The sequence below is a fragment of the Ascaphus truei genome, chromosome 5 (genome assembly GCF_040206685.1).
Source record: "Ascaphus truei isolate aAscTru1 chromosome 5, aAscTru1.hap1, whole genome shotgun sequence".
Lineage (NCBI taxonomy): Eukaryota > Metazoa > Chordata > Amphibia > Anura > Ascaphidae > Ascaphus > Ascaphus truei.
The window spans coordinates 18,879,211-19,023,389 of NC_134487.1; the positions used below are offsets into that span (position 1 = coordinate 18,879,211).

The following is a 144,179-nucleotide window of genomic DNA, read 5'->3' on the forward strand; positions in this document are numbered from 1 at the left end:
CGTGATGTCACATTGACGGCACGTTTCCATGACAATGTGACGTTACGTGATGACGCTGCATTGCCATGGTGACGCGTCATCGAAAACAATGTAGGACACATTGCAGAGGCCTCACGCGATCCCCGGCATTTAATTTAAATGCCGTGGGGAAGAGCGCGGGGCTTCTTCAACCGCTGCGCCCCCCCTGAAAATTCTTGTGCACCCCTGACAGAGCACAAGACAGAATATTTCCTTATTTGTGCAGAGAGGCTGTTAAGCAGAATAATGTATTACAGTCACTGCTTATTGGCCTCTGTGTCACTGCAGTGTTTTTAAGCTTTTTTTTTTTAGTTAAGGAACCCTATAATTATATTGTGAAATTAGGTGGAACCCCAACCCTCTAATAGAGTGCCTGAGATCAGATGCATTGTAAGGAACCCCAACCCTCTCTAATAGCGCATCTGAGATCAGATGCATTGTAAGGAACCCCAACCCTCTCTAATAGCGCGTCTGAGATCAGATGCATTGTAAGGAACCCCAACCCTCTCTAAAATAGCACGTCTGGGATCAGATGCATTGTAAGGAACCTCAACCCTCTCTAATAGCGCGTCTGAGATCAGATGCATTGTAAGTACTTCTATATTTTCTACAATTTTCAAATGTATCTTGCCTACGCCTCTCTTCCTAACCTTTGCTCTACCCTTGTAATACCTATAACTGGGTTCTATGCTCATGATGGCTGCTTCACTATGTGCTCACAATCATTAGTTTCACTGCGTAATGTTTTATGCCTCCTTAGGGTTTTGTTTAAACTTTTACCTTCTTTATCAAATATCAGTGGCTGATCGCCTTCCAGAGGGAAGTTAGAACCTACCAAAACCTCAATCTTGTTATAAAAGATGCAGTCTCTCCAATAGGGATCACAGTCATATCTAATATAAATGATAGGCTTTAAAGCACCGTACCTTTCAGTATATGGCTCAACACCATATTACTTAACACATTCCCATTTGCTGGTCTGTTGGAGAATTTAATAAAGGAAAGGGAAAGATCTAAAGACAGATCGGTCTGCATCATTAAACTTGAGTTAGTTGGCAGGTATGAGAGGCTGAAACTTGGTTGTATTTAACTTTTTTTTTTAGCTTCTTCACTTTTTGTGACCTTACTCTACTGAGCTGAACTATTCAGCCTCTCACCCTCCATACCCCTTCTGCTGTTATGTCCCCTGACAGTGAGCAGATACTGTATGTAGTTGTACACAAACAGGGTTATTTCATCCAGGACAAGGACACGAAAGTGATAGGCTCTTGGTGAAGAGAAAACATGACTCAATTTTTCAGCACACCATGAAAGTGATTTTCTTTTACACGGCTAAGGATAATTCTGTTTGTTTGAGGAAGCCAGTAACACAATTAGTTTTTTTTACAGCTGGTATTACTGTATAAAATAGCACATATTAGTAGATTCAATACTTGCAATGCATGGTCTTTAAATCCAAAAACGAATTTGTCTTGTGTTGGAAGCATTCATTCTGCAAACTAGTTTCTCTTCTGTTTAAGCTTAATTCCTGGATATTTTAACCATATGTCAGCGCGGACGTTTCATTACCTTGAGCTAGTTTTCTGACTGTAATCTAACTCCTGCAGTGCCGTACTTAATACGGTTCCAGCTACTTGAAACAATGGGTAAATTCATACAGGCGAAAGGCTGTAATCACAAACACAATGTTACATTTACGTACTGATCTTGCCTAAAGAGTACGATGCTCTAAATTAGGTTATGTAAGAAATACTAGAAAGGTAACCAAACCCATCTCCACATTTAGGAGCAGAAGACACAATTGTAGTCTTGGTGTCCCAGGTGAATGAATGCCATCTTCCATTGTATGAGGTTTAAAGTTCAGTCTCGGAATCAGGTGACCATCTTCAGAATCCCGGACGTTTGTAACATTCCATTTGAGAACATTGAATAAACCTCTTTAATTGGATCCCTTTAGTCACAGGGTAACCTCCTCGCCAAACATGGTCTTTCTTCTGTGAAATACAACGATTAACGATTTAACTCCTCTGCTGCTGGAGGTGGCAAATCAATGTGTTGCTAGCCCTTCTGGCAGCAAACCGAGCCATCTGTCTACATTTTAATTTTGTTTGTTTGAACTGCTACTGCAGGGGTGGCCAATGCCAGTCCTCGCGGGCCACAAACAGGTCAGTTGTTAAGGATATCCCTGCTTCAGCACAGGTGGCTCAGTTATTGACTGAGCCACTTGTGCTAAAGCAGGGATATCCTGAAAACCTGACCCGTCTGTGGCCCGTGAGGACTGGAGTTGGCCACACCTGTGCTATTGTGTTGTATTTATTGGACCTTTTGCCCCTACTCATTATGCCGTGGGTCAGCTTCCCAGTGCTGGAGAGGACTTCAGTTTGTTCAAATAAGAGAGTAAAATATTATCCAGTATAGTAAAAATATCTAATGTGTTCACACAGACTAATAAATCAAATGGTTCCCAACCTTATTTTCTTCTGCACACACATATTGTAAGTGGCTATCAGGGCAGTGTCATGTAGTGGACCAAACGATTAAAATACTTAACTGTAGTTGACTTCCTTTAAACATTTTAATCACTCTTATAGTAACAATTGGACTTCTTTGTATCCTGTAAAAAAAAATGAATGTTTCATTGTGTTCAGGTCTATGGAACTTAATTTTCATCAGATGCTTATGAGTGTAAGTTTGACTAATGATGACACCCTAATTAAAGACAAAAAAAATCCACATTACCCTCTAGACTTCAGTATTGACAAACACTCAACATGGGAGATTACATATAAATGGTAAAATTCCCCCAAAGAATTTATTTACCAGAGAATTGTAAAAACTTTAAAATGCAATCTAAAAAGATTGATTTATTTTATATAGTGCCCGCTGTAGGCACAGTGAGATAAATCGACTTACCCAAGGTCACAAGGAGCCGACACCGGGGTTTGAACCAGGCTCCCCTGATTCACACTCGGTGTCATTGCTCACAATGTCAGTGACTTTATATATACGTATATGATTTCTTTAAAAAGACTCCATGACCTAAAATTAGCCTATTGAACATGTCACTGCGTTTAGTCCACTTTGGCCCTAGGAGAAGGTGTCCCTTTACTACAATTTAAGGGATCATTCTATGCTCTCTGGAGCAGGAGATCAAGCCTTTTACAGACGGAAATATCCATTCAGACTATATAGAATGACCTCCTAGGAAAACAAACAAAAATGTTGATACTTTGCAATAAGGAAGTAAATCTAATGGAAGCTACTATAGTTAACGGCTGGGCTGGTGCAACCGGGGGTGTAGCACGTGCATTTGCACACAGTGGCAATTTCAGGGGGGGGGAAATGAGGTGTGCATGCGGGAGAGCCATTCATGAGTCGGGGGGGAGTGAGGGGGAGTGGTTCAGGCGGGAATGAGGGAGAGTGTCATTCAGGAGGGCGCGTGAGTTGTTCCGGCTGGGGGAGGGAGTCGGCGTCATTAAGCGTTTGCACAGGCCAACAAAACACAGGCCCTAGATAACGGCTTCTGTCTGTTAATGAACATTAGAGGACTGTGCGGTTTGAACATGTTCGTAACGGTAACTTTTAATGTTTTCAATGTATTATGTTGTACCCAGGACAGGCTCTTGCAACGGATTGCTCTGTAAAGTATTGAAGGTCTCACTGAGGCAGCGATGTGGTTAGTTAATATTGAAAGCTGAGATAATGCCCTTATTTTCAAGTTGCAGACCTGTCCTGTACTTATCTTCTTACCATCACAGTAACCAACGGTCCATCTTTTTACATTTGGGATCCATGTAATATCCATCTTGGTGTCCACTGTAAAAGTTAACAGGAGCAACCCAAATAGTACTTTACCTCCTTTTGTGATGGAGGAACATTCAATACATTACTTAATACAAGCTCCTCACCCCTACCACATGCAGCACCTATCACCTGAGATCTGACTCCAAAAGACTGTTCATGGTCCCAAGGCTCAACAAAGTATCCGGCCGTTCCTCCTTCTCTTACCGTGCACCCCAAAACTGGAACAACCTACCAGAGACTCTCACATCCACCACCAGTTTAAGTTCTTTCAAATCTAAGGCTGTCTCACATTTTAATCTGGTCTGTAACGGTTACATACGCCCATAACATATATTTTCTTTAACTGTGCATGCAATGTCTTGTATATAATGTATACCCTGTTCATTTATGTAACTGTATTTGTAACCATGTATTATTTGTCTTAACTCTGTTCCCAGGACATACTTGAAAACGAGAGGTAACTCTCAATGTATTACTTCCTGGTAAAATATTTTATAAATAAATAAATAAATAATACAGCATTTAATGTCCCTCTATTACAGCGGTTGGTGAAGGTTGCGTGCTGTTCATGCATTTCTGATTGGATACACCATTGTCCATTACCACCTCTGGACCAGGTGATGTTTTCATGATGGGCTATAGGTAGACCCACACTCAAGTAAAGAAAGTGCACTGAAAGTCTATGGAGATAACACAGATCCGAATAGTACCAACACATCCATCAATCTGATACCCAGCAATGCTATCCATTATTACATCACAATATTTGCTGGACGATCTGATAAACGTTCGTCTATCCTTCAATGCGTGTGATAACTTCAGCCTAAGGAACTCCACAGTGGATAATCCGCCCATCCTGTGTGCTACCTCCTATGATTAATAACACTGGGGTTGGAATGATGATGTGATTGCAGAGTTATTACAGCAGTAGATCACCATTTTGGTATAATGTGGTTCCACCCTGAGCGTATTTACTTTAGTTGCTTAGTTTGTACATAATCCAGTTAACTACATCTGGCTAAAAACAAAAGCATATGCATTCCTTTTGTATGAGAAGTTGCAATGGTTTCAAGATCGCTCCGTTACCAGCAAGATATTGCTTACTTACAGTTATCAGTCCAGGTTTTCTCCAATGTAAGATTGTTTTGTGTTACCATGAATATTACAGATGAAATCAAACCCCTTTGCAGCTCGGGAGGATAGCAGTTAATTAATTCCTCAAGATTTTCTGGCTCTAGCAGCAAGAGGTTTTCGATGAATATATATTTATTTTATATATAACGCTGACATCATATGCAGTACTGTATATATAAATACACGTGCAGAACATACAGGAACAGTGACTACCTGCCCAGAACAGTTTACAATCTCATTTTAACACCTAAACATACATGAAAATAAAATGAACTGTCAAAGGTTACATCGAGCTGACACTTGGTCCCAAATTGAGTTTTCCTACTTTGAATACATTTGAACTAATACTTATTGGAGGCCTCTCAGAAGCTTTACTATCTCTCCAAACATCTACAGTACAGAGAGCTTATTGGACAGCAGAGGTTAGTCAATGACTTTGGACATACTCTTTTGGGTTTTTTTGTCCAATTTGCAAACGTGGAGTTACCCCATATATGAATGGAGATTTCCTCGCCTACTACAAATATATTCTGCTGGGACCATCTAACTCTGCAGATAGAAAACTCAAACGGTGCCTGTTAATGGCAACTGGAATGGAAAGTAAAGGATTGTGTGGTGGTACTTTTCACATAAGGGAGGTGTTCACAAATACAGTCCTCAAGACCACCCAACAGGTTAGGTTTTCAGGATATCCCGGGTTTAGCACAGCTGGCTCAATCAGTCCCTGTGTCAGCACAGGTGACTCAATCAGTGGCTCAGTCGAAGACTGTAGGGAAGTAGGGAAATCCTGAAAACCTGACCTGTTGACCCTTGTGGCTGAGCCACCTGTGCGGAGGCAGAGATATCATGAAATCCTGACCTGGTTGAGAACCCTTGACGTACGGGAAAGGTTTAGAGCAGTGATTCCCAAAGCACTTGTGAGGGACCTGAGCCAGACAAGGCTTCTCACATACAGTATGCACAACCAACATTTTGAATATTGACCTGATTGCAAAGCATGGCTTGTATTGACCTGTTTGCAAAGGCACTGGTAATTCGCAACACCTGGTCCCTGAAGAAAGGTTTGAGAACCCCCGGCAACGGACAGGTGATCAGGGCAGGAATCCGCATGGCTCATTGTGATTCCTGTTTACAACAGCACCAATGGAAGGGATAGGAACCATTCAATCATTTGAAATGTTGTAACAGCAAAACAGCTTCACATTGTTGCAATATTCCTATCCTGTTTTCTTTTGTTCATTCAGTTACCCCATGTATTAAACTGCACACGTATATGTTGCCAAAATTAAGTGTAAGGCCACGCTTATAGCGACGTCGCCCGAAAACAAATACATTGCTGCCGCCGCCGTGTACGCTTATAGTGCACGCGATGGCGACAAGCGCAGGAGCGCCGTCGCGAAAACCTGAAGCCGGCAAAATTAGATTTTTCACGTCGCGTCACGTGACGGCCCTTGAACAAATCAAATTGCCAGAATCCCGCGACGCCGCCACTCGGCGAAACATAACTTTCGCTGGTGGCGACGGGTGACGTCACCCGTCGTGTCACCGTCGCCATCGACGGCACTATAGGCACAGCCTAATGCTGATACTAAGCCTAAGAAGATAGCGCAGCGTTATAAATGAGGCTGAGATTTCAGTGAGGGACTTTATATTTTAAGTGGGGTACACTTCGTAATATGACAAAATATAAGACATCAATTCTCTCAAGCATGGCACATCCAAGTCGCATACAATGTCCACATGGGAACCATTGTTCTACTGCTCTGAAGGACTGCACATACTGTATATCAGGGGCGCTAAACTCCAGTCCTCAAGACCCCCCAACAGGTCAGGTTTTAAGATTATCTCCGCTTTAGCACAGGTGGCTCAGTCTCGACTATGCCACTGATTGAGCCACCTGTGCTGAAGCAGGGACTGATTAAGCCACCTGACCTGTTGGGGGGGGGGGGTGGGGCTTGAGGACTGGCGTTGGCTACCCCTGCCCTAGAAGCATATATGAGCGTAACTCATATAGTGTTAGTATATTGCCCTCTCATGAATTTATGTTAACAATCATGATGTTGTTAATCTGTACTTCCAAGGTCACCGTGGTGACCTTCACCCTGCACTGCGCTCTGGGGAGAGCTGCATTTTAACATACTTATGGTAACATTTGAAATGCTTACTCCTGCACAGAGCATCAGATTAAAAAAAAAAAAAAAAAAAGAATCAGACTTTGGAAGGGCAACAAGATATCTATTAAAGTAAGTAAAAAGGAAGTAGAAAGGGGTTTTTAAAATGGCGATCAGCATGGCCGTCTGCGTTACGATATTGCCGTCAATGGTTTATATGTCTCTTTCTATGCAGATAAGAGTATTCAGTGTTTAAACAAGAGGTGCATGTTTTATTACAGAACTAAACCATGCTACACGCAAAAGGAACCCGCACAGCTAGTGTTAGACCACAGTGAGGTGCTGACTGGATGGAGACATGATAATATCATACAGAAGAAAAAGGACCCAGTCTTGCAGCACTCAATCACTCGGAATGTAATGTTGTAAATTTAAAATGTACTTTATTGATAACCTTGAATAAAAAATAGGGGGTTAAAACGTAATTAAATGATGATAAACAGCTCGTGACTGTATTAGAACTAAACCATTACAGGCTCTATGGAGGTTATTAAAGCTGCAGTTCAGTCAATATCCTGCATGTGTGTTTTTTTTTAATAAATCAGTTCTGTAGTAAGAAAAAATACTTTTAGCATTTTCTGTTTTTAAAAAAACAACTTTGAAAGACCAATTTTCTTGTATTGTATTTTAACAGCCATTTGCTAAGGCACTGCCCCTTCATGTCCTGTCACAAGCCCTGGCAGACCCCTTTGTCAGCCCTGCCCTCCCTCTAGCACTTGTCAGTGCAGGAGTGCTCATGAATATTCATGAGCTTCCACTGAGTGACAGAAGCAGAAGAAAAACAGATCCCTTCTCTAATGATGTCACCAAATTTCGCCTATTAATACATGGAGAACGAATTGACTGGCAGCTATACAGTTCTTTAGGTAATTAGAGATTGCCCACATGAAACTATTGAAGTAAAAAAAATAAAAAAAGACTGCACTGCAGCTTTAAGTAACCAGTGACGGACATTACCAGTTGTAACATCTATATCTAAGAATTACTAAAGATTATCACCTTTCAGTGATTACAAACATGTCTTATTTGTGTATTACTGTTGTATTTATTATTGTCTTAAACCGTCGGATCATTTAGAGATCACGGACTATTTGACAATTCACACTGGCCAAACGTTTGTTGGCGAGTAGAAAATGTGCTTTCCGTAACGAGGGGTGGACAAACATGTCACAGATATACTATTTTTTTAACGAGCCTACTTGGCTCGTTAAAAAAAAATAATAATCGCTGACTAATCAAGAATTTGAAGGATTTCCAAGGAATTGGGGATTACCATTTCCGCTCTCAAACTTTCCTGCTTCCTTCGTGCTAACCGATTATTTGCCCTACCACCCAAGTCAGGGCAGTGACATCATCAGACTGGCAATAAAGCTTCATCTGACTATCGGCCATGTTGTTCTATCCCAGGCAGCAAGGATTTATTGAGTGATTTCTCCCTCATGGGCTCTTAGAGACCTGCATGGATGTAGACGGATGACTTTTCAATATATAAGAGAAACAATTTGATAAGTGTATAATATTGCTCTTACATATAGAGGCTCACTCACCTTTGCGAGAGTGCTATATATACCTCCCCCCAAGCCCACCTGTATATAACACGTGGAGACACCTGTGCACAAAAAGGAGGATACCTGGGACATATGTCAATTTAAATAATTAACATATATAAATTAGCATATATACGCTGTCTGGAGGGGAGTAACACCACCTCTAAGTGTGATATGTGATCTAACGGGCGTCAAGTTAAATCCCCGCCTTAACTAGAACAGGGATCTTTGGATAGGCGTTGTTAGAGGGAATATATCATTAGCACTAACCTCGGTTGTAGTTAACCCGATGCCATCTCCAGCTTCTGCGTTACTGAGCTTGGAAGATACAGGTTAGCGCTTAATGAGGTGTTAACTTAGTTTAAGGCTTTGTTAAGTCAATAACAGACCTCTGTCAACCTGGCCCTTAGAGCTGGCATCAGTATCCACTGAAACACAAGTGCGGGTTTATGGGCTCTGCACTGTCCTTTCTGGTATGCGACTGAGGAAGTAATTACTTTATTTCATGTCTTTCCGGCAGTGAATTTGATACCTTTTAATATTTGAAACTTGGCTCTGCCCTCTACGTTCCCCGAGTTCTCATGTGCAGTCGCAGCCGAAAGCCACACTGGGTTGACCTCTTTAGATAATGAGAAGGTGTACATTCCTATTCATCATGTATTGGGACGTACTGTAGCTGAATATGCGAAGCTGCCTTTAGTAACATAATTGTAAACCGTAAGTTTGTATGAGGATCATCATCAAGTGGTTTTCTACAGCAGGGGTGAGCAAACTTTTTATGCCGAGCCCCCCTTTTAATCCATAAAATTTCTCGGGCCCCCCCTGCCTGATGTAATCAAAATCACATGAAAAAAAAAAAAAAAAACCTTTATTAAACGGTATACAATATAAATCCAAATATGTTTAAATACTTACATATTTCAACAGCTCGCGCTTGCAAAATTAGGCTGCGTCCACGCTGCCGCTGAGAGCGGTGACATCACCAACTCTCCAAGCATGAGCACAGGGTGTCCTGCATAATTTTGCAAGCGTGGATCGGGGCTATTTGTGTGTGTGTCTGTGTGTATTGACTGCTGCTGAGCGCACATCAAAGTCAATTTTGTTTGCCTCCCCAAGCGCCAAGCTTGGGAGAGCGTACGTGCACAAAGGCAATCCTTTGGGGGGGCATTCATCCACCTCTTTGCTACCTCCCTTCCCTCCCCCCCCCTTTTTTTCTTCCTTCCCCTCCCTGCTTTTTGTCTTGCTATCCCCATTGTCATCCAAACTCTTACCTACAGTATTATTTATTTTTTCCCGTTTTCAATGTTGTGTTTTCACAGTTTTTTTACATTATTTCTGTACATTCATAGTGTGATTGATACAGTGGCAGCCGACCCTTTCACTTGCAGAGGATCGCAGTGAAGCAGGTTGCCAGCGGAGGAGAGCAGGAACACAGCGCTATTGCAGGGCAGACACCAGAAGGAGGGCGTTTGACCACCATTATCGGGCGTGCTCCTCCCCGTACCTCCGAAGCCCCTGCACGTGCGCTCACACACCATCACGTTGCCGCCACCTGCACTATCCTGTTCAGTCACCCGCACACATCTTCGGCTGCCCGCCCGTGCACATCTTCTTGGCCGCCCCTCGCGCACAGCGTCTGCCGGCCCGCGCACCCAGTTTTCGTCGCACGCCGCCTGCGCCCCCCTAAATAATCTTGCACCTCATTGCCCCCCCAGTTTGCGCACCACTGCATTACAACACACACTCTCTAAATCAATCAATCAATCACCACATACACACACTCAATCCCCACCCACACACACACACTAAATCCCCTCACACACTCAATCCCCATACACACTCAATCCCCCCCTCCCCCCACACACACACACACACAATATCCCCCCCCCACACACACACACACTCAATCCCCCCACACACACACACTCAATCCCCACACACACACACAATCCCCCCCCCACACACACACACTCAATCCCCCCCCACACACACACAATCCCCCCCCCCACACACACAACCCCCCCCCACACACACACACAAACTCAATCCCCACACACATACACAAACTCAATCCCCCCCACACACACACAAACTCAATCCCCCCCCCCCACACACACACACACACACTCAAATACACACACACACTTTCACCTGGGGGGGCGACATGCTCCGATCCCCCAACCCCCCATGCTGCTGAAAACTGGTGCGGGAAGCAGACAGGAAGAGAAGGAGGGGCTGTCTATGTGCAGAGAGAAGCCCCGCCCCCTCTGCAAGACACAGACACATAGAAGCAGCAGCACGGAGCTTCTGGCCGCCCGTGCACAGCTCTGCCCGCCCCCAGGTTTCCCTGCAAGCAGCCCGCGCCCCCCCTACATAATCTTGCGCCCCCCCAAGGGGGCACGCCCCACAGTTTGCGCACCGCTGTTCTACAGTACAAATCAGGCTTTGAATGTCAATAACTTCTTAGTTCGCAACCATACACCAGCAGTAGCGTGCACAGAGTTTCTACTATTATACACCGGAGGATAGACGGCGCCAAGAGAAAACTAATCCCTTCATTCCAGCTGAAAATTAAGAGTCATTCATTTTTTAGAATGTGGTGTTTGGGAACTTTAGTTGTGTAGAAGTCTCACATAATTGGCAACGTTACATGAGAGTTGCCAAGTGGAAGTGTATTTGAGAATGATACTGACAATTTCAGACACAAACAAGTAATATGAAACTTAATTTGAGGTAACGGAATCATCACAAGATGTATGTCATTAAAAAACTGGTAGACAACGGAACAGCTACCTGTATAACTGTAGTGGTGGCATATGATAACATTATGATTACATGAGAAATCCTTGGATTGAAATAGCTACTTGTACAGTACATACCTACAGTGGTGATATACGACAATATTACGATTACATAGGAAATCCTTGGATTGAAACATAAATATCGCTCATTAAAAATGGTTACCAAGTTCGATCCTGAATTCTGCTCTAGCTGGTCATGGTGTCCCTTCTATAACCCCTAAGTTGCTAAAGGTACCTTCAGTGCATTGCCAGGTGATAGAAGGCCCCATTGAATAAAAACATACGAGTTCTCCAAAAACAAGATCAATGTTCTCCTCCATTATGAAAAGTGGAATGTAGTTGAAATTGTCTACAGTGCCTTGTGTGCTTTGATCTTAAACTTCATTGGTTATCAAATCACTTCCACAGTCAAAGAGATGAGACACCAGGTAATCCTTGTATGTTCCATCAATCAGTTTGGCTGCATTATTCTTTGCAAACCAACAGTCCACCTGGTGAAGGCCGTTGTATATCTTCCTTTGCTTTCTGATGACGGGGACCAAGCGATTTCTCACACTCAACATGTTAACCACATTCTGGGCAGGACCTGGTCTACCAGGCTCGACAAAGGTTTGGTCAACAGCTTGCGGATTGGTACCGACAGTTACTTGAGTGACCTTCACTTCATTATACAGGAACTGACCTGCAGTACATGGGAAGAAAGGCGTACACAGTTATGCTTCACAGGATTCTGCATGCAGTACACGGCTAAACAATTGTTTCTTGAAGTGAATAACATTGTTTATTAAAATATGTTTAGTGGTATACGAAGTAGAGACAAGCACCCCTCGTATGGGTCTATAAAAAAAAAGACCCAAGTGCAAAGCTGGTACAAAATAAGCACTGGATCGAACAAAAGAAAGGATTTGCTATTGCAAGCAATGTTATTTTTTACTTGTGCACCGGGGAGAGGTTGAGAAGTAGAGTCCTCCTCATACAACATCTGGCACAGAGATTTAGCCATATTTAATGTGAGATAAACACAGAGAGTTGACACTGTATTGCTTATGATCTTTAACAATCTGTAATATGAAAGAGCAGAGTAAAAGAGTATTGAGCAAGTCATTTCCTCTACAATGAGTGAGACATGCTTTTTACAGACATTCTTGTGCATGTTTTCCTACATTGATTTACAGTTGGTAGATAATTGTAACAAGTAAAATGTGTTACAGTAGTAACCAGGTGAACGCACTATGTTCTATGAGAAAACCAACAACTTGCTGGTAAATAATGATATCCTCATTGACTAACTTACTATTTATTAATTGAATTTATGCTTACAGGACTGTTCAATAATGGTGGGTTTGGACAAATTCTACTATGATTGGCGCACAATTTTAAAATTAATGAAATATATATGTGAAGAAATAATTAAAAATGTCAGCCATAGTTAAATGAGGGATTTCACTGTATAAGCCTGTCAATACACCTACAGTAACATGGCACATTTAAGTGTTCCTATCTCTTGAATACATGACACGTCTTCATCAACATCTCTTTACCCAGTTGTTATTGAGTAACTAAAAGATCTTTGCCTGTGTAGGATGTTGTAGGTAGCAGCAAAAAGGTGTTAGGTAGGCTCCACCACAGTAGCGGCTGCACATCCTGTACATTTGTAATGTATAAAAACGTGACATACGACTAATAGCATGTTATATGGAAGTAAAAAATCATTGCTAATTACCTAGAAGCCCATGGGAATTAGAGGACAACCCTTTGCTGTTAGAAATGTAAAATCCCAAGTGATTCTTCTGGAATGGAGCTGGATTCTTGTAGTGATGAACCAGGATTACAAAGCTGATGGTGCCTTGGATGGTCACAGTGACATTGGATTTGGCCACAACCGAGACCACAAGGTCCTCACTCTTCACTGTTGCACTCTTGTCGGTTGACAGGATCAGCCTATCCTTGCTGTCCAGGATGACCTTGGCAGGTGTAATTTCAATGTAAGAACGCTTTGGTTTGTTGATGATGATGGTGATTCTGCTAAAGTAGGTCCTTCGTTTCTTATGACCCTTTGGAGGTGCTGGAGCTCCTATTAGCTGTCCATTAACTGTTACACCTTTAAAGAATAAACATACAAAATACACATTGTATGAATATTATCCTGAAGTACATCCAAGGACCAAAGACGGATTTCTCAGTCAATTTAATGACCTGTGCACCGATGTTTAAAATACTTTTTTTTCCCCCCAAACATTTTTATTAGGCAGATATACATTTGACAGACATAATAGATTATTGGTAGCCTAATACAATTTTTTTTTTTAAATATAGGAGATAGGATAGAATAGATTATCGCCAAATGAGGCATGGCCTCTAGACCACATTGTGGTCCGAAAAGAAAGTGGCTAGAGAAAGAAGAGAGGGAGGGGAGGGGGATTGAACCTCTCACCGTACGCCAAGAATCGAGTCCCTCTATTTAGATTCAAGTAGGCCTGGTTTACCCTAACAGTCATGGGAGGTGAACATTAAGACTTGACTATAACGTTACCCATGATGTTTAAAATACTTTAATGGCGCAGTCACTCCCAGGATTGAAATAGACGAATGGCAGTGCCATGTTTAAGAGGATTTAAGTCTACAAGGTAATTAATGCCTTTAAAAAGCAGGCACATAACCGTTTTAAATACACTTTAAACTTGGCTTATAAACATGCTGACTTTATCTCCTCGCTTATGTATAATTTTGCAGTGTGCTCAGCAGGAAGGGTATAAGCACGGTCCTCTATATATACACTCTTCTTCACTACCTTTAAGTACAAATCCCTCCCCTCTGTAATCCAGTTTCAAAGCCACCTCCCTCTCCTTATCCACGATTCCAATAAGGGCCATATTGACCAAGAAGTGCTACTCCACAAGACGCCTTCCATGGTGCGCGACATTCAAGTGAATAAAAGGCCATACAGTATTTCCCTCGAGCAGTCTTAGTCTTACATAAAACACCGTCCATGCTGGAAGCCACCGTACAGCCCGTTTATGTACTAAGCCGTGCTGGAAGCCACCGTACATCCCGTTCATGTATTAAGCCGTGCTGGAAGCCACCGTACAGCCCGTTTATGTACTAAGCCGTGCTGGAAGCCACCGTACAGCCCGTTTATGTACTAAGCCGTGCTGGAAGCCACCGTACATCCCGTTCATGTACTAAGCCGTGCTGGAAGCCACCGTACAGCCCGTTTATGTACTAAGCCGTGCTGGAAGCCACCGTACAGCCCGTTTATGTACTAAGCCGTGCTGGAAGCCACCGTACATCCCGTTCATGTACTAAGCCGTGCTGGAAGCCACCGTACAGCCCGTTTATTTACTAAGCCGTGCTGGAAGCCACCGTACAGCCCGTTTATGTACTAAGCCGCGCTGGAAGCCACCGTACAGCCCGTTTATGTACTAAGCCGTGCTGGAAGCCACCGTACAGCCCGTTTATGTACTAAGCCGTGCTGGAAGCCACCGTACAGCCTGTTTATGTACTAAGCCGTGCTGTAAGGCATCCTATGGAGTAGCACGGCTTTGTAAATATGGTCCAATATCCGCAGACAGGAACAAGAAGGCCACACTAATATCCTAACCAAAGTTGCTTCCTTGCCAATCCCTGGATTCCTCTCGCATGATGAATACGAACACAATGCGGGTGAGTGCTTTGTGCCGCTGACACCTCTGCCTGTGTCTATTAAATCCCCGAACGGGCACTTACCAGAGTTCTTGTGATCTGACACCAGACTGAGGATGTCCCCAGGTTCACCATCGATGTTGAAGCAGACAGCCAGTTTGCTCAAAGGGAAATCAACAACGAAATGCGGGTCTCCGTCCGCTGGGAGGATGTATAAAATATACAAAGGAAATGGGTCACGTAACAATTGCAAAATGCTGGAGAAAGACGTGCTGTGTTACAGTTCTAAATATACGAGTTTCCGTTGAAATATTATTTCTCAGAGAGATGTTTTCAGAGATCCAAATATAGTTTTATTGACATGACTGGAATTTGCCTCCTATTCCCGCTGCGCCTTTGTCTCTGTGACATGAAGTCCTGGGGGGAAATGTTATTGCTATGTCTATGAGTTAATCTTTTTCATGTTTACACAAATCATGTCACCTCTTCAGTGATTAGGAAGGACATGCAAAGTGCTGCTCTGAAGGCGAAGATGCAGGAAGAGGAAGGTACTGTTTTACCATGGGTCACTATGGGGCTTATTTGAGTAGTTAACGTGTCATTTTAGACACTTAAGTTACAAAAGAGACACACTTCAGTGTAGCATGACCTTTTCTAAGAAAATGTCTGCTAATAGATTGAAGTTTGAATCACCCAAGGAAGGGGTTGTGGGTACCCCCGAAATGTTGTGTATCTTGTTAATAAGAATAAATAGTCCATGTAAAGACCCTTTTTTCAGTAATAGTATTTTTGTGAATGACTACGTTTCAAGCATGGAGGGACAATGCAAGAACGTGATTAACATGCTTTTATTTGGGATTACATGCAGAGGTCCCTTTTATTTGGCGTGAAGCAAACTTTCATCATCGTCACTGTGTTGTGAGTATATTAACCGCAGTTACATACTTTTCAGAATATTGTAAATGTAGCCACTCTGTAGCGCCATTAAGGTGTGGACGCAGTTCAACGTGGTAGGTTAGGATCCCAATGGAGTAACATCACGTTGTCATGTAACAGGATAGCTACCATTTTAAATAACCTTCCATTTTGACGCCTAAAATTGTCTGACATTTTAGATTTTCTAAAAACGGCTTTATATACGAGTCCTGATCATCGCAAGTTTGGTTTCTGAGCATTTGGGTTAAGATGTACTGTAAAGATAACAATAAGTGATGCAATATATCAAATTATATGAGATTAAAGTGTAAAAATGCTAGAGATGGTGTAACATCGCAACAATTTCACCCTGCTGCTGCTCCAATATATTTTGCTAAGTGACACTGCACCTAAAGACCTCTAAAAGGTATTTACATACATAGTTGCATCGTACAGGGGATTGGGGGAAAAAAACATGTCCATCAAGTTCAAGGTAGGTCAAATATATCCCTCATCGTACTTGTGGTTACATGTGTGACAGCTGGCATGGCCAGCACAAGGGGATAACTACCGAATGAGTGATCATGCACATTGCTGTAGATCAGTGGTTTCCAAGCTTTTTTTGGATAAGGAACCCTAAGTGAAATTCTGAGGAACCCCAACCATTTTAATAGCAACTCTGTGGTCAGATGCATTGTAAGGAACCCCAACGATTCTAATAGCAACTCTGTTGTCAGATGCATTTTAAATTCTTCTGTATTTGATACAATTTTCAGATGACCAGAATATTGCAGGGACCCTTTAGGGATGCACAGGGGAACCCAAGGCTTCCTAGGAACCCCTGTTGAAAAACACTGCTATAGATCATTGATATATATGTGCTAATTACTTAGCAGTCAGTCACTCTCTATCACATTTAGATCAAGGTCACAGCAGTCGATAGGACAAGACAAAATGACAATCATTTATTTTGCATTAACGTTCCTATTAATAATAGGATCCTCTTCAGGACCCCAACCTGTGACCATGGAGTAGTTTTAATCTTTATCAATACTTTTCGAAGACCAATGTTTCAATACTACAATGGAAGAATAATTTTGTGTCAGTAGTTGGGAGAGCCTCATGACTGGCCAATGGCCAAGATACACCGGGACACCGCGGATATTTAGGGACTCTCGGTGGCGGATTAAAGGCATCATTCCCTTACCTGATGTTTTGGAGACAGATGACTTTGGTTTGCCCAGCTGTTCAAGAGGAGAACCTAGATAGAAAAAAAATAAAAACTTGTTTATCGTGTGCAGTGCATCAGGTTGTACAACGTGCCAAAACAGCTAAAACCTTGGTGCTTCCTTCTCATAACCCCAACCCCTGCCCACCAACCAAGCAAGCTCTCGATGCATATAACCCATCTCCCGACCATAATGTTCCCTCCCCTCCTACCACAAAGACAGCTTAACAATTAATCTATACCCATCACATGACATTTTCCATATGTAACAAAACAATTGTTTTACTAACTAATGTACAGTGCCCTGGATAAGGGCACTATATTAATGTTATTAATTAATGTTGCTCCAAGTAAATAAATGATAATGTACCTTTTGGAGATTTTTTCCCCTGTAAATTCATCAGTTTCTGTCCAATCCCCTCAGTGTAAAGGCTGGTTGACTCTTCCTTGGGACGATCCGCCTGAAACTCAGAATCCTTCACTTCCAGCAGTGTAAACGGGGTCACAAAGTTGTAGGTCAATGCAAGCTTTCTGGCTTTTCCCATTACGTTCTCCTTCTCCTTGAAACTGTTACTCTTAAACCAAGATGTGAGGAGCTCCTTGAAAGTCAAGTAGCCCCACAACCTTTCTATGTGATTCATGTCTTCCTTGCGGTCCTTAGTGTCTGCAGATCCCGTGATTTCATCTAGTTTCATTCCTTCTATCTTTACATCAGCTTCTAGGACGACATATTTATTGCTGTTGCTTGCCGTGATCTCCACATGTAGGCTCTCGGCTGAGCGGTTCACCAGTTTCCCAGCGACGACTATTTCTGAGCCATTAAAATAGTTGAAGAACATATTCTGTGTGACATATTCTACCCTGTCTGGTGGGTAATCAATACGGATGTTGGACAAGAGAGGCGTTCCAATTTCATCATAAAATCTGGAATTCACAAAATAATATACATACATTATTTTGATAATAGGTGTAATCCCCCTCTGGCATTACTATGTTCACTTAGGCGGTTACAGGGGCCAAAGAGTTAACTGCATGGGTTGCTGCAGTAGAACACCCCTTCCCATCACATGATGTAGATGTGACTAGGCATAAACCTAGCCATGCTCACCTTCTAGAATATGTCTAGCCTGTCACCTGGCATAGGGATGCCTGGGTATTATTCTAACTACTCGCACTATAGGCATGGTGACCTGTGATGAGAGACGGGGAGAAAGAGAGAGAGAGAGAGAGATGGGGGGAGAGAGAGAGATGGAGGGAGAGATGGGGAGAGAGAGAGAGATGGGGGGAGAGAGAGAGATGGGGAGAGAGATGGGGAGAGAGAGAGATGGGGAGAGAGAGAGATGGGAGAGAGAGAGATGGGGGAGAGAGAGAGATGGGGGAGAGAGAGAGATGGGGGAGAGAGAGAGATGGGGGAGAGAGAGAGAGAGATGGGGAGAGAGATGGAGAGAGAGAGAGAGAGAGGGAGATGGGGAGAGAGAGATGGGGAGAGAGAGAGATGGGGAAAGAGATGGAGATGGGGAGAGAGAGAGATGGGGGAGAGAGAGAGAGATGGGGGGAGAGACAGAGATGGGGAGAGAGAGAGAGAGATGGGGGGGGGAGAGAGAGAGAGAGATGGGGAGAGAGAGAGAGAGAGAGAGATGGGGAGAGAGAGAGATGGGGAGAGAGAGATGGGGGGAGAGAGAGATGGGGAGAGAGAGAGAGATGGGGGAGAGAGAGAGAGAGAGATGGGGAGAGAAAGAGAGATGGGGAGAGAGAGAGAGATGGGGAGAGAGAGAGATGGGAGAGAGAGAGGGAGATGGGGAGAGAGAGATGGGGAGAGAGAGATGGGGAGTGAGAGAGAGAGAGATAGAGATGGGGGAGGGAGAGAGAGAGAGAGAGATGGGGGAGCGAGAGAGAGAGAGATGGGGAGAAAGAGAGGGAGATGGGGAGAGAGAGCGAGAGAGATGGGGAGAGAGAGAGAGAGAGAGATGGAGAGAGAGAAATGGAAAGCGAGAGATGGAGAGAGAGAGATGGAAAGCGAGAGATGGAGGGATGGATATAGAAGCTTTCAGGTTCCCAGGAGGAGACCTTGATGAGGGATCTCATTGTATATTGTATTGTATGTCTTTATTTATATAGCGTCATAAATGTACATAGCGCTTCACAGTAGTAATACATATCATATAAATAACAAATAATATAAATAACAGGTTATGGGAATAAGTGCTTCAGACATAAAAGTACCATTAAGGAAGGAGTCCCTGCTCCGAGGAGCTTGCAATCTAATTGGTAGGTAGGAAGAACGTACAGAGACAGTAGGAGGGAGTTCTAGTAAGCGCGTCTGCAGGGGGCCAAGCTTTATGTATCATGTGTCCAGGATTATCCAGTGCTATTCATATGCTTTTTTAAGCAGATGTGTCTTAAGGTGGGTCTTAAAGGTGGATAGAGAGGGTGCTAGTCGGGTATTGAGGGGAAGGGCATTCCAGAGGTGCAAGGCAGAAAGTGAGAAAGGTTTAAGGCGGGAGAGAGCTTTAGATACAAAGGGGGTAGAAAGAAGACATCCTTGAGAAGAACGCAAGAGTCGGGATGGTGCATAGCGAGAAATTAGGGTTTAGATGTAAGGAGGGGCAGAAGAATGTAAAGCTTTAAAAGTGAGGAGGAGAATTGAGTGTGAGATACGGGATTTGATCGGAAGCCAGGAGAGGGATTTCAGGAGGGGAGATGCGGAGACAGATTTAGGAAAGAGTAGAGTGATTCCGGCAGCAGCGTTTAGGATAGATTGTAGGGGAGACAGGTGAGAGGCAGGAAGGCCGGACAGCAGGAGGTTGCAGTAATCGAGACGGGAGAGAATGAGGGCCTGAGTCAGAGTTTTAGCAGTCGAGTAACAGAGGAAAGGGCGTATCTTTGTGATATTGCGGAGGAAAAAGCAACAAGTTTTAGAAACGTTTGAATATGAGAGGAGAATGAGAGAGAGGAATCAAATGTAACCCCTAGGCAGCGTGCTTGGGCTACTGGGTGAATTATCGTATTTCCAATAGTAATGTGGAAGGAGGTAGTAGGGCCAGGTTTGGGAGGAAGTATAAGGAGCTCTGTTTTTGCCATGTTAAGTTTCAGTCGGCGGATGGCCATCCAGGATGATATTCCAGAGAGGCATTCAGAAACTTTGGTCTGTATAGCAGATGTAAGGTCAGGGGTTGAAAGGTAAATTTGTGTGGCGTCAGCATAGAGGTGATATTTAAACCCAAAAGATGTGATTAGGTCACCTAGAGAGAGTGTGTAAAGAGAAAAGAGAAGGGGTCCCAGGACAGAGCCCTGGGGTACCCCCACAGAGAGATCAATAGAGGAGGAGGAGGTGTTAGCAAAAGAGACACTGAAAGTACGATGGGAGAGGTAAGAGGAGATCCAGGATAGAGCTTTATTCCGAATACCAAGAGTATGGAGAATGTAAAGGAGAAGAGGGTGGTCCACGGTGTCGAACGCTGCAGAGAGGTCGAGTAATATGAGCAGAGTGTAATGACCTCTGTCTGTGGCAGCATGGAGGTCGTCAGTTATTTTAGTGAGGGCTGTTTCAGTGGAGTGAGCACTGCTGAAGCCAGATTGTAGAGGGTCTAGAAGAGAATAGGTGTTGAGAAAGTGTAGCAATCGAGAGAATACAAGATGTTCAAGGAGTTTGGAGGCAAAAGGCAGGAGGGAGACAGGTTGATAGTTAGAAGGACAGGCAGTGTCAAGCTTGCTGTTTTTGAGTAATGGTATAACGGTTGCATGCTTGAAGGAGGATAGAAAGGTACCAGAGTAGAAGGAAGAGTTAAAGATCTGTGTGAGCATAGGGATTATAGAAGGAGCAAGAGGTTTTAGGAGATGGGAGGGAATGGGATCAAGAGGGCAAGTGGTAGAGGGAGAAGAAGAGATCAGCAGTGACACATCCACCTCCGAGATAGCGGAAAAAGAGTCAAGAAAGGCAGGAGGAGAGTTGGGAAGCAGTGTGGGATGTGAGGAGGCAACATATAGGAGGTTCTGACATATGGATTCCACCTTTTCCTTAAAAAAGTCAGCAAAGTCCTTATGTGAGATGGAGGAAGAAGAGGAGGCAGCCGAGGGTGGTTTGAGTAGAGAGTCAAAGGCAGAAAAGAGTCGGCGTGGTTTAGACTTGTGTGTGTTGATTAGTGATGGAAAATAGGTTTGGTTAGCCTGAGAGAGGACAGAGTTGAAACAGGACAGCATAAATTTGTAGGGAATGAAGTCTGCGAGCGTATGAGATTTCCTCCAGAGGCGTTCAGAGGAACGCCTCTGGAGGAAATCTCAAACGGATTATATGTATATGGAGTCTAGTTTAAGTGTGTAACTACATGTCAGAATGTATGGTCACCATTATTGTTTTTCAGTTGGGGAAAGTGTCCCTTATTGAGAATAGGGCCACATTATATAGGGGAGGCGTGTCCTACCTAATACAGGGGATGTATGTGATACAGGGGATGTGTGTCATACTCGGCAAGAAGTCCCTTGAATAGGGGCTCAAAGCATCATAACCGAGCTGCTCAAATAACAGGCCCCATAAGCACACCTGCATCCAAGGTAGGGACTAAGAGAACAGGGTGACAGGATATGGATCCTTGAATGAGGATGCACCCCGGCCAAGGATCCTGGTGGGATGTAGGAAAGCCCCATCTACTATGCAAGGGATTACCGAAATCTATTGATGTAAAAGGTGAGAAGGCCTCTCTGGGATGCTGCCTGAACACCCAGAGAAGAAGTGTGTATGCTCCTCTACGTGAATAAAGAAACCGTTTGCGAGAGAAAAGTTCCTGGCGCCCTTCATTAACACAACACCAGGCTGCATGGATGTCAGCACCCTGAGAAAGGTAACCAAAGACGCTGAGCACCAATGTGTAAATACTGACACCTCGATGTACAGTAGCACTCCTTTTGAGCCAGGCAAGGAGAGGTTGCATAGTTTCTGATTTCTTCCTAGGCAGTGAGCATGGAGGCGTGGCAGCAACAACGACATATTCTATATATATATACAGGTGATGTAAGAAAATACAAATTAAAAACACAAAGCACAGGCTGATGCCTTAGAGGAGCCCCCCCCCCCCCCCCCGAAAATAAAATTACATCACCCTTAATGTACTTTCAAATAATTGTAATATTGTGAAAAATGAATGCTGAACAGTGATATATGCATTATATATCTTAACATATACTGTATGTAAAATACGTGTAATAATAAAAAAAAATAGGGTTTGAAAATGTTTATTGTATTCAGTTATAAAAGGAGACTTCTGTCAGGTGGGGGGGATAGTTGGAAATCTTGTTTGTTCCACCCCAAGGATTAAAAGAAACCTATTTAAGGATATCAACGCCACCTCTGAGATATATTTAGCAACAGAGATTAGGGCAGGGGTGCGCAACTCCAGTCCTCAAGACCCCCAAATCGGTCAGGTTATCCTTAAAACCTGAACTGTTTGGGGGGTCTTGGGGACTGGAGTTGAGCACCACTGGATTAGGTGATCGTGACACATTAGAGATAAGGCCGAGATATAGGTAGTAAAGGTAGATAAGGTAGAGATATAGGTAGTAAAGGTAGATAAGGTAGAGATATAGGTAGTAAAGGTAGATAAGGCAGAGATATATGTAGTAAAGGTAGATAAGGTAGAGATATAGGTAGTAAAGATAGATAAGGTAGAGATATAGGTAGTAAAGATAGAAAAGGTAGAGATATAGGTAGTAAAGGTAGATAAGGCCGAGATATAGGTAGTAAAGGTAGATAAGGTAGAGATACAGGTAGTATTCATAGATAAGGTAGAGGTATAGGTAGTAAGGGTAGATAAGGTAGAGGTATAGGTAGTAAAGCCCATCTCAAACGTCAGGATCCCATGTTTACAAGCGTAGTCACGTTGAAAAGGGGGTTTTGAAATAATTATACATAAGATAACACTGGCCGGCGGGTACTAACTGCGTCTGCGACTGTGAGCAGAAGACGGATCCAGGGGTCGCAGTAGCAATCACGTCTCTGGAGTCAGACTATAGAAGGCAATAATAACCATGGGTTAAAGTTAAACATGGTGAGCTGAGACATGGAGTTTGATTTCCTCTGGGTAGTCCTTTGTATATATGACAGTGTGTTGAACAAGAGTTTGCACAGGCAACCCCACTCTTATAAAAAAAATATATATATATATACACAGTATATATTCCATGCCCTTCATATAATGTTTCTGTGCTCTGCTTAATGCTCCTTCCTAGATATAGTTTCTGTTTTGGGAATATATTAACCCTTTTGCTGCCAGAGAGATAAGAAGCACATTGCCACACAATTAAAAAAGAAAAGAAAGAAACACAGAGCGCACCAGAGGTAAGTATAACATATGTGTTGAACAAGTAAAAAGAGTAAGTAGAAACTTACAATTCAAGTGAAGTGAGGTTAGTGGGTTAGCAGTTCAGGGTGCCTTTTGCCGATCAAAAACGCTGGAAATTTGGTGCTTACTGACTTTGTCCCGCGCTGGGACCAGCTGTGTATCGTCCTTATACTGCAGTTCCGGGTTGCGTCTCCAGCGAAGGATTTCTAACATACAGGAGCCTAGCGTCTCTCCAATGTGCGCCATCAGGTACTGCGCAGGCACGGAATCAAATCAGCTGTGCTACGACCGCTACGCGTTTCACCCAATACATGAAGCACAAGGGGCTCCACTTGTGTTCCAATTGCGTTCATCAATCTGATGGAGCACTGCTCTTAGCACCAGAACATGACTACTTGTTAGTGAACTGTTTTTCAACCACGGTTCCTAGGAACCCTTGGGTTCCCCTGTGCATCCCTAAAGGGCTCCCTACAATTTTCTGGTGATTTGAAAATGGTATCAAATACAAAAGAATTTACAATGCATCTAATAACAGAGTTGCTATGAGAGAGGGTTGGGGTTCCTTACAATGCATCTGATCACAGACGCGCTATTAGAGAGGGTTGGGGTTCCTTACAATGCATCTGATCTCAGATGCGCTATTAGAGAGGGTTGGGGTTCTTACAATGCATCTGATCTCAGACGCACTATTAGAGAGGGTTGGGGTTCCTTACAATGCATCTGATCTCAGATGCGCTATTAGAGAGGGTTGGGGTTCCTTACAATGCATCTGATCTCAGACACGCTATTAGAGAGGGTTGGGGGGTTCCTCAGAATTTCACATAGGGTTCATTATCCAAAAAAAGGTTGGAAACCACTGTGTTAGTGTTTCTTTAAAACACAATATATCTTGGATAAGCAAGACGAGAATACTTTTACTTTGGAATATAAACTGTGTGCTCAGAGCTTAGCAAGATACTTTTGGTTTCCTTAGCTGCCAAATCTAAGAAATTGTTCCTTGTTAAATTGGATTACTGTACTTTCCTTGCAAGTTGTGATACTATTTTAGGGCCAATATAAGAATCGTTTATGGACAATAATTATCATGAGAATATCATCTCATTATCATGAGAGATCACAGAGGTCCCATTAGCAGATGTGACCTCTATTGTCTTGAAAGTTCATGTAAAACAACATCCTTAAATAATTGGCCCAACATGGAACAGGTTTAAGCCAGGCCCAGCATGGGACAAGAAACTAATCTGGGAAATGATCAGACAAAAAGAAAATGAATCTAAGTAGGAAAAGGATATCAGTGAGTTCACAAATGATTAAAAATGCATGTGATTCATATAATATAGGCTGGTTAATATTAAACCATATATAGCCTAGCCTCCCAGCAGCTACTTCTTTTTTCTGGGCCTTTCCAGTGTCAGTCCTGTTAGTGCAGGCAGTGGAAAGGTTAATTCCTTCTGTAGGCCTGTGGGTGTGTTACAGCCTTGGATGATGTCATCAGTATCCAAGGGTGGGCCTAGCAACTACTGAGAATGTCAATCTGAGGGGTGGATATTGATTGGAACAAACCCTGTAGGTAAGGGCCTATCAGAATCCAGATCTGGCTTGTTATGAGTCAGAGTTACAGACACTCCCCAAAAGATTATAAATTCTGACATTCTCCCAAATTAAGAGTGAGTCCAGTTCTGAGAGAAGATGAAGTTATAGGAGAAGAGAGGAGTCTCATCCTCCCACCCATGAGGGGATGGGAGGGAAGAGGAGCAGGCCTGAGTCAGGGCTCTAACTAGGAGATGGAGGAGGAGTATAACAGGCCTGAGCTGGGTATAAAGCTTGGTGCAGGGCACTGCTCTGCAAGTACTAACAAACAGCTAGGAAGAATGTCTGCCTCTCTGTTGTGATCATCTGCCTACAATAAATATCAGAAAAGACAATGCTGTGACTGTCTCTGCTGTATGGAGGAATGTTAGTAGGGGCTCATCCCCTGAACAACCACAGAGGATCCCTGCTGGCTGGAGGCGCTGCATCTACTGAGAACAAGGTAACTTGTCCCCTGTCCTGGTTTCTCCCCACACCATCGCGGAGCGCTCAGCCCTCCTGTTGCCAACAGGTCACAGCATAACACACAGAGTAGCCAGGAAAAGCCATACCCACCCATATCTCCCTTAGGGGCAGGGGTAGATGGGCTACACATATACTAGATTTGTACAGACTCACAAAATTAGTGTATACCCTTACAAAGAGAGAGTAACATTTAAATATTCATATTGCAGCAGAAAACAGCCCTAAAGGTTGAAATGAGTCAGATAATGAAATACGAGACATTTACGTTGAAATCCCATTTTGCAGCTGAGATATGCTTAGAAATTTACCTGCAAAGGAACGTTAAAGCTACCAAAAGGATAGCAAGTGCTGCACCGGGAAATGGTTACTTGAGCCACATACAGTATATACTGGAGATAGAGGAGAGCTTCCTCTAGAAATGGAATCTGTGGCTTTTAGAGAAGACCGTTTTTGGATTGTAACAATATACAGTATCTGTTGCTGAAGAAAAGAAATCCGTCCACAAAATGACAGGATATGCTGAATTTTCTCAAATATTAAAAACCAACCCTCCCATGGGGAAAGAAGACTTCTGGTTCCTCCAAACACGTTGGTTCAAAAAAATATCACAAATGGCAAAATAATATTATAATCTCCGGAGCCCGACAAGCACAGTTCTTGATTTGTTACAATGACATCCATAGAAACAAAGGGCATTTCCCCTGCACGTCCAATGACGCGCCTTCGTAAACCTTTAAAAAAACAATAAAGAACTTGCACTGACTCACCACTAATGTTTTGTCGCAGATTTACTGTTCCTAACGGTGCTCAGATTCGATGCGTCCGCCAATAGGCATCCAAACAGTCTAAAAAAAACACGGATTGGATCAGCACACAAATGGAGTAAAAAACAACAACTTACAATGTCCATTTGGCTGGTCCTTTAATATGAGGACGAGGTTATGAACCCCGAAACGTTGCTTTAGAGAGAGAGCAGTTGATGTCTAACTTATCATGTCTAACCTATTTTTTTATTTATTATTTCTGTAGCACCTCCAAATGGAGATCATATTAAAGGAAGCCAGAAAACAAGCCAAATGGATATTGTAAGTTTTTTTTTTTTTACTCAGTTTTTCCTTTTTTATGTGTATTGTGGTGCTGATCCAATCCTTGTGGTTTGACAAACCTTTGAGTCATTGCATGTGCTACACTGTAGCTGCACTTCACCTGGATTTCTGCAGTGCCTCCACTGTATTTGCAGGATCAGAGACACAGTCACATACCCTTTGAGCTGGGCGGCCGCATCTTCATCTTCATTGACCCGACGCATCATGCCACAGTTTTCCAGAGATAGTTTCTCAAGCAGGTTGTAATCTACGTCTTTGCCAATCCCGATGCTGAACAGGCAGAACTTCTCCCGTATGGCATCCTTGGTGTTGCCTAGGATTTTGCTGGACTTGGTCTCCCCAATAGTGGGCCTTCCATCAGTAAGGAAGATGATCAGGGACACGCTCCTCTCATCCCTGTTGCTTTTAGCAAGGTAGTCATTGAGGAGGTTTGCCCCAACTTGGATGCCTTCGTTGATGTTTGTACCTAAGGAAATGTAAAACACCTGTTATGATGGTGCATTCACGTGCACAAATTCCAATGAGGAATATGAATTAAGCTCATGCAATTTTCTTCAAAACATTGGAGAAGAATGTAAATTTACATTCATTTTGCACAGGTGTCTCATCTTGTTTCTTACATGTTGGATAAACCTTGCGGAGTTCATAGACATAAAGAAAAAAGGAAAATGGTACTAGTTATAGATGCAAATGTTGATACATCCTATTATAATGTGGTTGTGCCTGACTGCCTCCTCTGGAGAGTCCATTGTTGAACTGAGCAAAGTAATGCAGAATTGGCATGACACTAGCTTTATCATATTTTTAATATAATGCTCCAGTTCTGAGTATTTACTCCTGTGACAATTATGGCATCAATTCACAAGACTTTACGGTTGGTTATTCCTGTGAGTGAGAGTACATCATGTCTTGGGACTACTGAATTAATCGTATTATTGCTAAGCTGCCGTATGCTGTAGATACTATTGTTTTGATATTATTATTTTATTCTTGCATAGCTCTACAACCCAGATACAAGGTACTTTAAGAACATTAGGAGAGGAGTCTGCACCCCTAAACAGCTTCACAACCTAAGCAGCATACTGTAACATAAACTGACAACAAGATTATATACACATACAAAACATAGAAAATTTGATGGCAAATAAGAACCGCTGTCTCTTCCCATTTTCCTATCTGCTGTAAATCCTGAGACCCTATTTGATTTGAGGCTTTCTTTCGGATTTAGGATAGCCTTGTGTCTAGCTCAATCATGTTCGAATTCCCTTACTGTGTCACCATGGTGTGCCCTCCTCAAGATAACTGTGCTTGTCCATATGAGAAAACGAGAAGTCTATTGCTGATATTAAAGGCACAATAGAGACCTGAGGGACTGAAATAAGTAGTGGTCAATGTTACAAGCGAGAGATGGTCAGAGTAAGGGGGGGTGCCGTTATCTCCGGCTCAGGCTTAAAGCCACCGGTCACATGGGCCAACAGGAAGCCACCTGTGACGTCACGGCTTCCTATTAGCCAATGTGATGGGACAGCTAAGACTGAGCAGGAGATCACGGCACCCCCTAAAGAGGTAAGTATCTCAGGAAGCAGAGGATCCCCGAAGCCGAAATGAATGCAGTTCAGCTCCGTAGACCCCCTGCTTCCTACCTAGGAGGGGGAAAAAATGTGTTAACATTTTTGGGGGCGAGCATTTATTTTTGGGGTTTTTTGCGGGGAGGACATCTTTATGCTTGTCTAAGGACTGCACATAACCTGGGGATCGGCCTTGACCTGGAACAACATAAGGAGGATGTTGTGTTAATCCTGGAGTATATAGGTGCCAAGATTTTAGGACAGTAAAAAACGTAGGTGCTGGCACATTTATGGTAGAGTGACATTGGTCTAGCAATAAAGGTTACAATACCTTGCTAGGGCAGAGATGAGGGTTTCTATTCACGGAGGTTTCTGGCTGCAAAACTGGGCATAATCTGTACAGCACCATACTTCAGCAAATAACCCCCAAATAACAGAAACACCAGATAGTAAGAGGTTACAGTCGCCAAGAAGAATATTCAAGCTATACAGTATGGACAAGAAGAGAAGAAGGGACTTTGCAGGAAGGATGCTCTGGGTGCTGGGCCTGGGGGCAACATTGCGGTAATTTCCCAGGGGGAATAAAGGGCATCACATTATACAGAACATCATCAAGAAGGAGACGGAGAATTCCCCATTTGTAAACCTTTAAATGCCACCGATATTTGGGCACCGGGTGTCCCTATCCGGATCCCTATCATCTCTGACCTGAATGCAAGAGAGAGAGAGCTCTTCTTCCATTCTCTCCAAAAGTGCAGAGAGCCATGGGAGGGTATGTACCTGTTCTTCATTATATTGTTTTAGATGCTCTGCAGTACAGCATGCCAGAGGTTCTCAACTTAACTGACCTGTTTGGGGTGATCTTTTCAGAATATCCCTGCTTCAGCACAGGTGGGTGGCTCAAAGACTGAGCCACTGATTGAACCACCTGTGCTGAAGCAGGCTCTTCGATTGAGCCACCAATGCTGAAGCAGCGATAGGGGGGTCCTGAGGACTGGAGTTGAGAACCCCTGCAGTATGCTATTATGGGAACATTACAAGGGAGTCACAAAATGGTGACACTGGGTTTAATCAATAAGGAGTCTATTTGGGATCTATTTTGGATGAATAGATTTTCTTCTTCATCAGATACATATTCCATGTGGAGCTCTGTTACAGATTTCTTATACTCAGATCCTGGTTGTAACAAAAACAATGAAGTGATGACACCACAATTGTATGTATAGTATGTGTGTATGTATGTATGTCTTTATTTATATAGCCCAGAACAAATAAAGTGATGCTGCACACCTCAAAAATAGAAAAAACATACAATTACCGGTGCTCCAGTGTTTGCACGAAAGCCTGCAATCAGTCCAAGACAGATGAATGAAGGAACAAAGGGCACTGCGGATTTGAGCAAAATAAACTCATTTATTGAGCCAACACGACGTTTCGACCTAAGTGGTCTTTTTCAAGTGACAATGGCATTGTCACTTGAAAAAGACCACTTAGGTCGAAACGTCGTGTTGGCTCAATAAATGAGTTTATTTTGCTCAAATCCGCAGTGCCCTTTGTTCCTTCATTCATTTATTTATATAGCGCCATAAATGTACATAGCGTTTCACATACACGTGATACATGTGACAATAAAATAAATAACAAATAATACAAATAACACATAAGGGGGAGAAGTGCTTCAGACATAAAAGTAACATTTAGGAAGAGGAGTCCCTGCTCCGTAGAGCTTACAATCTAATTGGTAGGTAGGAAGAACGTACAGAGACAGTAGGAGGGCGTTCTGGTAAGTGTGTCTGCAGGGGGTCAAGGTTTATGTATGAGGTTTCAATTAGCAGCCATGGAGCTACTCATATGCTTCCTTAAGCAAGTGTGTTTTAAGGTGGGTCTTAAAGGTGGATAGAGAGGGTGCTAGTCGAGTATTGAGGGGAAGGGCATTCCAGAGGTGTGGGGTAGTCAGTGAGGAAGGTTTAAGGCTTTAAGATCAATTATAATGAGACCGATATGTCAAAAGCATCATTTTGTAGGCCATTCAGCCAGTCAAGTATTCCAGGTGAAAGAAAAAGCACGGCTCTGTGGACTCACGAACATAGAAGACAAGATAGAGAACAAAAAATAGGAGAAAAGAACACAGTGTAATACGTTCCAAAAGTTGTATATTGGCCACGCATAAAAATACACACAAGCTGTGAGTTCTTTTGTTGTTGTTGATAATCTCAGTCCTTGGTACTGGCACAAGCACTTCAGTCTGAAGCTCCGGAGGTCTGCGGTCATGTCTCCCAAGTGGGACAGCTGATTCCGGATCTCAGCTGGTGCTCCCATCACATGATCTCTCACTGTGCAGCTGCTCACCGTCTCAACACTGCCTGCAACTTGCCAATACTCCAATATCTGTATTTCTTCTCCAGTGCAAAAGATCTTTAGCTGACAGTCCTCAGTGTAAAAAAAGTCTCATGTAATTTAGTATAATCCAACGCGTTTCGCCAGCTCTTTTTTTGGCTTCCTCGGGGAATCCCTGAGGAACGTATTACATAGTTTCTTCATCTCTTTTTTGTTCTCTCCATTGTCTTCTATGTTTGTGTCTACAGAGCAGCCATAGCAAAGACTGAGCCACCTGTGCTGAAGCAGGGATATCCTGAAAACCTGACATGTTGGAGGATCTGGAGTTGAGAACCCCTGCTATATAAGCATATCCCACTATTGCTTCCTAAAGCAACAAATGTGTATCTTTAATTACAAATATGCCAATCAAAATATTTCAACTGTTCTAAGGATATGAAGGTGTGGCTACAGTGCAGTTAGATTTGCAAGTCAGCATGGTGTATATCAACGCAGTAGCATATCCAGTTGGATTGTACAAGAAAACCTGGGCAGTGCAGCATTTCTTGTGCTTACATAAACTGGGGAATTTCCCAAATCTCAACTGGCCCAGTTTTACCTCCACAACTGCATTCCGGAGTAAAATATGAAGCTGGCAATGTTATTGGTGAAGCCATAAGCAAGGGGAAAATAAGGGATGATGGCCAATGGTCCTCCAGAGTGCCACATAGAAGGCCACTCAAGAATAAAATAAGTGTCAAAGAAGTTGCTCCTGCTGCTTCAGGAGGTGTCTGATTCAGAGTAGTGTACAGCTCGTTTGGCATTGCACATTAATTAAATGCTCATCAACTCACCATGATTGTCAGTATCGACCAAGTCTACTTTACTCACCTTCTTCTATCACATGCGTCTAGTGATCTCAACAGATTCCATCCTTTCAAACATGATATTCCTCTTACACACACCGGTTATGCACACAGACCTTAATGGCATCATCTTCTTAACAATTAGATGTGTGAATGAAGTACAATGATTCAACAGGTTAAGAGCTATGCATGAAAAAAAAATGGCGGGTAGATGTTACCTCCTGTAGGGGACAGGCCGTACATGAACTTCTTGGCATCTCTGATATGGTTGGGAGTAACTGTCACCAGCTGATTCTCCTGCCACACTTTAACTCGGTTGGAAAACCCAATAATATTGAAGTGATCAACAGGCCTCAGGTCTTGGAAAATAGTGAATAGGGCGTCCTTAGTCTAGAAAAGAACATGCACACATTAAAATATATTGACTTTAATAAGAAGGATTTGATAACATGTGTTCCATTTACTACAGACTTCCTCCAACGCTTTCAGGAAAATACAGGACTTCCATTTTGTTTATAATACTGTTGTTGACATGTCTGCTTGAAAAATAGAAGACGCTTGGAACAACTGTGATGCCTACAAGCACCTCACATCTTACACTTTCTTAAATCCAGTATTATAGGGACCTGAATTCACCACTCTGATGTGTTTGTGTTTGAAATGTATTGTAGTTCATCAATAGGGAGAAGAAGCGGCTCAGTGAGGTGAGACACTGAGTTTGAAGCAGGGGAACCTGGTTCAATTCCCAGTGTCAGCTCCTTGTGACCTTGAGCAAGTCCCTTTATCTCCCTGTGTCTCAGGCACCAAGAACATAGATAAGATCGTCTAGGCAGATGGGTCAATCACAATAACTGAAACTCAGGGCAACCCATCTCATACCTATGTGCTTCTGGATATTATTTTCCTTATTCTTTAATAAGAGAAATGCAATAGACTCATGCAGAAGAAACAGAATCCACAACAAATAAATACATTTCATTTCCATTAAAAAAAATTCTCTTTTTTACTTGTTTGAAAAATGTGCAATACGAATGTCTCATCTGCAGTTGAATTGCTCATTTGTACTTTCAAGATTGCAAAAGATTTAACGTAATAAAAACATAATGGTCGAGAATGAATATTTATACGCCTGCCATGGTGTTACAGCAAAGCTACACATACAAGATATCCACTAAAACAGCTTTATCCCAGTTACGATGATGATAACCAAAGTAATAAGTCTGTTGGGCTAAAAATTGGTGATTGGTCTTTAAAAAAAAATAAACAAAATTGGACAAGTACAGGGGTTTTAATTTGTTGAAAGGTTCGGGCTCGTACAAATGTAAAGAAAACATACAAGCAATAGTGTAATATGTTTTAAATGATTTTGAGGAGTTGGTTTCTCCAAAATCCAACTGAGTTTGTACTCACAGATTTCTCAATCTTTTAGTGCATATCCCAATCAGTGGCAATTTCTTGTCTTTGCGGTGCTGTACCCAGTACATCCACAGGTGCGGGGACCTTCGTGGAATTAGGTAAAGAGACCAAAAATAGTGTAGACAAGAGCTTTATATAAAGTAAGTATATGGTAAAACACACCCACATAGTGTCAAGTCAAAGTAAGCATTGTGATCTGGGGCGGCCTCCTCACTCTTCTCCTCAGCAGCACTCCTGATGAAACCGTAGCAAAGGTGAAACGCGTTGAGTCGATCCAGAAATCGCTGTGTGGGACGCTGCACACAGTGCTACCTGCCTGCAGACCTGACTCCAGTCCATCATCCGGGGATTAAACCCGGAAGTACGGAGACGGGCGACGCGAGTGTTGCTGAGGACAAGAGTGAGGAGCCGGGCCTTAAGGAGGACAGAGTATGAGACTTTGTGTTTTAAGTATTTTTTATTAAGGGTATTTGAGTAGAGCACAGAAGATTTTGTGTTTGTTTGAGTATTGTTTGTATGTTTTCTTTTCGTTTCACATATACCTGCGCTCCCCAAAAAACTTGGACCTTTCAGAAACATATGGATTGAGAAAGCAACCTACAATAGGGCTTGTGCTGCAAATCACGTTTGTTTATATTAGGACTAATACTCCATTTTTGTATTTTACACAACACATTGATATGTATTTTATGCACTCTTATTGAGGAATATAGGCTAATAGAAAATAAAGTGCAGCTTTTTATTCTATTCCCCATACCCAGAGACTTAGGACATATAACAGTATCTTTTATTAATAGTTTTTTTAATATGGTATATACTGTGGTGCACAGTAATGAGCTGGGACTTTCAGAACCAATGTTCCGACAGACTGCCAGGACTACCAAGTTGGTGCCAGTAAGTCTGGAGGACATCGGAGTTGAAAGCCACCAGAGGATGCTTGAGGTGTGAAGACCATTTGGGTAAGAGGGAAGGGCTCAAGTACCCACGTCCTGGGATGAATGGAAGTCGTCCGAACTACCATTTGCCCTCCCAGACTTGGAGGAGCCTAACCCAGCGGGTGGCATCTGAATAGCAAGGGACTACGGTGGCAAACTTGCACATGTCCCTTGGCAGATTCAGATTCCCCGCTTACCCGGCTTCAGAGACCGGCATCCCTCCGATTGGCTGAAAGGAAAGTTCCCACGCTGTGATTGGCCATAGTATTTTGTGAATGAACGCCAAAATACTATAGGAAACCCCTGAGCCAATCAAATAGGAGATTCTCAGCACCAGAAGTCAAGCGGGGTTTTTGAAAAGACAAAAAGATGCTCTTGCGCGAATAGCAAAGCACCGGCTTCAGAAAAACTTTCCCGGAATATTTTCTAAGTCCAGCTTTCAGGGACCAAGTTCTCAAAAAACTTGGTTGGGATTGTAAACCGATTTTAACTCCAGGACGTTTGGAGCTAAGTCCCGGTCAAGGAAAAACTCTGTTTTAGAGTGCACAGCAGCTAGAAAGGTGTAGATTTTTACCCCAGTTCCCAAGTAAGTGTGTCTCTTCTTATTTAGTTTGTGCATCATTGTGTGCATGCCTTTTCATGCAAATAAATGAACAATTTATTTCACTTTACATGTTTTGCTCAATGTATGATCCTGGTAAAAAGGTGTAAATGCCTGGTCTCCCGAGACATATTTATCATTAAATAAAAATCATATGCAGCCTGGAATCCTCTGAGGATAAACAAAGACGGCCCCCACAGCATATTGGGTTTGGAAATGTGGTCGTGTTTGAAAGAAACTCATAACATTATTTGAATGTGCTCAATTATAATAAAAAGCCTTGTACCCTTCATACATACAATGTCTATTACAAGCGCTATTTTTATGAGTTTAGGAGACAGTTCTTTTCAGTGAGTGGACACAGCACTGCAAAATTGTCATGAAGAACACCATTAAAAGTTGCTCTAGACCCACTTTCTCCCAAAGTGCTGGTGATTATCATTTCAGCATCCCAGACAGATGTATACGTTATGGTTTAAGTTCGCAACTGTACTGCACATCAAAAAAGAGAACGCAGAAAAATGTCAAACCTTACGAAAAATACGTATTTATCTTCAATATTGTGCACAACCTCCAACATTTACCAACTTGGCACTTTTTTTTAGCCCATTAGTGAACACCAAAGTGCAAAACTTTAACCCAATATTATCTGTGGGTTAGAACTTGGGTGCTCGACTCCAGTCCCCCCTCCCCTCCCCCCAACAAGTCAGGTTTTCAGGATATCCCAGCTTCAGCACAGGAGGCTCAATCAGACTTAGGCAACCTGTGCTGAAGTAGGGGCTGATTGAGACACCTGTGCTGAAGCTGGGATATCCTGAAAACCTGACTCGTTGGTGGGGGGGGGGGGGGGAGGGGCGGAGGAGCTTGATAACTGTAGTTGAGCACCGCTGGTTAGAAGATACAATAACGAAATGCTGCAATGACCCATAGCTACTGTACATGCAGCAACAGCAATTTCTAATATCAAATTGTCATCATGTCACAACCAGCTGTTTTCAGTCTTGAAATGAACCTCTGGCATCCCTGACCTTCTAATACAATCATGTGGTTGTTGTTACAAATCAGCGCTGGGTGAAAATGTTACGTCAAACATCGAAGGACAATTAAACAGTTACAGCTCAGACAATAGACAGTTGTTAGACGCGCTGGGAATGTCTAATTCCATGTGTCCTTCTGCACCAGCTTCAGTTACATCAACACAATACAGTCTTGGGTCCTCCCACTTGTCAGCTTTTATATCATCAAATATTCTGAAGTCATGGTACAAAATCGAACTGTTCCCAACTGCGTGAGAAGTCCATAGAGTTCTTCTGATTATGTAATGGGGATGAAAGCAAAATCCTAAATTAGGAAGAACCGGCACTTTAGCGGTCTTGGTAAACGATCAAAAGTATTCTTTCCTTGTAGGAGGATCGACGTTTTGGGTCAATACATTGGATCATTTACTAAGACATCTGGAGTTCCGGTTCTTCCTAATTTAAGATTTTGCTCTCACAGGATTATCCCCTAATGGGGGGGTTGTTGTGCACCCGAGGCAGCTTCCATCGTGTTTGTGAGTGCACCAAGGAGCCAGGGCTAGAGCTTAACCTACAAACATGACCCACACTTCCAGTGTGTAATCTGTGTCAACGGGGGAGATACACTAAGGTCCATTGCGGATTAACACACCCGATCCGGCGTTAGGTGTCAAGTCAATGGGTGTGTTACCCCACCACAACCTCATTGAATCTCCCCCTTAGTGATTACGTACCCATGTTCAACATGTACTGTAGTGCCGACGAGTATTCCAAAACAAATCTGGGGCAATCACCAACAAGATCCAGGTACATGCTGGGTACATGCTGCAACATTTCAGTGACATTTCTGCAGACAGACTAATGGCCCATCGGATTAACAGTGGGGGTCCCTGGCAGTCCCATTCAAACTGAATGGGACTGCCAGGGACCCCTGCTGTGCTAATCCGATGGGCCATTAGCCTCTGCAGAAATGTCACTGAAATGTTGCAGCATGTACCCAGCATGTACCTGGATCTTGTTAGAGATAAACCAAGATTTTCCTAGGCAAGTTTAAGGCAAGTTTTAGAATACTCATTGGCGCACCTGTATATCAGATGTTTATTTGTATAAGGGTAAAATGCCATATAGTATTTTTGACCCCTTGAAGTGATTTGATGGAAAGGTTACAAAAAAAATAAAAAAAACCTTTTTGTGGTCGTGATTTGGTACCTGCCGCTCTCCTCGCTCTCACTTTGTTACAATGTTATCGTTCTGTTCGTAGCATTGTTTTACGAGCATTCCTCCTCCTGCACCCACGCCCGGCTCTGTTTTTTCATGTCTCTCTTTCTGCTTCGTGAAATACTTTCAGCACTGTGTGCAAATACTGTAGCAAATAATGATTCTTGCTTGATGTGCTTTATTTACATTAGGTGTGCTAATGATGTCAGCTCGGCTTTGAAATTGCCATGGCATCCTTCCAAATACCAAACCCAAGGAGATAGCCCAACATCTGAAGTATGTGAAAATCTGCAATGATAGACTTCTTATAAATCCCCTCTTCTATGTGATTAGCGTGTTTGAAGCAGATAAAGCATTAGCATACATTTTTTTCTTAATACAGATGATTGTGAACACAAAGGATTACTTGTAAGACACGATGTCTGATGTTCCATGATTCTATCCATGAAACAAAGCCAACTTTAGATCTTCTTTAATAAGGGGGAAGACATTTGATTTAAATCCATCAATGAAATGCCAGTTCAATCATAAAGGGCATTATTGCAAAAAACTGTATCAGTGGGCTTTTTCATCAAGAAGATGGTATTTAATCAAATTCCATTTTTAGTAAAAATCCAGCTATTAAGAAAATGTCTTAGCTCTCCAGGCCCAGAGAAAGTCAGTTTATTAAAAGCATCAGCAATGCACTGTTTACCTTCCCACAAAGTCCAAACCATGAGCAATGTAAACTAACAACATATACTGAATTAATGCTACATTAAATACTAGTTTAAAACAAGGTCATTGTAGACTTCTTAAAAATAAAATCAGTCTTTGATCCTATTTTAACATTTAATGTTTATGTTGAAACCCTGTACTGTACACTGAAGATTAGGGTTTGTGTTCCTGCTTTAATCGTGGACCTCTCTTCTCCCTTAACATATCCCCTTTTCCCAACAGGTGTCTGATTAAGAGAAGTGGGCATACATTTAATGACCCTATTGTATGGCTATAGCAAACAAGATTGACAATCATCCTGAACTGCCCCTCATCCTTCATAAATAATAGCAAATTCCCTCTCACTCTCACTCACTCTCACTCACTCACACTCACTCTCTCTCTCACACTCTCTCTCTCACACTCTCTCACTCACACTCTCTCACTCACACTCTCTCACTCACACTCTCTCACTCACTCTCACACTCTCTCTCTCACTCACTCTCTCTCACTCTCTCTCTCTCACTCACTCTCTCTCACTCACTCTCACTCTCTCACTCTCTCTCAATCTCACTCACTCACTCTCACTCACTCTCTCACTCTCTCTCACTCTCTCTCACTCTCTCTCACTCTCTCTCACTCACTCTCTCAAAGAGCCGGAGCCAAGGTAAGTGAGGTTTACAGAGGCCTCTGCCGCTTCCCCGGAACGTAATGTAAGTGCCTTCTGGAAGCGCGCGGGACCTCTGTAAACCCTGCGGGCAGTCTCGCGTCCCCCCAGTTTACGCACCGCTGGTCTACCAGACCTCTTCCTTACAGCAAGAAATCTGTTAAAGGCCGAGCTCCACATAGCATAGGAAAACAACATGTACAGCAGAGACTGCGACTATTCTAACACAAACCAGTGGCTATCGCCAAAAAGACCCAGGTACAAGCTGGATACATGCCTTAAACTTGCCTTAAACACCACCCAGCATTTCTGCATTGATTAATGGCCCATCAGATTAACAGCGGGGGTCCCTGCCAGTCCCATTCAAACTGCCTTAAACTAGCCAGGTTACACCCAGCACATACCCTGAATGTAACCGGGCTAGTTTAAGGCAAGCTTTACAATACTCGTGGTCTCGTCTGTATTGTGTATGCGTATTATGTGTATTGCGCCAACATATTCCAGGGTGCAGTACAACGTTGGAGAGAGGACAATGACATTGTATAACAAAAAGGGTACATATAAATTAAGACAAACTGAGACAATAGCTCTCGGCTTGCAATCTAAAAAGGTGAGTGGAATTTTAAACAAGTCCTATTAAGTGAAGTAACCATTGAATTCTATAACTCCCAAAACATACACAACATATACAACATATACAACATGTGGAGAGATACCTGGGAAACCTGGGGAACATGCTAACTCCATTCATTTTCTTTGAATATTCAAAATAGCTTATTTCCCATGTATTTCTGGTGTGTTCACGGGTATCTCTCGTATGTCTCCACTATTAAAACTAATTATGCTGCCCTCGGAAGCTAGGCAAAACCAGAAAGGGAAAGAGGTCTGGATGTACAATTAACTTGTATATTCACATTGGTTACTACTATGAAGACATTCAGGGGTATATTCATTAAACTGCGATAGTGACGTTCGCGGCAATATCTCACGAAAACTCGCTTTCCATTCAAATAGAGTATTTTTACATGAAATAATTAACACAAGACTGAAGTAACACTGAAAACGAACTCATAAGAATGCAGGACACAAGTGTGTGTCAGGGTGGTATAATTGTGTTCGTAAATCACACACTTGCTGTAATAAGGGCTCATAGAAAGTGAAGCTAACATTCCTCGGGTGCAAAGCTATTCTTCTGTGAGTGAAAGCCAGGTTTAACATCCACTTCCACTGGACTTTAATACACTTCCTTGAAGTGGAAAGCTAACAGCCTCTTTGTCTTTCAATTAAATACGTGAGGTTGCTTTGGGAATGGGGCATGTTGAAATTAGCACTATTGTTTGCTCAGCAGCAGCCTTGGAGTTTCTTTGGCAGATCTGAGAGCTGCTCCCCTTGGAAGTCAGCCACCTGTCTGATTAGAGAGCTACGGCTTTCTGCCAGCTCTTCAGAAGCACAGAGGCATGTTTCCTATGGTGCAAAGGCTATGCTTCTTTTCCGGGTGCTTGAAGGAAATAGAGATCTTTTCTTGGGCTTAACAAAATACCAACAATAACTCTTTGGGGTCCATACATCAAACAGATTACCAGCTCAGCGCAGAGAGTGAGGCATAAACTATTATGAACGTGAGTGAGTAGTATGAATAGTGAGAATAAGTCAAGGAGAGCGTTTGCCCTAAAAACAATTATTTAATGGAACCAGCAAACAAATACAGCTGCATTACGGGGTACAAAGGACCCCCACCAATGCGTTTCGAGCGTGAGCTCTTTATCAAGGTGTCACCTTGATAAAGAGCTCACGCTGGAAATGCTGGTTCCATTAAATAATTGTTTTTAGGGCAAACGCTCTCCTTGACTTATTCATTTTTTTGCTTTTTCCTGAGAAACGGTGCCTGTTTTTTCTTTGCTCTCACGTTTATCCCCATCAGAAAAATCGGATGCACACCCCCAATTGGAAGAAGAAGATTTCCTGGACAACGTCTACTTCCAAAAGTGAGTTATTTTCACCACTGGCACATACTCCACTCTGATATTCTATGTTGGGACACTTTCATTAATAGTGTGGCCCCTTACTGCAGTGTTTGTGGGGGTCTTAGCCCACTAGTCAGATTGTAATGGAGAAGTGATTCATGTTGGACTGTTTTCCATTTATTGATTATCGGGGGTTATCATCTCAGGAACATCATATGATATATTGAACATTACAGTTTTTTTTTTTTTGCAAGTGTAACGGGTATTCCACCCCACCCAATCTCATATATAGTGTGGGTGAGTAGAACATGTAGTGTTACCAGTGTGGTGCGTATACTTGCAGGCTCACAGGAGGTCTGAGCCTCCGCTAATGAGAGCCTGGGGTGAATCCTCTGGAACGGATCTTCTTTTACAGCGCCTCCACCTATGTAGGATTCTATGGAAATGTAGAATGACCCTACATAGGAACCCAATCAGAAACCACACACACAGTGATTATATAATAACTAAGGACTTTACTTATGAACATATAAGACATTACACAACATCATAACCTTATGCAATACTGGAGCACCTTCTGCCCAATGTCTGGTGTTCCCACCCAGTGTCCTGTAACCCCCACCCAATATCCCGTACTCCTACGGAGATCGTGGGTGACTGCGCAGTCACTAAATTAATAGGCCTGTTGGTGCACATATAATACAGAGGTACCTTCCGAGCACTCCGATGCTCGGGCCTGCAACACTCTTCTCAAAGGGTCAATCGGCGAGGACTCCTCCAACCGAACTCCTGCACTTGTGGACCGCTAGGGCGGTCCCCTCGGGAACACAGTCTCTGTGGACCCCAACGTGGGTCCAACCGCTTTCCGGGAACAGCAACCGCCGCTATCCCTATCTATCCCTAAAGTGACAGGAACCCTAACCTAGGGCCTGTCCATGATTAACCGCAACCTGTGGTGGCTTGGAGAAAACTCCTAGGGCCTGCGGAGTAATAACCTGCCCCTCTCCCCTAGCTACCCAAGTCCAGAAACCTCACTAACCCCTAGCTAACTCACTAATCCTAACGCGCCTGCAGCCGACACACAGCTCTCACAGTCAGCCTGCAGACAGTAACACACGCTGCACACACACTGCACTCAGTACATGCAGCGTCACATGCAACACTCAACACAGCAACCTGGAACCTGCAGCAATAACCCACTGCACGCACTCTATGCCTATTTGCCAGTGCGCACAGCACTACCCGCTGTGGCACTGCCAAACCTGCACCTTACACACACGAAGGGTGACCTCCCTATCTAGGGCCGTCCCTTTTCAGTTACCCACTAACCTGGTGGGGAGTTGGGGCCTACCTGGAGGGTGTGGGTACCTATCTGGATGCAGGAGCTGCACTCACTCCCTGCATCCTTCCTTCCCCTTCAGCTCCGCTGCTCCAACTGACGTGACCAAAGCCCGGGAAATGTATCTATTCTCCCGGGCTGAGAATCCTCCAGCCCGATTGGCCACTATCAGGCACCTGGTGCCTGTCTCCCTATGCCTCCTGGGAATTGTAGTTCCCAGGGGGCTGCTATAGCGTTGGGGCCGCGTGCGCGCTTCTCCTGCGCATGCGCGAACTACCAATGGCCGCCTCAGTGTTTCCTGCTCTGTCTCTGCCCTCGCGCGACTCTTCCCTGCCTCTCGCAGCCTCCCTGCGCATGCGCGAGCTAACTGGGCCGCCGGGGACCTACTGCGCATGCGCGAGTCTCTCCGCAATGGCGGCGCCCTGCTCTGCGGCCGCCGGGACCTTAGAGATGCGATCGCGTCCCCGGCAACCGGCCGCAGGCAGGAGAAGCCGCGCTGCTCCCTGCTCCAGCCCCCACCCTTGGAAGCAGCCGTCAGGTCGTTCGGCACCCGCGCTCGAGCTGCTCCAGGGGAGGGGGGTCTCAAGGAGCTGCTGGAGACCTGGGTTACACTCTCCCCCTGGTGGAACTCCAACGTCCTCGCTTGGATAGCAAGTATAATCAGGCACAAACATTATATAACGAAAATGCAGTACACAGAATATACAACACATGTCGAATTTACATCTCAGGTTACAATGCATTTCACACCAATTAATACCCGAGACTGGCTGAGACCATGTGTGGGGTGCCCCTAATTGAACATGTGGGGGTACCTCACTTTTGCGTCCATGAGCCTCCCCGGGGTGAATCTCTCGGAGAGCACACTTTAAGGCGTCAGTTTCTGGCTCTTCGCTACTTCCTCCCCCTGGTGGAAGGAGTAGCACAGCGTCTCTGAAGCAGACCTTTACCCGGTCATCCGCGGCAGGGATGCGGTAGACCAGGAGGCCAGGACCTTTCCCGCGGTCCACTACTTGGCGAATGGCACGCTCCTTTTTGGGCTTAAAGGAGGCCAGTCTCCCTGGATCTTCCTTTACACAGTCTTTGTCCCCATAGTTTTGCGAGGCTTCCACTGAGAAGCCAGCACTGGACAATGTCTCGGTTTCACCTGGCAGGGGGGAAAGAGTAGACACCTTACCCCTGCGGTGATTCACGGTGGCCAACAGGTCCTCGGGGACGCTGTCAGTTCCCACCTTGGTGGTATCGGGACCTGTCCCCAACTTTTCTGGGACAGTCCGCTCACTGACTCGAACTTCGGGAGCGTTGGATCCCAGTCCTGGGACCACTTGTGTCGGAGCACACGGGCTCACACTGCGCTCAGGAACCGTAGCTTTGGCCTTCTTCACGGCCACCTCCATCGGAGTCTGTGGGGAACAAGGGGGTTCCTTACCACTCGGCTGGCTGACGATTGGGCTTCCCTTCTTCCGGAAGGATCGGCGGTAGACACTGGTCCCCTCTCTGCTCTGGACAGCTACCTTCTAATGAGGACACCTCCACCAGGACGCGATGCAGAGGGGAGCCCTTCGCCCTGGTGACCAGACTTAAGGAGCCATCGTGCTCCGCGGTCACCTGGAGGCTCACCCCCGGCACCCCTGGGGCAGTCGACTCACCCTTGTCGTCTGTAGGTACTGGTCCCAAGCCTAGGACCGATGGTACCTCCGTATTAGGTCGGACTGACCATTGTAGGGCACACGGGCCCACAGCAGGGTCCGCAACATCGGAATACACCTCTTCCAGGGTACACGGACCCACAGCAGACTCTGTATCCTCTGCATCACCGCTGGGGTGGTTCGCCGGTAGGCGCATCGCCACCGATGGGACTTCCACCTTTTCCCCGGAAGATATCATGAAAGTATCCTCCGCAAGGTAGTCACCAGATTCTTCTGAAATGCAGCCAGTGGTTGTGGGTACGAAGCTGGCGTGCTCCGGTACCTCCACTGCAGTCGCGCTCTTCTCCGCCACGGGTTCACTTGGCTCCTTAGCTGGCTCTGTAGGCTGGGGTACAATAGGCATCAAGAAAATTGCACCGCAACAATCACATCTGGGCTCCCACGCCAGTGCTCCCGTAGAACAGTCACAGGTGGGGCTAAAGCATTGTGTACACGGCTCCCCATCTACCTCGGTGATCCTGAAGTCTAGTGGCACTTGGGACATGACGGCTCCCTCGTCATAGGCTTCTTGCAAGCAGGGGCACAGTAGCATAAGGAGATCTATTCCTGGCGCTCGCCAGGGCACATACACATTAGGGTGTATCCCCTGACAGTCTATTTCATCCTCATGCATCATCTCATCCTCAGAGATCAGAGTGTCTATCACAGCGTTCACGTAAGGTTGAAGATAACCGTGCTGGCTCCCCCTGGTGGAATCTAAAGGAAGGGCACTTTTTACAAGGGATTGGTTTTCGCTCTGCACTGAGTCACTCACAGCACAGGGGAGGGGCTCTGATTTTCGCGCCAAACCCTGACAGAATGTTGCGACATCTTTCTGTGCAGGCTTGCAGTCAGCAGCACGTGCGCTCTCCTGATTTGGCGGGAGACGCCATTTTGCTGGGTCGGCATAGACTAGGGGGTACCCTTCTGAGGGGCCCCCGGGCATGAACAGCGCGGACGGTGCCTTTGCCAGGCATATATTCTCAATGTGGGTTACTACAAAAAGAATGGTTTTCCATGTGGACGTGGGATCTTGTTCCTCATCTAAGACACATGTCCACGGCCACTCAGGAATTTTACACATATACTCCCGGACCTTCATTTTGGGTACAGTTACGGGAATGCCTCCTACCGCCACTACCTGTCCAGGGTCTAGATATTGCCTCAAAGCCCAGGCAAGTACCTCGTGTTCGGACTTTACAAACATGGTGACAAAAATAGGGACGGGACAATTTGGAAAAATTTGGAACAGGGCACCCCAGGTGGTCTCTCAGCAGCGCCTCCAAATGTAATGGGTATTCCACCCCACCCAATCTCATATATAGTGTGGGTGAGTAGAACATGTAGTGTTACCAGTGTGGTGCGTATACCTGCAGGCTCACAGGAGGTCTGAGCCTCCGCTAATGAGAGCCTGGGGTGAATCCTCTGGAACGGATCTTCTTTTACAGCGCCTCCACCTATGTAGGATTCTATGGAAATGTAGAATGACCCTACATAGGAACCCAATCAGAAACCACACACACAGTGATTATATAATAACTAAGGACTTTACTTATGAACATATAAGACATTACACAACATCATAACCTTATGCAATACTGGAGCACCTTCTGCCCAATGTCTGGTGTTCCCACCCAGTGTCCTGTAACCCCCACCCAATATCCCGTACTCCTACGGAGATCGTGGGTGACTGCGCAGTCACTAAATTAATAGGCCTGTTGGTGCACATATAATACAGAGGTACCTTCCGAGCACTCCGATGCTCGGGCCTGCAACACTCTTCTCAAAGGGTCAATCGGCGAGGACTCCTCCAACCGAACTCCTGCACTTGTGGACCGCTAGGGCGGTCCCCTCGGGAACACAGTCTCTGTGGACCCCAACGTGGGTCCAACCGCTTTCCGGGAACAGCAACCGCCGCTATCCCTATCTATCCCTAAAGTGACAGGAACCCTAACCTAGGGCCTGTCCCTGATGAACCGCAACCTGTGGTGGCTTGGGGAAAACTCCTAGGGCCTGCGGAGTAATAACCTGCCCCTCTCCCCTGGCTACCCAAGTCCAGAAACCTCACTAACCCCTAGCTAACTCACTAATCCTAACGCGCCTGCAGCCGACACACAGCTCTCACAGTCAGCCTGCAGACAGTAACACACGCTGCACACACACTGCACTCAGTACATGCAGCGTCACATGCAACACTCAACACAGCAACCTGGAACCCGCAGCAATAACCCACTGCACGCACTCTATGCCTATTTGCCAGTGCGCACAGCACTACCCGCTGTGGCACTGCCAAACCTGCACCTTACACACACTAAGGGTGACCTCCCTATCTAGGGCCGTCCCTTTTCAGTTACCCACTAACCTGGTGGGGAGTTGGGGCCTACCTGGAGGGTGTGGGTACCTATCTGGATGCAGGAGCTGCACTCACTCCCTGCATCCTTCCTTCCCCTTCAGCTCCACTGCTCCAACTGACGTGACCAAAGCCCGGGAAATGTATCTATTCTCCCGGGCTGAGAATCCTCCAGCCCGATTGGCCACTATCAGGCACCTGGTGCCTGTCTCCCTATGCCTCCTGGGAATTGTAGTTCCCAGGGGGCTGCTATAGCGTTGGGGCCGCGTGCGCGCTTCTCCTGCGCATGCGCGAACTACCAATGGCCGCCTCAGTGTTTCCTGCTCTGTCTCTGCCCTCGCGCGACTCTTCCCTGCCTCTCGCAGCCTCCCTGCGCATGCGCGAGCTAACTGGGCCGCCGGGGACCTACTGCGCATGCGCGAGTCTCTCCGCAATGGCGGCGCCCTGCTCTGCGGCCGCCGGGACCTTAGAGATGCGATCGAGGCCTTAGCAACGGCCCGATCGCGTCCCCGGCAACCGGCCGCAGGCAGGAGAAGCCGCGCTGCTCCCTGCTCCAGCCCCCACCCTTGGAAGCAGCCGTCGGGTCGTTCGGCACCCGCGCTCGAGCTGCTCCAGGGGAGGGGGGTCTCAAGGAACTGCTTGAGACCATGGTTACACTCTCCCCCTGGTGGAACTCCAACGTCCTCGCTTGGATAGCAAGTATAATCAGGCACAAACATTATATAACGAAAATGCAGTACACAGAATATACAACACATGTCGAATTTACATCTCAGGTTACAATGCATTTCACACCAATTAATACCCGAGACTGGCTGAGACCATGTGTGGGGTGCCCCTAATTGAACATGTGGGGGTACCTCACTTTTGCGTCCATGAGCCTCCCCGGGGTGAATCTCTCGGAGAGCACACTTTAAGGCGTCAGTTTCTGGCTCTTCGCTACTTCCTCCCCCTGGTGGAAGGAGTAGCACAGCGTCTCTGAAGCAGACCTTTACCCGGTCATCCGAGGCAGGGATGCGGTAGACCAGGAGGCCAGGACCTTTCCCGCGGTCCACTACTTAGCGAATGGCACGCTCCTTTTTGGGCTTAAAGGAGGCCAGTCTCCCTGGATCTTCCTTTACACAGTCTTTGTCCCCATAGTTTTGCGAGGCTTCCACTGAGAAGCGAGCACTGGAAAATGTCTCGGTTTCACCTGGCAGGGGGGAAAGAGTAGACACCTTACCCCTGCGGTGATTCACGGTGGCCAACAGGTCCTCGGGGACGCTGTCAGTTCCCACCTTGGTGGTATCGGGACCTGTCCCCAACTTTTCTGGGACAGTCCGCTCACTGACTCGAACTTCGGGAGCGTTGGATCCCAGTCCTGGGACCACTTGTGTCGGAGCACACGGGCTCACACTCCGCTCAGGAACCGTAGCTTTGGCCTTCTTCATGGCCACCTCCATCGGAGTCTGTGGGGAACAAGGGGGTTCCTTACCACTCGGCTGGCTGACGATTGGGCTTCCCTTCTTCCGGAAGGATCGGCGGTAGACACTGGTCCCCTCTCTGCTCTGGACAGCTACCTTCTAATGAGGACACCTCCACCAGGACGCGATGCAGAGGGGAGCCCTTCGCCCTGGTGACCAGACTTAAGGAGCCATCGTGCTCCGCGGTCACCTGGAGGCTCACCCCCGGCACCCCTGGGGCAGTCGACTCACCCTTGTCGTCTGTAGGTACTGGTCCCAAGCCTAGGACCGATGGTACCTCCGTAGTAGGTCGGACTGACCATTGTAGGGCACACGGGCCCACAGCAGGGTCCGCAACATCGGAATACACCTCTTCCAGGGTACACGGACCCACAACAGACTCTGTATCCTCTGCATCACCGCTGGGGTGGTTCGCCGGTAGGCGCATCGCCACCGATGGGACTTCCACCTTTTCCCCGGAAGATATCATGACAGTATCCTCCGCAAGGTAGTCACCAGATTCTTCTGAAATGCAGCCAGTGGTTGTGGGTACGAAGCTGGCGTGCTCCGGTACCTCCACTGCAGTCGCGCTCTTCTCCGCCACGGGTTCACTTGGCTCCTTAGCTGGCTCTGTAGGCTGGGGTACAATAGGCATCAAGAAAATTGCACCGCAACAATCACATCTGGGCTCCCACGCCAGTGCTCCCCTAGAACAGTCACAGGTGGGGCTAAAGCATTGTGTACACGGCTCCCCATCTACCTCGGTGATCCTGAAGTCTAGTGGCACTTGGGACATGACGTCTCCCTCGTCATAGGCTTCTTGCAAGCAGGGGCACAGTAGCATAAGGAGATCTATTCCTGGCGCTCGCCAGGGCACATACACATTAGGGTGTATCCCCTGACAGTCTATCTCATCCTCATGCATCATCTCATCCTCAGAGATCAGAGTGTCTATCACAGCGTTCACGTAAGGTTGAAGATAACCGTGCTGGCTCCCCCTGGTGGAATCTAAAGGAAGGGCACTTTTTACAAGGGATTGGTTTTCGCTCTGCACTGAGTCACTCACAGCACAGGGGAGGGGCTCTGATTTTCGCGCCAAACCCTGACAGAATGTTGCGACATCTTTCTGTGCAGGCTTGCAGTTAGCAGCACGTGCGCTCTCCTGATTTGGCGGGAGACGCCATTTTGCTGGGTCGGCATAGACTAGGGGGTACCCTTCTGAGGGGCCCCCGGGCATGAACAGCGCGGACGGTGCCTTTGCCAGGCATATATTCTCAATGTGGGTTACTACAAAAAGAATGGTTTTCCATGTGGACGTGGGATCTTGTTCCTCATCTAAGACACATGTCCACGGCCACTCAGGAATTTTACACATATACTCCCGGACCTTCATTTTGGGTATAGTTACGGGAATGCCTCCTACCGCCACTACCTGTCCAGGGTCTAGATATTGCCTCAAAGCCCAGGCAAGTACCTCGTGTTCGGACTTTACAAACATGGTGACAAAAATAGGGACGGGACAATTTGGAATAATTTGGAACAGGGCACCCCAGGTGGTCTCTCAGCAGCGCCTCCAAATGTAATGGGTATTCCACCCCACCCAATCTCATATATAGTGTGGGTGAGTAGAACATGTAGTGTTACCAGTGTGGTGCGTATACCTGCAGGCTCACAGGAGGTCTGAGCCTCCGCTAATGAGAGCCTGGGGTGAATCCTCTGGAACGGATCTTCTTTTACAGCGCCTCCACCTATGTAGGATTCTATGGAAATGTAGAATGACCCTACATAGGAACCCAATCAGAAACCACACACACAGTGATTATATAATAACTAAGGACTTTACTTATGAACATATAAGACATTACACAACATCATAACCTTATGCAATACTGGAGCACCTTCTGCCCAATGTCTGGTGTTCCCACCCAGTGTCCTGTAACCCCCACCCAATATCCCGTACTCCTACGGAGATCGTGGGTGACTGCGCAGTCACTAAATTAATAGGCCTGTTGGTGCACATATAATACAGAGGTACCTTCCGAGCACTCCGATGCTCGGGCCTGCAACACTCTTCTCAAAGGGTCAATCGGCGAGGACTCCTCCAACCGAACTCCTGCACTTGTGGACCTCTAGGGCGGTCCCCTCGGGAACACAGTCTCTGTGGACCCCAACGTGGGTCCAACCGCTTTCCGGGAACAGCAACCGCCGCTATCCCTATCTATCCCTAAAGTGACAGGAACCCTAACCTAGGGCCTGTCCATGATGAACTGCAACCTGTGGTGGCTTGGGGAAAACTCCTAGGGCCTGCGGAGTAATAACCTGCCCCTCTCCCCTGGCTACCAAAGTCCAGAAACCTCACTAACCCCTAGCTAACTCACTAATCCTAACGCGCCTGCAGCCGACACACAGCTCTCACAGTCAGCCTGCAGACAGTAACACACGCTGCACACACACTGCACTCAGTACATGCAGCGTCACATGCAACACTCAACACAGCAACCTGGAACCTGCAGCAATAACCCACTGCACGCACTCTATGCCTATTTGCCAGTGCGCACAGCACTACCCGCTGTGGCACTGCCAAACCTGCACCTTACACACACTAAGGGTGACCTCCCTATCTAGGGCCGTCCCTTTTCAGTTACCCACTAACCTGGTGGGGAGTTGGGCCCTACTGGAGGGTGTGGGTACCTATCTGGATGCAGGAGCTGCACTCACTCCCTGCATCCTTCCTTCCCCTTCAGCTCCGCTGCTCCAACTGACGTGACCAAAGCCCGGGAAATGTATCTATTCTCCCGGGCTGAGAATCCTCCAGCCCGATTGGCCACTATCAGGCACCTGGTGCCTGTCTCCCTATGCCTCCTGGGAATTGTAGTTCCCAGGGGGCTGCTATAGCGTTGGGGCCGCGTGCGCGCTTCTCCTGCGCATGCGCGAACTACCAATGGCCGCCTCAGTGTTTCCTGCTCTGTCTCTGCCCTCGCGCGACTCTTCCCTGCCTCTCGCAGCCTCCCTGCGCATGCGCGAGCTAACTGGGCCGCCGGGGACCTACTGCGCATGCGCGAGTCTCTCCGCAATGGCGGCGCCCTGCTCTGCGGCCGCCGGGACCTTAGAGATGCGATCGAGGCCTTAGCAACGGCCCGATCGCGTCCCCGGCAACCGGCCGCAGGCAGGCAGGAGAAGCCGCGCTGCTCCCTGCTCCAGCCCCCACCCTTGGAAGCAGCCGTCGGGTCGTTCGGCACCCGCGCTCGAGCTGCTCCAGGGGAGGGGGGTCTCAAGGAGCTGCTGGAGACCAGGGTTACACTAGTATATTTTGAGGTTTTTCTTATAGCACCACACATTTCCGTTTTTCTATAAACTATTATGAGCCTTAGCGTTAAATGCAAGAATTTAGTTTAAACTTACAACGCTTTTATACTAGTTTCTTTGTGCTTTTATTCTGCATTAAAGTAGAGGAAGATAATAGCAAGATGCCTAATGTGTTTCGTGAAGTACTTATTATAATTGCTCCATACAATACATCTGCCCCACATATTTCCTGCTGATGTACCTGTAAGTGGGCACAAAGTTACTTGGTTCTTCACAGATACAAGGATTAGATCCTATATAGAGATCACCTGTCAAGAAGAGCTGACATGCTAATGTTTAGTGAATTTTAAAGAATAACAGTGGCAATATTTACAGTGGGAGTCAATGCGCAAATGGTTTGCACATGAATATTTCGCCACAACAGAATACTATTTGAACATTTCATAATGAGGAATGTGATTGGGAAGAAAATGGAAAAGTGCCTTTAAATAGATTTGTGAAAATTTTAAAACGAAAAACAAAAAATCCATGTACTGTCCATGTGTTACCAGAACAATCAATTCGGCAAATTATTGGTGGATTTCATTAATACACATTCATAAGGCAAGTACTATCTTAAAATAAAAAAAGAAACATAATCTATATCTATATAAAACTCTGAGGATGTCTGCACATCCAGCTGTGATAGGCTGAATTGCCTGTCACTCACCCAGAGAAAGTCAGTGAGGCTGCACATACCTCCACCTCTGTGATTGACTGATCGGCCTGTCACTCACCCAGGGACAGCCAATGAGACTGCACATACCTACTCCTCTCGGAATGGAATGGAGAGCAGTGTGCACATGGGGCAGGAGGGAGTGGAAAGAGAGGGGAGAAGAGATAGCAAAGTCAGTAGGAGGAGGAAACTGACCGCCAAGAGAGGAGGAGACAGATGAGATGAGTAGGAGAGGAGGGAATGTAGTGTGCACTGAGAGGAGCAGACAGTAAGGCAGGGAGTGCAAGAGGAGCAGAGCATGAGGGAGGGGAGGAGAGACAGCAAGGAGAGGAGGAGATAGCAAGGAGAGGAGGAGATAAGTAGGAAGTGGAGGCAGTGTAGTGTGCACAGAGAGGAGCAGGCACAGCAGGGAGTGCAAAGAGGAGCAGGGCATGATGGAGGAGAGAACACGGTGGGGAAAAGAGGACAAGAGACAGCAAGGCATTACAGAGAGGGGTGAAAACAAAGATTAATATTTAATTAATAACCTTTCAGATCTCCTAGATCGGTGTATATTACGCCACGTACAGCTAGTGGAACCTCTTCATCTATAGCTGGGCTGTGTCTTACAAACCAAGCAGAGTAACAGCACATGGTATGGTGTACAAAAGATTGCAAAACTCACTGTGTATTATTATTACATATCCTTGTTTGCAAAGTGAAAAACACAACATTTCCGGAGGAGTTCTGGTGTATTATAAAGTGACCCAAACATGTCTTTTTATAGACCTCATCCAATGTGAGGTCAAAGCCCAGCAAGTATTAACATATCAAATGATCTAATACATCATTCACATCTGTTTCCTTCAATTATAACAATAAAAAAAAAAGACATCCTATACAAAAAAATACAAAACATTCTATAAAAAATGACAAAGCATTTCAACGATTACAATATATATATATATATATATCGAGGTAAAGAATGGTGGGTAACCTTGTTGGTCCTTTCTTCCATGTAGTAACATGTACTAATTTCCCGTGGGAAATGTAAAAATGTGTCATGGCTGCTGGCGGCCGTGCCAAGCTGGGGGCTCACAAAAGCCGTTGGAATGGCGGCTGCACGAGGAACGGCTAGGGAGGACATTTAAAGATGGTGTCCACGTGAGGTGCCATGCGAGCTGGCCAGGAGTAGAGACGCGCCAATCCGCCCAAATCAGTTTACCGGATTTTCTCGCATTTTCCCCCCAAAAAATCAGTTTCATGGTGTAAGATCTGCAAACGGATTTGGACGGTTTTAATCCGCATGGAATCATAAAAAAAAACCCGCCATTGGATACAACCCATGAACGGATTTGTAGAACCCTCCAATTTGGATTACTGAATCCGCGGATTGGATTCTACAAATCCGTCCATGAGTGGGGTTGTGCTATTGTTTCTGTCTGGTTATATTAGCTTGGCTGCCGATTCTAAAATGTATATACAGTATATATCTAGAACACTCATTGCATATGTTTTATCCGGGTACGCCCTAAACATTCTTCCTGAGAGGGTCCTGGTGACTTCCCCTCATGACTAATGGTCCCCACACTCATTCTACACAAGGTCATGCTATTTATCATGCTATCCTCTGGGTGTTTTTTCTGTTGTTGGTCTTTTAACGTGATTTTAACATGGTGTATTAAGTTGTGAATAATAAATTTGTTTTATGATACATTCAGCATATCCTTGAGTGCCCTTGTAGTTAACTGGCGTTTCCTTACCTAGTATGTTAGGTTTCTTTTGTTTTAGCATTCTTGCTCCCCTAGGTGCACCCCATATGTATTTCATTTTGGTTGGGTATCAGTATTTAATTCTGTTTATTTGTGCAGTTTCCCCCACCCCTCCTTGCCCATTCACTTTGTAATACACCTGATGAAGGGAGTTTGATCCCCAATGAAATGTTTTTCACTCAACAAACAAGGGTATGTAATAATAAAAGCGCGTTTCGCAATCTTTTGAACACCATTCCATGTGCGGTTGCTTCGTTTGTTTGACTCTAGGAATATGTGGACGGAGAAACAGGGCTGCCTGGATTTCCTGCATTAAAGGTGAAATTGAGAGAAATGCGGGAGTGTGCCTGTTAGTAGAGATTCTGTGTCTTACAAATAGCTGTGCTTTGATAGCTGGCCCTCTATAGCTAGGCCATCTCCCTCATTAAACAAGTCATTTACATATATGTCCTTTAAGCATTGATTTGGTATGAGAGTGGGATCGAAATGACAAAGTGTTTCTAATGTTACTCCCAAACCAGCCCTTCCAGTCCCCCAGCGCTCAGGTTGAGACCTAGTGAATTACGGGCATAGGTAAAACTCTGAGGGATAGAAACGCTATTTAAACTGATTTATGGCTTTTATTATCAGGACATACTTGAAAACGAGAGGTAACTCTCAATGTATTACTTCCTGGTAAAATATTTTATAAATAAATAAATAAATCTCTTCTCTATTTACATTGTGTTTCGCAATCATTTTTTAAATGCCTTAAAGAATTTCCCACCACTACGGCTAAAAGAAAATACTGGTAGCATAAAAAAAAATATATATATATATAGATAGATATTCTAAATGACATTTCTAATGTATTATAATGTAACAAGCATTTTTTGTTCCTATGTAACCATGCTGTAAAATGGATTACAGTCATCTCTCCTGCTGACAGTAAGGCCTGGTAAGTTATGGGAATGCCAGCAGTAATTATGGAGGTTTGCCCTCACACCCTGGTGAGGTGCCCTATGTATGGATGGGAGTGGTCACATAGTCTGAATCCAAGATTAGTGATGTCAGAGTTGTGCCTGCCCCCAGAGTATACATAAGGCACAGCACTGCTTAAAAGTTAGTTAGTTCAGAGGTTATGAGAGAAGAGTTCAGTAGAGTTGGTTGTAGTTGCTGGAGTAAGGAGCAAGTCTGAGTACAGACTTGGGAGAATGCAGCTCATAAGACTGTGACCAGGGACCTGGCACAGGGAATATCTCTCTGAGGGGAGATAGGGAAACCACCAATTTGGGAAAGGACACCTTTCAAAGGGAAGTGCGGTAATCATGAGCGGCTGAGTACAACCGCTGTGAGGGGCAGTTGGCCCACCGCAAAGCAATAAAGATGATCTTGTTAAATCATACCCTCGTGTGTAAGTGTGGAGTGATTACACAGAGGAGTGCACCACAGAGGAGTTCCTCACCAGGACCATCCACAAGCGGACGCTGGGATCCTGATGAGGTGGAGGCGCTGCACTGGATCTAGGTAGGACTCAAGCACACTACCTCAGCTGCCTGTCTAGGTTGGCAATCCCCACACATCATGCGGGAGACTCAGGAGTCCTGTTGCCAACAGGTGCACCACCAGACACTACACTGTAATGGGGACTGGTTAGACCACAGGGGCCAATGTGAGATTGGGTGGGTCAGGCTAGGCCACAAAATCCATTACACCTATTATTCATTTTTATTTCTAAAATGTTTTACCAGGCAGTAATACATTGAGAGTTACCTCTCGTTTTCACATATGTCCTGGGTACAGAGTTATAATAGCAACCATTTACAAATTCACATCCCCTTCCTCTTCTGAAACAGGCTCTGGCACACCCCTTTTGAGCCCTGTCTCTCTCTAGCAGTGCACCAATTGTATCTGGTCACTGCCTGTCACATGATCTTCCCCACAGAACTTTGCATCTTTGGTCGTCTTCTGCTGCCCTGACAGCCATTTAGGGAATCCCCGAGATGAATCTTTCCCGACCGATCACAGGAGAACGGATCGATTGGAAACGTAGCTAATTACTTATCATTGTGTGTATTGTATTGATGCACAAATTAAAGGGGAAATACATAAATAAAAATAAACGGCAGCTTGGACTGCTGCTTTAAACTAATGTTTTGAGCACCAAGAATCTGTACGTGGGAGAAAAAAGGGGGTTTTATTGCTTGTTACAATGACTTTTTCCTGGAAGTCTGAACAATGGATATACTGTTTGAAACGGCTGTGACTATGGTTCTCAAGGTGTTTCCCCATTATTCTCACTGCACAAAAGATACTGTATATTTTCCATACACTAACCCTTTCACTATTGGCGTGTCCGATTAATACAATCCTGCCGTTCCATCCGGCAGCTAAGGGACTCATTATGTTTTCAAACAAGATTTATACCATCTGCTTTTGCCATAAAGCAAATCTAATTAAAAGTTTCCAAGAGCATTTCGGTTCTGTGTCATATAATGAGTTTCCATCATATACTTTAATCTCCCCCTCTTTACTTAGAGGGCGAAAAACATTTGCTTTCCCCCAGGAAAAAAATAACGTGGAACATTTGAAGGTATCCAGTCATTAGCCTGCCTCATGTTTCTGAGGGTAATCAATACAAACCCGGCTTATCACATTCACCAATAGTCCATTCTGCATTCCGTCCATTCGTATTGATGGAGTACAGGAGGGCCCCAGTCATGCGGCGGGTTCCGTTCCAAGGACCCGCCGCAAAGCGAAAATCGCCGGAAAGCGGATCCGGCGATTTTTGTTATGCGCGCATGCGCAGACCGGCAATGCACCGTTCTACGCATGCGCAACTTCGGCAAAGCCCCTCATTCGGCATGCGCGACCCTGGTCCGTCCCTGTTCTGCGCATGCGCGACATCGGGCCGGCCCGTTCTGCACATGCGCAACAATGGCAGCCCCCTTCTCGGTACCGCCGTATCGGCGGTCGCCGAAAAGCGGGGCGCCGAGAAGGCGGGGCCTTCCTGTATACACAACCCAGCGCTATATCCACCGGATGATGTACATAAACAAATAATGTTCCAATATAATTTCAAAATTCCGCCTTTACGTGTTTGAAGTCCTGCAGCCTGGTTGACTCACGGATTGTCCAAAATTCCTTGTAGCCGTGTTGAAGAAAAGGAGAACGTTAGAATCTCGCTCACGGATTTTCTGTTAAAAATGCGCATGTAGTTCAAATAGATCAAGTGTGCTGGAGGAGATAAGCGGTGTCTTTGGAGTGAGTTTGCGGAGGTACCGGCAAAATCTAGGGCGCATTGAACGCGTCATCACGTTGTGGCGCGTCATTGCACATCACTGTGCAAGCCGAACGGGAGGCGGAAGTGGACTAGAACTAGGAAACGACCGGGATCCTTGCACAGCAGCTCGGTACCCTGTGCTGAGACCAGATCTACACCGTGGAGACTCACCGTGAGGCCGAAGACACCAGCACACTTGATCTATTTGATCTACATGCACATTTTTAACAGAAAATCCGTGAGTGAGATTCTAACAGTCTCCTATTACATGTTTATTAAATGTTGAACCAGCAGTTTTTTCTCTTCTTTTCCTTGCATTAATGCCAATCTTAATGGACCTCCATCACTTTTGAGCTATGTATTATCTGTCATTAGTTACCTTAGTATTTGCTCACATCCAGCTTACCATTTCCATTCATTGTTTACAAGGTTGCACTTTAATTCACTAATATTTGTGAAAGAGTTTCACTGGGTATTAGATCCTGTTCTATTGTGTAATCTGGTGCTGTTTTATTACATTCACGCACAAAGTAGTGTTATTGATTATATTAGTTGTATAGAAGGTTTACACCATTTTATTTTGTTATTTTTCCTATCACCATTCAACACACCACACTAAGGACCAGCGCCAAGGAGGACTTTAATTCCACAAGGCCATTCATATTGCTTGGATTATTGTCCTGGATACACATTACATTAAGCCTTTAAAGCTGCAGACCAAGCAATGTCCTACATGTGTTTTTTTTTTTTTTTTTAAATAAATCAGTTCTTTAGTATGAGAAAATCTTGTAGCATTTTGTTTAATCCACTCTGAAAAACATTTTTAATGTATAATAAATGTCACAATTGTGTGTAAAAAGGTGAATATCAGGCGCGAACAACTTAGTATAAAGTGATAATAATAATAATAAATATTAAATCTATGAAAGTGATGAAAAAAGAATGTGGTAACCAAACCCCCAGCTCAAAACCTCACTGGTGGGACCTGTTTCACGGGTTCCAAGGTTTAGGAATATCTCAAAACATCCAGGGGGAGCATGTGGAGGAAAAAGAGAATAAAATGGACAATAATAAGTGCAGACGTATAGCAATTAGTGAAATAGTAATGCAGTGTCTTGGCTCGTATAGTTGTACTACTCACAGGACTAAAGAGTATATAAATGCAGTTGGCAAATTGGGTTGCCACCCTTGAAGGTAACTGTGCACCGGACCCCCTAGCGATACTACTACTCTGAGAGTAGACCAGTAGACCAATTTTGGGCCTAGAGGCGACCCGTAGCGAACCTAAGGCTAAGGCCCCGCTCCCAGAGTCAGCGCACCTGCGCTGCTGACAGGCGGTGCGCTGAGATACACAGACCGCGATCTGCGGTCTGTAGGGAGCGGGAGCCGGAGCGGGAGGTGGGCGGGAGGTGGGAGGTTTGATCGGGAGGTGGGCGGTTTGACAGGGAGGGGGGGCGTGGCTTGAGCGGAGGGACCCGCTACTCTCCCCCCCCTCCCTCCACGGACTCGGGCTGGAGCTGGAAGGTAAGTTTAAACACACACACGCAGGCACTCATTCATACACGCGCACACACACACACAGGCAGGCACTCACGCACTCATACACACACACACGCGCGCACACACAGGCAGGCACTCACGCACTCATACACACACACACACAGACAGAGGCAGGCACTCGGGCACACACACACACAGACAGGCACTCACGCACTCAGACACATACACACACAGACAGGCACGCACTCAGACACACACACAGAGAAAGGCACTCACCTGCTTTCACTCCACACTCCTCCCCGCTCCCCGAAGCCTCTCCTCCTCCCGAAGCCTCCCCTCCCCATTGGCTCACAGCCACACACGTCACGCGTCAACGCTAGGAAACACCATTCTCTGGTGTCTCCAGCGGCTGACGCGCTACAGCGTGTAGTGCTCTGTGCAGCCAGGGGGGACCGGGACCGGCTCGCGAGGATTCCCCTGCTGGTGGGGAACTCGCGACCCGCCGCCCGCGCCAACGAGCGCAGCGGGACCGAGGCCTAAGGGAGGCGGTGAGCTGTTCGGGATACCTCCGATTCACACTGTGTGATATATGCTTTTAACCTACTAGCACATTGTAAGTGCGCATTTTTTTACCCTGATTTTTTATATAAAGTTTTCATATTGATCGCACTATGTAGTTCTCTCTCTCTTTATACATGCGCACTTTGCTGACGGAGTATCGTTAGGGGGTCCGGTGCACAGTTACCTTCAAGGGTGGCAACCCAATTTGCCAACTGCATTTATATACTCTTTAGTCCTGTGAGTAGTACAACTATACGAGCCAAGACACTGCATTACTATTTCACTAATTGCTATACGTCTGCACTTATTATTGTCCATTTTATTCTCTTTTTCCTCCACATGCTCCCCCTGGATGTTTTGAGATAATAAATGTCACAAGCATTTTTTGTTTCTATAGCAACCATTTACAAAGTCACATCCCCTTCCTCTTCTGAAACAGGCTCTGGCACACCTCTTTTTAAGCCCTGCCCCCTCTCTCGCAGTGCACCAATTGTATCCAGTGACTGTCTGGTCACATGGTTTTCCACACAGAACTTTGCATCTTTGGTCCTCCTGCTGCACCAACAGCCATTTACTGAACCCCCGAGCCGAATCTTCGCCGATCAATCACATGAGAACGGATCGATTGGCAATTTAGCTAATTACTTATCACTGTGTGCATTGTATTGATGCACATGTAGCACCCTGATAAAATATTCACCTTGCCCTGCATGTCTGCCCTGGTAGCTGCAGGCAGTGCTAGGGTTAATGTCTCGCTAGGCATGTGAGTCAGTTCCTATATTGTTTCTAAATTGTTGCACTTTCAGGCACATGTTTGGCCTGGTGATGTCTGGATAGTGCTGGAGGGTCACACGTCAGGATGGGTGACATGTAACCATCTTTAATCTGGGAGACCGCATTTAACATAAATAGGATCCTGTAAGATTCAGTAGGATTCCAGAGAGGTCTCAGTGCTCTCCTAGCCTGTAAAGCAGGAGGTAACACTTATTATTTTTCAGGCAGGCACTGCATCTTTCAGTATAGGGCCTAGAACAAATTGCACTACATGTAGGATTCTGTCACAGAAGGGCTTGAGTGGATATTAAACTTCACAGTGAAGAATGCCTAAGGTGCGATACCAGATTATCTATACGCTGAAACCCTGTCTTGATGTATGATACTGCTGCTAAGAAATAAAGACCATCAGTTAAAAGTTCTTGGTGCCTTTCTATTTTTATTCATCACTCCTCATCACAGCCTTGGCCTGAATCTTCAGAGGTACCCTGAGAAGAACAGGCAAGCGGCGGAGCTAACACACACCTTGGACCAGGTACAAACCCTGTCAAAAGGTACACAAACTGTAGTAAGATCTACCTTATATTTTATATACACCCTATCCATGCTGCTGGGGGACATAGGGGTGTTACACACATATTAAAGGGAAAAAATAAATAAATAATGCAGCTTGGACTGCTGCTTTAATAATAATAGCATGTTCTTGTATAGCGCTGCTAGTTTTATGCAGCGCTTTACAGAGACATTTTGCAGGCACAGGTCCCTGCCCCGTGGAGCTTACAATCTATGTTTTGGTGCCTGAGGCACAGGGAGATAAAGTGACTTGCCCAAGGTCACAAGGAGCCGACACCGGGAATTGAACCAGGTTCCCCTGCTTCAAACTCTCAGTACCAGTCAGTGTCTTTATGAGAAGAGAGAAGAGAGAAGAGAGAAGAGAGAAGAGAGAAGAGAGAAGAGAGAAGAGAGAAGAGAGAAGAGAGAAGAGAGAAGAGAGAAGAGAGAAGAGAGAAGAGAGAAGAGAGAAGAGAGAAGAGAGAAGAGAGAAGAGAGAAGAGAGAAGAGAGAAGAGAAAAAAAGAGAAAAAAAGAGAAAAAAAGAGAGAGACCATTTCATTCACCTCTACTATTGTGATCTGAACTCACATAACAGCCGTAGTGACATTTTAGGTGGCATGGCAGGTGCGGTTACCCTTACCTGTTTCATTTTGGTTCCCACCATGGATGCACTGGCATCAATTACAAACACCACATTCTTTGGCAGCGGAGGCAGGTCTGTGGGTGCAAAATAATGCACAAAGTATCCATTTAAAACCTGTAAATGAAAGGGGGGGAAAAAACATGCCATTAAAAGAGGCTTTGGGGGGATTAGAGTGAGAATCTCTAGAAACATCTATTCTCCCACAATTCTTTAGAAATGAATGTCATTTGCAGAGCAGCCTCATGCTACAAAAAAGTCAGGAGATTTCTTTCACACGCTACAGGATTTCTGTTGGTGTTAGAGACAGAGAGTATTAGGAACATGAAGTGCAGGAAACGGGGAATCCTTTCTGCCGAGCCCAAAACCACATCAAGAAGAAACTTTAGTTAACTAGAAGTGTGTAGTCATTATTATTCATTCATTTGCAGTATTTTCACTTTTTTATTGGGGGGGGGGATGGGGTTGGGAAGCAGGTAATTAACGCATGTTTAAGTTGACGTCTATACAATGGTCCACAGGCACAGAGTTATCGGACGTATCGGCCCTAAATCCCTACTTAGTTGACCTGAGATTTTACATGTGTTTATATAGCCTTTAACAAGTCTTCTTATGTTTTTGATAGTAATTCTTACATTTCTATGTATACAATATTACATTGCCTGTGTTGTGTTGAAGTCGAGATTACAGCCATTTTTGTTTAGCCGATGTGCCACCCATTGTGTGCAATTTTGTCTGAAAAGTGAATAAAACCATTAACTGTAAACATTATGACACTCTGGCTATTTCTAGCATCACTTGAGCATCCCATCAGTGAGTAATAAAAAGCAGGTACCATAACCTTTTGTGGTGACCTTAGGACATTCAGGAAACATCACACGGATGAGCACTCTCATGGACTTTATGATGTTTTCCCTGTGTCTGTGATTGCTGCTGCAGCCGCTCTCAGAGAAATGAGACTGCTATGGGAAGAGGACGGGGATGTCTGGTCAGGGCCATGTAAGCACCACAAGCGATCACATGACCCTTGAGCCAGAATGACCAATGTTCCCAAAAGACATCTTGGTAGAAGAGGTGAACACCTTCAGTGCCAGAGGGACATGTAATGGCACCTAGAGAGGCTGAGAACTGAGGACCTGGCTCTGCACGTATCAATCTTTAGCAAATGCTATTATCCATTCAGTTTTGCCTTATGCCACGATTATAGTAGGGGCACGACGGAGCGCATGGCGTCACGCGCGCCTGTCACCCGAGCGATTGGTGAACTGAGCTTCCAGCCATTGGGGGGGGCGTGGCGTGGGGACGGGTCACCAGGCTGGTTCGCCCTCATTGGCTGAACCGCTCACATGACACAGCCGCTGCGTGAAAAAAGCAAAATCATTTGTAGCTTGAAAATTCTGCCGCGCGGTCACTCTGCTTCTGCCCGCGCGCACTATGGCCGTCCTCATTGACTTCCACAGATTTGTTCTCGTGGCGCGCGATCTCGCATTACTATAATCGTGAACTTACAAGGTATTCTGAGGCTACACAACCTTAAAAGCACTAATCCTGCTTTCAAGTCATATTAACGATTTTTTACATTTCTATTATTAAATAGTTTCTCAAATACACTGTAGGAATCTGCATGGAAATGAGATCCGGTGATCTCCACTTACACATGGGAGGCTGCAGTGTTTTCTATAACACAAGGACCTGGAAACCCCCTCTTTGTTCTCCTGTACATTGTCTCGGAGACAGTGACGTTCTTGCCGGATGCTAAAATAGCCTCACAGCCGTGCCAGGAGAACGGTTGTAAACAGCACGTGGTCTTTTGAGGGTAAGATCCCCTCAGATCTAGAAATAATTTAAGGATGGGCTCATTGGCGGGTTCAAAATCCGAAACCCACCAAATTTGGGGGATCCAGATCTCCAAAACCCAAACAGCCTGAGACACTTGCAGTTCGGATTAGTCTGGATTGCGACTTCGAAGCGACAACACATTTTTACATCAAATTCGGATTAGGGTCCCTCCTCACACTCCTGCCCATCTGATACCACCCCCTCCCCTTGCCCTCTCCTCCCTCCCCTGTGGGTTGAGTTGGGAGGAGGGAACCTCTTCAAATACTGTCCTCCAAAAACCCTCCTGTAGGGCCCTACCTCCCTGCTGCTCTGTCTGAGGCTCCATGTATGGTGCAGGCCACAACTCGTCTGACAACGGGATCCAATCCGCATAGGAGGCGGGGCAAGCTCAAGACAGAAAGCCTGGGAGATTATGACAATCCATGCAGACTACAGCTGCACTGGAAGAGGTATGAACACACCTCTCCCAAGTCACCCCCATGTCACTCTCTCCCCATGTCACTTTCGTGTCCCCATGTCCCCCACTCCCTCCAACTTCATATATGTATATATCGCTACTGGACTAACACAGCTATTTCCTTCTATATATATATATCTAAATGTAGCGGTCATGTAAAATGGCTACAGTCATCTCTCCTGCTGACAGTAAGGCCTGGTAAGTTGTGGGCATGCCAGCAGTAATCATGGAGGTTTGCCCTCACACCCTGGTGATGTGCCCTGTGTAAGGATGGGAGTGGTCACAGACTCTGACTCCCTGGTTGGTGATGTCAGAGTTGTGTCAGCCCCCAGAGTACATAAGGCACAGCACTGTGACTAAAAGTTAATCCTGCCAGAGTTCTAGTTCTGGCAGGAGTTCTGTCAAGTTCAAGTTCAAGTAGTTAAGACAGTTATGTTCTAATAGCTGCAGTAGGAGTCTGTGTCCAGGGACCTGGCACAGAATAAAGATATCCCGACTGGGATAGGGAATCCCTGATCAAGGCGAAATACCTTTTAAAGGGAAGTACGGGCACAATGACGGGCTAGAGATACCCCATTGTGGAGGGCAGCTAGCCCACCGTATCAATAAAGATGAAGCTGATCACAGAAACCCTCGTGTGTAAGAGTCAAGTGATTGCACAGGGGGCCGCACCACCGAGGAGTTCCTCACCAGGACCATCCCCAAGTGACCGAAGGGACCCTGATGAGGTGGAGGCGCTGCACTGGAACTAGGTAGGACTCAGCACACTACCTCAGCTGCCTGTCTGGACGGGTCCTCCCCACACACCATCATGCGGGAGACTCAGGAGTCCTGTAGCCAACAGGTGCACCACCAGACACTATCACACTGTAATGGGGACCGGTTAGACCACAGGGGCCAATGTGAGATTGGGTGGGTCAGGCCGGGCCAGAAAACCCGTTACATATATATATATATCTATATATATATATATCTATATATATATATAGATATATATATATATAACTCCTTGTTAAAGGACATTACGTCTGAAACGCGTAGGAGGTTGCACAACTCCCTTGGGTGATGTTTATATTTTTTGAACAAAGAATACTGCATTTTTACCACCTGGCTCCCTGGCAGTGCACTGTTTTTTTCTTCTCTGGCTATGCAAGGAATACTGGCTAGCTGATAAGTATCACCTGATGAAGCGGGCTTTACACCGCGAAACACGTAAGGAGTGGAACAGCTAGTGCTACCTCAGTCGGTTCCATTGCGGAGGAGTGCCCAATGTCGGTTACGTACACTGGGGTGTGACCAATCAGAAGGCGCTCACTCTCACTTTCAATGTCTGCATTGCCCTGATAAAGGACTTCGTGTATCACTGTGAGTATACCCATTTTTGCTATTAAAATACTCTACACTATTGGAGGACCTTGTCATCTCTCATATCTTTCCATTTATGCTTCCAAGAAGAAGATTGGGAATCTTCAACACAGACCTCCACAGGATTATTCATCCATCCCCAAGGGACTTACTATTTAACTCGCCATTGACGTTCTCAAGTGCAACTGGACTCTGCTTTCATATCTCTGGACTCTGCTTTTTTCAATATTTAATACTGGTATTTAAAAAAAAAAAAAAGTAATTTGCACTTGATAGCACTTTCTCACGATTTCTATTAGTATTTTTTCAGTAACATTTTTTTTTTACATTTTTATCTTTTATTTGTGTACTTTTTTTGATCATATTGTACCTTTTTATCATATTGTACCTTTTAATCATATTGTACCTTTGGAGAGCTCCTTATTTTTGTTTTAATGTGACCGTACCTGCAAATCTCCCACGCTGAGCTCTCTTCTTACGTCATATCTAATAAGAAAATCACCCAAAATGCCATTCTGAGCGATCTTGGTTTGCTGGACAACATTTGGATTAAATGTTACTCTTGCAAAGTTGTCCGTCTGGTTGATGACTGTAGAAGGAGGAGGGCTGATTGTATCTGTCGGAGAAAGATAGTATATGTCAGATATATATGATTGATTCTGCTAAGACACCTACAAAACGGCAGCATGACAGCTAGTAATTTCAGTAAAATAATCATTTCGACACTTAAATCATTTTTCTATCTCTTTCCTGAGAGAGAAAATTTGAACGTAAGGTCTGTGGTTATTACAGAAATCAAGATAATCTCAAAATCCCTGAAGACTTTAAATCCTTAACTCTGAGAATCCGTAAAGAAAATGAATGGCACATCTTAGCTGATTGAGTTCTTCCAGCTAGTTCTCACGGTGCATGGTTTTGAAGTTGTATAAAAGTTGATATTTAAATATACAGTACACTATTAAATTGTATTGGAAGATATTTCAAAACTTTTCAAAAACCCATTGAAAGGATCCTATGCCCGTTGCCCTTTATACAAATGATCACCTTCATTGCTAACGGAGCAACCGTGCATCACACTGCTGAAAATGAGAAATGAAGTGGTTGAAAATATATAATGAATACAGGATAAACACAATAGAGCACTAATAGGGTGAGAAGGAGTGGCTCAGTGAGTGAAGACACTGACTGACACTGAGGTTGTTGCAGGGGAGTCCTGGTTCAATTCCTGGAGTCGGCTCCTTGTGACCTTGGGCAAGTCACTTTATCTCCCTGTGCCCCAGGCACCAAAAAAAAAACATAAATTGTAAGCTCCACAGTGCAGGAACCTGTGCCTGCAAAATGTCTCTCGCTATACAAGAACATGCTACTATTTTGTTTTTCGCATATGTGCCATTTACGCCCTTACTATGAGATATACTGTATGGGAGAATAAGTAATACTGCTTTGATCATGTAATTCTAAGGTCCAACATCTTTGTTGACTTGGGTTCTGTGTGGTTCTGTGTCATTCCTTTGGTAGAATGGAGGTACTGTAAGAATTGCATGCACTATAATATCTCTGAGAACCTTTGTGTTCACACAGTCTTTTTAAGTAGTGGGTGCTTAGGTAGATTTAACCAGTACTACAGTACTATAGGTATCACCACATGGCAGTGTACGTAGGCACTGCTAGTCTAAACATTCAAGTATAGGAGAGAGGGGGGGCCTCATCATTGAGGCATTCTGGACTTCTATAGAGCTCTCTGTTTATGTACTTTAGGGCTTAGGTCCCTGTGACGGGAGCTTTGAGACAGGCTATTAATAATACACACCAAATATAACTGGGTTGAACTGAACGAGACTTAGATATGATAAAATCTAATTTATTCCTTGAAAAAGGTGAACACACGAGATTATACAAATAACAGACAAAATATGGACATTCACTTAAGATGGAAATGATGAAATAGTCAGAAATCGTGACTAGCAGTTCATACAGCAATCTTGAAAATCACAAAAGACAGGAAAGACATGAAGGACAATAGCCGAAGTGTGAGCCTGGTTCTTATACAATTCTTTCCCATTGAACACAACCTAAACCCAGCCCCTCTCATAAATCAGTGGTGAGGTTGACAGTTTTCCTCAGAGTAAAACTCCTCCCACCCAAGGACGTTTAAAAACTGCTTTTCCTATCTAAATAACTTCATAACTTCAGTTCAGTATTACTTACTGGCACGCAAGACATATTAATACATTCCGGCACGCATGACGCTCCCAATGAGACTAAATATTACCGTGTAATACTAAAATTAAGAGAGATATTAATATCTGTCTCTTAGGACCTGCTAGACATCATGTGTCTGTAATCGTTATTTGCGGCTCGGTCCCCCGGTTACACATATGTAATTTTTAGCACGTTGAGCCGAGGACATCTAATGGTATTCTTATATTTAATAAGGTCACTCATTCTGATATCTCCTTGGGTAACCGCACCCCTGGCCTCCATAACCCCTGGTTAATAAATCCTTTGAAGCAGGGACTCCTGTGTAGAGATCATTTGTCACAGGTGCTAGATTTCACACCCAATGCCCCAGACATGGGCCTAGCTGTCTCTACCAGCAAGATGTGTTAACATACACCAAACCCCCTCTGTACTTTTCACACCCAACTTCAATCAAGCCTGTTGAAGCCCAGATATTTCTGAAAAGACACCACATATTTGAATTTTCCTTAACTGCAGCTCATTAACCCCTTAAGCCCCAGTGTGTGTGTGGTGCAGACACTGGCACAGAAACAATACATTTATACAGGGGAATAAACAGTTGGATGGCTGAAGCAAGGCAAAAGGGTGGCCAAATGGGGTGTAACCCCTTTAATCCCGGGCCAAATCCCCTCTCTCTTGACAGTCCCCTAAGCCTTACTCTAGTTACAGTCTAGCTGGATGACCCCATTAACTGCTTTGGCTTCAGCTATCACCTCTATGGGGGTGCCAGTAGCAGCTCCGGGTGTGCTAGTTGGGGCTATCATAATGGCGGTTTAAATGTCACGCAGATCAATAGGAAGCCGTGATGTCATCCCTTTGTGGCTTCCTATTGGTCTACATGATAGGAACATTTAAACTGGCAGAGCTGCTACCGGCACCCCCTACGTATCTCAGCGAGCAGGGGGTCCCCGAAGGTGAAATGAAAGTGGTTCAGCTCCGGAGACCCCTTACTTCCCACCTATAGGGACTGCCATATTGCGCGCGATATCCCACATTGCACTTTGATGAGTTATTCTTATAGTGTAAATTGTGAGTAGTACGATCTTTTTGAAGGAGCAGATGTCTAATACATAGAGACCTTTCTGAATCCGATCGGCGGATTTCTGCAGATTGTTTTACCTAAATCCGTTCCGCACACCAAAATCTGCCTGCGGATTGGGTGCTAGAAAAAATCACGGTGGATTAATCTGAATAAGCCATTGGAACGGAGAGAGACGGAGAGAGACGGAGAGAGACGGAGAGAGACGGAGAGAGACGGAGAGAGACGGAGAGAGACGGAGAGAGACGGAGAGAGACGGAGAGAGACGGAGAGAGACGGAGAGAGACTTCCACTTTAGTAGTATCTCCAGTTGTAAATATAGCCCTTCAAAGCTCCCTCCAAAAAGATTAGGGAGACATGCCTGTGCTGATAAAAGAGCACACGGGGGGTACCCGGCTGGGGTTTATGCTAATGGCAATGCAAAGTATATTTAAATGAGTAGGCAAACCGGAAAACGAAGTTCCAAAATCCAAAGCTCAGCTGTAGAGAGTCAATATCCCAAATGTATAATATAATCTTAGATGATATAACAAATTTTTGGTACTGGACCTAATAACACACCTCTCTAAAGACCTGTCTCCAGATATACTCCTACATGTGGGGGACCTGTGAAATAAAGGTAAGGCTCAGTAAATAATGTCTGGCCCCCTATGCACAGTAAATTGCCGTCCCCCTGGAGAAAGACAGAAATAGAGAGGTATGTTTCCAGACCACAATAGGTGGAGTGGACAACTCACAGTTAGGAGCTGGTGTAGTCCAATACAGCGTGCATCACGTATGTAGATAACGGCAAGAGAAGTTCCATGAAGGAGGCACCGGAGCACAGCAAGGAAGAAGGAGGGGGCTACACACCAAAGAAAGCTAAAAATCCTTTATTCCATGCATCCACTACCATGATGTCTATCATGGAATAAAGGATTTTTAGCTTTCTTTGGTGTGTAGCCCCCTCCTTCTTCCTTGCTGTGCTCCGGTGCCTCCTTCATGGAACTTCTCTTGCCTATATTTAAATGAGTCCCATCCCCGTCCCACACTTCCTAAAAGGATTTCCATAACAACTATATAGCATTGATAAGTCTAAGGCTGAGTCCCTGCTGGCGCGGTCCGTGCTTAGCGTGCTTACCTTATGCAATGTGTATTGTAACATCGACGCTCCCGCTGTGCTCGCGCACTCATGCGCTCATGCGCGTGCACACATACTCTCCCAAGCTTTTTACTTTCGAGCTCAGAGCAGGGTCACATGACCCTGCTCTGACCAATGGGAAGAGAGAGGGCGTGTTCTAATGTCCTGTCACTATTCACCAAACACAAACATGGAATTTAGCAGAGAGAAGTGGAAGGGGAGGGCAAACGGACTGAGGGGGGTAAACGGACTGAGGGGGAGCAAACGGAATGAGGGGGGGCAAACGGACTGAGGGGGGGCAAACGGACTGAGGGGGGGCAAACGGACTGAGGGGGAGCAAACGGAATGAGGGGGGGCAAACGGACTGAGGGGGGGCAAATGGAATGAGGGGAGGCAAACGGACTGAGGGGGAGCAAACGGAATGAGGGGGGGCAAACGGACTGAGGGGGGGCAAATGGAATGAGGGGGGGCAAACGGAATGAGGGGGGGGCAAACGGACCGAGAGGGGGGCAAACGGAGTTAGGGGGGGACAAATGGAGTAAGTGTGGGGGGGGGGAGAGAGCAATGGGGGGGAGAGAAGAGGAAAAGGGGGGAGAGAGGAGGGAGGGTGGGAGAGAGCAATGGGGGGAGAGAGAGAGAGAGAGAGCAATGGGGGGGAGAGAGAGAGAGCAATGGGGGGGAGGGAAGGGGTGGAGAGACGAGGGAAGGGGGGAGAGAAAATGGAGACACAGAGACACACACACACACAAAGAGACACGCACAAAGAGACAGACACACACAGAGACAGACACACACAGAGACAGAAACATACAGAGACAGACACACACAGACAGACACACAGAGACAGACACACACAGAGACAGACAGGCACACAGAGACAGACACACACAGAGACAGACACACATACAGACACAGAGACAGACACACAGAGACAGACACACAGAGACAGACACACAGAGACAGACACACAGAGACAGACACACACAGACAGACACACAGAGACAGACACACACAGAGACAGACACACACACACACACAGAGACAGACACACACAGAGAGACAGACACACATACAGACACAGAGACAGACACACAGAGACAGACACACAGAGACAGACACACACAGAGAGACAGACACACATACAGACACAGAGACAGACACACAGAGACAGACACACAGAGACAGACACACAGAGACAGACACACAGAGACAGACACACACAGAGACAGACACACACAGAGAGACAGACACAGAGAGACAGACACAAACAGAGACAGACACACACAGAGAGAGACAGACACACAGAGACAGACACACACAGAGACAAACACACACACACACACTGAGACAGACAACACACAGACACAGAGACAGACACACACACAGAGACAGACACACACTGAGACAGACACACACACAGACACAGAGACAGACACACACACAGAGACAGACACACACAGAGACAAACACACACACACACACACACACAGAGACAGACACACACACACACAGAGGGGATCAGAGACAGCCCCTATACAGTCAATCACATGCCCCTCCCGTAATAGCCACGCTCCTCTGCTCCTGCTCTACAAAATGTTGCAGGACAGCGATCGCTCACGCTTGGGGAGCTGGTGACGTCACCGCTCTCATGCATGAGAGAGCTCAGCGACAGCCGGCTGCAGCCTAAGGCAGGCGTGCGCAAACTGTGGGGGTGGGAGGGGGGGAGTCTGCGCTTACAGGGACCCCGCGCAAAAAAGGCGGATTTGCCTTTTTGAGTCTGAGCCGCGGAATTCTGCGGCTGAAAGGAACTCGCCAACCGGCGGCAGATCCAAATGAGAAAACATTCGCCCGTCTCTAATAACACACTCTCATTCTTCCCAGGTGCCTGCATTTATCTTTTCTACATATGTTAGTAACTTAAGGCTTCCAGCTCTTTCTGTGCCAAACGTGATTCACTTCAGGAACAATTCCCATTTAAATGCCCTCCTTGGGAACAGCTCGTTAACACTCTTGCCAAGATTTTGTAGCATTGCTATTTTCACTGTAAATGACACAACAAAAGAGTAGAGATTATACCGTCCTATTTTGTCACAAATAAATCATGACAGCTTTTGTATATGTTTATATGCTGATAAATCATATTCTAATAAATGACTCGCTTGCTACCTGCGTAACCGCACAAATCGTCACTTAGCCATTGTAATGATTTGCAGCCTTTTCCAACAGTGGGAATTAGGATTATTCAACAGAACTACATTTATAATAGTCAGTCCGTTAAAAAGCTTAGCCCGCCTTCAGCAAATGATTGGTTTATCATTCTTTAAGTACATTAAAATGAGGCTGTCAACATTTAAAGGGGAAAATTAGGGTCAAAGCTGTTAAAGGCTAAGATTAATAGGGCATACAGTATATAAACCACAGAGATGGCTCACTATGCTTGGAACATTGGAACACCAGGCATTCCCCCCTCCCCCTCACTGCATCTCTACCACCCTCCAACCTTGTGGTACCCTGCTGCCTTCAGCGTAGACCCTTGGAGCACACTGCTGCCTCCTGCCTTTGAGCCCAATGCTGCCCCATTCATCCTTCGGGGATATTGCATCTCTCCCGATAGGCCCGGGCCTAGGGCAGCAAAATTTGGGGGCGGCATAAATGTCCACCCCCATATACAGATGCTGCGCTCTCAGGCCTGTCTGCCTGATGGGAAGGCACTTACATGTGGAGGGCGCCTCCTTGCTGCCGCCCTCCTTCTCCTTCCTAATCGCACCGGACGTGACCTACATGACGTCACATGGGGTCCTGTTGCCATGTCAACATGACGGCGCGCCGTCAAATTACGTCATCACATTGCGTTAACATGGCAACACGGTGCCGGAGGAGGGTGGCAGCAAGGTGGTGCCCGCCACATGTAAGTGCCTAGGAGCATGTATCATACACCCTACTGCTCACCACAATACACCCTTGGAACAAGAAGGTTAGCTAGCGTGTTGGTTCTTTCTTCCATGTAGTAACACAGGAGGGAGTAGGCGGTTTGATACCTTTTATTGGACCAACAAGTAGTTGATATGTTACAAGCTTTTGAACCTCTCAAGGTCCTTCAGGGTTCTCTCGTACCCGATGAAGGACCCTGACAAGTTCAAAAGCTTGTAACATTTCAACTACTTCTTGGTCCTACCACCTTCTCCCTCCTGTGTTACCTTTGGAACATGAATCTTTTGGGGAGTACTTGCCTCCCCACACATCCTTGGTTCATTTTTTTGCTCCTTTATCGTTGGTGTCTGTATTATTATACCACAAGTCCACTTTCTCTAACAACTTCCTCACTCTCTTATTTATACTCTCCTTAACAAAAAAAAACAAAAAAACATGCATAAACAAAAACACAAATATAACCACATTAAGACACTCCTATTAAGTTACACATACAATTAGCTGTGCTATAGTTACAGCTGAACCCTGTTATAATGCGGTCCTCGGGGTCCACAGAATGAGACTGCGTTATAACCGGGATTGCGTTATAAAATTTTGCCGCGCGAGGATTTACCAGCATCTGCAGCTCTCTCCTCTCCCTGCTTCACCAGACTGCGTCCACCGTGCGCGGCACTTACGTAGACTTTCGAGCGCACATTTAAAAAAAAATATTCAATGCTTTATTGCTAACGGACACATACTCACACACACCCCTACTCCAGGGGCGCGCAAACTTTTCCTTCGCACCCTTATCCTTGCTAGGAGCAGATGGTCGACTTCTAGAGAATACAACTAAATTAATATACAGAATGTGCAATTTGTAGGATAAATGCCAGGTGTTAAAGTCACATATTTAGAGGTTTATTCCTATATCAGTCGACATGGCAGATCGGGTCATTTTTTGCTACGAAATTCTGCATTTAAGTCAATGGGGAATTTCAGCATTAAACGGCGCAATCGGTCGCTATAGAATGAGCCCCTTAGCACACTAAGCTCTGTTAATCTAAGGGCTCACTCAGACAGACCGCTATGTCCGCGTGCTTGCGTTCGCACCTCCGCCGCGCACTCCTGCAGCCCAGCGATCTCTGCTGGGGGCGTGGCGGGAGGCGTAACGCACACGTCACGGAGCTGGTTCACCTTTATTGGCTGAACCAGCTCACGTCACGCGACAGTAGCACGAAATTTTTATTTTGATTGTGGCGGCAAAATGTCGCAGCGACAACGCTGCACTTTGCCACCGGTGGAGTTTTCAGTTTGGAAACTTCCACCGAACAACCAGAAATTGCAACGGACATGTGCGCACAAGCACACGCGGCCTGTCTGAGCGAGGCATTAGTCAGGTCTAACGTCCTCAAATGTCTCAGTTCCTCGTGGGCCTTGCTCCCTCCAGTTCGCTCCTACACAGGGCCCACACTTAATCTCCCCCATTGCCATACCCCCGCCCCCCCAGGCCTGTACCTAATCCCTTCCAGGCCCAAACACCAGGCCCATACCTCCAGGCCCAAACACCAGGCCCATACCTAATTTCCCCCAAGGCCCATACCTTTTTATTTTCAGCCTCCCCCCAGGCCCATAGCTCCTTCTCTCCTCCCCTGCCCGAGGCCCATACTGGTACCTCCTTCTTTCCCTCCATCCACCCTCAAGGCCCATCCATACCTTCTCCTCCTCTCCTCTCTCGCCCCAGGCCTTCAACCAGTCCCTGCTTTAGCACAGGTGGCTCAATCAAAGGCAGTCTTCGATTGAACCACCTGTGCTGAAGCTGGAATATCATGAAAACCTGACCTGTTGGCAGGGTTGCCACCTTCAAAGACCAACCTGGAGATTTGTTTTTTTTAATATAGCCCTCACCTCTGGCATCCTCCTGGCATCTTCCCCCTGGCAACTCTCTTCAATATGGCTGCGCTGCATCAAATGAAGCTGCGTTGCCATGACAACGGGATGCTATGTGACGTCACAACGTCACGCGGCGTCAAGTTGCCACGACAACATGGCGCCGCATGATGGCGAGACGTCGCGTAGCGTCTCGTCATGGCAACGGGCATCGCATGCTGCTTGTTACGTCACATGGCGTTCCCGTTGGCATGGCAACGCGGCGTCCCCAGAGGTTTACTAAGTAAACCCGTAGGCCAGAGATACGTGGCCAAAACCCGTAGTCTCCGGGTATAAACCCATTGATATAATTATAGTCCAGTTAAATAATAGTGTAAATATATAAAATCAATCATGGTACATAAAGCACCGGTCTTGAATTTGGGATAATGGGGAGTTTCTTGGCTAGTGTGATAGGCACTATTTAATAATAACATATTATCATTGTTTATTTGGAAAGTACCAACATATTCCGCGGCGCAGTACAATGGGGGGTACAGAGTGACATCAATTACATAAACAGAACGACAATGATAAACAAGCGCAAACACATACAGGAGGTAACGAGAGCCCCGGTCCCGAGAGCTTGCAGTCTAGAGCAGGGGTGCACATCTCCAGTCCTTCAAGGGCCATCAACAGGTCAGGTTTTCAGGATATCCCTGCTTCAGCACAGGTGGCTCAATCCATGGCTCATGTCTTCAACATGCACCAGCTGTGCTCCAGCAGGGATATCCTGAAAACCTGACCCGTTGGTGGGCCCATGAGGGCTGGAGTTGCCCACCCCTGATCTAGAGGGAAGAAGGGGCGATGTTGAAACACAGGGTAACGTGGCTGCTCGCTGTGGGGGGGGGGAGCGCAATGTACAGTGGCCAGGTAAGATGAGGCCTTTAGTGGCCGACTGATGCTGCTCCACGGATGGAAATGATGAGTAACGTCGCAGGAGCCAGAGTGCAAGAGCAGACCCGCCAACGTCACTGTATCTCTGCGAAGAGACAGCTCAGCACCCAGAACGCTTCCTGTCTCCAGTTTCCTTTCCGCTGTTTAGACTGATAGAGCCGAAAAACAACCACCATTTGTGGTAAGTTAATAGCACCGTATGTTGCCGGGGAATAATCCTTTACTTCCTCTTGATAAGCACAAACCGAACACTTCAGCTTTCAAAAAGCGCACAATGCTGTTATTGTCATTCATTGTTGGTTTAAAGGTCTTTTATTTATTGCCAGAACAGAGAATGCAAAAAAAAAAAAAACCTCAAATGCTGCTAATAATAAGTGTGTACTCCGTCCCGATTAATCACACAGGAAGCTGGAAACAGCGGTTTAGTATTTTGACGACAGCTGACAATACTTTGTCCTGAGAAAGTGAACATTTTGTCGCTTGCTGGCTGCAGGAGCAGGGACTGATTGAGCCCCCTGTGCTGAAGCATGGAATGATTGAGCCATCTGTGCTGAAGCAGGGACTGATTGAGCCACTTGTGCTGAAGCAGAGATATCCTTGAAACCTGACCTGTTGGGGGGGTCTTGAGGAATCCCTGGGTTAAGTAGAACGTACAGTATAGAATACCCTTGGGGGTATTAGGTTAGCATTAGCTCTACATGACACTGTGTGAGTCACTTTATTTGCATTTACAAAACAGTCCAAATAACCGATCTTATGCTATTCGGGGCAGAGATGATATCAATATTTGTGCATTGCTATGAATACTTGCAGAATATATCTTGTTATTAGATGTCTGATTGAGCCACCTGTGCTGAAGCAGGGATTGATTGAGCCAACTGTGCAGGGATATCCTGAAAACCTAACCTGTTGGGGAAGGGGGGTGGGGGGTTGAGGATGGAAGTTGAGCACCCCTGGCATACATATTTTATTCATTTAAACCGTTAGGCACTTTCTCATATCTCACTAAGTTTAGTTTAAAGAACAGTAAGAAACATTATGCCTCCCTGCTGAAGTGGAGGTCCCTGCTGAATTGGAGGTCCCTGCTGAAGTTGAGTCCCTGCTGAAGTGGAGGTCCTTGCTGAAGTGGATGTCCCTGCTGAAGTGGAGGTCCCTGCTGAAGTGGAAGTCCCTGCTGAAGTGGAGGTCCCTGCTGAAGTTGAGTCCCTGCTGAAGTGGAGGTCCCTGCTGAAGTGGATGTCCCTGCTGAAGTGGAGGTCCCTGCTGAAGTGGAAGTCCCTGCTGAAGTGGAGGTCCCTGCTGAAGTGGAAGTCCCTGCTGAAGTGGAGGTCCCTGCTCAAGTGGAGGTCCCTGCTCAAGTGGAGGTCCCTGCTCAAGTGGAGGTCCCTGCTCAAGTGGAGTCCCTGCTGAAGTGGAGGTCCCAGCTGAAGTGGAGGTCCCTGCTGAAGGGGAGTTACCTTGACAGGTTTGACAATAACTCTTTTGTTATTAGACTTAGGATAAAATGTTACTAATAAATTGGATGCCAATTTGGGAGGAGCGCCGGGTTTGTGTATGTGGTTATCCGCCTAAAGATGTCTCCAAACCACATAATGGTGAGACTTTGAGCTCAACTTGCTCCAATGTTGCTGTTCTCAATTAATATAATCAGTAATCAGGGGGGTTATTTTGCAGCTTTCTAAAACTGAATTAGATTTTGGATAAGACGCTGCACCCCACCTCTCCCAAAAAAGCAGGAGGCATTTAGAAAGTGTGATGTGAAGTGCCATGGAATGCTGGCGAGGGAAACAGCCCGCGTGTAGCATGGTGCAATGAATAGCGCTTAATAATTGTTCACAGGCCACTTACTATGTAGTCTGGCTGTGACATTCACCATCATTATTGGGGTCCATGTTAAAATTGATAAGAAGCAAAAGGTGACACAGTGTGCTCATTTGCACGTCATTTCCCAGAATCCCTGGCTGCAATGGAAGCACTGCATTAAGTGCATTAGCGCTAAGAGATAATGGGGAAAGGCAGGGTTGCAGAGCTGTCTGAGACGTGAATGTGCTCACAAGTGATATTTTTATTTGCTGAACACTGCACGGTGGACGCTTTTGTCACTTTGTTTTTTTTTTTTTCCCCTCACCATAAATTATTTAAGGTGTGGTGGAAACCTATTCCAGCTTCATAATGCAAAGCCAGTATAAGTAGCCTCACACTGATAAGACCCAAAAGGTTGAAATAGCCATATGTAAGTTGTTTACTGGTTGTTCCGAAAAGCTGTGTAATGTCGCAGACATAAACTTATAGGGGTCCATGTCAAATGGATTTGAAACAAAAGGTGACACACTGTGCTCATTTAAGCTCACGGTTGTGATTAGGTGAGAGGCTTCCTATAGTTAATGCTCCAAACTTCTGACAGAGATGAGTGACATTTGGGGGTTCTTAAATCCCCGGAAATGGCATATGAATGGAACATACAGATTTGTATCACTGATATATAGCTGGAATGTATCAGATCTGAGATTTACAGAAAATCAGGGAGTTATTAGGTCTCCTCCGATTTACTGGCATTCTCAGGAAATAGAAATGCCAGCTGGCAGACGCGCCAATTAATAAGGGGAATAATAACGCTCTGAGACACGTCTCACCCCTCATTCATTCATCATTTAACCACAATACCAGTGCAGCCCCTTCCAAGTAAAAGTAAAGTAATAACATATCAATCCTCAGGAGGAACGCTGATTGAATTCACCCGCTGTTAGTTTGTGGATCAGTACTGTTAATACACTAAAGAGACCTGACTCTTATCTGGTGGTTACCCACAATCTAGAAAGATTGTTTGCTAAAAACAAAAACTTAAATCTGCTTTACCTAGTTAAAATCTCTCCCCTCCTCGTTCCTCTCCCCCCTCCCCCCCACCCCCAAAGAAAAGAAAGGTGCATTGACCAACCTGAAGACAAATAAAGTCTTGCTTTGTTGCACTATATAATATAGATTTTCTGGGCGGATAAAATGCTACAGAGACCTGAGAGAGAAATTGGACAACATTTTATTCACAGCTAATAATAAAAATACTGATAAAGTATGTTATTACCCATTAACCCATAGCTAAAACTGTAATAGTGAGCATGCTTTGCGGCTTACTCTATAAAATATAAATAAACATACTTTCACTGCATCCATCCCACAAAATTACATTTGGTAATGCACAATGTAAATTTGAGATGTGTTAAATTTGTCTGCAACCCTGATTTTCATCATTATCTCTTAGCATACAGCGCTTCCACTGCAGCCGAGGATTCTGGGAAAGGACATGCAAATGAGCACACAGTGTCACCTTTTGCAGACCTGTCCGAGACGTGAATGTGCTCACATGTGATATTTTTACTTGCTGTACAGTTGAGAGTTTTTGTCCCTTTTTACCCACCATAACTTATATAATGTGTGGTTGAAACTTATTCCAGCTTCACATGACAAAGCCAGTATAACCAGCCTCACACTGATGAGACCTAAAAGACTGAAACAGCTGTCTGTGAGAAAGTTTTACTAGCTATGCAATTCTTTAATTCAGGCTGTGCTGAACAGCTGTGTAATACGGCAGGCATATGCTTATAGGGGCCCATGTCGACATGGATAAGAAGCAAAAGGTGAAGCTGTGTGTGCGCATCAGCATGTAATTTCCCAGAATCCTTTGCTGCAGTGGAAGCAGCGCATGCGAAGAGATAATGGTGCAAAGAAAGGATCCAGACCTGTGTGAGACATGTAAATGTGCTCACTAGTCATATTTGTATTGACTGATCAATGATTATCAAACAATCAATCTTCCTTAACTAACCCCCCTTTTTTTTTCATCTCTCTGCTCACACTATGTTTATCCATGTATTATAAAAGGTAGTCAAACGGAATGACACATGTAGTTATGATTTGCAATGTGTTTTTGCTGTGGTTACTGTAAAAACACAACAAAATCAAGAGGAAACTCCCTGTGTCTCCTGCCTGATGCTTTGTTCCCGCACACAGGTGTCCCCTGTAAACATTTTCCTTCGGACGGCAGGATGTCCTGCGTGCGTTTGTCAGGTGGGGATGGAAGAAATGATCCAGTTCAAATAGCGAATGCCAAAGGTGATAAACATGTTTCAAGTTCAGGATAAGCGGATTCCTGGAGTAATGATGTGTGTTTGGCGTGGATAATCTTTCTAAATGTGTTATGTTCAACGCATTGACCCTCGCGAACGTAATCTCTGCGGTCTCCGATACCTCTTATAAGTCCAACCCGAGAATTATAAGCAGGAGTTACAAAGGGATAAAGATAGGGTTTGGAACAAATATGAGGTTGGTGTAATACTGTATCGGCTCACGGTGATAAAATAATATCACGCCGTCAGACAGCGCTTCCCACGCCACACGTGTTATATGCTTTGATACATTTAGGTTGTTTTGAGGGGAAAAAATGTTTCTTTCAACAGAAAAAGTATGTAGCCCCGAGGTAAATTTAAACTTTCTGGCCCCTCTCCGCGAGTGCCGTGAGGTAGCGGGTGCCGCCGGAGGCTGCGACGGACCCGCCGGCACTTCGCGAGGGTGGGGGCCAGTGCAGGGAGCGGTGCAGGCTGGTTGCCGGGGACGCGATCGGGCCGTCGCTAAGGCCGCGATCGCGTTGCCACCGGCTCGGCGGCTAGGAGAGAGTGCGCCGCCATTGCGCGTAGGTTCGCGCATGCGCAGGAGGCGGCCAGCGCGCGATAGGACTCCAGGGCAAGGGAGAGGTCGCGCGAGAGTAGGGAAGAGGATAGGAAGGTTGAGGCGGCCATTAGGGGTTCGCGCATGCGCAAGGGAAGCGCGCACGCGGCCCCAATGCTTTAGGCAGCCCCTGGGAACTACAATTCCCAGGAGGCTTAGGGAGACAGGCATCAGGTGCCTGAGTGTAGCCAATAGGGATGCAGGAAGCTCAGCCCGGGAATATAGATACATTTCCCGGGCTTTGCAACAGACAGTCAGGGCAGAGCAGAGGAAGGAGTAGGAAGGGTGCAGGGAGCGCGTGGCTCCTGCATCAGGTAAGGGTTCTCCCTAGATCCCCAGGCAGGCCCCAATTCCCGGGTAAGGGTAGGGGGTAACTGAAGAGGGACGCCTTAGACTGAGGAGGGACGCCTTAGCTAGGGAGGTGACCCTTGAGTGTGGGAAGTACTGGTTTGGTAGTGCCACAGCGGAGAGTGCTGTGGGCACTGTCAAAGAGGCACGGTGTGCTAGCAGTGGGATTGCTGCGGGATCCAGGTGGCTGTGTGTGATTGCAGCTGTCTGGGTGTGTGTCGCTGCATGTGCTGTGCGCAGTGCGTGCAGTGTGTGTGCACGGTGTGAATCCCTGCAGACTGACAGTGTAAGCTGAATGTTGGCTGTAGGTGTGTTAGGCTGCTAGGATTAGCAGATACAGTTGAGACTGGGTAGCTAGGGGAAGGGGTGCGGTTATTGTCCACAGGCCCTAGGAGTTTTCCCCAAGCCATCCCAGGTTGCGGTTCTTCAGGGACAGGCCCTAGGTTAGGGTTGCTGTCACTCAAGTAGTAGGTATTGATAGGAAGGCGGTTCCGGTTCCCATGCGGTTGGTGTTGCCGTGATCCGGTTGCAGTCCCGTGGAGCGGTGGGACCCTCGTTGGGGTCCACCGGCAGAGTACCTGGAATAGGATCAGACGGACGTCTGACCCTTTTAGAAGAAAGTGTGTTGCGGTCCCGAGCATCGGAGTGCTCGGAAGGTATCTTCCATATTCTAAGTGCACCAACTGGGCCCTAGCTTAATATAGTGACTGCGCAGTCACCCACGACCTCCGTAGGAGTTACGAGACATTGGGTGTGGGGTGATCACAGGACACTTGGTTGGGGAACACCAGACATTGGGTTGAGGTGATGCGGGTAGAGCATCAGGTTATGTTATGTGATGTTATGTAATGAGTTATATGTGTGTGTTAAGTAAAGTGTTAGTTATTGTTTTATCGTATACGAGTGTTATTGTATTTCTTACTCAGGGCTATCTTTCCTAACGGGGGATCCTGGGTAAGTGGAGGCGCTGCACCAAGTAAGGGTAAGGGTTTCCCCAGGCTCCCAGCTAGCGGAGGCTCAGATCTCCTGGAGCCACACAGGTTATGCAGTACCAGTAGTCCCTTAGAGCAGGTGTGTTACAGGGAAAGGGACCGGTTAGACCACGAGGGGCCAATGTGGGATTGGGTGGGTCGGCCGGTTCACAAAAAGGGCTACATTTGGAGGCGCTGCTGAGAGATCAGACCTGGGGTGCCCTGTACATGTTTTTCTAAATTTGTGTCCTATTTTTGTTCCGCCATGGGGAAGCCCTCAAGGCGGAGGAAGCCACGTGCTAAGGTCCCGGCCGCGCGGGAAAATGTTGCCAACAGTCATCCAGGACTGGCGGGAAAACCCGAGCCCCGCCCCCACACTGTGAGTGACTCAGTACAGAGCTCGCACCACTCCCTGAAAGAGAGTACTGGACACAGAGAAAATTGCTCGCCGTCGTATGGATCCTGGCAGACCAGGGCTGGGAGCGTATCCTTTTTGTTGTGTCCATGTACGATACAATTCTTGAGCATCTGGGGTAGTATGGACCTTAAAACTTTGGCGTGCATGGTAAAAATGCGATTGGAAGACGTGAACGAGGAGGGGTACCTAGACTGTTTTTGTAACCAAGGTGGCTGCTCGTCTTGTAAGTTGGCTTGGGGGCGTATATGTGGCTGCTGCAGGGTACCAACCCTGCAACCCAAACTGCCGCAGCCTACCGAACGGCCAGTGGGAGGGGACACTGTTGTAGAAATGGAGTGTCCTTCCCCTGAGGAAGAAATAGACTGCCAGGGGTTACACCGCAATGTGTATGTGTCCTGGCGAGCGCCAGGAATAGATGAAGTTGTGCTAGCGTGTCCCTGCCTGCAAAAAGCCCGTGCCTCGGGAGCAGTCCTGTCGCAGTTACCGCTCGACTTCAAGGACATTGAGTTGGATGGAGAACTGAGTATCCAGTGTTTTATGACAAATTGTGACTGTCCTAGGGAGGCACTGGAGTGGGGGCCTCAATGTGATTGCTGCGGGGCCTGGTTCCTACAGCCTATCCTGCCCCAGGCGGCGGAACCAGCCGATGAAGAAGAGGAGGAGCCGGACCTCTCTCCTGAAGTAAGTGATGAGTGTCCCCAGTCTGTTCTACTTCCAGAGGCCGCCGGGGACCCGTGTGTCCAGACCACTGTGGCAGACCCTCTCAAAGGGGACGTGCAAATGGAGGAGCAGGAACTTCTGATGGCGGAACCTGCGGAGGAAGAGGCGCCTGATGGTGCTACCGAGGTGGGTGAAGCTGCTACTGATTTGTCCACTTCAGCCATGGAGGTGGTGGAGGGCCCGTGTGCCCAAATGAACTTTCTAGACGCTGAGCCAGAGCCGCTGAAGGCGGAGCTCCAGATGTCGGAACCCCAGATGTCGGTTCCAGACCCGGTTCCCGAGCAAGAACCACCGAGACCAGAACCACAGATTCCGGACGGCCAGGGTAAGGTGCTTGTACCCCCGCCCATGTGTGATGATTCGAGCGACCAACCGAGCGTGGTGATGCGCCTGCCGGCGGACCACTCCAGTGAGGTCACCGAGGCAACCGCCTCAACTGATGCAGACCATGATGTGGGCCCGTGTGCCCTGCAACTGCCAGTCCGGCCTACCACCGAGGTACCAGCGGTCCCAGGCTTGGGATCAGTACCTGCCAACGACGACGGGGGTAAGTTGACTGCCCCAGGGGTGTCGGGCGTGGGCTCCCCGGTGATCGTGGAGCCTGGTGACTCCAAAGGTCGGGTCACCCGGGCGATGGGCTCACCCCGTCATCGCGTCCTGGTGGAAGTGTCTCCCCCAGAAGATCTCTGCGGATCGTGGAATGAATCCGACCTCATGAAGGTATCCGGTGTAGCGGACCGGAGCGACACATACCCCTGCATGAGGAGTCTCCAAGCTTGGCCTTCTCAAGACCCGGGCCTACCCGAAGAAGTGGTGCCGTCCGCGGAAGAAGTCACCGTTAAAGGGATTGTTGGAGCGGACAAAGACTCTGTTGAGACCGCTCTGGTAGTTGTGGCCTCTCCCAGGTGCGCGATGGAGCGCTATGTTCGCCATGTGGTGGATCGAGGAAAGAGACTGAGCCTCCCTGTCTCCCGTGAGACGAGACCGGAGGAACCGGAAAGGGTCAATACCCAGGACCCCGTACATTTTTTTCTGCGAGAGGGAGAAGGTGGGTTGGTGCAAGGGACAGGTCTTGAGTTCCAAAAGACTCACAAGAGTCAAGGTGGGATACCCTCACTCAGTCTGTTAGGGGCACTCCAATCTGAGACTCAGCTGGCCTCGGGTATCCATGCGGGGATGATGTTGGGTACAAATGGGAAATTGCTTGTGTATGATGTACTGTTTACAATGCATTTTCCATTATATAACCCACTGTATGGTTGCTACCCAAGCGAGGGCGTTGGGATTCTGCGAAGGGGAGAATGTAGCCCTGAGGTAAATTTAAACTTTCTGGCCCCTCTCCGCGAGTGCCGTGAGGTAGCGGGTGCCGCCGGAGGCTGCGACGGACCCGCCGGCACTTCGCCAGGGTGGGGGCCAGTGCAGGGAGCGGTGCAGGCTGGTTGCCGGGGACGCGATCGGGCCATCGCTAAGGCCGCGATCGCGTTGCCACCGGCTCGGCGGCTAGGAGAGAGTGCGCCGCCATTGCGCGTAGGTTCGCGCATGCGCAGGAGGCGGCCAGCGCGCGATAGGACTCCAGGGCAAGGGAGAGGTCGCGCGAGAGTAGGGAAGAGGATAGGAAGGTTGAGGCGGCCATTAGGGGTTCGCGCATGCGCAAGGGAAGCGCGCACGCGGCCCCAATGCTTTAGGCAGCCCCTGGGAACTACAATTCCCAGGAGGCTTAGGGAGACAGGCATCAGGTGCCTGAGTGTAGCCAATAGGGATGCAGGAAGCTCAGCCCGGGAATATAGATACATTTCCCGGGCTTTGCAACAGACAGTCAGGGCAGAGCAGAGGAAGGAGTAGGAAGGGTGCAGGGAGCGCGTGGCTCCTGCATCAGGTAAGGGTTCTCCCTAGATCCCCAGGCAGGCCCCAATTCCCGGGTAAGGGTAGGGGGTAACTGAAGAGGGACGCCTTAGACTGAGGAGGGACGCCTTAGCTAGGGAGGTGACCCTTGAGTGTGGGAAGTGCTGGTTTGGTAGTGCCACAGCGGAGAGTGCTGTGGGCACTGTCAAAGAGGCACGGTGTGCTAGCAGTGGGATTGCTGCGGGATCCAGGTGGCTGTGTGTGATTGCAGCTGTCTGGGTGTGTGTCGCTGCATGTGCTGTGCGCAGTGCGTGCAGTGTGTGTGCACGGTGTGAATCCCTGCAGACTGACAGTGTAAGCTGAATGTTGGCTGTAGGTGTGTTAGGCTGCTAGGATTAGCAGATACAGTTGAGACTGGGTAGCTAGGGGAAGGGGTGCGGTTATTGTCCACAGGCCCTAGGAGTTTTCCCCAAGCCATCCCAGGTTGCGGTTCTTCAGAGACAGGCCCTAGGTTAGGGTTGCTGTCACTCAAGTAGTAGGTATTGATAGGAAGGCGGTTCCGGTTCCCATGCGGTTGGTGTTGCCGTGATCCGGTTGCAGTCCCGTGGAGCGGTGGGACCCTCGTTGGGGTCCACCGGCAGAGTACCTGGAATAGGATCAGACGGACGTCTGACCCTTTTAGAAGAAAGTGTGTTGCGGTCCCGAGCATCGGAGTGCTCGGAAGGTATCTTCCATATTCTAAGTGCACCAACTGGGCCCTAGCTTAATATAGTGACTGCGCAGTCACCCACGACCTCCGTAGGAGTTACGAGACATTGTGTGTGGGGTGATCACAGGACACTTGGTTGGGGAACACCAGACATTGGGTTGAGGTGATGCGGGTAGAGCATCAGGTTATGTTATGTGATGTTATGTAATGAGTTATATGTGTGTGTTAAGTAAAGTGTTAGTTATTGTTTTATCGTATACGAGTGTTATTGTATTTCTTACTCAGGGCTATCTTTCCTAACGGGGGATCCTGGGTAAGTGGAGGCGCTGCACCAAGTAAGGGTAAGGGTTTCCCCAGGCTCCCAGCTAGCGGAGGCTCAGATCTCCTGGAGCCACACAGGTTATGCAGTACCAGTAGTCCCTTAGAGCAGGTGTGTTACAGGGAAAGGGACCGGTTAGACCACGAGGGGCCAATGTGGGATTGGGTGGGTCGGCCGGTTCACAAAAAGGGCTACAAGTAACAGGTAGTAGAACTGGCAATTACACAAACTCTGTTGACAGCTTGCAGTCATCTCATTTATAAAGAGGATGATGAGTCCCGTAACAAGAGAGAGGAGTACAAGCAGATCCCTCTCACACCAGTGTCACTCCTGAATCTATCGGGATGGTAAGGTACTTTAAGTCAAAATATAGTAAGTATATGAAATATAGGAAAGGCACATGACTGATACCCACGACACTGAGTTTGAATCAGGGGATGTGGAAAATAGCTGAAGCGCTCAATGCAGGTATAACCTCAAAAATATAAGCCAAACCACTAAACCAGGGTACTAACAATTGATATAGTACCTATTGTGTGATATTATGGGTACTATCCTCCTGAAGACAGGTGGTGTGTGGTGCAACCCACTCACCATCAGTCTCATTGGCAGGTTCCCCTGAACAATATACAAATACTCACATCCTGGTAGGGTAGGTAGGCAGGCTGTGCAGCTACTCAATGCAATTCAGGGAAAAAGGAGACCAAAAAGCGCACCAGCACAAACGGAGCAGGAAGGACCCAAAACAAAAAATTATTAAAAGGGCACTTAATGTGACAAAAGACCCATCCAACGCGTTTCGAACGTCACAGCGTTCTTTTTCAAGGGGAACCTGGTTTAAGTTCCGGTGTCAGCGCCTTGTGACCTTGGGCAAGTCACTTTGTCTTTCTGTGCCTCAGGCACCAAAAACATAGATTGTAAGTTTAACTGGGCAGGGACGGTGTCTGTAACATTCCTATGTGCTGCGTACTGCGCGCTATACTGTAACTGTGACGCGCTTTGAGTCCCACTGGGAGAAAAGAGCAGCATGCTATACACTTTAAATTTGTTTCACTCATACCTATCGGGTAGAGTCCAATTTGCGTCTATCTCGGGCTTTAGCTCCAACCCCTTGGATATCACCTGTGGTGTCCCTCAAGGCTCTGTTCTGGGGCCCCTACTCTTTTCAGTCTTCATTAATGATCTTCCTACAGCTTGTAAGGCAGTTGCAATGCACATGTATGCAGATGAGACAATCTTAAGGTGTATGTAAACCTCCCTAGCCTCACTGACCTGACATGTACATGACATGTACATGACATGTACATGACATGTACATGAATCTGATTTTTCAAAACTTGAATACAGGATTTCCCAAAACAAACTATTTTTAAATACTGGATAAAGTGATAGGGGAGCCCCTGCTGCTGCCTCATTGATAGTAGATATGAACGGTGAACGGTGCTTTGGGTATACAATGAATAGGTAGAAAGGGTAGAGAAGAACCCAGTGTAGCACTCGAGTTCACCCTCTGGTGATTAGTGTATGATTTAAAATAAACTTTATTGATTCAACACATATATAAAATGATGGGTATTAAAATGACGTACTAGAGGTGGTGGGATCGAAATACTGACAGCCATAGGGCTCGCAATCAATATAGTAGGTGTCTCCTGTTGTGTATTGATATCACACAGGAAACAAAATCCTTATTAAAAGACCTCTGTGAGGATAAGGTAGGGTTAATTCGACAATGTACTGTATCATCAGATCACAATAGGCGGTGTGCATAAACCATAGGTGGTAATAGTGTGACTGGTGATAACTGGTGTACTGAAACAAATATATTGTGCACCAGTAGGTATCAATATGCAGTCTGGTAAACCTTCCTACATGTATTGTATATGTACACGCAGTGTTGTGTGGAGCTGATCATAGGTAACCCCCAGGGGTTCACAGTATAGGCGTATGGTACCCTATAGTGACCTCTGCAACATGTCACCGTTAATACTGATAGATAATGTGCATAGAGTGAATTGGTGGGCACTCTGATATGACCAGCTAAACACACTGATGATCACTGCATGTGGGGAGGTGGAGGCTGTATACAGTAGTGATATAGCTTAATAGCAGTTTAAAACAGCACATATCTTAACCAGACTGCAAAAGTACTGAGTAGAGCAATAACCCTAATCCTGTAGCATAATAGGAGGCTTTAGGTGTCCATCGGGGCACCAATAGCCTATGTAACAGCGCGGGCAGGACACCGCATTAACCCGCGATCGGAGGCATAAATGCGGAAGTAATTACAGCCCTGCGCGTGCACGTGTGGAACCAGAGCCGACGCGCGCGTTTCGCGAGGGGCTTTCTCAAGGCGAAACAGTGATAGTTACTAAGGGTACCCTGCAGGTGAGCAGGTATATATAGGGAGCCTCCAGATAGGTGACGTCACTACTTAACCCTTGATGTGCCTGGCATTGCATGGAGCTGCAGCAGAATAGCAGTAAGTATACCATAGTGTGTGACTGCAGAGCTGGCACAATAAAAATCTATCTGTCTGACTCAGAGTTATTCCTAGTGTTGTATTTACATATAAGTCAGACTTTCACACAAGTATAGGTATAATAACACTCTGTTTGGGCTGCAAGGGTGATGTACAAATGATGTAATCAACTTAGTTCATTAGTGATATTCAGGGGTGCTAGGGTCCAGAGATGCCCTAAATGGATTGTTCAATAATATTAATTAATTGATAATCAGGATCTGGAGAGACCTGATATAGGCACGGCAGAAATGAAAATGCTTCTATTATTAAACACATAGATGACAGTGTATATGGTGAGCTTGGCAGGCGCCCTACATAGTAGCTGTTACAGAAAAGGAGTGTACAGGCATCCCTCATTGAGTCCTCTCGGGGATAGAGTTCCAAGTGTGTAAATCCATCTGGACTCTTTTTGGAGTAGTACCTTGTCCCAATCTCCTTTTCTCTGTCCTCGCAGGGGGTGTTCAATCCCACAAAAAGAGACCGCCTTGAGATCGCCGTCGTGACATAGATTCACGTGCCTCGACAGTGGTTTATCAGCCTTATTCCTGATGGTGCTGATGTGTTCCAGCACCCTTAGTTTCAGACATCTGCTAGTTTTTCCAACATATACCTTCCCGCATATACACTTGCCCTGATATATGACCCCAATACTCAGGCAGTTGATAAAGCTGCGTATTGGGTACCGCTTGGTGTCATCCCAGTTACCAAATTGTTTAGTGGTGGCCATATACTGACATGCCTTGCATCTCTGGCAAGTGTATGATCCGGTAGGTTTAGGGGGAAGCCAAGTCCTAGGTGTCTCTTCCACATAATGACTATGTACCAGTAGATCGCGCAAATTCTTTGCCCGTCTACTGGTCATAGATGGAAAGTCTTTCGTGACCCCCTTTAGCATATCGTCTGCTCTCAGGATGTGCCAGTGTCTCCTCAGGATGGCTCGTGCCTTAGGCCATTCTCGATTGAAAGTGCCAATAAAGCGGACCACCCGATCTCTTGGGCTCGGTGGTTTGTCCATAATGAGTGATCTCCGTGCGGTGTGTTTGGCTCTTTTGTAGGCCTTTTTGATACACCTCCTGCTGTAGCCCCTGTCCTCAAAGCGTTGTTTCATCTTGGTCGACTGGTACTCAAACTCCTGGTCAGTGCTACAGTTCCTTCTTAACCGAAGGAACTGTCCTATTGGTATGCCACTGACCTGGGCCTTTGGGTGATGGCTGCTTGCCTCCAAAAGAATATTAGTAGCGGTCGTTTTCCGATAGATAGTGGTGTGAAGGCAGCCATCATTCCCCCTCGAGATCCGCAGATCCAGAAAGCACATGGTATCTTTGCTGTGTTCCAGAGTGAGATGTAAGTTGAACATATTAGTGTTTAGTATACTAATAAACTCTTTGAGAGCTCCCTCTGGGCCCCGCCACAGGACAAACACATCGTCGATGTAGCGGACCCAGAGGTCAATATGCTCTGTGTGTACCTCCATCTCTTCAGTAAATACTACCTTGGATTCCCACCATCCCAGGTAGAGGTTGGCATAAGTAGGGGCACATTTCGTGCCCATTGCCGTAACAGCTACTATGTAGGGCGCCTGTCAAGCTCACCATATACACTGTCATCTATGTGTGTAATAATAGAAGCATTTTCATTTCTGCCGTGCCTATATCAGGTCTCTCCAGATCCTGATTATCAATTAATTAATATTATTGAACAATCCATTTAGGGCATCTCTGGACCCTAGCACCCCTGAATATCACTAATGAACTAAGTTGATTACATCATTTGTACATCACCCTTGCAGCCCAAACAGAGTGTTATTATACCTCTACTTGTGTGAAAGCCTGACTTATATGTAACTACAACACTAGGAATAACTCTGAGTCAGACAGATAGATTTTTATTGTGCCAGCTCTGCAGTCACACACTATGGTATACTTACTGCTATTCTGCTGCAGCTCCATGCAATGCCAGGCACATCAAGGGTTAAGTAGTGACGTCACCTATCTGGAGGCTCCCTATATATACCTGCTCACCTGCAGGGTACCCTTAGTAACTATCACTGTTTCGCCTTGAGAAAGCCCCTCGCGAAACGCGCGCGTCGGCTCTGGTTCCACACGTGCACGCGCAGGGCTGTAATTACTTCCGCATTTATGCCTCTGATCGCGGGTTAATGCGGTGTCCTTCCCGCGCTGTTACATAGGCTATTGGTGCCCCGATGGACACCTAAAGCCTCCTATTATGCTACAGGATTAGGGTTATTGCTCTACTCAGTACTTTTGCAGTCTGGTTAAGATATGTGCTGTTTTAAACTGCTATTAAGCTATATCACTACTGTATACAGCCTCCACCTCCCCACATGCAGTGATCATCAGTGTGTTTAGCTGGTCATATCAGAGTGCCCACCAATTCACTCTATGCACATTATCTATCAGTATTAACGGTGACATGTTGCAGAGGTCACTATAGGGTACCATACGCCTATACTGTGAACCCCTAGGGGTTACCTATGATCAGCTCCACACAACACTGCGTGTACATATACAATACATGTAGGAAGGTTTACCAGACTGCATATTGATACCTACTGGTGCAAAATATATTTGTTTCAGTACACCAGTTATCACCAGTCACACTATTACCACCTATGGTTTATGCACACCGCCTATTGTTATCTGATGATACAGTACATTGTCGAATTAACCCTACCTTATCCTCACAGAGGTCTTTTAATAAGGATTTTGTTTCCTGTGTGATATCAATACACAGATACCCAGCAAGCTCAAACTCCCACACCCACCACAAAGTGAATATATATTTATGTCAACCAGAGAGCTACTGAGCGTGGCAATTGTATATAACAAGAGACAGGGGGTGCCCAATGCTGCATCCAATTGACAAAACATATAAAGTAAAATACTTCAATAATAATAATTGGTTATTTAGTTAACCCTTTGGCCAAAGGCGTCATAAGCCTGCATACCAACGTCAAGGTATAACCAAAATAATGCAGGTCCTACACTACACTGTGAACACTTCCTTTTACCTCTGTGAGAGGGGAAACCATAATGGGTCTTGTTCCTGCAGCAAGTGAAATGACCTTCCAAGTTAAAAGGGTGAAGGAGGAGGAGTGAGTTCTGGGGGGAGGTGCCACAGCCTCCAAAGGTAAAAGGAAGTGTTCACAGTGTAGTGTAGGACCTGCATTATTTTGGTTATACCTTGACGTTGGTATGCAGGCTTACACTGTCCCAACTGTCCCACCCCTCAGTGACCTTTGGGAACGCTTCAAAGCACCTAACACTCACTGCTCTGGGAGATTTGGGAACGCTAGACAGCACCTAATCCTCACTGCTCTGGGACCACGCTTCAAAGCAACGAATCCTCACTGCTCTGGGGCCACCTCTCAACCCACAAAACCCTCACCGCCTGCTACCACAGATCAGGTACAGAATCTGAACTATATAAACATTGCTTTCAGCACTCCAACATTACACACGCTCACACAACACCGCACGATCACCTCCACACACCGCACGGACACGCAGCGCATACCGACGGACACTGCCTCTTAAAAACACCCCCCTCGACCACCACCCCCCCCCCCAACCTCATGCACACCACGAACGCACGCCACAGCTCTCCCGCTACCGCAGCCCCTCACCCCCCCCCCCAACCGAACAGCCAACGCACGCTGCTCCTCCGGAGGCCGCAAAAACCACACAACCTCATGGACACCAGGAACGCACGCCACAGCTCTCCCGCTACCGCAGCCCCTCACCCCCCCCCCAACCGAACAGCCAACGCACGCTGCTCCTCCGCAGCCCCTCACCCCCCCCCACCGAACAGCCAACGCACGCTGCTCCTCCGGAGGCCGCAAAAACCACACAACCTCATGCACACCACGAACGCACGCCGCAGCTCTCCCGCTACCGCAGCCCCTCACCCCCCCCCCAACCGAACAGCCAACGCACGCTGCTCCTCCGCAGCCCCTCACCTCCCCCCCCCCAACCGAACAGCCAACGCACGCTGCTCCTCCGGAGGCCGCAAAAACCACACAACCTCATGCACACCAGGAACGCACGCCACAGCTCTCCCGCTACCGCAGCCCCTCACCCCCCCCCCAACCGAACAGCCAACGCACGCTGCTCCTCCGCAGCCCCTCACCCCCCCCCCCACCCGAACAGCCAACGCACGCTGCTCCTCCGCAGCCCCTCACCCCCCCCCCCCACCCAAACAGCCAACGCACGCTGCTCCTCCGGAGGCCGCAAAAACATCACAACCTCATGCACACCACGAACGCACGCCACAGCTCTCCCGCTACCGCAGCCCCTCACCCCCCCCCCAACCGAACAGTCAACGCACGCTGCTCCTCCGCAGCCCCTCACCCCCCCCCACCCGAACAGCCAATGCACGCTGCTCCTCCACAGCCCCTCACCCCCCCCCACCCGAACAGATAACGCACGCGCTCCTCCTCCGCCCCTCACCCCCCCCCACCCAAACAGCCAACGCACGCTGCTCCTCCGCAGCCCCTCACCCCCCCACCCAAACAGCCAACGCACGCTGCTCCTCCGCAGCCCCTCACCCCCGCCCCCACCCGAACAGCCAACGCACGCTGCTCCTCCGCAGCCCCTCACCCCCCCCACCCGAACAACCAACACACGCTGCTCCTCCGCAGCCCCTCACCCCCCCCACCCAAACAGCCAACGCACGCTGCTCCTCCGCAGCCCCTCACCCCCCCCACCCGAACACCCAACGCACGCTTCTCCGCAGCCCCTCACCCCCCCCCCCCACCCGAACAGCCAACGCACGCTGCTCCTCCGCAGCCCCTCACCCCCCCCCCCACCCGAACAGCCAACGCACGCTGCTCCTCCGCAGCCCCTCACCCCCCCCCACCCGAACAGCCAACGAACTGGAGCTGCGCTGGGGGGGAGGTGGAGAAGGACGTGGAGAGAGGAGGGAGCAGGAGGTTTTGGTCCCGGGCAGCGCCAGGTCTCTCAGCTAGTGTATATATATATATATATTCTCAGGCAAATAAAGTGTTTTTTTTTTTTTTTTCATTTCAGGATCCAAATAAAAACCTATAACCTGACCAGGTAGTAAAAAAAAGAGAAAACAGGGAAAGGAAAGGGTATTCTTTAAACTTTGGAATTCACATTTTTTGGAAATGGAAAAGTCATCCAATTTCCTGGAAGATACTTGCAAAGAACTTTCCATCAATGTACAACATGACCAAGTTCACATACACCTGTCAAAACCAGAACCAACACCAGTGGACTTTGGGCTATACCAGACCCAAAACCAGACTATTTTCCAGGCAAAACCAACATCATAACACCAGGGCCCACTGCAAAACATTTCCAGAAATGCTTTCATAATATTTAAGACTTCTTCTGTGATATTAAAAATGACAGAATCTAATTTAAACCTGTAATTGCTTTTATTACAATTTGGTTCCCAGAAGAACTTTTAACATCAATAATGTACCTTCAGAGTATTTTCTTGACATCGTACAATCATTATCATCAAGCCCAGCATTATAGCGTTCTACAGCCAGGCTGTGACAATGTAGCTCAATCACATATAATATCCATATAACCACTTAATTGGTAACATGATCACACCAACTATTTTTATTTTAAATCTCAAAACATTATTTTTACTCACAAGCATAATTATGCTTATTGTTAGCCACATTAATATGACTGTACAATGCCCCTGACAGCCATTATTATAGTGTTTATCAATGTTATTGCTCCAATATCTGCTAACATGGTCATTGCCGTCTCTACTAATGGTCTTAATATCCTCACGCTTTCTGCATTCCACAAGCTGTTTTTAATTGCAATAAAGTATTATTACTACTTCTACCATTTATTCAATTATTATTAGCATATAACACAGGCAACACAATACATATTCCAATAAAGAATACCATTTGTTTTCACCGTAATGGCCATTAAACTGGTCAGCAGTGCGCTGATTATCGCAGAAGAGTTGTAATTAAATGATTAAATTCAGTTTTAATGAAATTCTATTATGATCTTTATATCCCCTCAAAATTCTCATTAACCCCTTCAGTGGCAGAAGAGGCTGGCAATAAATTGTGTTGTACATGGTTTTAATCAGTGATCCTCACTGCTACATAAGTCAAAACTAGACAATGCAATGCAGGTGCACAACAACAGAACTCGATTTATCGATGAAAATACCCTTTTTACATCAAAGGGATTTCCATTGTTGCCAATGGTAATAAACCAAATTGCAGGAAAACTTTCATGAATAACACCCATAGAATTTGAATGGCTTGGTAACGGTTATGCATTTTAGAGAGCACATTGCCATTTTTTTGGGATGGAAATGAAAATTCCCCATACAGGCGCGCCGACGAGTATTCTAAAACTTGCCTAAAACTTGCCTTTGGAAAATCTGGGGCTATCACCAACAGGATCCAGGTACATGCTGGGTACATGCTGCAACATTTCAGTGACATTTCTGCAGAGGCTAATGGCCCATCGGATTTACACAGCAGGGGTCCCTGTCAGTCCCATTCAGTTTAAATGGGACTGCCAGGGACCCCCGCTGTTAATCCAATGGGCCATTAGTCTGTCTCCAGAAATGTCACTGAAATGTTGCAGCATGTACCCAGCATGTACCTGGATCTTGTTGGTGATTGCCCCAGATTTGTTTTACAATACTCGTCAACACTACAGTACTAACGTCACTTGAAATCCATCAAATCAGATTTGTCATAAACCGCACTTACCAGTATTTCTACTTCTCTGCTTGTTATTTTGGAAAGGAGGGACCTCCAAAGCGGTAATTCCAGAGTTCTCCCATATGTTCACCTCTACCAGTAGACGCCCCACTAACTGCTGTGGCCGGACACTGATGGTATGTTCATACATTCCAAGGCGCCTCTGTAGGAGCTCCTCATACATCAGCAGGAAAACGGCCTTGTTCTGTCCCGGGATGGTCGCCGAAGCTTTGAATGTTTCCATTCCATTCTCCCTGCACAAAAACATATCATAAAACTGATAATGGCGCCTATAAATTTCCAAGTGATTTACGGTTGCACTTCAGATTCAATCCTGCAGCCACCGCTAAAACATGTTGCATGAGAACAGCGATCAAAATCAAACTACATTCCATATAAGGAGATGGCTAACGTCCCTCCCGCAAGTGGACCATTCCCAAGACTCTCGCTTAGAACCAATATCATCAACATGATAACACGAGGACTGCTGTTTCTTTGGTAGTTTTGACTCACTGGGGGTATTAATTAAACTATGATGGTGCTGATCGTGGTTCTATTGCATGAACATTCCTATTGACTTTAATGGGGGTTTGTGTGACTGCGCCCCGAGTGGCACTATCACTGTTTAATTACTAACCCCCATTAGGTAGTATAATGGGGAGACTCCCAAACAGTAATAGCACACACCCTAAAGGGGAACATGAGTGAAACAGGGCAACACTGTGATAAAATCAGATGAGTGAATCCTAGCTATTAATTTAACCTATGCATAGCTCGTTGGCATGAACCAATAATACAATTAAACAATCCTTGGAAAAGTCTGGGCACAACGCCTATACTCTTATGGTGCAAAACAGAAGTACTTGCAGAAAAACCATTGCTTTTAATGTTATTTAATGATAAAATGAGTGATGTCTTTACACGACTTTTGCAGCAGAGAAACTACGGTGCCAGAAGGTGTCATATGGAATAGCAATAATTAGTCTATATGGGTCAATGTTATTTTTTCAGCCTCTTTGATTGTTAACAAGAACCAACCAATTCCCCCTGTCAGAGCATAATAATTCAGGCACATAAATGATCTTGAGTAGAAAAAATGTATTACATTTGTATTCCTGTAGTTGCTAACGGTCTTCACCGCGATACTTTACTACTCTACAAATACACTGGTTAGGTGGCGGTTTCCCGCGCCTTGCTTACCCAATGTCTCCAGTTCCCAGGCTTTTCTTGTGTTCGTTGCTTTCCCCAGTCTTCTTCCATGTAACTTCACTGTGGTACGTCCGGCCTCCAATAATCCTGCCATCCATAGGAGGGAAACATTACTTTCTTTCAAATGGAATGTGGTTTGAAGGAGTATTCGGGACAAACACGGAACAGTACTTAATCAGTAAAATTAGCATATACTTGGGAGTATTTCACATGGGTGTAAACATTAGAAACCATGTGCACGGTACTTCCTTCAAACCGCGCTCACTCCTGTGACAATACCTCGCAAGCTTAGTCCTGTTTATCAGCTTAGGTGAAGCGATGGTGTTGAGGTTATGTTGGAGATGGGCTGTAGGAGGACGTCTGAGGACTGGGACACAGAGTATGATGCCAAGCCAACTGGGTTAATTTCAGCTCCGTGGCACCCTTGCTTCTCAAGATCCTTACCTCCGTAGGAGGCTGTGTGGGGCTATCAAAATGGTGGATGTAAAGCTCCCACGTTGCGCGGGCCAATAGGAAACCATGACGTCACCCCATGCGGCTTCCTATTGGCCTGCGACCTGGACTGCTACCCTGGCTGAGCGGGTGGGTCTTCCATTACCCGCGACCAGAACCTTTAAACCTTATAGGGGTAAGTATCTCAGGAAGCTCTCAGAGCTTAAATGAATGGGGTTCAGCTCGGGAGACGCCCCTGCTTCCCATCTATAACATTTAAGAAGCGGTGGTACTAATATACTATTATTTAACAATGGGGGGGAATATTTGTTGACCATGTTTTAGAAATATTTATACAATATCTGTGCTTAGAAAACAGGATAAAGGAAGACAGGCTTCCTACAATAAATCCATTAGCGGAACAAAAAAACTATCAAAAACTGTCAATAAAAACTAGTATTAGTCTGGGGTTATAAATAAAGAAATAGTGGTACTCTGCACACCCTAGTACCATCAGATTTCGATCATTGACTATAAGCACATACTGTCCCACAAAGAGTATAAAAAGCAATGTCTCCGCCCTGCCTATTCCGTACAGTTCTAAGACTGCTGGGCTCAGGAGTAGAGATGTGTACAGGTATCTGCAAAAATGTGTTTATTTGCTAAACGTTTCACCCCAAAGGGCTAATAATGCTGTGCAATGACTCTTAGGTTATGGTGCATGACTTATTTACAGTTTCGGCATGAAGCCAATCGAGTGATGTTAAAGAATTTCTCAAATTATCAATTTAAAGGAGCACTCCACTCTAACGAACCTAGCATTGCGTGATTGGAGAAGTTCCTCCGGAGCTGAACGGCACTATTTTTAGCTCTTGCGATCCCTATAGTTTCCATGATACTTACTGGTGAAGTCACCACTATTACTCTATGGTGGCCATTTTGTTTCCCCTAAGGGAGAATTAAACCCAGTAACTTCATCGGTAGGTATTTTGGGAACCGGACAGAGCCCGGAGCTGAAAATAGTGGCGTTTGGTTCAGGGTAACCCTCGGTTCCCACCAAGTAATAATAAATGGGGGTTTAAAAAAAAAATGTTAAAAAAAAAAAGAGGAACTGCAACTTTAAATCAAATTACAATAAACTTTGACTTAATCCTTGGCTAATCCCTTGCAAACTCTGACAAGGTTAAGATTTGTTTGTGGCTGATACAGGTCAACATTCCACCTGGCTCGTGACCTGGGGCATAAGTTCTGCACATCCCCTCTCTCGCCAGACGTTCTGAACATTCTCACTGCTGCCACTCCCCTCCTGAAGAAGAGCCGGTGTGATACCTACATGGTGAAGTTGGAGATGAAAGCAGCCGCTGGAATCTGCACCTGGAACACGGCTTCCTTGGCTTCGGCGCCCCGGTTCAGCATGGTGCAGGAGACCGCGGTGAACGCGTAACGGGATATGATGGTGGATTTCACACTGAACTCCGCAACCAGGGGTTTGGTTTCCTTGGAGGAGGGGGAAAAAAATAGATATATTTATTTTATTAATATCCCGCTGGCAGTGAAGGTGTTAATATTCTGAAAAGAGAGAACTGCCACCTCTTTATTAAGCCCCACAAATATTACGAAATAGAAAACCCATGAGGATTCCAACAGGAAGTGGTCTTATTAACCAATATCGTTTTTCTAAAGAGATGTGTACAGTATGGAGGCAAAAGTAGTACAAATAGGGGGCAGAGTTCGACAAACCTATACATTTGCTCGCCCCGGGCGAGTGGATTTAACCCCCGGGCGAGTAAATATTGGCCCAAGCAGCACACGTTTGGTACTAGGTGGCGAGTAGATTTTTTTGTGTGGCGAGTAGATTTTTTGGTGATTTGTCAACCACTGATAGGGGGTATAAAAATTGTTCAAGATGTGTCATAGAAAAAATCCTATTGATTTGAATGGGTTTTTGTCCTTTGAAACAATTCAGATTTTTGCCCCAGAATGACACTGCTGTTGCCGTGATAAATATTTCAAAAAATGACCAAGTGGTATTACTACTTCAATAATAAAAAAAAAATTAAATCCCTTGTAATCTGTGCGAGTTGGACGTAATTTTAATCACTTTTCTAACCCCCTATAACCTACATGTTGGTCTAATGAAAGGAATCACTCCGTGCAAAAGAATCAAGTTATCAGGCAATACATTTTGCATCTGTATGTCTCAAGGTGTAGAATACATACCCTCCTCTGCATGTAGAAAGCTTGTCTTGGGACTCGAGAGCCAACCTACAGAAGAGAGGCACACGCTGAGTTTTGCTCTTTTTTTTTACCCAGTGTTTATAACCATTTAGTTGGTTTCCGTCTTCACTTCTTTAAGGTGACCTAATAAACCCTTTAAGGCTCCTATTCAATATGCTATGAGGCTCCTTCCCAGCGCTAGAGAAGAGTTCAGCCCCGTTCAAATGAAAGCGACTGATATCTTCTTCGGCCCTGGGGAAGCAGCTCCACAGCATGCTGAATAAGAGCTTTACTTACAAATATTGGGAACGATGTGAGGCGTTAATCCCATACCCGCCCGCTTGTAAAAATGTCCCTTCATCTGTCCTGTGCTTGAGAGGTTAATTTAACTGGGCAGAAATGCCCTACACATGTCCCTCTACCTTATTTTAAAGCCAGCCTTGCCTGCCATTTTGATGCCCTCTGCTCTGGGTTTCCGATGAGCAATGTATCACAGGCCTCTCCAGCAGAGAAGAGGTTAAAGCAGCAAAACATTTTTTTTTAAACTGAATCAGTTCTGTAGTATTAGATAATACAGACGGGCCCCACTAATACGGCGGGTTCGGTTGCCGACCCCCGCCGAAAAGCCCAACATAGCATTTGTGCGCTCTGCACAAAAAAACAAAAAAAATTCACCTGCTACCTCCCGTCCCTCCTTCCTCCTACTCCGTCCCAGAATGCAGCATTCCGGAAGCAAACGGAGGCGAGCCGAGAAGGGATTGGACGGGAACCGAGGAGGAAAGGGAGGGGGCGCGGGCATGAGCGTGCATGATGCATCCCAGCACGCTGGGGGGGGTGAAACGGACGCCGTATTCGCGGAATGCTGAGAAACGGGGCCCTACTGTAGTGACTGTTTATTTATTATTCAACACCTAATGCCTTTTTTAATGAGTTATAAAGCATCCTTTGATTTCTGCCGCAGGTTTTAGCCTCCCCACCTCCCATGCAGTGCAAGATCTTTGCAACACTTTCCTATTCGTGATAATTTGTTGCCAATGTTCCCAGCAGTTTGAGCTGCAAACTGTAACAATAGATAATGTTACCTTAGTAATATAAGGATACATTGTAGCTGCTGAGTTACACTGACTGAGGGATTGTTTGAAAATGCAATGCAGCCATTATATTAGGCACACAATCAGGATTGTGACAGATTTGTGACAGGAGCACCAAACGATTGCCAGCTTATGTATGAATGCAGAACGGTACATTGTCACATGCTTAACATATAAAAGTGGGGAAGTAGTATTGCTTCTTTAACCAAAAGGAAAAGAATAAAGATGCAGCAGCCCCAATAAAGGTAACAAGATGGCCTATTGACTTTAACCCACACACAATTACTCATGTTTCCACTTTGAATAAAATCTTCTGACATGGGATTTCCTCACCCACTGAATTTGTGTGTGTGCCAGTATGTTTTGGCAAGTGTGTGACTCTCAGCTGAGGTCAGTGAAAATATGACTTCACACAGCACATCCACACATGCAACGAACCTCGCACATCAGAACTGGGCACGGCGCCCTTACTGATTAATGTATAAGTAGGTCTCTGATTAGGTGACATGATAACATACACTCCCACAGCAACATCCCAACTCTGGGACTCATCCGTAGTTGAGGAGATGCTGAAGGATTGATGCTGGGGTGTAAATGTGACAACATCACTGTCGATAGAACGTGCAAAAAAGGGATGTTATGTAGCGCTAACCACTATATGTCCTTAATATTCATCATGTAAGCACAGAATTTGTATCCTCTACAGCAGGGGTTTGCAAAGTAGGGGGCGCGGCGGCTACAGAGGTCCCACGCTCTCCCCCAAGGCATTTATATGAAATGCCAGGGGGACTGAGCGAGGCCTCTGCAGCTTCTCCTACCTATCTTCGGCGTCGCTTCGCCATGGTAACCAGCGTCAAATGACGCCACAGGGTCACGTGCTGTTGCCATGGCAAAGTGACATCATGTGACCCCCAGGGTATCATTTGACACCGGAGCCGAGGAGGAGGGGGGGCGCGAGCCGGGATGTAAGCAGGCAGAGGGGGGCGTACGTTAAAAACTTTGTGCACCCCTTCTCTAAATGGTCTATAAATCTGTTGTTTGAAATAGACAGAGACAACATAGCTACAGTATAAGTATTGGCCATTACTGTGTTATCCATTGAATATATATGCAAATTGTGAAGTGAATAGAATATGAGCTTTTATTGTGAGGGCTATCTACCAATATAATAAAAAGTTATTTTTTCCATATAAGGATCACCTTCAGATTGTCTATTGTATACTAATACAACCAGTTAAAAAGTTTTGAACTGGTGAGTCGCCACTAAACCAAGAATGTAGATACAATTATGTTACCTTCAAATTGCATATCTAAAAAAGGAAACCCGGTAACAAATTATATTTTTGATATGTAATCATATATCTCTCCTGAATATAAATTCACGTTTCAAGTTAAATCCTTGTGATACTATTACAAAAGTAGAGATTGCTCCGATCCCAATGTAATTGAACCGTTTTTATTGTTCATATGATGTTCTTAAATGTGTTTTAAATTAATCAAATATGTATGGTTCACTCACAGTAATCAACCCGATTTGCTATTATGCATACCTCAAAACACCTGTGACATTAACCGGACTCAAACATGAGACACTATTTAAGAGCATAATACTACCCCAAGAGTCAATATCCCTGAGGAAGCGTATATGCGAAACGCGAAGGTGTGACTCTTACAGGCCACCGCACCTTCTTTGAGAAGCATCAGAATCCAAAACTGCTTGCCTAGCCCTGACGTCTGGCACTAACAGCGAACGGACGCACACCCAACCAGAGGAAACCGCCGCCGATCCGACCACCCTCAGCGGTGCACGAGCTGAGGTAGGAGAGGTGAGGTGATCGCATTCCCAACCAGGTGACAACTTGGAGGAACGGGTGATACTGGGCAGCGGGAGCGGAGGAGACCGGATGGAACAGACCCCATAGACCGCAGCTGGTCTAGGCTGGAAGTAACATTCGGATGCATACCAATGTATAGGTGGCTGTGAGTGCGTTTATTTTATATTTATTTTATTTAAAATTTTATATAATTAATTTTTGTTACCAGTCCTTTTTTATTAAATTCATTAACCCAGCTACGATTTTTGGGTTAATTGTGCAGAATCTCCCATTCTAAAGCACTTGAAGAATATATATAAATCCACATTTCCTGCTTGCATAGTGAGCACAGCAAGACACTCCCAAGAGTTGTACTATTTTTGTGTGAGGTAAATGATAAGAACACTTCCAATCCCCATATAGGGTATAACGTATTCAGGAATTTACCATTATAGTATATGGGAAGTGACAAAAGGATACCTGTAAGAGCTGTAATATTAATTGTGATTTAATATACCACATACCAAGAGGGCACTCGGAGAGCTTTTCTGTGTAACATCACATTGTTTTTTCTCATATCTTCCATATATCTAATCCTGTTGGACTGAGTCTACGGAGGACATCACTTTCTTTACCACTGACCACAGGACTGTGCTTCACTATCAACATGGGATGCTCAGCAAAGAGCCTTATGGACGTTAAGCGGATGTGCTTCTAATAATTTGTTGGTTCTGGAGAAAAATTTTTTTTTTGGTGAGGTTGTGATACCTTTTAATGGGGAAACATGAGAGATCCTTGTAGGTGAGATTATAGAGTACAGAGCCTCACAATGATGTTTTAAAAACTCTCTCCATTTCATGCCGATATTTCATATATCTTTTACCTCTTCAATGCCAATAGGGCCTGAATTAATAGCTTTACCAATTTAGGAATAAAAGCTGAACTGCATAAAGCACAATAACAAATGTGTGTGAATATAAAACGACAAAGTGCTTTTAATGCAAACAATATTCTTATACTGAAAAAGTTCTGGCACCATTCAAAGGTCCCTTTGGTCTGGACTGGTCTTCTACTGTATTTTTTTTATTAACACCTATGTGACATTATATACTTTTCTTCTGTGTTCTATGCTCTATATGAATATGTGCTTAACAATGTGCATATATATAAGGCATTTTTCCAGGTTGGACATGAAGAGTGACATTTCTGTTGGCTTATGATAATAAAGAGATCTTACATACACCCCATTCACACACAGATCTTAACTTGAAATCCGCGTATTACTCAATTGAGTCCCCAATGGGGACTTCTACAGATACCTTTTAGAATCTAGTGAAGAAAGATTTCAATAAACGTTTGTTCTAAGAAAATGTTTTTTTAAAGTAAACGTAAATCTGCAGGAGAGAAAAGCAGTGGGAGATCTTACTAACGGCCCTAGTCTGGACATAAGGCCGACCCAATAAGGGGGTGAAGAATTGTGGTCTAGAACAGAAGTGATTACTATGTCGATGAAGCATACAGGTTATTGGGGGATGAAACTTCCTACTGTATTTTGAAATCTGACCCCACTGTAGATTATCGGAAAGAGTTTGGTAACCTTTTAGGCAAAGCCTAATATAGGACAATTAATAAACATGAGTTCTCTTTACTGCACAATAGGTCTCCCAGGGTACCACCAGAGTCACAGATGTTTAGTGAATCTCCTTGGGAGGTACACTGTGTCGGGAATCAAATGCTTAACACCAAACTGGTCATGTCACGTGGATATTTTTAGATATGAAATCTTATGTTATGGATTCAATGTCAATTTTAACATTATTTGAAAATGTTGAACGGAAGGAAGACTTTAGATGGGTGATATGTGACATGCAGTCCGGGGTATACTTTAATACATCATCTTCGAGGCATTGGTTCGACTGAAAGACATTTGAATGATGATATCTCTCTCCAATACATAAAACGTTTATTTTAGATCACAATAGGTTTATCCGTACACATCATTTTTTTAATTTAAGTTTTATTTGCAGGTATATGGTATCACAATAGGCACCAAATTTGCTCCCAACGACGCCACTTTGTTCATAGGTAGCTGGGAGCAAAACTCAATTATCATACTTACTGTTAGTGCGATATTTTACATTCTTTACATAAACTTTTAAGATATACTGATCTTTGCTATGGAAATCTTTCTTCTATCTTTCATTGAGGACCATCTCTCCTGAAGTTAGCACGAGTGAAGATTTTGCCACTGTTTTGGATCTGTGAATATACATTCTACTTATCGTGAGTAGGCACTCTGTAGGAGCCAAGTCAACACTCTTTATTGTTATTTGTTCACATACATCTACTGTACACTTACTGTAGATCTTTGATGTTGTTTTTCTCCTTATGCCCCCCTGGATTGTGAGAAGAAATTATGTTTGTAAAACCCAGGCACTTTATCTGCAAGTTAAATGTCATCCGCTTTTTTATTTCTTAACAGTAATCACGTTAGACTCTATGGTATCACAAAGCTGCCTTTGTGCATTCGGATAATAGGCTTGGCAGTATGCTAGCATTAGATAGTAGATAACTGCAGGGAGAAGTAAATTGGACTCTTACTCATCCGAGATATACAATAAGATGTTCAACACTAACAGCTCAAGGTAGAAAAAACTCATAAGAAAACCCCCAAGTTATTTGCTTATTAGAGAGGGGGAGTAAATCGTGCAGGAAAGCATTGTGCCTCGGGGAGAAGAAAGGTTAACACATTCACGTGTGTTGTGAGACTTTCCTTTATGGTACTAAATTGTCACAAGCACACAATCCAGAATCATACAGTATCATTTGTCTCTTGCATGCGCAATACGTTTGGGATAAAGCTCAATGTGCACTGCACAGCCCCCAGCATACTGTACTGCTGCACTGCACAGCCCCCAGCGTACTGTACTGTGTCACTGCACAGCTCCCAGCGTACTGTACTGCTGCACTGCACAGCCCCCAGCGTACTGTACGTCTACACTACAGGCCCCAATGTACCATACTGCTGCACTGCACAGTCTCCAGCGTACTGTACTGCGGCACTGCACAGCCCCCAGCATACTGTACTGCTGCACTGCACAGCCCCCAGCGTACTGTACTGCGGCACTGCACAGCCCTCAGCATACTGTACTTCTACACTACAGCCCCCAATGTACCATACTGCTGCACTGCACAGCCTCCAGCGTACTGTACTGCGGCACTGCACAGCCCCCAGCATACTGTACTGCGGCACTGCACAGTCCCCAGCATACTGTACTGCTGCACTGCACAGCCCCCAATGTACTGTACTGCTGCACTGCACAGTCCCCAGCATACTGTACTGCTGCACTGCACAACCTCCAGTGTACTGTACTGCTGCACTGCACAGACTCCAGCGTACTGTACTGCTGCACTGCACAGACCCCAGCGTACTGTACTGCTGCACTGCACAGACCCCAGCGTACTGTACTGCTGCATTGCACAGACCCCAGCGTACTGTACTGCTGCACTGCACAGACCCGAGCGTACTGTACTGCTGCACTGCACTGACCCCAGCGTACTGTACTGCTGCACTGCACAGACCCCAGCGCACTGTACTGGTGCACTGCACAGACCCCAGCGCACTGTACTGCTGCACTGCACAGACCCCAGCGCACTGTACTGGTGCACTGCACAGACCCCAGCGTACTGTACTGCTGCACTGCACTGACCCCAGCGTACTGTACTGCTGCACTGCACAGACCCCAGCGCACTGTACTGGTGCACTGCACAGACCCCAGCGTACTGTACTTCGGCACTGCACAGACCCCAGCATACTGTACTGCTGCACTGCACAGACTCCAGCATACTGTACTGCTGCACTGCACAGCCTCCAGCATACTGTACTGCTGCACTGCACAGACCCCAGCGTACTGCACTGCACAGACCCCAGCGTACTGCACTGCACAGACCCCAGCATACTGTACTGCTGCACTGCACAGACCCCAGCGTATCGTGTATATACCTGTAGTAGCTCCCTCCCCCCTGGATTCCTTTAAAAGCAGACCACTTCCACTTCCTGGTTGACAGCTTAATGTTCCTTGTGGAGCACACCTGAGATACCTGTGAGATATACTATATATACTACATGTGCAGCTCAAAAGTAGGTGCTTGTGGATTCTAGTCCTGTTGGGTCTGACACCAGTACACTATTCCAGCCATTTGTGCCTTAGGCATATCAATGCTACAGTTGGTACAGTATAGAAATCCTTTTTAGGAATTTTCAGATGAGACTCTGTGACGGAGTGGCCTGTAGGCAAGGGCAGCTAGACGCATAGACCGAGGGTTCTGCTTAACTGGATTGGTTTATTAACCACAAAACAGCAACTAAACAATAGAGCTATTGCCCCTTTAAGGCAAAACAAAAAATAATAAAATAAACACCTACTCCTTTCAGGAGACTAACTACACTTTGTTGTGGACCTTTCTAACGGCGCTGGCCAACTAACCTGGTTCCCAGCCCAAAACATATGAAACAGTATTTAGAAAGACAGGGAACAATAGTGAAAGCCTTATCTGACATTGTTGCAGGGATTCCTTCACAGGGTCTTCGTGTCGCTCATTCACTCCTTCAGGAATGCCAGTTCTGGGGAGCAATCTTTATCCTGGGTGTGATTCCCAGCTGGACCCCACAGGCTCTCTGCTGGCTGGGAGAAGTCTCTCTACCCTCCTGGGGAATAACCTAGCTTTCTGTCTTTGGCAACTTCCTGCCTTTTATAGCTGCTCAATCAGGAGTTCATTGTCCACACCTCCCAGTTCAGGTATGCAGTCTCCTGATGTTTGGAAAGGGAGTTAACCTCTTCACCTTTACAGACTCATAAAAATATACTTTGCATAGCCACTAGCACATCTCCCAGGGTCCAGACCCCCAGGACAATTAAGAAAAGGGCGACATAACTGGAGGGCTAGGTTCCTTCAAGAGAAAAGGGTTAATTGGTGATGAGATTAAAATGTGAGACAGCTGAAGTCTTGAAAGTACTTATACTGGTGGCAGCTTTGAGAGTCTCAGGTAGATTGTTCCAGTTGTGAGGTGCACGGTAAGAGAAGGAGGAGCGACCGGATTCCTTGTTGAACCTTGGGAACGTGAAGAGTCTTTTGGAGTCAGATCTCAGATGATACGTGCTGTATGTGGTAGGGGTGAGGAGCTTATTCAGATAGGTGTGTAGCTTGCCAGAACATATTTGAAGGTGTAGCAGAGTCCCCTACCATGCCTCCGGTGTGGGGGATCAGCCCGGCTATTGTCCGGAGCTCCGCACGATCGGGAGTGTGGGGGTGGCCATATTGGATAAGCACACATGTGCAGTGCGGCAAGGCTCGCATGCGCAGTCAGGAGTGTGGTGACCATTTTGACTTTGGTTCCGCATAGAATACAGAGGAACTACAAGTCCCAGAATCCTTAGAGGGAGACACTACCACATGGGACTGTCCCAGTGAATGGGATTAGAGCAGTTGGAGGAACAGGATATCTTCTGCGTGCGGGGAGCACGCGCTACAGTCTGACAGAGGCACCGAGGAGACAGGTAGTGTCCAGGGAGAAGTAGCATCTTGGACAAGGCCTAGACCTTGCCCCCTAGGCCCTAGTTAGGCCCTAAACCATATCAAGCCAAAGTCAGCTCAAGATAGGGACACTTCCCATTATACTTGTGACTGTACTACTGTACCAGTAGACAGACATCCACGCGGCGATCTGCGGCCTAGGACCAGGCCACAGTACTTTGAGACATTGTGTGAGACCCTCCAGCTGGAGCTCACACCACGAAGAGGATTGGGACCCATTAGGACAGAGAGGAATTATGTCGGAGGCCCCGCTGCAACACACCGCGCCAAGCAGCACCTGGGTACTGGAGTACCCAGGCAGGTACCCAACATGCACCAACATTAACAGGAGGTAACGCTACATCATATTTGGTTGGGATTGCCGGGACGGACAGCAGGGGTTATTGGTGCCGCGGCACCCTCAGTACTTTGGGGATAGCACTCAGTGTTTGGGGTCACAGCATTATACTGTTGGTACCTGATATTGTGTGTTATCTATGTTTAGTGTGTGTACAGTAAATATCAGTTATATACATTGAGTGGTGTATTACTTAGTGCTGGTGTATTGGTTCCTGTGAGGGGTTATCCCGCCAACGCTGGGATCCCTCATACGTGGAGTTGCTGCACGCAAGGAGATAGAGCTCACCTCCGGCTCCCAGAAGCAGAGGCCTCCTGTGAGCAGGCAGGTACAGCAGCATGCGTAGTTACCCGCGTAGTTCCCTTAGGCGTAGGGAAAGGGGGATACAAAGGCAAGACAGGAAAAACGTACTTTGGGTTTGCACTCAAGGGATAGCTAATCTAGTTCTTTGAGCATTTCGCAGTGATGTCCGTTGTAGTTACATTGGAGAACAAAGTGGCATATTGAGTTGTAGAGGGTGTCTAATTTGCTAAGGTGAGTTTGGGGTGCTGTACCATATACTATGTCCCCATAGTCTATAATTGGCACTAGCATCTGCTGTGCGATACGCTTTCTGACCAGCAGACTTAGGGAGGATTTGTTCCTATAAAGTACACCTAGTTTGGTATAAGTGTAGCCAAGTCTCCTCGGACTAACATTTTCCTGGCCATGACCTCACTGTAAGTCCCTATAAAAAGTGGGCAGTGTGGGTATGATTCCTGAGGGGATCCGTTATAATGTTCAGTGTGTGAACCGTGAAGATCTCCGCCCTCACAGGTATGACCTCAGCAGCCACAGAATACACTGGTAGCAAGACCATTTCCCAGAGGGTGGGGGAAGAGGGCTACATTTGGAGGCGCTGCTGAGATACATAGGCATCAGGAAAGGTTTTTGCAGCAGAAATCAGAGCCATGCTTCTGGTTTATGGACTTGTGCACTATCTGGACTTGGGTTTAAAGTTGGCAGCTATGCACTGCACTTCTCTGGATGAAGTTGGGGACAGCTTCCCGACGCGCCACCGGGTAGGGGGTCACCCACACCCCTTATACTACCGCAAAGTGTTGGGGCGTACCTCGAGGCACCACCGGTAACGTGGCTACCCAGCTACTGCTGCAAATTGTGGGGACATACACTGAAGCTCTACCGGGGAATTGTGCTGTTGGGATAAGGAAGTTGGAGGACTGGGGTCTAGCAATCTAGGCTTTGCAGCTCTGCTCTACCCTCTCTTGGGATAGATTGGCAGGCATCTGAGGGGGGTGGCGATCGAGTCCCACAGCTGAAGGAGCTGCCCTATACCCTAGCAGTCCCCTTAGATAGATCACTTTGTGGAAGCCCCGCGCTAAGAAGCCGGGTGGGAGGGGGGGGAAGGTCCTTGAAGCAACACCCAGGAACCTGTTGCTCCCCATCAGCAAATGACTAAGTAAGGCCTGGGGGTAGTTCCCTGAAAAGACAACGTGCTATGAGAAGAAGATGGGGCAGTTACCTGAAGCGACACCAGGGAGCCTGCTGCCCATCCAACAAAGAAGATTATGGGGATAGGCCTCGGACGCATCTCCACTGACCTTATTGCCTATCCAACTTTACCCCTACGTATGGTATGCAGGTATATGAGGAGGGGTGCCCGCTCCTCAGGTACCACCACGAACCTCTGTTTGAGGAGCTGCAGCCTACCCAAAGCAACCCCAACAGGGAGCGCAAGGACTGTGCTTTTACTACTCAAAATGGTGGTTCCCACTCAACGGGAGACCGCATGGCATCTTGTGCAAGAGGTTGCAAGCTAAAGTTGCTAAATATGTTCTGCAAAACATCCTAGGGTTGGCGCGGAACCTGACCGCGCCCTTCTAGCCAAAAATCCGGTATTGGCACAAACACCAAGTTACACCCTGCTTCCCTAGTGGCAGTTCTTAAAACCAAAGGGAAGAGCTATGGGTGTATCCTTCTGCTGTCCTGTTTGAGTGTGGAGATCCAACTTTACTTGCAAGTGGTAGCCTATTCCAGCCGGATGATGTGATCATCGGATGATGTGATCAGCGAAGCGGACCCTGCGACGGAGACGACTGACAATGCTGATCCTCCTGTCTCTATGCCAAATGTGACTGACAGTGTGCCTACTGACGATGACTTACCCTGGTGGGATCCGAATTTTAGGGGTTATGTGCCTCATTTAAAACGTACAAGGTTCTTGTTAAAAAGGGGATCACATACCGACCATTGGTGGCAAGATGGGTATTTCTCTGCAGAGCAACAAGCAGAGGTTATGCATGAGCGTTGCACTAAATTGGAGGAAGGCCTTTTCACCGAACAACCAGGAGACTTCTCAACTAGCGAGCCTATGTGGGAACAGTATACTGGGTCCTACCAGGCTAGGTCTACGGCATAGTTTAACCAAGTCTAGTCGCGCCGATAGGGTGCTAGTACAAAAGTCCAGAGCGTAGGGATATAATTACCCCTACCTTCCAGAGGATCTACTGCGCCAGGCAGAAATGCGCAAGGAAGAGTGGGTGCGTGAAGCTATTATGGAACATGTAATGCAACGCGTAGGCAGTGCTCATAAGCGAGAAGAAAGGTTTGCTTTTCTGAGCAAAACTTGGCACATCGGCCGCAACATACACCCAGATAGGGTTGAATACATCACCCAGGATGGCTGCAAACGATGCTTCTCTGTGACCATTTATGACAGTGACAGGAACATGGTGCGCAAACCTGACCATGCTCATTATTATTGACGGTCTTATTGTACTGCGTACCATGTTAACTTTGGTTATTGCATTTCAATGTTCAATGTATAACTGTATGGCAGATGTTACGCCTTCTGCGCGGACGGAAGGCAATTTAAAACCAAAAGGAGAGTGTAGCCAAGTGTCCTTGGACTAACATTTTCCTAGCCATGACCTCACTGTAAGTCCTTATAAAGGTGAGCAGTGGGGGCATGATTCCTGAGGGGATCCGTTCAGTGTGTGAAATGTTATGTTGTTCAGCAGGTATGAGCAATAAAGTTGTAGTGGCCTCTCACTGAAGAAAGGGGGGCATATGACCAGAATAGGCTGGCTTACTAGCCACTCCCCGGGGAAGGGTAGTTCAGTTCTCTTGTGAAATGGATGTCAGTGTGCAGGCACTAAGCAGTTCTGGGTTATACATCAGAGTATGCAGATATGAAGATGTTTTCAAATAGAGAAGTGACTGAGGCCTAGTCCAAGAAGGGATAGGGTACAGTGTACAACTACTGCCAATAAACTTCAATCAACGCAACAACTGGTGTAGTCTTTGAAGCATGGTAATGACTAAAGGAAAGAAGTGTCCATGAGGTGCATCCTGAAGCCTCAGGATCCTCTTGGACTGGAGGCGCTGACCACTGAGAAAATCACTGTGAACCTGTCCTGATACTCTCCACACCACCGTGGTGATCTCCGGCCTTCTGTTTGCCTCACAGGCATGACCACAGAAGCCACAGAATACACCGGTAGCAAGACCATTTCCCAGAGGGCGGAGGAAAGGGGGCTACATAGATTTTGGAAGTCAGGGTATGAATGTGCAGCCTGAAAGTTAAATGGGAGTCAAACCATATGCCCAGATATTTGAAACTAGTGACTTGTGCTAAGATGGCATTAGAGTTGGTTCTGATTTTCTAGCTTTGTCTTTGGTAGCTTTAGAAATATAATCTAAGTCTCAAATATCGTTGTTATAGTTTTGTCTGTACTTAAAAATAGTTTGTTTTGGGAAATCCAGTTTTCAAGTCTTGAAAAATCCAATTGAAATACATGTCCAAGGTCAGAGAGCCTGGGGCTGTGTGCATATAAGATTATATATTCATGTGCTTTGAAGCTCCCTTCCAAGCTGTAGATTGATCATTAATGAAGACTGAAAAGAGTAGGGGCCCCAAAACAGAGCCTTGCGGGACGTCACAGGTCATATCCAAGGGGTTGGAGTTAGAGACACACATTGGGATCTACCCAATAGGTATGAGTGAAACTAGTTTAAAGCACTGAAGCTTGTTTAACAAGATAACATGATCAACACTATTAAAAACCTTTGTAAATTCTAGGAATATTGCACCAGTTGAGTTGTCCCCGTTCTATTCCACAGAATCTCATTGCAAACTTTTAATGGGGTTGTTACCATGCACTGGTTTGGGTGAAAGCCAGATATGCCAAGCCGGGAATTAATTAGCTTCAAAAAACGTTCTTATCACATAACTGGGTCATGGAAGAAAGGCTTTCAGAATCCGGCGACATGCAAATCTGTGCAAAAAAGGGCTCCTTGTGCACCAATATGCACATTTTGCAGCTACTAGAATAGGCCTCTTTGTGGTTAAAATAAATTCTAAGTACACCTCTATGTATATTGGCAGCGCTTTCGTTATAAGAAATAAATATTACTCATATTATTATTTTTGTTGTTGAAAGTAGAGATGTGCAAACTTGTCCAAATCCGTTCGCCCGCGTCACGTGAACTTTCCGAAAAGTTTTGAACGTTCGCCAAAAAGTTTGATAGAAGGTTTTTCAGCTGAAAAGGTTTAGTCTAAGTTCAAAATTTTTCTAACTCGAAAATGTGTGAAATTTTGTATTTTGAATTTGCGGGGGGGGGGGGGGTGAGGGGGGAAAACCACGACCTTTACAAATCTCTATTTGAAACCACACGTGCGTGCAAGTTCACCAAAAACGTACAACATTTATTGGCAATAACACCTCCAGTTTCCTTACCTCTGCTTGATGTGTTAGTGTTGTCATAAGAAGTGAGGGATCTCTTTGGAACCTGACTACGGATGTGATGTTGCTGATGTATTGAACTTGGGCTATGGAACATCACTACAAGGCAGCTGACCCCCTTCCCAAGCCGGAAATGCAGAGCTAAGGAGGCAAACTCAGCACATCCAGGTTCAAATACCAGGCGGTCTAGAGCAGTTGTGTCAACTCCAGTCCTCAAGACCACCCCCTCCCCCCCAACATGTCAGATTTTAAGGACTTCCCATCTTCAGCACAGGTGGCTCAATCAGTGGCTCAGTCAAAGACTGATTGAGACACCTGTGCTGAAGCAGGGACTGGTTGAGCCACCTGTGCTGACACAGAGGTATCCTTAAAACCTGACCTGTTGGTGGCCCTTGAGGACTGGAGTTGAGCACCCCTGGTCTGGAGCAGGGGAACGCAAACTTTTTTAACCTGTGCCCACCTGCCGGCAGTTCCCCTCTCTCCGCGCCCCCGCGCCCCCCCTTACCCTTTGTTTCGGTGGCGGCGTTGTGATGTCACATGCCCTCGTGGCGTCATTTGATGCCGCATTACCATGGCGACGCATGTAAGAAGCCACCGGAGCCAAAGTAAGTGAGGTGTACAGAGGCTTTCGGTATTCCCTTCGGGAAGCGCGCAGGGCCTCTGTAAACCCCGCACCCCCGCAGACAGTCTCACGCCCTCCAGTTTGTGCACCGCTGGTCTAGAGCAACCCCCCCCCCCACACATTCAGCCTTGCACCCATAAACATGCTCATTTGAGACTCTTCATACATCCCCACCTTAAAGTAATTACACATTTCAACAGACTGTTCTATATACACAACAAACATTGTATGTTATCTGGAAGGCAAGCACCTGGCATTAAATACCTTTGTAATTGTTTGACATGGGCAGATTCACACAGTGTTGGTACATGTTATATACCCACGTAACCACTTTTTAAAACAGCTATGTAACTAGACATTAAAAAACACGCATAAAATGAACAGGACAGTACAAAGGACTCTGGGTCATCCCTTTAGGTTGGAGGAAAGGAGATGAGATTATACCAGCAACAAAGGAAAGAGTTCTTTACAGTAAGGGCAGTTAAAATGTGGAATTCATTACCCATGGAGACTGTGATGGCAGATACAATAGATTTGTCCAAAAAAGGTTGGACATCTTTTTAGAAAGGAAAGGTACACAGGGGCATACCAAATAACTAAACATGGGAAGGATGTTGATCCAGGGAGAAATCCGATGGTCAATTCTTGGAGTCAGGAAGGAATTTCCCTTATGAGATATCATTAGATGATATGTCACTGGGGTTTTTTGTTTGCCTTCCTCTGGATCAATATACTGTAAGCCTGACTATAGGATAAAGCAAAGGTGTGCAAAGGTTTTAACCTGTGCCCCCCCCTGCCTGCTTACCGCCTGGCTCGCACCCCTCCCCCCCCCATCTCTGCTCCAGCGTCAAATGACGTTGCGGGGTTATGTGACGTCATGTTGCCAAAAATCAGGTAGGAGAAGCTGCAGAGGCCTGGTGCAGTCCCCCCCCCTCCCCCGGCATTTAATTTAAATGCCTTGGGGGAGAGCACGGGACCTCTGTAGTCGCCGCCCCCCCCCCTGGAAATTCTCCAGACCCCCACTTTGTGCACCCCTGGGATAAAGTATCTGTCGTCTAAAATTAGCATAGGTTGAACTTGAGGGACGCATGTGTTTTCAACCTCATCTACTATGTAACTATATAACTATGTAACTATGTAACTATGTAACTATGTAACAATGTAACAGTCAGAAAGCATGGTATGTCCCTGCTGCTTTACTGCTGGAACAAGAATACTACTATCAAGCCAAAAGATAGTACCAGCACTCTCTGTCTCACAGCTATAGATATAGGCGAATACCAGTGTAGGGAATATGAATAATTTAATGACACTAATAATAAACTGAAAATATAGCAACAATAGCCAATACGCCAATGCAAGAATAAATATCACCATGGAGAAAATCAAAAATTAAAGGGGGTAGAGGGGAAAGAAGGAGAAGGGGAAAAAAACATGAAAGAAAAGGAAACAAATCACAAAAATGGAAAAAGGAAAGCAAACTAGGGGGGCGACATTTCGAGGGGTGACCTCTTCATCTGGCCCATTCCCCCTGGTCCCAAAGGGTCCCAGAGGTACTTCCCTAAGCCTTCCCTCCCCACTGTCAAATAATCCCACACTCAGCTAATGATATAAATCTAAAGTCTAAAGAGGGCAAATCACATAAGCAGATATCAAATATCAAACAATAAATGTAAGTACAAGAATATTGTAAAAGACACAGAACATATGCAGATATCAGACAGCACTCGACAGGGCACCAGGAGCTGTTGATAGAGGGTTTGCTTGTACTTGTTCACGGATTGAAATCTGATATCTGCATATGTTCTGTGTCTTTTACAATATTCTTGTACTTACATTTATTGTTTGATATTTGATATCTGCTTATGTGATTTGCCCTCTTTAGACTTTAGATTTATATCATTAGCTGAGTGTGGGATTATTTGACAGTGGGGAGGGAAGGCTTAGGGAAGTACATCTGGGACCCTTTGGGACCAGGGGGAATGGGCCAGATGAAGAGGTCACCCCTCGAAACGTCGCCCCCCTAGTTTGCTTTCCTTTTTCCATTTTTGTGATTTGTTTCCTTTTCTTTCATGTTTTTTTCCCCTTCTCCTTCTTTCCCCTCTACCCCCCTTTAATTTTTGATTTTCTCCATGGTGATATTTATTCTTGCATTGGCGTATTGGCTATTGTTGCTATATTTTCAGTTTATTATTAGTGTCATTAAATTATTCATATTCCCTACACTGGTATTCGCCTATATCTATAGCTGTGAGACAGAGAGTGCTGGTACTATCTTTTGGATTGTTAGTACTTCTGAAGGGAATTAGGGTCCCTTCCTGTTCCGTGCACCCTGCAACCTTGCTGAGTCATTGTGTCAGAGTGCTGTCTATCACCCCCCCCCCCCCTTCTACCAAGAATACTACTATATTCTATGAACATTTCCAGTATGCAAACACTTCTGGTCCACTAATGAAATAATAAGCACCGTAATATACGCAGGACTATAGCGCGAGGTGTGTCCTTGTGATTGTGTATACTGCCCGCACCCCATGCCCTCTCATTCAAAACAAATACCCAACATCTCCACGGTTCAGGGATTTCTGCATTTTGGATCTGGTCATGTTTACATACAGTCAGGGGGCATGGGATCTGCGTATAGATCTGGCCACTGGGGGATACTCAGCACTGCTTTTCAAGTAGTAGAATAAACAGTGGATACTTAGTATCGCAGCTTAGTTATGATAGCAAAAAAGAGAAGCGATGTGTAAGTATTAATATTTCACGCTAGGGTATTTCTGCACCCACAGTTTACCTTTGTAATAAGGGAACTCTGACACTGGCTTTGGCCAGCTTTTAATTGCACTAAATCACAAAAGCATATGATTCATTTATTTAACCCTATCAGGGCACTTTCACATATTTCAGAAAGTTTAGTCCATAGGATAATAAGAAATGACATACAGTATATTCAGTGTAGGTACCTGCTAAACGGAGGTTTCCTTGACGACCTTGAATCATGTTTTGATCACGAGATGCAACCAAAAGACCCCTTTGTCACAGACTTGGGGTCTTCATGTACACATGTCACTAATATATTGTAGCCCAATGTGGTAGGAGCGCCGGGTCTGTTCTTTTGTTTTCCAGTTATAATGGCACGTTAGACGTTTTTAAATATTTGAGGTGGTTGAAGGTGTGAACTTGCATTGCTGCTGCTAAGAAAATATCTAAAAGTAATAATGTTCTCTGAGGGCTGAAGGAGGAACTCAATGCTGATGCTGCTGCCTTGAAGTGGGAGAACCGAGTTCAAATCCCGGTGTCAGATCTTTGCGACCCTGGACCTGTCACTTTACCTCACTGTGCCTCAGACACCAAAATTAGATTGCAAGCTCTGCAGAGCAGGGCCTCGCTAAATATTCTATGTGCAGCGCTGCGTGCATTATCATCGGTGCCATAAAAAATAACATTATTATATACACCGGTTCTGGATACGGTTTAGTTGCTTTAATAGTACTGAGAAGAAAGTGTAGAAATCTCCCTACAGGTGGAATTCTCAACTCTAGTCCTCAAGACTCCCTCCCCCTCCCCCCCCCAACAGGTCAGGTTTTCAGGCTATCCCTGCTTCAGCACAGGTGGCTCAAAGACAGCCACCTGTGCTGAAGCAGAGATATGCTGAAGACCTCACCGGTTGGTGGCTCTTGAAGAATGGGGTATGCCACTCCTGCACTATGGGTATCTAGTAATGTAATGCCTGATGAGAATGAGTGATAACATCACCTGGTGTTGTGACATGGGTTTACAGTAACAGAAGGAGAGAACATGTGCTCAGCAGCAGAATTTGAACACTTGGATGCAAGTTGTATTGTATTTTAATTTCATCTGACGACCTAGCTTTTTTTGACAGCTGCACATTCCCCCCAAAAAAACTTTACAGTTTTTTTTTTTTAAATGATTAAGTCATTTGTACAGTACGGTTTCAGTTAACCCTTTCACAGCCAGAGCCACACATTGCAGAGCAAAGGTTAAGAGATGTTGACGAACACCCAGTGAGACACAAGTATATTCCCCCTAATCCAGGGCAATGCTTCAGGGACACAAACTTGTTCACACAGATGTGACACTGAAAGCTGAATAGGCAACCTGTAACAGCAGAGGCAACATGCACTGAAAAGTACTCTGCGATACTCACTTTGTCTTGAGTGCCATTCGTGATTGTGAATTCAACCAAGCTGTTCTGAACATATTGAGGTCCTTGATCGCCCATGGAAAGAGAGAAGCAGAAGCAGAGTCCAAGGAGAAAGATCATGGTGATGAAATCCTTTGGGTGCAGAGATTGTCCAAGGGAAGGTTGGAAACTTGACGTTCTTCCCAGCAGTTCTGGGACTGTGCAGTACACATGCAGGGTGGGAACCTGTTTGTTTGCAGCTGGCTGAGATGCCTCAGACAGACTGAAGGAGAAGGAGGAGGGCACATTCCCACCCCTTCTACACCTCACTCCAGCCTCTGATCAAAGGTCCATGCGTAAAATAAGGCAAGACCTCTCAACATCCTTAAGAATAGAGATCAATGTGCTTAAAGGGGCCACATGAAGAAAAGACATCCACATGTGTAATGTTCAGGCATGTCAACTCTCACTGGTTTCCAATGGAGCCTCACTGCTAAATGTCAGTACTCTTCTATTAAAGCTGCAGACCAAGTAATATTCTACATATGTGGGTTTTAAAAAATTATCAGTTCTGTACTATGAGAAAATATTTGTGGCATTTTTTTTTCAAAAACAAACGCTGAATTAAATGTTTTATGTATTATAATGTAACAAGCATTTTTTGTTTCTATAGCAACCATTTACAAAGTCACATTCCCTTCCTCTGGATCAGGCCTTGCACACCCCTTTTTGAGCCCTGCCCACTCTCTAGCAGTGCACCAATTGTATCTAGTGACTGCCTGGTCACATGATCTTCCCCACAGAACTTTGCATCTTTACTCCTCTTCTGCTGCACTGACAGCCATTTAGTGAACCCCCGAGCCAAATCTTCACGTTTTGGCAACTGAGCTAATTACTTATCATTGTGTGTATTGTATTGATGCACATATTAAAGGGAAAAATGTAATTTAAAAATGGCAGCTTGGACTGCTGTTTTAAACTGCCATGTTGTGGTCAAGAACTCCCAAATCTCAGTGATTTGAGTCATTGTAGGGAGACAGCTCTGAATGTCACATGCATCATGGATCTATGTATATTACAGAAAGACAATTTGAGGGCAGTCATCTTAAATGTGACCCAAGCAGAATGCAGAACTTGTATTAAAATCAGGATTCCACGCAACCTAAGGGGAATGCACACCCCTGAAAATAAAGTGTTACTTTGCACACTGTATATCTTTATTTTCTTTATGCTCGCAATTATTTTTTTCCCTTAATATATAACTTAATAAAACGTTTGTCCCTTTTTCGCAACCCCAATATTCTCACACTTGGGGTATCATGCAGTAAGCAGCGAAAAAATGCATTCGCCATTTTAGGAATTAGCCATGTTTTTGGCGAGTTAAACTGTCTGTATGCTATAAGGGGCGAATCCCTGGCGAATGAATTAGCCACCACCATTTGATGAAATGGCGTGTAACCGGTGGCGGGACGGCTGCCTGGCGAGAAACTGCCGAGAAGCCGTCCCCTGGCGAGTTGTGTTTGCAGCAGAGAGAGATCCGCTGCTCTCTCGGCGCAAACATCAGCACAATAAAAATAATTTTTAAAACAACTTTTATTCATAGTGTACATGTGCAGGGGGTCTCCGGAGCTGAACCGCATTGGTTTCAGGTCGGGGGACCCCCTGCTCCCCGAGATACAGCCCCCTTTATGAGGTGCCGGTATCCCTCTGCATTTAAAGGTCCCGATCACATGACCGCGGCATGTAAACAAAGCAGAGGGATACCGGCACCCCTTAAAGGGGCCTGTATCTCGGGGAGCAGGGGGTCCCCGGACCTAAAACAAAAACGTTTCTGCTCTGGAGACCCTCTGCACATCTACACTATGAGTAAAACACACATATCAATAAAGACTCGTTCCTTACCTTACTGGGTATCTGCTACGGTAGCGAAGCAACATGAATATTTATTTAATAATACTGTACAGTGAGCAGGGGGTCCCCCGAGCTGAACCGCATCACTTTGTGGACCAGGGACCCCCTGCTTCCCGAGTTGCAGGCCCCGGTATGTGTGATCGGATGGGCAGTGTCGCCGCCATGTTTATAGCGTCCCATAGGCTACGTGCCCGCAACAAACATGGCGTGCACACTGTAACCGATGCCCTAAACCGGGGCCTGTAACTCGGGAAGCAGGGGGTCTCTGAGCCACAAATAAATGCGGTTCAGCTCAGGGGGCCCTCTGCTCCCGCACAATATTATTAAAATACATTAATGCTGCTTCATTACCGTAGCGGATAGCCGCTAAGGTAATGAAGGGGTTAACGCATAATAGCATGTTTATTGGGGACAAATGCCCCCAATAAACATAGCAGCAATACACAACATACAATACAGTAATGGACACTTGGGTATTAACCCGTTGAGTACCGAGTCTCCTGAACCGCAGCACTATTGAGTCTGCATTAGTCCCATAAATCTTGGAGCTGACACCACTGATAAGTAAGCTATACAATCATTAGTGAGGAAAGCAGTGGTAATGCAGGCAGTGGGCTGGTCAATCCATAGAGATACAGCGGAGCCTCTTCAAAGAAAAGACCCCACAGTAAATCACAGTGCGGTGCCAAGTAGCCTCACAACTGCCTAAAACATGACTGCATATATACTTGTGTACTCACGACACCCGTTCTGCACTGTAGCTACAAGAACGCTCCGGTGGCCATCTCTGTTCCTCGTGGTGTCGGCGTGCTCCTATCCGGATATGACGTGTAAGAGGGAGGATCTGGTAACCGCGGTCACAGCACTCCACACAACCAACGCTTGGAAAATTCAAAAAACTTTATTAAGCTCCACAGTGAGCATACATAGCACCACTCTGACGCGTTTCGTCTATATAAAGACTTTTTCAAAGAGTGAAGATCCCCACACAGTACCGGACCTTATATAGGAAATGACGTGTACACTAGGCACCTCCCTAATTGGCATGTGCCTCCCATGTCTTCATTTTTTTTTATGCATATCATTTCTTGCCACTGTATGTATGTATGTATGTATGTCTAGAGAGATATATACATACAGGGTAAGAAATGATAGTGTTGTTAAAGCTTGATTTTCTGTATTGTAAATGATTGTGGCTATGCTGCTATGCATAGATGTGTGTTAAATGTATTTTATTATTAGAGAGATGTAAGTTTTGGGCTTTATGCTGTAGGTTATGGAGAGGCTTGCTATAGTATATTGTAATTGTTGGTGTCCTTTTTTGTATGTTTTGAACTTGTTCTCTGTTACGATAGCTATAGTTAATTGTGTAATTGGTATGAATGGTATTTTAATTGTTTAGGGATGTAATTCATGTGTGTTAATTCATTGATGGTGACTTTATTTGCTGACATAATATACTTCCTGTGATGTCAGGCTATTTGAGTTGGATTACTGTATTGTTAACATTGATTTGCAGCGTGTACATGTAGTTTACATGTTATGCTACATGTATACACTGTAAATGCAATGTTTTAAGTGGTATTGGAGGCTTCAGATTGAATGATTACATGAGATTTGTGTAGGAAATTGCTTTTTAATTCATTGAGGATGTTATGCATAAGTGGTGTTGCCATTGCAGGATGGCTTCACCCCTTAATTACCTTTCAGGTTAGTACCCGAAAAGGTGATTAAGGGGTTCCTTGGTATGTTAATGTAATAGAGATGTATTGGCTATTTATTATTTTGGCAACGGACCCCAAGGATGATGCTGGCGACGGAGCCTTCTTATTGATGAGGTTAGTACAATTTTCTTTATTTTATTACGGTATTTAATGTGTTTAATAATGGCCAAATAATCTATTATCCCTATGTGGATAATAGTTATTTGGCACATTATTGTACTGTATGTGCTGGGGGAGGGGGTATTGGCCCCAAGGGTATTTGGTTGGACTCCCCTGTGGGTAGTGGGTGAGGGTGGTTGGGGGGGTTAGTGGGGGAGGGTATGTGGGTGATGGTGGGTTAACCCCTTAATGACTGTAGCGGTTAATAACTGCTATGGTGATTAAGGGGTTAGGGGACATTACATTGGATGTTTTAATTCTTGTGTCTGTTTTGCAGAAGCGGATGGTGCATGGGCATGATGAAGATTAGGATGGCCTTCATCGTGGCAGCCGCACATGGGTGAGTGCTATATGTATTTAATGTCTTTATTGTTGTGTATGTATTTTAAATGGACAACTGCACTATTATCCATTTGTGGATAATAGTCATTGTGCCCATTACTATACTGTATGTTAGGGGGGTATAGGTGTTGTTGGGGTCATGTATATATATATATATATATATATATATTTATTTATTTAGTTAGTGTGGGGCTGGTGTGTGTATTTTTTATTATTGTGGGTAGTAGGGGTGGGTGAAGGGGGTATTAGCCCCAACGGTGGTTGTTTAGGGCTTGCGGGTGGGTAGCGGGAGGCCTTAACCCCTTCATGACCGTAGCGGTATTAACCGCTACGGTCGTGAAGGGGTTAAGTGCACCCGCAACCCCCCCGCAAGCCCTAAACAAACAACAAGGGCCAAATACCCCCTTCACCCACCCCCGCTACCCACAATAAACCTGGCACGGCTCTTTAACCCCCTCATTGCCTTAGCGGTTAACCGCTAAGGTAATGAAGTGGGCTTTAAATGCATTTTTCCTGCCTCGGATGCATGCCGGGGGGCTGCGGTGCTAATATTAATGGTATCAGCTCCGGAGACCCCCGGCATCAATCCCAGCCAGGAAAAAGGCCTGATTTTATCTAAGTGCCGATCCGCCACTCATCCGCTGCCTCTGAGTAGCAACTTGCCATCTTTTTCTTGCGTGGCTGATCCGCCAACAAAACGGTATTCTAGAGAGGCGAATAGCTCCGCTTAGCTACTCGCCTCTACTAGAATACAGGGTGGTTGAAAAAGTTTGATTTTTTGGCGAAAAGTGCCTTCTCGTCCCGCCACCGGCGAGAAAAAAAAAACCGCCACCAAAACTGGCGTTTTTTTTTAATCTCGCCACTTTCTCGCCCGTTACTGAATACGGATAGGCTTTTTTGGCGGAAAAGTGGCGAGAAGTGCCTTTTCGCCGCTTACTGAATGAGGCCCTTGGTGTGTTGATATGTTGTTCTGCCTGTCCCCTTATCCCTAATAAACAACAGATGGTGATAGGTTTTCAGATTAGATGCCATTGGTAGTAGGTAATGGTATATTACCTCCCTGAACTGATCATTTAATCATAAAGTAACATTGCACCTTCTGTATTTCCAATATCCTACATGTGTGTTTTTTTAAATAAATCGGTTCTGTAGTATGAGAAAATAATTGTAGCTTTTTTTTAAAAACAACTCTGAATGACATTTTTAATGTATTATAATGTAACAAGTCTTTTTTGTTTCTATAGCAACCATTTACAAAGTCACATCCCCCTCCTTTTTCGAAACAGGCTCTGGCACACCCCTTTTTGAGCCCTGCCCTCTCTCTAGCAGTGCACCAATTGTATCTAGTGACTGCCTGGTCACATGATCTTCCCCACAGAACTTTGCATCTTTGGTCCTCTTCTGCTGCACTGACAGCCATTTAGTGAACACCCAAGCCGAATCTTCGCCGATCGGTCACAGGAGAACAGATCGATCAGCAACTTAGCTAATTACCTATCATTGTCTGGATTGTATTGATGCACATATTAAAGGGGAAAAATAAATGAAATAAAAAAACTGTCAGCGTGGACTGCTTTAATGTGTTTTATAAGGCACTAAGGAACTATATGGTTAGCTCAGTATCAAAGGAACTGACACTGGGTCTAAGGCAGGATTCTCCCACTTCAATTGTTGCCTCTTGACCACAAGGAGTCACCTTGTAACTTTCATGCTTCTTATATCTTTATCTATCTCTTGTCCCTTTCAATGCTAGAAGATCCAGCAACATAATGAGATAGTATTGTACAGTATGTGGGTACGTTGTACTTAAAGATTCCATGCATGTGTTCTTCACCGTAGCCAAACATTGATTTCCATAAGGACACCGTCGGTCAGCAGGTGGCTGCAGACTGAGTACATTTCATGATCTAATACTAATATTTCGGGATTGGAATTTCATTTCAGTCAGGATTATTGTATAAAAATGTAAAATTTAGCCAGCATGAAAAACTTCTTGGGAGACAAACAGGTGATCCATGAGGCAAATACAGCCCACTATTAACTTCCGATATTAAGATATGTATTTTAGAAACAATGCATGGAGGTTGCATTTTTGTCGTCTTTTAATGGCCATTTGTTCTCCGTTAATATCTGAATCTTTTTGCATGTACATTATTCAGTTCTAAAAAAAATCAAAAGATTAGAAGCTGAGTGGCAGCTAGAGATGGTCACGGATCAGTCTTAGGGCTGGAGCACACACAGCGCCGTGTGGCTGCATGCGCGCGCCTCGGTCTGCTGGGCGATGTGTGATCATCCCCAGCAGACGGAATGATACGACAAACCACGCACCCACGTGACACGCTCAGCCTCCTGTGCAGCGGGGACCGACCGTGGGGGGGGAGGGGGGGAGTTTCCGGACTCTTCCCTTTCTAATATACAGTTTTTAAGAGCTTTTCATGTTGTCGCTAGAATGAAGCACTTTAAATCATTTAATTATGACATGCTCAGCAAGACAGCACAAAAGGCATTAGAGGCATTAGAGTGGAGAGCGGGGACCAGGGGGGTGAGTAGAGGGGACTGGGGTGAGATTCTGCCCCAGCTCCTATTGCACACAGACAGTCCTCCGTCCCAGTTTCAGCAGCCAATCAGTGAAAACGTCTGCACATTGATTGGCTGCTGAAACTGACGTCGCGCTGCTGCAGCCGGGAATCACACTTTTGAAAGACTCCAGCTACAGCAGCGATGACGCCGTGCTTTGCAGCCAATGGTAGTTTCAACAATGAACACTACCATTGGCCACCAGGGGTCGGTGACGAACGTGCACGCGCAAGTCGTGTAGCGCTGTGTGTGCTCCAGCCCTTAAAAAGGCAGATTCTGGGGGGGGGGTTTTCTGATCACTTAAAATCCACCTTACAGATCTTTTCAAATGCACAGATTTTGGTGTGTGTCTGTGTCTGTGTCTGTGTCTGTGCGCACGCGTCCTATTTTACTAGTGTATCTCTCAAGTTGTATATATATCCCCTCGAACCTCTCTCAAAATAACATAGGGAGAGACGTCTGTGCTCAAAAAGGAGCACACCTGAGGTACCTGAGAGATATGCAAAGTATATTTAAATGGCACATCCCACACTTCCAATACGGATTTCCATAAGAATTATATTGAGTTAACACGTCTAAGACACCTTTTGAAGTACTGGTGTCAAGCCCAACATGAATAGAACCAACAACCGTTGTTTTTCTGGGCAGCAGCTCTAGCACATGCTAAACCAGCTGATGCGTAGCACCTCAGCATACTTTTGATCCTCACTGCTTACTGCTCAAACCAGTAGATGGAGGTTTGAGGGGATATATACAGCTTGAGACTCTAGTAAAACAGGTCTTATTTAATTGGATTTTGGTCAGATGCATGACACAAATGCGCAGAATGGATTCTGACTGGTTCACCCCTCTCTAGTAACAACGTGTTTTAATATGATTTGTTTTATATCCTCTACAAATTACATCATTGGTCCCCTAATCAGCCCTTACTTTCTTCTATGCCCTTCTTTTGTTTATTATTGTCCTTCTCTGTACCTTCTCCAGCCATATTCTACTAATTTTGAGTAGAGGAGACCAAATCTGTGCATAAGGGTCAATGAAGGATACTGTGGGCAAGGCATCAAAAATGGCTCTTCTTTGCAGAATTTGTAGACTTCTGAGGAAACACCCTTTGTGGACATGGCTGCTGACAGATTTCCTGGCCCATCCCCCCACTCCACCCCCCATGTTGACGGTCTTGCAAGCCCTCCCATTTCACACTCTACTTCCCCCCTCTTCCCATGTATTTCTCTCCCCCCAATCTCACCGTTACCCCCTCTCACTCACTCTCTCTCCCCTCACCCCTAACTTTTCCTCACTCCCTCTCTTACAACCCCTCTCACTCTCTCCCCCTCCAGCAATTACCCCACTCTCACTCAATCCCGCTCCCTTAGTCCCCCCTCCTCACATTCATTCAGCCTATCTCCTGCCCGTGGATGCCGGAAGCTGCGCCCAGCTTCTGACGTGCACCAATGCCAGCGAGAGGCCAGCAGCTGGGGAGAGCCTCAGTCCGGCAGGAACGAGAGGACCGTCAGCCAGACAAAGAAGTCAGCCCCAACTTCCAGCTCTGGCCGGGCCTCTGCAGCCACCGGGCCCGGGACACGTGTCCCGGCTCTCCCCCTCTGTCGGCGGCCCTGGATGTGAAATGCGTTATGCTTGTTGTTTTCCTGTCTGCTCAAACCCCTGGGAAGTCAAAATAAAGCTCATGTTTTGAGAAGAAAGAACGAATGTTTCAACTTCTTCTGCTGGGAAAAGGTGACCCTGATTATTTTTGTGTCTGCATATCAGCAGGTTAGATATGGGATCTGCCCGCAGCAGCGCCGCCTGTTCACCGCGGATCTGTTTGTATACCTTTCCCTTGAGGTATATTGATGATATTTTTGGTATTCATTTTTTGTATTACGTGGTTATATTTGTGTATATGGTTCTATAGAATAGTTGTAGCCCATTGTTTTCATTCAATTGATCTTGACATTGACACATTAGATGTCCGAGTAATTAGACTTTGGCACAGTAGGGGGTGTGGGTGAGGGTGTACACAAAGGCTACATATTTTTTGGTAATGTGGTCCCTTTCCCTCAGATTGGCACCCAATGAAGGGGTTTCCCCAAAACGTTGGTCAATTTGATTTCTTTGCAAATAAAACTTTGGAAATGTCGTGCTGACTCCTGTGGAATAAGAATCGTGTGTGGTGAAATTCTACTTCTTGTTAATGTTAAATCAGACAGGTGACTGGTTAGTGAGTAGCTTACATATTAGCTCTTGTGCCTCTCTCACTGCTTCTAAAACTGCTCTATATAAAGCTGTGCATGTTCAGACCACATTACATTTTTATCCTGTAGCTGAATTTCATCCAAACTGATTTGACCACCTTGGTTGCCATCGGAATTCATCGAGGAGAGATGGGAATACCAAGGGAAAGCATCCCTTGGAGGGTATCTATAGTACCTTCTCATCATGTCTACAAAAATACTACAGGTGCTGAGCCTTTCCTAGTGCAGAAGGGGTTCCTGGTGGCGTTGGAGGGTCATCTTAGAGAAATGAATAAGCTGATTGACTTTATTCTGAGCACTGATTGGTTGATGGTGTATACACTATTTCAATTCATTTTCCTATAATTTCCCTGATAAAATCCATAGGAATAAAGACATGGTAGGTCTTAAAGCAGGGGGGCAACTCCAGTCCTCAAAGGCCTCCAACAGATCAGGTTTTCAGGATATCCCTGCTTCAGCACAGGTGTCTAAATTAGTCCCAGCTTCAGCACAGGTGGCTCAGTCTTTGCCTGAGCCACTGATTGAGCCATCTGTGCTGACGCAGGGATATCCAAAAAACCTGACCTGTTGATGGCCTTTGATGACTGGAGTTGCCCACCCCTGTATTAAAGCAATGACTTTATTGTTAAGAAACCGAATTGTCTGCAGGCGATAGCTGTTGAGTTGAATCAGTGCTCCCCAAAAAATCTGGTTCAGATAAACAATTGAAATGATAAGCACAATGCAATTGATTGATTTATGGCAGTGTTTCTTTTTAACTCTCTATTTTCTATAAACGAGATGCAGCAGTTCACGTGAACCAGACACAATTATAATGCAGCGTGTAAACTTACATCATGTACAGTAGTTGACTAATGTTCTTGGTCCTGGAGAAATATAGATGAATGTAAGTTATAATATTTCTTAGGAGACCAACGTAAGCTGTTTCTTCATACTGTGGATAAAATAACAGTGTGCAGAGCTTTAGAAAACTCACAGGTCTCTTCTTCAAATATACATTACTTTCCAAACCTCCCAGGTATATTCTTCGTGTGTGCAATAAACTTCACGATATCAGTGAGGGTTACAAAGCTCTGTACACTAACATTTCGTCTATGAACAACTCTCTGTTGAACTCTTGTTAACCTCTCTCGTAATTTGCTTCTAGTAAATCATTGTAATATTATAATGAAATCCAGAAAAAGATGGCGGAAAACGGAGCACAAAGAACAAAAGCAGACATCACAGGGTGGCCGCAATAAAAAAAACATTTTATTAACCTCTCATAGACTAAAGGACAAACAAAAGCGCACCACCTACGCGTTTCGCGCTATAGGAGCACGTTATCACACTGATTATTGTGTCTGTGAGGGTCCTATAGCTGAGCACACTTTTTTGGACTTTTACTTTGTAATATTATAATGAGCATCCACATTCATCCCAGTGCATTAGTTGATGTGACCAATTGGGATGTGAGTGTGTACTTTACAATATTTAGCATTACACAGTACAGCTAACACACCACATGCTGTATTTGTTATTTCTCTCTTTGTGTAGGAGGGCTGAGGCAGGGAGTAGCTCAGCAGTAATGGCACAGCCTTTGAAGTAGATGACCTGGGTTCAAATGCCATTGTCCCCTCTCCTTGTGAACATAGGCTAGTCCCTTTATCTCTCTGTGCCTCAGGTACCAAAATTGGGGCTTTTTGTGGGGCAGGGACTTAGGGTCTCATGCAGAGAGCAGTGCAATTTAAAATTGGAGAGGGGAATAAAAAGTAGCTTTAATGGAGAGTTTTTTTCTCCATATGCAGAAAGGGCATAAAACTGCATTTAGAATCCTGTCTGCATATGGAGAGTTTCAACCGGCGATATGAGCGCTGTTGAAACTTGTGGAAAAAAAATCGCGTTTTTTTTTTTTCTCCCCCACCGGACGCCGAGCTCCAGCTTCTTGCCAAATTTTTTTGGAGAAGCAAAATGTTGAAAATCGCGCCATTTTTTTGCCGCGAACAGCCGCTAGATGGCGATCGCGCCTCTATGAATACGGCAGTTTTCAACACTGGAGAGATTTAGGTTCTCTCCAGCCGCGCGGCAAAATTTGTAAAGAAAAAAAAAATGGCGCTTTTTTTAAAACTCGCCAGTACCTGCCTTTCTACAGGCATTTTTCTCCTAAAAATGCAGCTATTCCCCTTACCGCTGCTCTCTGCATAGGCCCCTTAGTGTGCCTGAAAACTTCTATGTACAGCACTTCGCATACTATCAGCACTATATAAGAATTTGTATTATATTGTTGTGAAACTTCGGTGGCATCAAACTACCTTCGCAGCAGTAAAGAGGTTATACAATATTCACATTTAATAATGTGTAAATTGCTTTACAAATAAAGAAAGAATTACACCCTCATAAGCTGCTAGAAAGTCTCAAAGACTAGTTCATGAGAATAACGTTGGGACATTAACATGAATGAAAGTTGCAGGTGCTGTGTCTGGAATGCCCTGACCTCGACATCAGAGACTGCGATGCTGCTCCCCCAGCCCTTCCCCCGAAACACCCTGCAAATAAAGCACACACACAAAGGTCTGGAGGTACAATAGCACGGCTATTGTTAAAATACATCAATGGGGAAGTGCTAACCCTGCCAGAGAGCTCCACCCACAGGTAAGGCCAATGACGCTGAAATCATGGCCTTCAACCCCTCAAGTCAGGACCGCCCAAAGCCCCAGCCGCTCAGCTGATATATCTGGATAAATATATATATATATAACCACTCATCTGGATAAATATGTAGCAGGATAGCTGAAGTGGGCGAGAGACAGGCGAAGAGGCACAGAAGGATTGATTCCACCAGGATGTGGGGAAACCAAGATGAAGGAAAGAGAAGTCGTATCATGATATTAAGATCAAATACAAAGATTCCCCCCAGAAACAGAAAACTATGCAGCCATCTTTTAAGAATACCATAACTTATTTGGAACGTCACCGCCATTTTGTACTATTTTTATGTGAGTATTTATCTTCAAAGTAAACAGTTTTTTTTGTGTGCAAAAACCAGAATGCCGAGTCCTGTTACGCTGGAGTAATTTATAGAAAAGACAAAGGACATTTTACACTCATTCTCGCATTCAAATGTTTACAAATGCAAGAGTTTTCCCTAGTCTTGGATCCATGTATTCTGCTATGTAATAAAGTTGATGTTAACATTGTATTTTTAGCTAAAACTTCAGTAAATAGGAACTGCCTCTTAATCACTGCTAGCTGGGTCTCTTTTTGTTAAATGAAATATTCCAAGGATCCACCACCATTTGGAGTAACTCCTAGTAATATCCATGGCTGAGAAAAGTCTTAGGGGATCGATTTGTCAAGGATCGCAAATGACCATTTGTCATGCGGCATGTGTTTAGTAGATACTTGGCACGCACGTCCCTGCAACAATGTATAAAGCAACTGGTTACCAATTCTGGGACTATCAGGAGGATGAGTTACAGTAGGCAGGAGTTAGTTACAGCACCACAGGTAATCTGGTGAGATACACCAGTATCTGCATTGAGTACCAATATCTTTCTCCATCCATATAGCAGCTAAAATTGCACTCACACTGAAAATCTCTTTGTTTGAATAACATGACTATTCACTTTCTTAAATTTCACTCACACAAGGAAAACAGGTTTTTGTTGTTTGCACCTTTAAGTAAATGTTTCAGACTACAGATAAGCATACGTCATCATAATAGGACATTAAACAATTAGAAGCAATCTCTGCAATATCCTACATGTGTGTTTTTTTTTAATGAATCAGTTCTGTAGTGTTACATAATACTTATTAAAAAAAATATTCAACTCTTAATGACATTTTGATTGAGTTTTAATATACTGAGCATTCTTTGATGTCTACAGCAGGCTTTAGCCCACTTCCCACTTCACACAGCGGTGCAAGATTATTGCAACATTTTCTTGCTAGCAATAATTTGTGGACAATATTCCCAGCAGTTTGAGCTGCAGACTGTAACAATAGATAATGTTACCTTGGTAATATAAGGATACATTGTAGCTGCTGAGGTACACTGACTGAACGATTGATTGAAACTGATAGGTGGCCATTTGTTTTGTTTTTAAATGATTTTGGATGCAGCTCTCATGTGGAATGCCCGATTTGGTACACTTCAAATTTAAACAGAGTGTATATATTTTACGTTTATAACTAGTATTAGTAAAGATGAATTATTAGTGACAAATTATTTATAATAGCCATGAAAATAATGCATTTTGTTAACCAATATAATGAAATATCCGTACAGCGCCCGCTACGTTTCTGGGTGGATACATAGCCACGAAATTCCTTGCTGATTCTCTTCGGGTTTATGCCAAGTTGAACTTGGCAGACGATTTTGTCACACTTCCTTTTTTGGGGGGGCGCACAGAAGCATTATTTTTTTAGTACACTGAGGGCCCCACCTCCCCCCCAAAAAATAAAACAGACCAATTCTTGACACTGATGGTGCATGTGGAGACTTTTCAGATTGGTGGCAGCAGGAAGCCTGGTGTACGCGCAGATTTCTTTAGCAGAGACGGGTCGAAACTGTCAAAATCCGTTTAGCGGAATTTCCCCGCGATTATTCCATTTTCAATATGTGCGGATTAATCCAGAACCGCCATTTGGATACAGTCCGCGGATCCGCAATGCGCTGGTGGATTTTGAGAATCCAATCCTGCTGATTCCGGGGACTGGATTCTTAAAATCCACCAGCGGATTGCGGTTTGTCGGTGATAAAAAAAAATCTGAAAAAGACCAATCGCCCTTTTTTAGACTGATTCACGTAAATTCACGGATCAGAGGAACCATCCGATCCGCGGTGGATCCAAAGCCGCCCCCCCCCCCCCAAAAGCCCATCTCTAATCTTTAGTAACTGTACACTCAATTATTATCCAGATCTGGAGCTGTTTTTACACGATTGAAACTAAATTAGATTGTAAGCTCTTTGGGACAGGGACTCCTTTTCCTAAATGTCACTTTTATGTCTGAAGCATTTCTCCCCATTATGTGTTATTTGTAGTGTTTGTTATTTATATGATAATCACGTGTATTATTGCTGTGATGCACTATGTACATGAATGGTGCTATATAAATAAAGATATACATACATACAAATACAAACATATGTATCGAGTACACGTGATGTTATTGCAGTGGGACAAAATAGGCAACAGATGTGTCATATTTGTTGCATAAAAATTGGACATGATTGAAATTTGCCAGCAAATAAGGGCTGACAGGCTGTTTAGTTTCCCCATTTTTCCCTATATACTTAGTGTAATAAATTAGATCCCATATCAACTCTGGAATTGACTTAATATTTACTGCATGTTTCATCTTCTTAAGGATCCCTTGTGCCTGCGCTAAGGGTTTGTGTGCTTGCTGAGTCTCATGTACTGGGAATTATAATTCTAGTCTTTAAAGTAACAACTCCCTGATCCATTTATCTCCTGTTTTCTTATCTCTATTTACAGGTCCTGAACTATGTCCCTAAGGACCATCCCCAGGACCATCCCCAGGACCATGCAATTGGAATGGCTCATAATCAGAGCAGATACTATTCCAGCCCCATTTCATAATCACTATGGGGAGTTTGCTGTTGATACAATACCTTATTACAGGGGTGCGCAAACGTTTTCCCCTGCGCCCCCCTGCCTTCTCTCCCCCCTCCCTTTTTATAAACTCCCCCACCCCCCGCTCGGCTCGGCGTCAAATGATGCCGTGGGGGTCATTTGACGCTGGGTTGCCATCGCGACATGTTGCCGAAGCCAAGGTAAGAGAAGTTACAGAGGACTCGTGTGGTCCCCCGGCATTTAATTGAAATGCCTTGGAGGAGAGCACAGGACCTCTGTAACCGCCACTCCTCTCCATAAAATCTGGCGCCCCCCAGTTTGCGCGCCCCTGCCTCATGAGACAGCATTGCATATGTTACACTAGGGTTTATTCGCCTTCCTCTGGACCAAAATACGGTCATTACAAATATAGGATAAGTATCGGCCATCTAAATTTAGCATAGGTTGAAGTTGATGGGCGTGTCTTTTTTCAAACTCATCAACTATGTGAGTGTATAACTATGTAACTAACGATAACTATCTGTAACTGTGTAACTATGTAACTAACGATAACTATCTTTAACTGTGTAACTATGTAACTAACGATAACAATCTGTAACTGTGTAACTATGTAACTAACAATAACTATCTGTAACTGTGTAACTATGTAACTAACGATAACTATCTGTAACTGTGTAACTATATAACTAACTATATGTAACTATGTAACTAACTATATGTAACTATGTACCTATGTAACTAAATATATGTAACTATGCAACTAATGATATGTAACTATGTAACTAACTACATGTAACTATGTTGACACACTGTAAAAAAACAAAATATTTGTGATGAGAGATGTTACTAAATCACCAAAACAGTAAAGGTTACACCTTTAATTCACTGGCAGAACAGCCCTTAAAAAATCGCCCCAATCAAGATGTTGTGATATTCCGATTTCTCTGGAGGAACAGCAAGAAGTGGTATTCAGCATTTCGGGCTACACCAATCCCTTTCTCTGTCCCTGTCGTTCTTATGATACTGGATGCTATTTAAACGCTGCTTTCTCTTGGTAATTAACTCAGGTTCAGAAATGTTACTTAAAAGTAGACTACACTGTTACCTTTACAAGGTAGAATAAAAAATAAATACAATTGACTGTTCTGCTATTAGCAAACATGATTATACATTAATATTTTTTTTCAACCTCATCTACTATGTTACTATGTAACTATAACTATGTAACTATAACTATGTAATTATCGCAAAAAAAAAGATTCCCTGAGTTCTACCACAAAAACAGCCCCTAGAATGGGACAAAGCCGCTCAAATGGTTAATGACAGCATAAAGAATGAGTTTTCCTTACAATAATTCTCAGAATACATATGGGTCAATTAAGTAGCAATATAAACAATACATTTGTCTTGTGGAAATTAATTTGTAGCTTGATTTAAGTATATTCTTATGATTAAATGTTATATCTGACATCTAAATGACTTACTGTAGTAAAACTATTGAATACAGTCACATTGGGTCTTGCACGTGTTTGCCTTCTGCAACGAAAAGGAAATGTTTAGGTATTGGACGCCATCTAGTGGTCATTGTCTTTAAAGCAGCAATACTACATTCCCCCTTTTTTTCTTTCTTATTTGTCATATGCTTTTATATTTTACATATACAATGTATAATTCTACATTGTTACCTAAGCTGCCAATCGTTTGATGCTTTTTTTTTTATAAATCTGTACAAATCCTGATTGTGTGCCTAACTGAATGGCCGCTTTCTGCCTCTGTGCTGCAGTCAGTGAAATGCTGCAACTGTTATAACATATTACTAAGTGTAACACATTATTGTTATAGCTTCCAGAGTAACGGACAGTCAGCTGTTTAGAACACAGCAACAGATCTGTTTGTGATACTTTGTTGCCACAGTGCAGAGCTCACAAAGGTGTGTGTCAGAGCCTGTTTCAAAAGAGAAAGTGTATATGACTTTCTCAATGGTTACTGTAGCAACCAAAGAATGATCAGTACATTACAGAAATCATTAAAAATGGCATTAGGGGTTTAAAAAAAAAAAAAAAAAAAAAGCAAACAATATTATCTATTATAGGCTAAAGCAGTAAAATTTCAGGCATTATTAAAACCCCTGCTCTCTGATTGGTTAAAATTCCGGGCATTATTCATTCAGTAATGCCCGGAAATTTTGGCAGCTTGCCAAGTTTTTATTTCTAGCCAATCAGATTTTCCTTTGTCAGAACAGCTCTGAGACAGGGCAGGGGATTGGTCAGGAGGCAGGAACAGCTCTCAGACAGGGCATGGGATTGGTCAGGAGGCAGCAGCCAGTGAGTGACTCCTCCCCCTCCCTCCGTGCACAGTGATCCCTGGACACAGTGAAAGGAGGGAGAGAGTGTGTTTGTAGCTGCAAAGTAAGTGTCTGTCTGCAGAGATTGTTTGTGTGTGTGTGTGTGTGTGTGTGTGTGTGTGTGTGTGTGTGTGTGTAGAGCTGCAGTGTGTGTGTGTGTGTGTGTGTGTGTGTGTGTGTGTGTGTGTGTGTGTGTGTGTGTGTGTGTGTAGAGCTGCAGTGTGTGTGTGTGTGTGTGTGTGTGTGTGTGTGTGTGTGTGTGTGTGTGTGTGTGTGTGTAGAGCTGCAGTGTGTGTGTGTGTGTGTGTGTGTGTGTGTGTGTGTGTGTGTGTGTGTGTGTGTGTGTGTGTGTGTGTGTGTGTGTGTGTGTGTGTGTGTGTGTGTAGAGCTACAGTGTGTGTGTGTGTGTACACAGAGGGGTGGCAGTGTGTGGATATAGATAGCTGCAGTGTAAGAGTATATAAAGGTGCTTTAATGTATTTACCATTTTATTTTAATAAAAAATCTATATAACTATACGTAAGTGTCTATAATTTATGAAAAAAAACTACATTTAGCCTATAGTATTAATAATCCCCTCAGAACAGAACTGGGTTAAAGTCCCTGGGCTTCGCCTCAGACCTTCAACTCTTCCAGCCGTTATTGGCCAGTAATACCCTGTTCTTCGGGGATTATTACTTAATTATAGGCTAAAACTATTACATTGTGGGCATTATTGAAATCACTGCTCTCTGATTGGTTACAATTCCGGGCATTATCCATTCAGTAATGGACCGGAATTATTCGCACCTTGCCAAGTTTTCATTTCCAGCCAATCAGCTTGTGATTGGACAGGAGGCAACAGTTAGACAGTGACTCCTCCCCCTCCCTCTGTGCCTGCAGAGTGCTCCGCACAGGACACAGTGTGGAGGGAGAGTTGGTATTTGTATCTGCAGTGTGTGTGTCTGTGTGTGTGTGTGTAACCAGGTCCGCCGAGGGGGGAGGGGGGGATCTCGGGCCTGCTGGCTGGGGGGGCCCAGCTGGCGCTACAAATTTCCCCCGACCTCTGGCCAAGCCCTGCTGCCGGTCGTGGGCAGGCGCCGGCTCTCAGCTACCTGTAGGACTTTTCCTGTCTCTGTCCCACTGCTGGCGCGCGATGGGGCTCTGACATCATTGCGCCAGAAGTAAGCTTGGCCCAGCTTCCGACGCGCTGACAGAACTGTAGAACTGTATTCCTGGGCCCCAGGAAATCTGTCTGCGGCCCTGTGTGTAGCTGCAGTTTATTAGTGAGTGTATATAGCTACAGTGTTTGTGTGTGTGTGTATAGCTGCATTGTTGTTTGTATGTGTAGCAGCAGAGATTGTGTTTGTGTAGCTGCAATGTCTGTGTGTGTGTGGGTATAGCTGTAGAGTTTGTGTGTGTGTGTGTGTGTGTGTGTAGCAGCGGAGTTAGTGTGTGTGTGTGTGTGTGTGTGTGTGTGTGTGTGTGTGTGTGGGTATAGCTGTAGAGTTTGTTTGTGTGTGTGTGTGTGTAGCAGTGGAGTTAGTGTGTGTGTGTGTGTGTGTGTGTGTGTGTGTGTGTGTGTGTGTGTGTGTCTGCAATTTCTGTGTGTATAGCTGCAGACTTTGTTTTTTGTGTTGATAGCAGCAGCAGAGTTTGTGTGTGTGTGCAGGTCTGTCTGCAGAGTTTGTGTGTGTGTGTGTGTGTGTGTGTGTGTGTGTGTGTGTGTGTGTGTGTGTGTACAGAAGGGGGCTGCAGAGTTTGGAGGAGGTTGCACAGTGTGTGTATTTATAGAGTGGGTGGACAGGTGCGTGCGTGCGTCTATAGCTATAGATATCTGCAGTGTGAGTGTGAATATAGAGGTGCTCTAATGTATACAATTTTATTTTAATTAAGAAATCTATATAACTATACAAAGCGTCTATTTATTTTAAAAGCCTACATTTAGCCTATAATAGTAATAATCCCCTCAGAACTAGCTGGGTTAAAGTCCCTCAGCTTCGTCTCGGGCCCTCAACTCTTCCAGGCAGGGCATTATTAGCCAGTAATGCCCTGCTCTTCTGGGATTATTACTTAATTATAGGCTAAAGCTGGTAAATTCCAGGCATTATTGAAATCCCTGCTCTCTGATTGGTTATAATTCTGGGCATTATCTATTCAGTAATGGCCTGGCATTTTTGGCACCCTGACAAGTTTTCAGCCAATCAGCTTTCAGTTCTCATACACACAGAGTGAGAGCAGCTCTCAGATGGGAGATGTGATTGGACATGAGGCACCAGCAGGGCACTGACTCCCCCCCCCCCCCCCCCCGGCTGCTTGCAGAGAGCTCCGCACAGGAAAGTGAGGGGGAAGGTGTGTGTGCCTGTGTCTGTGTTTTGTGGTGTAAAGGGGCCATCAGAGTGTTTTATTGGTGTGTGTGTCTTCTTTTGGTGTGTGTTTTGTGGCTGTAGAGGGGGCAGCAGAGTCAGTTTTGTTGTTTGTGTTTGTCTCTGTGTGTGTCTTCAGTGTGGGTTTAGAGGGTTGAAGGAGGGCTGCAGAGTTTTTGGTATGTTTGTGTGTCTGCAGGTTGTAGGTTTACAGGGAGGGATGCAGGGTTTGTTTGGGGGTGTATGGGGGCTGGTGTACGTTTTGTGAGTGTAGAGGGGGGCAGAAGTATGTTTTGTTGTGTGTGTCTCTGCCTGCAGTGTGTTTTGTGGGTGAAGAGAGGGGAAGCAGCTTGTGTCTTCAGTAGGTGTAGAGGTGAGGAGGGCTGCAGTGTGTTTTGTTGGTGTGTGTCTGCTGTTTTGTGGGATTACAGTGATGTGTTTGTGGGTGTAAAGGGGTGGCTGCTGTGTGTGTTGTTTGTGTGTCCTCAGTGTGTGCTTTGTGAGTGTAGAGGGTGGACAGGTCTGCAGTGTGTGTTTTGTGGGTGAAGAGGGGGGCTGCTGAGTGTGTGTGTATAGAGGGAGGTTGCAGTGTGTGTGTATGTGTGTGTGTGTGTGTGTGTGTGTGTGTGTGTGTGTGTGTGTGTGTGTGTGTGTGTGTGTGTGTGTATAGAGGGGGCTGTGTGTATGTACAATTTCATTTTAATAAACACATGCAGTAAAAGCATAAGACTGTAGACGATCATGCTGATAAAAAGAAATATGACTACAAAAGTGTCTATCTTTTTTTGAAAAATCTAAAATAAATAAATAAGCCTTCATTTAGCCTATAATTAGGCCTATAATTACTGGCCAATAATGTCCTGTTCTGAGGGGATTATTACTTAAATATTGTTTCATACGGCAGCTTGGTAAGGTTCACAATCACTAAACCTGAACAGCTGCTTTTGTAAGCAACATACGTGTTTGTGTTATCTTACTGCGTGTTACCTGTGTCTGGGCACAAATGCAGTTAAAGAACAATTATTATTTTTTTAGCTCTTAAATGTTCTGTTATTTAAAAAGGTCTTCAATGTGAAACACATTTTAGAAATTATATTTTATGATGAGCCGCTTGTGGACAGTAAGTTCATAAATGCAGCCGTGGAAAGAGTTATGATTTGATAATAGGAAAAACTGATGGGGAACTGATTTTATTAACTGCTCCAGGGACTTGGTTGCCTGTAATGCATGGAATTATTCCCAAGATAACTCAGGAATCGGTAGCAGACCATCAAACTTGACAATTGGATTTGTTTGCTTACCCTGTAGATCAAATACCCAGTAGCTATAGTGGTCCTAGAAATGTGTAGCTTTGTCATACGTTGTGAAGCAGCATGAGAGTTCTTCATACATGAACTGATGGTGCCTGGGGCTTTCGAAAACCTCAGGTGTCTTGTTAATAAACCTTCTTGTCAGGGAACACATGAAGAAACTCTGTACATATGAAGCTTCTGTGTACTATGGGGGTTGTGTATCAAGACAAAAGTGCAGCAATTTGGGGGCAAACAAATCTCCAGATGTATAAAAAAATATATATCCTAGTGCCTTTTTCCTTTCTTTGATATACAACTCAATCCCGTTATAGAGCGATCCGCTACAGCGCAGACCTGATTATAACACGATCTGAGCATGGCTCCCGAATTACAGTAGAACATCTAAAAAGATTTTTTTTTTTCAAAGCTTTATTGCTAAGGCTGCACATATAGTGCCGGTGACGCGACATCACATCAAAACAAATGCATTGTCGCTGTAATCAGCGCTTATAGTGCATGTGACGGCGCGACCAAGCGACAGCGCTACCAAAAATCTGGTAGTCACTGTTATTTGATTTTTTTCGGCGACGGTCTCCCCTTGCAGCCAATCAGAGAGCTTCTCCTTCCCTCTTTCCTCCCCCTTTTATGACATCACTGGCCTTGTAGCCAGCGACGTTGCCTAAACTTGAATTGCAACTATCGCAATGGCGACGGCGACGGGTGACGTCAGCGGTTGCTTCGCCGGCACTATAACCGCCACACAATTAAAATGTATGGTATATAACAGGTTTAAACATTGACAACAGTCCTGCCTTTCCTGCTCCCACCCTATAGCATGCAGGGGTCTACAACTCCCACAGTGGGGACACAAACTGCTCTGATGATTTGGAGCTTGTCATGTTTGTCATTGCCAATCCCATTTTTTCACTTACATATCATTTTTCTGCAGTATTTTTGTTATTAGGGAGATCACACTAAACGTATATGACAATAAGGTGACAATTGTAAGAGGGGACACACGCTGTGCTCGTTCCTGTGACTCTCTATAGGGAGTCTTTGCACCCCAGTGCTTCCCACAGATAGTAATAAGGAATCACTCTGTCACCCCAGACTACAACTCACCAGCACACTGTGTGACTGACACACACACACACAGTTACCTTCTCCACTTTCTGGATCCCCTTCACCAGTTTGTGCCGCTTAGGGCTAGTTCCTCCTTCGCACCCCATGTTATCCCCCAAAACAAACACCTCCAACACAAAAGACAACCTCCGCTTCTGACAACAACGAGCTGCACGTCATCAAACCTACTGACTACTTCCACGCGGTCATATTGCTACACCCGAGAGAGCATGGCCATCTTGCTACACCCGAGAGAGCATGGCCATCTTGCTACACCCGAGAGAGCATGGCCATCTTGCTACACCCGAGAGAGTGCAGCCGTGAATAGGTACAGTTGTTTAAACATCGTTTTGTGAGGAAATCTAGAGTGAAGTCAATGGAATCTAAAGCTTTGATACAACTGTCATATATTTATACACACACGGACACAAAGACACAGATACTACCCCCCAACATCCCCCATCCCCCCCCCCACCCCCCCCCCCCCACCCCAACCCCACCCTCGGGTGGCGGGCAATTTTTTTCTCTATCCCAGGTTATAACGCAGTCTCATTATGTCTCATTATTATTATGTCTCACCGCGTTATAACGAGGTTCAGCTGTATATTGTGCCCCAGAAGTGCACCACTTTTGTCTTGGTACATATACCTTTATAATTACTCTTATGTTGGCCCAATAAAAGGAATCACAATCTGTTTCCTTTACAACTTAATGGGGGTTATGTATCAAACTGGGAGATGTATTAACATGTATATTTGTTTGTATGTCTTTATTTATATAGCACCATTAAGGTACACAGCGTGTCACAGCAGTAATACACGTGACAATCATATAAATAACAAATAATACAAATAACACATAAAGGGGAGAAGAGCTTCAGACATAAAAGTGACATTTAGGAAAAAAAGTTCCTGCCCCGAAGAGCTTACAATCTAATTGGTAGGTAGGAAGAATGTACAGATACAGTAGGAGGGCGTTCTGGTAAGTGCGTTTGCAGGGGGCCAAGATCTATGTATGATGTTTCAATTATCCTCCATGGAGCTGCTCATATGCTTCCTTAAGCAGGTGTGTTTTAAGATGGGTCTTAAAGGTGGATAGAGAGGGTGCTAGTCGGATATTGAAGGGAAGGGCATTCCAGAGGTGTGGGGCAGAGAAAGTGTAATGGATTTATTCATGTTCTGCTTGAGTATGTATCAAAGTGTTTCCTACATTTGATGTCAAAGAAGGGTGGGTCGCCGTGTCGGTCCTTTCTTCCGTGTAATAACAAAGGAGGGCGAGGGAATAGGGGGTATGATACCTTTTATTGCACCAAGAAGTGGTTGATATGTTACAAGCTTCCTTCATCGGGTACCATACACCTACTCCCTCTCCCTCCTTCGTTACTACATTTGATGCTAATTGTTAGACAAACATATTTACGCCACCTCAGACCTGGCGAATTTACTTGACGCAAAAACCGGATGATAAAATCAGGCGGTATACATCGCACAATAATTTGTACATCATGTAACTCCTCCTATTGACACTTCCAAATCGCGAGGTTGACCCTCATGGAGCAAAGACCTTAATACGTTGACGCAGCAAAGAGACACAAGATGAAACTGGCTCAATTTGCGCCGGTTTGCTCCTATGGTTTAATATAACGTTTTGCTCTGAAATACATTATGTTGTGGATTCCGTAGCTACATGTACGATTTTCGTTTTTTTCAGTCTTTGTTTTCTTGGGGTTGCGGTTTCACTGTTTTCAGGTTCTCCGTTCGCTTCCGGTTTCCACCCTGAGAAAGTGCAGGATGTAGGACCGCTTGCATCTTCTTCTCCTCCTCCTCCTGCGAATACATCGATATCAATGTATTATGCATGTACTTTTAACTATTTATGGACTGAGACCATGAATTTAAGCCTGCAGAGCAAATGCCTAAAAAATGAAGTATTGCCCATTACAAATATATGAGTGTATCTGTTTATCTGTTGCCTGGATCCTTTTTTTTATGAATTATTTTTTATGTGGATGCTAACGGATGTTATGTTCCCTGAGGTTCATGTGAATCCGCACAGCTTATTGCATGCAAAAACAACAGCCGTTACTGATGTCATTAGAATAGGCTTAATGCCATGTTAAGTTACCACGGCCTTGCTTTCACTTAGCATGACCCATGTTATGCCTGTCTAACCTAAAAATGGCAAAAACTCCGCCCAGAGACAGAAATATGGGGTTCTCTCCCTTACGCTCTCTCTCTAAATAATGCTCATAGTATGATGTATGTGTGTATATCTACTGTATATCTATATATATACGTGACAGAAATCCAAAGACGATCCGCAGCACTCACCAAATTTTAGTTGCAAAAAAGTTTAATAGAACAAAGCAAGCATCAGGGGTAGTAACAGAAAAAATGGAGCGATGTTTCGGACCTCACGGTCCTGTGTATATTTGTTGCTGGATGGTGATCTTGGCTGCACTGCAAGCACCACAACTGGAAAGATATTTTTTTTGCCCTTTTTTCTTCTCCCATTTAGAGTGCCCTGAACTATTTTGTGTGTTTGTATATATATATATATAGGGGTCGACAAATCACCAAAAAATCTACTCGCCAAACAAAAAAATCTACTCGCCACCTAGTACCACACGTGTGCTGCTTGGGCCAATAGGAGCTCGCCACGATGTTAAATCCACTCGCCCGTGGTGTGCAAATGTATAGGTTTGTCGAACACTGTATATATATATACAGTGTTCGACAAACCTATACATTTGCTCGCCCCGGGCGAGTGGATTTAACCCCCGGGCGAGTAAATATTGGCCCAAGCAGCACACGTTTGGTACTAGGTGGCGAGTAGATTTTTTTGTGTGGCGAGTAGATTTTTTGGTGATTTGTCAACCACTGTATATATATATATATTCCACAATGTAACAGTATTGCACACACAGCCTCCTCAATAATCCTGATGCTTGTCACATAGAGCATAAAATAAAATTATATAGTTACCAGAACCAGTCCGATGACAGAGAGACAGCACACAGTACTGTAGTAAACAAAATGATTATGTTAGAGAATACGCAGGAAGCAAAAAACAACGTTTCGGTCCTCAACAGGGATCTTAATCAGGGTGGTGCAATGCGTGACTGAAAGTTACTCCTATATATACCCAAACCCAAGTGTACACCACCACCTGAACCAAATGTGCAATTAATTATACACACATTAGAGATATTGTTTAAACCTGTGTTCTGTGTAACACTCGTGTCCCTATAAGGTTACTAGGTTTCCATGACAAGAATATGGTAATAGCAGATACAGTATATTACTCTTCCAGACCCAATTGTTTTATTTTGTCATGTGTTTTACCTTTAATAATTCATAAATATTTTCAAATATCATACTACAGTGCTTGAAGTGATATATAACATAGAAATATATGTGTTTATTTAGAAGGTATTAGCTCCACCACAAGCAGGTATGTACTTAGGATAAGTGAGACATTCCACAAAGCCACAGAGTCAATAAGTATATTAAAAGGCTTCTGAAAAGATTACACGCCATTAAAATAGATTGCTGGTCAGAATCCTTAAACTGTACTTATAGAAAATAAGAAAAATCCCAGCTCATTATAGTACTGTATGTGGGCCTAGAAACTCCTCCAATGTGAGAAGCCAAAACACCCACGGCTTACATGCCAGGAGCAAAAAACCCTTGCCCAGTTTAGTAAATCTGGCTTTTTATTGCGTTGGATCTTAACATTTTTAGGACCTCAAAAAATACTGAATGGTCATGAATGGCGGCATTTTATCCAATTATCATATCAATAAAATGATGATTTCTACCCAACCATTTGTATTTTTGTACATTATTTTCATCTTATAACTATCACGATATCTTGCTATCTCCCATTTTTCATGCAGGGGTTTTCTGTGTATTTTCTGAATTCTGAGCCTGTTCACATTCATCAAAATCAAGGACGTGTCTGATTACATCGATGGTCAGTAAGCGCCAAAACATCAGAAGATGGCACAATATACAAACACCCTGACAACGGGGATCATGTGACAGGAAGCCTTCGTGCAATGCCAGGCCTCGGCTAGAGTGCAGGCGGGCTCGACGTAGCGCATTACGTCACGCAAGCTTGTACTAGAAGCGATTCGTCGCCTGTAGTATTGCGCGACGGGGGGAGGGGCGAGGATGTGCTCGTGACATCATGTGAGCAGTTCGCCCTCATTGGCTGAACCGCACACGTGACCCAGCCGTTGCGCGGCAAAATCAAAACATTTTGTCTCGAGAAGTATCGGTCGCCCCGTCGCTCTCGTGCACGCGCGCTCAATGGCTGTGTGCATCGCCTTACGGCCTTTTGTTTGCGGCGCACGCACCATCGCTCGCACCATCGCTCATACTATGGACGCGGCCTAAGACCAGTCCTATTTACTGTACATATATTTTGCTTGCTGTGTGAAAATAAACATCGGCAAAATAATCCAAGCGCTGCTTTACGAGCTCAAAATGCAGCAAAGGAGTTATGGAAACACTGAAACATTCTTGTTGCTTTTACCCCAAATAAACCAATTCCATTCATGTTTTTTCAAGTCTCTAGATCAAAGGTGGCCAGCTCCAGCCCTCAAAGGATACCAACAGGTCAGGTTTTCAGGATATCCCTGCTTCAGCACAGGTGGCTCAATCAGTTCCAGCTGTGGCACAAGTAGCTCAGTCTTTGACTGAGCCTCTGATTGAGCCAACTTTGCTGAAGCTGGGATATCCTGAAAACCTGACCTGTTGGCCACCCCTGATCTAAATCATCGGAGGCGTCAGTCTTTAATTTCTTCTTTTTTTTTGTTGCAGCCAATGCTTTTTACCTGAGATATTTCTCAGCAGTGCGTGCGCTGCGCCGTGACGTCATGACGTTTTTTTGGGCGCGAAACATCACAAACAGTGGGTTTTAAAGGGACTGCAGAAACAGCAGTGTTTCACTCCTTGATTCAGTGCCTGTTGGCACGAAACGCGTAGGAAAGCTCCGTAGCGCCTTGTTAATGAAGCTTTCTTTGACCCTGACTCCCTCGAGCTGTGTGCTGCCTTCTTTGCTCTGTATCTGGATTTGCCACCAGCAGCTGACACACTCTTATAGAGACTCTAGAAGTGGGTGAGTGATCAGAAGAACCCAGGAAGGAGACTGTGAGTAAAAGTCTTATGGAAGAATTGCCTATCGATGAGGTATAGAGGGAGGTGGAATCATATTCACTTACCTCTATCCTAATAATTGTCTCATTGCCAGGATATGTTAGACTTCTCACACAATACAACTATGATTATTACTCAAGATCCAGTGATATCTCCACCCACCTCTCTGTAGAGTTTCTGTTTATTTCTCCCATGAACATTATTACCTTGATCCAGGACTTGATCACCCAGTTACCACTCCTTTTGGAACCTATAGATCACCGCAGACGCCTGTCTTTAATTTCTTCCTTTTTTTTCTGCAGCCGATGCTGTTTCCTGAGATATTTTTCAGCATTGATCCGGGTTGTTCGTAATACGGTGCGGTCTCTACATAAAGGTTATGGCCACAAAGTAACTTCAAAGTAAAAGGGGGACGTACAGAGACAACATCTCCTATCTGAGGCTACGTGGTTATCAACAGATGATAAACTAAGGGCTGCGTATTTGCACAACCTCTCAGCCCCTGTCCTGGCTTTGACATGCTTTACACGGCAAATATTTGCATTGGGTCAGAACAAAGTTGATATATCAGATTTTGGAAAAAAAGAGAACTTATAAACTCCATCCTGTGAGTGGATTTGCGCTCATTTAAAGTGAGTTTTTGCTACTCGGAGGCCAGAGAGTTTTTCTCTGGCTGAAAGCAGGGGGAGAATGAAGCACCTAATTTGTATGCTGCTGGTGTTCTTCACTTCTGAAACACGAAGCTTTGATATATTTATAGAGGAATTTCCAGATGATGCTGTAAGTATTGTGTACAGATACAAAAGGAGGTTTTTATTAATATGGGCACTTTTATGGAGATAGATATTGGGCCATAATTATTAAGCAGTTTTATTCCGGAGGGCACCTTTGGGTGCTTGAAGGCACCTTCTAGCCTATTTAAATGAATGGATGGTACGATGTCTTCCAGTGCCAGAAAGGGTTCTTATGGCAGAAGGCGGCTTAGTAAATATGGGCCGTTATGTTTACAGAATATGTACACACATTTCTAGACATATGACTCAATCAATGGGGCACTACTAACCTACAGTATATAATGTTCTGAACTTCTGATGCCAAAGCACTGGTCACATCTGCACAGTCTCATATTATATTGTCTGTAGTCGCCAAGTATTGTTACAAGAGTCGTTTGATCCCACTTGGGAAGGGGAGGTATGAAGAAATGCCAAAGAAGGGGAAGGTTGGGAGAGAAAACATGGAGAATATGTTTTATTTTGAATTGGTTGTCCATTATTGGATGGTTTGAACACTTGAGGTTGTTGAATGAAACATAAGAAGAACGAGTAGGGGGGGGGAAGTCAGAGAAGAAGAGGTCCAGCTGTAGCCTACTGGAAAATATGCACATTGTCCCTGATATAGACAACCACATTGTCTTAATAGAGTCATGTAGTAATAATGTGGTAAAATAATTTATTAGGATTGTAAATTGTTTATTGAGTATGGAAACCTTTGAGGCCCTTCTGGTTTCTTCCCAATACATTAGCCACCACTGGCAACTGCTTAGTTTGGGAGAAGAAAATCTAACTGCTTGACCAAAGTTGAGATACGCTGTATATCCAGGAGAGGATATCCCATTGTCAGCCATCTTTTCCAGCTTTGTAGATAGTGACAATGCATGACACTTCAGTAACAAGTAGGACAATTCTTTACATTTAAGTGCGATTTAGTACATATATTGGAAATCTGAAGAAGCAACTGATAAGATTTTAAGAACATATTTGCAAACTTCATCAACAAATAACTCTTGGGGTGTTCTGCATAAAATTCTCCTTGCTACAAAACTGGTGCAAAAAATACTGAACCACTTTTAAATTTAAAAAAAGTCCCATAGGAATCAATGTTTTTAATTATTTTTCTTTGATACATTTGGTGCCGTTTTTTGTTCTGTATTGAGACTTTCCTAAATAACGTCCCTACTGTACATCCACCCTCACTTATAAAACTGGGCAAATAGAAGTTTGTTCAGTCCCCTACCTGCCAAGGTCTAAGGATCCATGTGAGTGAGATTTAAGGATCCATGTGAGTGATATTTAAGGATCCATGTGAGTGAGATTTAAGGATCCATGTGAGTGAGATTTAAGGATCCATGTGAGTGATATTTAAGGATCCATGTGAGTGAGA

The 144,179-nt window shown here is 45.3% G+C and overlaps 2 protein-coding genes and 1 long non-coding RNA gene across 3 annotated transcripts in view; 1 reads left to right on the forward strand and 2 right to left on the reverse strand.

The window, feature by feature from the left end:
* Nucleotides 1-11,269: 11,269 nt before the first annotated feature.
* On the reverse strand, nucleotides 11,270-115,511 carry ITIH5 (inter-alpha-trypsin inhibitor heavy chain 5). The gene is made up of 14 exons (XM_075599416.1): nucleotides 115,238-115,511; nucleotides 96,869-96,913; nucleotides 95,982-96,145; nucleotides 94,208-94,303; nucleotides 93,017-93,261; nucleotides 64,009-64,178; nucleotides 59,902-60,018; nucleotides 31,725-31,896; nucleotides 26,913-27,222; nucleotides 17,631-18,184; nucleotides 17,240-17,293; nucleotides 15,202-15,318; nucleotides 13,199-13,576; nucleotides 11,270-12,157 (listed from the first exon to the last, which is right to left on the reverse strand). Exons 1-14 carry the CDS (start codon nucleotides 115,352-115,354, stop codon nucleotides 11,850-11,852), a joined length of 2,847 nt encoding a protein of 948 aa, XP_075455531.1. The 5' UTR covers nucleotides 115,355-115,511; the 3' UTR covers nucleotides 11,270-11,849.
* A 22,148-nt stretch (nucleotides 115,512-137,659) lies between these two features.
* Nucleotides 137,660-142,400, reverse strand: LOC142494856 (uncharacterized). Its single transcript, XR_012801598.1, has 3 exons — nucleotides 142,226-142,400; nucleotides 139,842-139,878; nucleotides 137,660-138,683 (listed from the first exon to the last, which is right to left on the reverse strand). It is a non-coding gene; the product is annotated as an uncharacterized LOC142494856 (long non-coding RNA).
* A 219-nt stretch (nucleotides 142,401-142,619) lies between these two features.
* ITIH2 (inter-alpha-trypsin inhibitor heavy chain 2) overlaps nucleotides 142,620-144,179 on the forward strand; it is a 40,032-nt gene continuing 38,472 nt past the window's right edge. The window contains exon 1 of the mRNA XM_075599417.1: nucleotides 142,620-142,799. Coding sequence (XP_075455532.1) covers nucleotides 142,710-142,799 — 90 coding nt within the window. The 5' untranslated portion in view covers nucleotides 142,620-142,709. The remainder of the gene's footprint in view (nucleotides 142,800-144,179) is intronic.

Excerpts from the sequence above, each read along its gene's own strand:
- ITIH5 (XM_075599416.1), bottom strand. The coding sequence starts at position 115,354 with ATGATCTTTCTCCTTGGACTCTGCTTCTGCTTCTCTCTTTCCATGGGC. Across the intron at positions 60,019-64,008 it reads TCAGCGTGGGAGATTTGCAG|GTTTTAAATGGATACTTTGT; the intron begins GTACGGTCACAT and ends TTTCATTTACAG. Across the intron at positions 31,897-59,901 it reads TGGGAACCAAAATGAAACAG|ACTAAGGACGCCCTATTCAC; the intron begins GTAAGGGTAACC and ends GTTCTTTTCTAG.